The sequence below is a fragment of the Watersipora subatra genome, chromosome 5 (assembly GCF_963576615.1).
Source record: "Watersipora subatra chromosome 5, tzWatSuba1.1, whole genome shotgun sequence".
Taxonomy (NCBI): Eukaryota; Metazoa; Bryozoa; class Gymnolaemata; order Cheilostomatida; family Watersiporidae; genus Watersipora; species Watersipora subatra.
Genome location: NC_088712.1, coordinates 54,604,393 through 54,716,024, shown reverse-complemented (window position 1 = coordinate 54,716,024; position 111,632 = coordinate 54,604,393). Strand labels below are relative to the sequence as shown.

At 35.4% G+C, this 111,632-nt stretch overlaps 2 protein-coding genes and 1 long non-coding RNA gene across 5 annotated transcripts; all 3 read right to left on the bottom strand.

Annotated features, from left to right (window-relative positions):
• Positions 1-2,195: 2,195 nt before the first annotated feature.
• On the bottom strand, positions 2,196-26,796 carry LOC137396217 (lysocardiolipin acyltransferase 1-like). Of its 3 annotated transcripts, XM_068082401.1 has the most exons (7): positions 26,419-26,796; positions 26,024-26,237; positions 25,500-25,612; positions 25,041-25,191; positions 5,141-5,290; positions 3,749-3,891; positions 2,196-2,558 (listed from the first exon to the last, which is right to left on the bottom strand). In XM_068082401.1, the coding sequence occupies exons 1-7, from the start codon at positions 26,587-26,589 to the stop codon at positions 2,529-2,531; spliced, it is 972 nt and encodes a 323-aa protein (XP_067938502.1). In that variant the 5' UTR covers positions 26,590-26,796; the 3' UTR covers positions 2,196-2,528. The 3 variants fall into 3 exon arrangements, with proteins under 3 accessions (XP_067938502.1, XP_067938501.1, XP_067938500.1); XM_068082400.1 differs by lacking the exon at positions 2,196-2,558 and having other exon boundaries at positions 3,226-3,891; XM_068082399.1 differs by lacking the exons at positions 2,196-2,558; positions 3,749-3,891; positions 5,141-5,290 and adding exons at positions 19,193-20,004; positions 21,335-21,484.
• Positions 26,797-30,319: 3,523 nt separating this feature from the next.
• On the bottom strand, positions 30,320-106,878 carry LOC137396214 (disheveled-associated activator of morphogenesis 2-like). Its single transcript, XM_068082395.1, has 25 exons — positions 106,808-106,878; positions 104,429-104,464; positions 99,403-99,483; positions 75,838-75,940; positions 69,114-69,286; positions 65,751-65,902; positions 63,694-63,829; positions 63,111-63,308; positions 62,436-62,546; positions 61,564-61,734; positions 58,508-58,625; positions 58,080-58,209; positions 55,670-55,811; positions 54,960-55,170; positions 53,348-53,517; positions 51,921-52,070; positions 51,508-51,594; positions 51,064-51,224; positions 50,759-50,847; positions 50,074-50,288; positions 49,109-49,170; positions 47,946-48,141; positions 45,891-46,061; positions 42,740-42,872; positions 30,320-31,216 (listed from the first exon to the last, which is right to left on the bottom strand). The coding sequence occupies exons 3-25, from the start codon at positions 99,466-99,468 to the stop codon at positions 31,017-31,019; spliced, it is 3,345 nt and encodes a 1,114-aa protein (XP_067938496.1). The 5' UTR covers positions 99,469-99,483; positions 104,429-104,464; positions 106,808-106,878; the 3' UTR covers positions 30,320-31,016.
• Positions 89,891-91,392, bottom strand: LOC137396220 (uncharacterized). Its single transcript, XR_010978496.1, has 2 exons — positions 91,227-91,392; positions 89,891-90,081 (listed from the first exon to the last, which is right to left on the bottom strand). It is a non-coding gene; the product is annotated as an uncharacterized lncRNA (long non-coding RNA).
• Positions 106,879-111,632: the final 4,754 nt, after the last annotated feature.

Sequence of the window (111,632 nt, the reverse complement as noted above, 5' to 3'; positions counted from 1 at the left end):
GGGCAGCAGCTGGGTTTGTTCCCTCACCAGACGAGCAGCTATAATAAACTAGGACTATAGCAGCATTGAACCACAACGGGATGATAATAAAAGGCTAGCTGCTGTGGGTGTAGATGAGCTATCTTGAAGATCGAGTTTGATGTCTGCTGAGTTTATTGCAAGCAGAGGCTGTGCGTGTTTTTAAGAGAATTGTTGCACAAGCAAGCAAGGCTCTGATCTTGGCTGGACATGTCAGAGTCCAGTGGCAAGGGAACCTCAACGACTAGAGACACGCCCAGTTGTAGAGAGAAATTTGAGGTTAGATGTTATTTCTGTCACCACCAGTTGACTTTTAGTTATTAAACGCTGACCCAGGTCAATCTTTCTAGACCACTTGGCCATGGCTGGTCTCTTTTTACTCGCTCGACTGTCTACTGCAACCACTGAATTCGCTGATATTTGGAGTTGTTTCTGTTTCACTTTATTTCCATAAATAATTACGTTACTCCTTGTCAATCAAAAGAAGAGGTGATATGCATATAGGCATTGTTCCAAAGAAAAGCTGCAGTTACATCTGTGTTGCACTGGGCAGAATGTCAGTCTTAACTATTTCCTGATTTGGTGGTATCTTCCTTCCTGAAGATATAAATTGGGGCTTATCACTGCTTTTCACTGGCCAACTAGTGCAAGCTTTTTTATTACAGACCCATATATGTGAGAACAAACTACATGTACTTACGATATAACCTTAGTAATTACTACCATAAAAGAGTCCCTGCCTAATCACTCACCCAATTTTCACAATTTTATATATACTATCATTGATACATCAATTGCCCCAAAACCAAATCTAACGCATTGCCCCACTCTTGGGTTGGCAGGTCTGCACTCACCTGTGACACATGCCAATATAGGACATCCGATGTGTTTGGTTAATCCAACTAAGAATAACACACTAGACAGAAATCAGGTTCAGAGGGGACATCTAGATGTCACGAACATACAAATGGTGGCGATAACAATACACATGTTACAAAAATTGTGCGGGTTCACATAAATAGTTTTTATGGAAGGATTCGATTAGGAGAGTGAACTGTCCACTTTTTATTTGAAGAACCGACAACGAAACTAATACTATAAAACTGTAAACACTTCCTGAAGTGTGCATAACTTTGAAAATGTACTTTCGAATGGACATAACTACTGCTAAAATTTGTCATATGAATGCGGTTCATTAGGTTAGAGCGATCTCATTTTGATATACGTTGACGATATCACGTGCAAAGTAATATAGGGTGATAAGAAGGCCTCTGGGATCGAAAAGCTAATAATAAGATCGAGGCAAAAGAGTGCAGTAGTCAATGTAGGCGGCTTACTGTAAAGTAAACAGGTAACTCTCTAAGGATATCAGCTGTTTACAAGGGTAACTGATTGATAATTAAGATGGGCAGAGACAGTAAAGGTCGACAGATCAAGGTTCAGAGGTGACAAGATAGCATACAGGGTGTATTAGATAATACCCCTAGATATGGGTACCGGTAGATAAGTGTGAGGTGTTTAAAAATAAACATTTTTCCCAGTTACAAGTCCTACAACCTGCGAATGCAGTTTTTTGAGAACCATTAAGACTGGAGAAGGCAGACTGGAGACATCCACTTGATTAAAACAACCGCTGGTATCACACAAATGTATAATAAACAAGAATTTTCTATTTTCTGATGCGACTGCTGAGGTTCAAACAGAAATGGAAATGCTAAAGTCGCTTTAACTCAACCACCATTTCATCTACTATCTTCTGGCGTTACTTAATACAAAATTTAGAATTTCAACAAATGTCAATTCTTAAATGTTCAGTGCCTTTTAAATAACATTTCATACATCTCGCTCTCTAAATACCTGCAAGTGAAGAGCTCAGCCAGAACATAGTACTATAGACCGGGATCATTGGGATTACATAGATAAACTTCGCTCAATTTGATAGAATTGAACATCTTAGAGAATTTGGCCCAAAAAATTTCAGAATCTCTGGGTTAGATCAGCACAACACATGAGACAATGTGTAGCTTTATTCAAAGAATACTTTGGGCTATATTAATTATCCCTTATTAAAAAACCTTGCTAGAAATTGTTTTACTATGTATATATTATTACTCGGCAAAAATCAAAACTTTTTGCCTTTTAGAGCTGTGACAAGCAACAGGCTTTGATTCTGGAAGGTGCCGGGCTCAATCCTTAATATCATGCAGTGAGATCATCGGCCAACCATCATGAACTCACCATATTATTTGAAACGAAGATAAGGAAGGTCAAAAAACAGGTATGATTGGAAGATTCAATATACGTGTACATTTACTGTACTTGAGAGAACACCATTAGCTATAAAGATCTTGCCCGTGATAAAAAGTACAAGAAAAATTTCTTCTCAATTTTTCTGTCTCAGACTTTTGTCCAGCACTGTAAATTATCTGTCCGGGTGTAGACTGTCGATGCAAGTGCTCCTTTATGCAAAAGTCTATCAATACAGGTATAGCATTCCAATAGGTGAGCATTTATGTCAACAAATCTCCCGACTTCCTCAGCTAAAAGTAAACGAGTACGTATGTTAACTGCGTACCTAAGTATGTTAACAGTTAACACATGTACTTGTGTACATAAGTATGTACACAAGTAGCCTACATGTGTTAACTGTTAACACGACTTCCTGCTGCTAGTAGAAAGAATTAGTACTTTGACGATACAGAACAGACAAGAGAGATTGGAGTCTACTTAGATTGTACTATTGTACATTAGAAGAGGAAGAGATCTCTGTCTGCATATTAACTATAGGTCCTACATCATAATCTATATTGGTAAATTCTAATGTTATTGTCTGTCTGTTTGTCTGTGCAAACACTGCATTTCCATGTTTTGACCGATTTCATCCAAACTTCACACGTAGATGCTCCATGCCTTCTACCAGGTTGATAAAAGCAGTTGGTTTCAAACTCCACCTGGATCCTGAGCACCAGCCTCTGAAACACCCAACTGCGGTGTGTTTCATTGAAAATGAGAGGAATCCGGAACACCTGCTAGTGTTTAATAATAAATGCGGAGAAAAATATAAGAATAAGTATTTTATATTATCCACAAGGAAAGCTAAAATTATACAAATAATTTTAAACTGAAATAATGAATAGGGTCTCAAAACAACAACCTAGAGATTTGCCAAAATTAACTATTTGCAAATGTATTGCACAAATGGAAATCTTCGCCTCGAACCAACCATTTTATCAACATTTCAGTAAGTATTGACTTTAGCAGAAAACTATATCACTGAATTAACAACAATTCTAACCATAACAAGTATTAGCACAGAGCAAAATAAAATAAATATATGGCTTTCAATTTTAGCATAAACTCCATTCTTGAACACGACAGGAATTACATTAATCAACGTATAAAGATATGAAGTACTTTATAACAAACACACATGCGTTCATATTATGTTAAACAAACACAATATCATTGTTCTTTTCTCATGGACAAAGGTATAATGAAATGTCATAGAAATCACAATTTGATGCGCACAGACATCTAAGACGGATGAACAATACCTGGTATAAAGTGGCAATTCTCAAAGTCGAGTTTGAATTTTATCAAAGCCCCCAAATAGGGGGTCGATAGCAGTGAGTCCAATAGCACATGCAATTACATAGCATAGTGTCAGCGAGCTTGTTGCCACAAAATAGATAGATACAAAAAGAAATGAAAACCAATAGATTAAAGACACCATTTGCCAGGCTTTACGAGGCATATCGCACTGAGTGCTCCTCATCCCATTAGACCCTTCATTGAATCTCAAATCCTTCGTGTAGAAATCAGCTAAGCGATGCTCTTTCTCTTTCCAAAGATCTTTACAGAGCTGCTGAAGCTCTGCAATAATAAGCAAGTGAAGAAAACAAAGGCTATGAAAGAAACAGACAGTAAACGCTATTCAAACCGCCATGAATTACTATGCAATACCTGAGCTTTAATATTGATTGCCTGCAAGCTTGTGTAATAGATATCTTGCTACGCTGCCAAAACTGTCGATGTACAAGATGTCTGTTTTGTGTTTTAAAACCATTTGCTTGTTCACATATTTTACAAACTGCAATTTTAATATTCCAATGAGGATCAGTAATCTACCAATTCCAATGAGGATTGATTACCTACCAATTCTAATGAGGATCGATCATCGACTAATTCCAATGAGCATTGATTATCGACCAATTCCAATGAGCATCGATCATCGACCAATTCCAATGAGGATCGATTATCGACCAATTCCAATGAGGATCGATTATCATCCAAATAGGATTGATTATCACCCAATTTCAATGAAGATCGATTATTGTCCAATTGCAACAAGGATCTAACCAAAGTTATTTCGCCAACAGCGCTTTGATAACCATTAGTATCGGAGATAGTTTATTGTTATCGTGCGATTGTATGTTTCCAAACATCTTGATTTAATGAAGATCCATTGCCGTAGAGCCATGTATTCCATGACCTTGATGTTGTTAAACTTCTAATATATAGTCTTTGATAGTAAAATGATATTATCAAATCACTACATTATTTTATGTGTACATTTCAACAAGCTCCTTGCTGTCTGTCTTTTTTATTTCTGCGGTTACAACCTTGTTCGTTACACCTTCAAGTATTACCATGCAGTGTTTCGATATATCAGTAGCAATAATAATAATAATCAAAGATGAGAAAGTTATTTTCTTAAAAAGCTGGAAGCAACAAGAGACATCTGGTAGTAACGAAAGAATACGCCTACAAAACTCGATGTGGAGATAACTCTGGCTAGATACCCATCAGATTATCATAATAAAATTAATAATAATATTTACTGATTAAACCATGCTAGTCATTTACCAATATTACTAACTGATAATATAATATAATAGTATATAGTTATAATATAATAGTATAAAAACCATCTCCAGCGACTTTTTCCCAGATAGCGAGTTCAGTCTCAAATCTTTACCAGCACTCTCCACCGAATACGATTCTGTATTAGCTCTCAGCAAAAGAAGGTAAAGTATGCTGTAATTTCAGCAAAAGAGCATCGGGCAGAGAAGAGCATGAAACTAGTGGCTGATACATCGCAGAACTTGCTGCCTGTACCCACCTTCTCCTCCATCTGGCAGAGAATCTCTGCGGTAGCGTGTTATATGAAAGTGCACCTCTTCCGGAAACTTTCCTTTAAGAATTGCCAACTCATCCTGTGGCACAATTGGCTTGTAGGCCACGGTCACATCATACAAACTGTCAAACGTATCTGTGAAATAAAACAAAGTGTTATCAATAGCAATAACTTTTAAGATAGCAACCATTAATTAAATTACTACTTCTTAAATATTTTTAAAAGTTCTTCAAAATCATATCCACAATATGTATATGTAAATAATAATACATAATTTAAACATATTATAGGCTAGATATTATATACATGTAAATTGTATATAATATATATATAGTTTATATAATATTTATACATTACATACCGGCATGAATATTTTACAAATTGAGAAGTGGAGTATATACATTTAGAGTAACAAGTTTAAAAGAGTAGGCTGCCCTGAGAAGGGCTGAAGAAGGGGAGTGGCGAGAAGTAGACAAAAATGGAGAAGCGGTTGACAAAGCTGTGAAATGAAAAATGAGTTCAGAGGGGAGGATCGTGAGAGAAAGGAAATGACTGAAGGTGGACAGCTGCTTTTGAGGAGGTGATCGACCTACCACCAAGACGGTCACCGAGTGTTGTCTCTGACTTATAGCAAGCATCTTCCTGATTCATCTCACAAACTAAATTTATAACTAATTTTAATAAGATTTGAACATGCCTGTCTGCTTCTTCCACAATATACATTTATATTTGCATTTACACTAGCAGGAAAATTGGCTGCACACTTTCTGGCAGCAGATACAAAGATGACGAAAGTCACGTTTGAGGTTTCCTCGACTGAGAACCATTAGAAGTAGAAGTGAAAATTTAATTTTATTGATGGCTGTAAATCTCTGTGAAATCAGGAAGAACCATAAAAGATGTGAATTCAGACGGGAGTAGAGGAAATGCAATACTGCTGATTGGTCTAGGCTGACTTGAGGAATGGTAATATATAGACTCAAGTGAATGGTTGAAATTACAGTACATCCATTGGACCAAACACTTATAGCATCTCATAAGTTCATAACCCTTGTTAGTCAAGTTTCATAAACCTAGCACGAGTTTAAGCCAGAAGCTCCCAGAGTCGAATCTGGCCAGAGAACTTAATTCTTGACTCAAGTAATTGTCTTGTAGTTATCCTGAAATTAGAGGCACTTTAAATCATAGCTTTGTGAGCCATTTGAGAGAGCCATCAGAGCCATTTGAATTGAAGACTGAAACAAGCTGATAGACATGACAGCTTCTTTAGAGGGTTCCTCACGCCAAAATTTAAGATTTCATCAGAAAGTGTATATATTTTTCTATCATTTAAAATTTTGTTTTAGGTGATCTGATAGCCAGGATGTTTCAAGATTAAAATCAACAAAACATGGTTGCGGTTATAACAATCAAAAAGACTTCCTCAAAAATGACGCCGATAGTCGCACTTCCTGTCACTGTCAGTGACAGGATAGCCTCAAACAAAAACAGCATAAATGGCTCAGCCTGCTGCCTTCTTGTATGGCCTGTGCAGCAAATAACACACCTTCGTATTTGATGCCTCCAGAGATTATGCCACTCAGTACATGTCAGTGATTGGGCTCGCTGTCAGTACAGACGGCAGCAGGGTGGAAAGAGGAGATGAGAGGTTAATCATTCAGGAAGGCCAACCGTTGGCATATTTCGTGTGAGGAATATAAAGATACACTACAAAGGGTTGGCAATGACCTTCATGCACTCTTTGGCTCTCACCCTGAATGCCTAGTAAGAGCCTGCCTTTTTTTATTCTCCTTAATATGGTTTTTATGATTTCGCTTATGGTGGTGTAATTGTGTCTACCTTTTCCTTTGACTATTCCAATCCCTGTGTCATCATGCCTTACCATAACAATACTGTCTATATTACTTTGTTCTGTTAGCAAAGCGCTTATTCCTGGTAGGTGAGGTCATACTGGTCTCATATTGAAGTTGATCATTGCGAGACTAGGGGCCTAAGGCTGCGCTAAACAGATGGTCTCTACCACGCCTAGTTAGTCGTTAGAAATGTGGAAATAGGTATAACAATAAATTATGCAGATTTCACCAAATGTCGATCCAGCAACTCAACAGCTAAATGTTTTGATGGATGGATGGTGGAAGTGCCAATTTTGTTAACTTCGAGCGATGCGCCATCTATTCAAATACGAGTGTTTGCTGTATTTCTTTATGGGCAAAAGCTCAGGTGCAGGCTTGTATCAATGGTTATATAGAGTCATACTGTTTGAGTAGACCTTGGGCTTCAGAGTTATGGCCTAGATATCATATCTTAGAGGATGTAAACACACTGTTGTAATCTGACTCATGCAGTGTCCAGCTAAATGGCTAGTTGGTCGGGTGCCAATTTCACAGCGTTAGCAAATTTTTAGCTAGCCTAGGTTTACTGATATCAGTGATTTTCAATCCGTGAAATGCTTGTGTAAAATCTATTTTGGAGAGAACTAGTTTGGTTTTATCTTCCGCCTCTCATCAGAGACCGTTGACACCAAGTATAGTCGATAGTTTATTTGTATTTCAGCAGGCCGATCAGCTAGACTCTATGCAACTGCATTACATTTGATTTCCTTTGACTCTATGGAAATCCACCTGCAATCGTGTCTTCAAAGGACTAACGAACCTAACATGAGCCTTGTCTGTCAATGTTATTCCCACCTTTATTGCTTTTATTGGGCATAATGGCCCTTAAGCCCAAGTACACATCACAAATGACAAGTTGGTTCTTTTTTAAAGTCATAGCATACACGCTGAAAACTTCTCCTTTTCAATTTCTGCAGCAACTTTTTCTGTTCAATATTAATTTTGAGTCTTAAAACTGGCTAAAAATCGTCTTGTCGTAACTCTCAGCTCTTTAATTCTGTGCTTTAGTTCAACTTTGAAGACATGAGTGTGTCATTTACCAGACTTTTCATCTTATGCACGTCGAACTGCGCTGCTCCTGTGCAGTTTCTAAACCCTATCAGTGCTGTCTTGGTTTCTGAACATTACGGATGAGTCCAAACGGTGTCATACGGTTTCATGGCACAACCACATTTTTTATCAAATGATGTATTCAGCATTGGATGGAAAAGATGCGCCATGTTTCTTCTTTGCCTTCAGTGATTGGTTGGTACAAATACAGCGCTGTTGCTTGGATGCTTGTGCCATCTGCAATCAGTTTATTATTACTTCGTGTACTCATTGCCTGTTTATGTATCATTGTTATTATCCACGAAAAGATGGTTACAGCCTTCTGCCTTATAATTTAACTATAGTTTCTGCATGGGTCGGTATGTTGACTTAATCTGGTTAACCAAACAGGCTAATAACCCAGCTGGTTATTTTCCTGCTGATTCTTCCAGTTCCACCAACCTATGAGTCATAGCGAGCCATTAGTACCAGTGATTCTTTTGAATGGCGTGTTGAGCAAGTGGTTTTTTCACGATCCTAATCATTTCAGAAAGGTTGAGTAACCCTGCTATAAATGCAATAATAGTTCAGAGTTGTCTGTTCCATGTCTAGTTAGAAGTATATACGTATGTCTACAGTTAAACCTTCAGAACCCAAGTTAATTCATTCTGATACTTGCTTCATTTATTAAATTTAAACTGTCATATGATACAGCAACGATTCTCATATTGAAAATTGTTCATTTAGTTCCTTAGAAGAAAACCTTATGACGAATGCTTATTAATTGCTGAAGGTAATAGTTACGCATGAAATTAAATTCATGCTATATACTAGAAATATATGTGTAACAAAACTCAATGAATTAAAGTAATAAGCGATAAAAAATGTGTTCACTGTAAACTTCGCTAAAGTGTATGCTCGGGGATTCGCAGGTTCAGTGATATTAGCGATATCTTAACTAACTTAGTGTAAATGAACCTAGGTAATAGGAACTCGGTTTATAACAATGATATATAACTCTACAAGATAGGCGACGAGCATCATGTGGGAGGGGTTTAATGATCGAGCTCTGTTGGGATGAATCCGAACACCCGAACAAAGAAATATGCTGAATAAAGCCCCTTGTAAATTTACAAATATTATGAACATTAGTGGTTATTTTACTGATCTGTTGGTTTGATTTTGTTGTCAAGTAAATATAGTTGCCCAATATTGTCGCTGTTATGATCAGTCAGTTGCCGTTCACAAGCATTTGTGACATTAATAGTCGCCATTGTGAAATAGCCCAAATTTGGTTTTATATTCAGATTTTGAGTATGCAAACTACACTGCACAGCTTTGCTTGCTGTCCCATCTTATTGGCCAGGTAAAACAATATGACAACGATGAAAGAGTGTCATTTTATATTGGGGATGGGGAAATATTAATAAAAAATTAGAGAAAAAAGGACGTTGTTCGGGTGATTTCGAGTAAATTATATTTAACTTTAAGCATATACTACGACCCCTAATAATTTCAAAATTGATAAAAATAGGTAATTTGAAACGTTTTATTTTCCATGGATAACGCTAAAATTGAAGAGGGAAAGAGAGAATTACGTGTTTGCTGGTTACAGGATTTGTTGTTTTGTACTACTAACCGGAAATAAGTTATCTGCGATCGACGCATATAAGCAATAAAAATCTAGACCTAAAACTTAGCAAGGCAACGCGACCGCCCCGCGAGAACTGTGTTAGCACCAAAACCAGGCCTGTATTCACTGGTTGGAAGTTGGGGCGGCTAATGTTAGGCGACTAGTTATGAACACCTGGGGGTGTTGAGGGGGCGGTGTAAGCCCCCAACAGGTTTTTCTTATGTAGGGCCTCAGCCGGGCCGCTCGTGTGAAGTTGTAAAAAATTTTATCGGAAAGTATCAACATTTTTCTATTTTTTGAGATTTGTTTTGTTTTAGGTGATGGGACTGACGAGACGTTTTTAAATTAAAATAGGCAAAACTTGACCGCAGTTGAAACGCTCAGAAAAAAGACATCTTTTTCCTTTGAGCGTTTTAACAAAGATCAATTTTGCCGATTTTATTTTCAGTTCATACGATGGTTTCCACGCTTTCGGTGGGACATGGCCAAGCGGATGTTTGGTAAAACTTGATATTTTGCAAACCTTTATAAAGGTCGTTAACAAAAATATTTTGCCACTGATGATGATAATAATGACGCCTAAGAACTACTGAAAGTTGATGTTTGTCTCTATGGCTTCGAATAAATTGATATTCTACAGCGATAAAAACCGTCTCCATAGCCATTGGGCAAATAACTTTTTGAATAAATGATGTTGAGATCAAGTTATCTGAAGCAATTTATCATTGCGTGGGAACGGACCAAACAAATCCGTTCGAGTTAACCTTGTGTTTGAGATGAAATGTTGCATTTTATCCGAGGGCGAGTTATCCGAGTTTGACTGTACTTAGCCGCGGAAAGTTCCTAAAAATTTGGGATGGCTCAGCCGGCCAGCCGCCCCAGGGAATACGGGCCTGACCAAAATCCAGGTTAGCACAATCCTAACAGAGCTCAATCATTAAAACCCGCCCATATGATAGCCGTCGTCTATCCTGGAGGTTTATATCATTGGTTTATATGCTGTTTATATCATTGGTTTATATGCTGTTTATATCATTGGTTTATATGCTGTTTATATCATTGGTTTATATTGGTTTAATAATTTAGGCAGTTAGAAAATTGAATGGATTGTTTAGTATTAGATACGTGTAGATATGTATTGTAGATACGTAGATACGTGGAACTTGTAGATACGTGGAACTGTCTTGTATTAATTAGCCTTATTTTCTTGTAGATACGTGGAACTGTGTTGTATAAGCCTTATTTTCTTGTAGATACGTGGAACTGTGTGGCCACAGTCTTTTTCATCGACACCGCCCACAACGTTATAGACTACATCGAGACCATCTATAGAATTCTCCAACCGGGAGGATGCTGGATTAACTTGGGTAATTGTCTTCTCTTTCCTTTTAAACCAAGGGTTGCATCAAACAGAATATCACAGAGATATGACGAATTGTCCTTCGTCATATTTCGTGTTTTTTAGATTTTGATGTGCAAATTTCATGCAGCCTGTTTGATCTCTAGAAATTTTAAATGCTTAAAAAGAAGTTGGTGATGGATAATTTATCGGGCAGTCAGCAGAAACTTCCCAGAAGCATTGAAAATGTTACGTCATTGTGGAAACTGTCTGTTTCAAGTGAATTTAAAACAAAGTGTGTTGCTGAAAACAAAAAGGTTATTTCTTGCTATTGTATAAATATTGTACAATTTCCAAGTAAATACTCTTGCAAACATACCGTGTCGTTGCATCAATTGTTACATTGATGATGAAAACTCATCGTGATGCAACAGATCGTAACCAATTTTAAATATGATTCAGACCAGATGATCTAGCGCGATCCTAGTAACGATTTGCGACAGAGTGTTTCATGAGTTCCAGATCGAACTATTTTGCACGGTTTCAACCTATTATAAGTACCAACTAAACTGTGTTATCCTTGTAACATTAATACTGGTAAGCATTAATGTTATATTAATATTAATAAAAATCATTCAAGAAAAACAATAGAGATGAGAATTTTTTTTAATTTTATGTAAGGTATCTCTGATTAAATATTGAACAGCCAATTTTATTGTTTGTGCATCATCCATATGATGTTAGTAAGGTTTATATTACAGATCAATAGAATTAAATATTTGTTTTAAGTGCCAAGGTATTTGATTCATATCAGCAGATAGCCGAGCCAGTTGAGGCATCGTGACAAAAAAGGAACTATTCTATTTATGTTAAGAATGAGTCTCTCCTGGTGGAGAGTTCCAATTGGCTGTTACGCGGCGTTACAAATATTGTTGAGCGCATGAATAATGGGATCTATTGAAAACGCATACTCATCGTTGTCGTTGCCAAAAATCTTGCGTTTGATGTATGTGAGAAATAGGCAAACATGGCATGGTTATGATCTTCATTCGTCATTGTTAGCCAGCAATCCGGGGTGGACCAGTTTCTGTTTAAAATGTAGCTAGGCAACAACAGGGTGAATGACAGTTTAAGGACATACGCTGTAGGTGATACACCTGTAGGTGAGGTAGTAGCATGTACCCTTTGGTCTGTTGTAGGACCCCTTCTTTGGCACTATTCTGACCAGCCTGATGAGTCCTCTGTGGAACTCACCTATGAAGAAGTAAGAGCGGTGATCACATCCATTGGATTCGAGTTTCTTGTAAGTCTAGAATTGTCTTTTCTTGCAATGAGCGGGGAGACAACTCTTAATAAAGTTGTACGCGTTTCACTACGAACAATTCACATGCACGTATTAGTGAGCGATACGCGTTTGAAATTTACTTGTTGAGCTTGAACACATTTGTTTTCCATTGTGACCAGAAGTTTTCAATCGGAAAATTATTTTCCCCGTGCTGGCAACTTCTCGCTATCACATTGCTTTGAAATGAATGGAATTTCTAACTGTTCTACATTCCTTTCATATGTTTGTGATTCATCACACAGCTCTTGTTTTTCTACAAACAATTTATAAAAGTGATCAGTGCAGAAATCAATTCATGCGTCTAGAATGTGAGAGTAGAGCCCATTGTGGGTGGAAGGATCAGTTTTAGAGAGCTCATAGCCACCTTTGCTATGTTTTTTGTATCAGCTGCGGTGATGCAGTCAGCTGCCGTAAGTGGAGGCTATCCAGAATCAGCAGTACTGTTTTAAAGCTCAGCTCTTACTAGATGTCGTTTATACTTGGTTTAATATTCCTAATGTTGTCATCATCAGGAAGCTATGTTCACATACAAATCGCTAGTTATAGCACTACTAACAGGTTTAGAGCAAACTGTTTTTAAGTCAAAGTCGTCAGCAATAAGTAGTTTTTCATTTCTAGATTTTTTTCTTTTCCACTCAAACTTACATTTACATGCTTAGACACTGGGTATGGTTTTCATGACAGAACAAGCAGGTGCTTTGACAGTATTACCCAATATATTAAGCTAAGCGACTTGCTATGCGTAACGTCTCTACGAATGCTACTTCTTTGTTGATAATATTCTGCGTTATGTTTGCGGGTTCTATTGAGTGTAAATAGAGTATACAATATAAAATATATATAAAAACAGTATAAAAACAATACAAAAATAATACATAAAAAGCTCTTTATATATTGTATACTGAAGTATTTGGAATATTAAAAATTTACTTTCATATAATAAATACAATATAGCTCCAATTACAGAGGTGATTGCCGAACAGCATCAGTTGCATCATGCGTCACGTGTATGTCTATCACATAAATGTTCACATACACATACTGTCAGTATTCAACTCAAACGGCATCTGTTGCGGCTTACATCGGCGGGCAAGTCTATACTCAAGCACTAGTGAAGAAACTCTGACAGGCACTAGTCATTCTTTATGAATTTGAGCCACGTTTATGACATGACTAGAGGTTTTCTTATTGTGAATGTTGCGATTGATGCACGTCGGCTTGTTTTCTTTAGCCATGAAATAGCATCACCTTCCTTACAGTTTTAGTTGAAAAACCTGCTTGTTACGACTGGTTCACACTTGATTGCGGCATGTCGGAGTTGTCCTCTCCGCGATTACTTGTTGACTGTGCATCATAGACCAATGACATCACCAAGGTTGGGAAGATGTGTTGCAGCTGTCAAACTTTCTCAATATGTCGCCCCGCATCCATGACAGTCAAAACAATCTAAAGTTATACATAAACCAAATGCTTGTAAATGACTTCTATATTATTTTTACTATTATGGGTTTAGTAATTGTATTTTATAATTTAAACTTTAGGCCGTATGACGGTGTTATTATCTCAGCCATTATTCGTCGATTATTTGCACAGTAAACCAATGGCATCGTCAAGGCAATGCGGATACTTGAGGAGATTTTGCAGCTGGCAAACATTTTTTAGGCGGATGAGATTATGATAGTTTGAACAGAGGATCACTGATGTGGATTAATGTGGATTAACGCTCACATACTGTGATGTAGTGTGAACCGGCCTTTAACCGAGAGAGTAAAAGTGTTAGCTGCGTTTTTTTTCTTTTACAAGGTTTATGTCATTGAGTGTCGACTCTGTTTTACCATTTTGACTTGGCTGATATTGTTGCCATGCACCATGAGTTAGCTTTGTCTCGCACGCTGCTCTTGCAGGTACCCCCACCCAAGTGTTCGTGTAACAGCAGTCTACCTGGCTAACTACGATGCTGTTTATCACCTGCATTCAACCGACTGCGTTTGCTATTTTCTTTTTTTCTTGTCTTTACCAGGAAATTGTTTATCAAAGATCATTAACAGCTGCTTTTCGGCATAGAAATTGAAAAGGAAATTGTACTTTCCATGAGCAATACGATAGACTCGTTGTTTCAGGTATCTCATATCTCAGGAGATACATTGTCTATGCTACAGCAGTTGTGTATTTGTTACAGTAAAACAAAATTTATGTATTGGATTTATAAATTTCTCTTTTCTAAATCAGGTTCTTTTGCAACGGTTAACAACAGAATTCTGATGTTGAAGCATTTATTGTTGATCTTTTTTGTAGATTATCATTTAGTATGTTTTCTTGTTTACAGAAGGAGTCGCGCTCTCATCCTGCCACATACACTCAGAACCCTGAGTCGATGTTAAAGTACCAGTATGACTGTGTATTCTTTGTTGTTCGAAAACCGTCATAGCAGAATATCTGTAGGTACATAGTAGACCAACCATCTGTAGGTACATGGAATTTTAGGACTAGTGCCAGAAAAAAGAATGTATACAATATTTTTATTCAACATTTTATGCATTGTAAATTTTGCTTTCATATTTTCATATCAATTTCATAACTTTTTCAACTGATAATTTTCATTGATGCTGTCGGAGTTTAAATCAAAATATTGTATCATTCAATATGTTATTGTGACTGAGTAGTATATGAACTATGCTAAATTCATTAGCTACTCTCACTTGCAAGTCTATTTTCATTATAATAAAACAATTTAATTGATTGCTAAATCTCCGACGTAGCCATGGTCCACTATAATAAGAGCATGGTGATTGCAATTAGGAGTTATTCAATCACGCCTGAAATCTGCCACGCACAAACAACCTATTTGGCACTACTGACATGTTTTGTTATTTCCAAAATATCAATTCAGACCTAAATAAAAATGTTTAAACCTTGAAATTTTTTGTAAAAGCAAAAGCGCACTACAGTGAATTAGATCATGACTCAAGTATATTTTATGCTGTATGGCCTTCTGGAAAAAGTTATGCCTTCCCAAGCAGATTCAATAATGACGAGTTCAATCATAAATGCCAAAAACAAGTTTATAACCAATTGAAACATTTTCTCAGCTCATGCCATGGTTCCTTTGCCCATACTCACCAACACACTAATCAGCTATCAGACAAGATGAATTAAGTCTACTCAGCACACAAACTCATGCATTCCCTCTTAACACGTGTCTGCTTTTAGCTTGTGAAAAATGCAAACTTGGATGGTGTTTAACACTCGTACCAGGAGTGGATTATAGAGAACAAAATTGCCATACAGATAATCCATCCAAATATCTTTCTAGTACATTCAGCAACATCATATCATTGAGAATAAAGGAACTCAATTTATTCCTATTTTTATACATCTTTGTATGGTATGTACTAATAAAATATGTATTGTTATTGTTACTATTCCTTGCCATGAGATCGCGTAAAAGATAAAAGGAGAAATTGCTATAATAATAATACACTAACCACGGGATTTCACCAATGTGACAAGACCTAAATTTTTTTGGACAATGAAGTTCCGCACCAACTAAATGTGACCAGCATTCTATCTATGCCTTTATTTATAACTAATGTGTGCTGATATAACTAACTCATATAACTAACTCATATAACTAACTACCGGTAATATAACTAATGAATTGACAATCGCTTTGTAAAACATTGATGAGTCGCAATAACATCGTATTCACTCCCAAAGGGCAGCAGCTGGGTTTGTTCCCTCACCAGACGAGCAGCTGCCATAAACTAGGATTATAGCAGCATTGAACCACAACTGGATGATAATAAAAGGCTAGCTGCTGTGGGTGTAGGTGAGCTATCTTGAAGATCGAGATTGATGTCTGCTGAGTTTACTGCAAGCAGAGTTTGATGTCTGCTGAGTTTACTGCAAGCAGAGGCTGTGTGTGTTTTTAAGAGATCTGTTGCACAAGCAAGGCTCTGTGATTTTGACTGGACATGTCTGAGTCCAGTGACAAGGGAACCTCAACGACTAGAGAGCTGGACATGTCTGAGTCCAGTGACAAGGGAGCCTCAACGACTAGAGAGCTGGACATGTCTGAGTCCAGTGACAAGGGAACCTCAACGACTAGAGACACGCCCAGTTGCGGAGAGCAATTTGAGGTTGGATGTTATTCCTGTCACCATCAGTGGACTTTTAGTTATTAAACGCTGACCCAGGTCAATCTTTCTAGACCACTCGGCCATGGCTGGTCACTTTTTACTCGCTCGACTGTCTGCTGCAACCACTGAACTCGCTGATATTTGGAGTTGTTTCTGTTTCACTTTATTTCCATAAATAATTACGTTACTCCTTGTCAATCGAAACAAGAGGTGATATGCATATAGGCATTGTTCCAAAGAAAAGCTGCAGTTACATCCGTGTTGCACTGGGCAGAATGTCACAGTCTTAGCTATTTGCTGATTTAGTGGTATCTTCCTTCCTGAAGATATAAATTGGGGCTTATCTCCCTGCTTTTCACTGGCCAACTAGTGCAAGCTTTTTTATTACAGACCCATATATGTGAGAACAAACTACATGTACTTACGATATAACCTTAGTAATTACTACCATAAAAGAGTCCCTGCCTAATCACCCACCTGTGACACATGCCAATATAGGACATCTGATGTGTTTTGTTAATCCAAGTGAGAATAACACACTAGACAGAAATCAGGTTCAGAGGGAACACCTAAATGTCACAAACATACGAATAGTGGTGATAACTATAAAAATGTTACGAAAATTGTGCGGATTCGCATAAATAGTGTTTATGGAAGGATTCGACTAGGATAGTAAACTGTCCACTTTTTATTTGAAGAACCGACAACGAAACTAATACGTACTATAAAACTGTAAACACTTCCTGAAGTGTGCATAATTTTGAAAATCTACTTTTAAATGTACATAACTACTGCTAATATTTGTCATATGAATGCGGTTCATTAGGTTAGAGCGATCTCATTTTGATATACGTTGACGATATCACGTGCAAAGTAATAAAGAGTGATAAGAAGGCCTTTGGGATTGAAAAGCTAATAATAAGATCCGAGGCAAAAGAGTGCAGTAGTCGATGTAGGCGGCTTACTGTAAAGTAAACAGGTAACTCACTAAGGATATCAGCTGTTTACAAGTGAAACTGATTGATAATTAAGATGGGCAGAGACAGTAAAGGTCGACAGATCAAGGTTCAGAGGTGACAGGATAGCATACCGGGTGTATTAGATAATAGATAAGTGTGAGATGTTTAAAAATAAACATTTTTCCCAGTTACAAGTCCTACAACCTGTGAATGCAGTTTTTTGAGAACCATTAAGACTGGAGAAGGCAGACTGGAGACATCCACTTGATTAAAACAACCGCTGGTATTACACAAATGTATAATAAACAATAATGTTCTATTTTCTGATGCGACTGCTGAGGTTCAAACAGAAATGGAAATGCTAAAGTCGCTTTAACTCAACCACCAATTCATCTACTATCTTCTGGCGTTACTTAAAACAAAATTCAGAATTTCAACAAATGTCAATTCTTAAATGTTCAGTGCCTCTTAAATAACATTTCATACGTCTTGCTCTCTAAATACCTGCATGTGAAGAGCTCAGCCAGAACATAGTGCTATAGACCGAGATCATTGAGATTACAGAGATAAACTTCGCTCAATTTGATAGAATTGAACATCTTAGAGAATTTGGCCCAAAAAATTTCAGAATCTCTGGGTTAGATCAGCACAACACACGAGACAACGTGTAGCTTTATTCAAAAAATACTTTGGACTATATTAATTATCCCTTATTAAAAAAAACCTTGCTAGAAATTGTTTTACTATGTATATATTATTACTCGATAAAAATCAAAACTTTTTGCCTTTTAGAGCTGTGACAAGCAACACGCTTTGATTTTGTAAAGTGCCCAGCTCAATCCTTAATATCATGCAGTGAGATCATAGGCCAACTATCAAGAACTAACCATATTGTTTGATACGAAGATAAGGAAGGTCAAAAAACAGGTATAGTTGGAAGATTCAATATACGTGTACATTTACTGTACTCGAGAGAACACCATTAGCTATAAAGATCTTGTCAGTGATAAAAAGCACTACAAGAAAAATTTCTTCTCAATTTTTCTGTCTCAGACTTTTGTCCAGCACTGTAAATTATCTGTGTAGGCTGTCAATGCAAGTGCTCCTTTATGCGAAAGTCTATATCAATACAGGTATATTATTTCAATAGGTGAGCATTTATGTCAACAAATCTCCCGACTTACTCAGCTAAAAGTTAACGAGTACGTATGTTAATTGTGTACTTATATTAACAGTTAACACATGTAGGTACTTGTGTACATAAGTATGTACACAAGTACATGTGTTAACTGTTAATACGACTTCCTGCTGCTAGTAGAAGAAAGGACTAGCACTTTGACGATACAGAACAGACAAGAGAGATTGGAGTCAACTTAGATTGTGCTTTTTTACGTTAGAAGAGGAAGAGATCTCTGTCTGATCAACTATAGTTCCTATATCATAATCTATATTGGTAAATTCTACTGTTGTCTGTCTGTTAGTCTGTGCAAACACTGCATTTCCACATTTTGACTGATTCCATCCAAACTTCACACGCAGATGCTCCGTGCTTTCCACCAGGTTAATAAAAGCAGTTGGTTTCAAACTCCACCTGGATCCTGAAAACCAGCCTCTGAAACACCCAACTGCGGTGTGTTTCATTGAAAATGAGAGGAATCCTGAACAACTGCTAGTGTTCAATAATAAATCCGGAGGAAAATATAAGATCATGTATTTTATATTATCCACAAGAAAAGCTAAAATTATACCAATACTTTTAAACTGAAGTAAGGAATAGGGTCTCAAAACAACAACCTAGAGATTTGCCAAAATTAACTATTTGCAAATGTATTGCACAAATGGAAATCTTCGCCTCGAACCAGCCATTTTATCAACATTCCAGTAAGTATTGACTTTAGCAGAAAACTATATCACTGAATTAACAACAATTCTAACCATAACAAGTATTAGCACAGAGCAAAATAAAATAAATATATGGCTTTCAATTTTAGCATAAACTCCATTCTTGAACACGACAGGAATTACATTAATCAATGTATAAAGATATGAAGTACTTTATAACAAACACACATGTGTTCATATTATGTTAAACAAACACAATATCATTGTTCTTTTCTCATGGACAAAGGTATAATGAAATGTCATAGAAATCACAATTTGATGCGCACAGACATCTAAGACGGATGAACGATACCTGATATAAAGTAGCAATTCTCAAAGTCGAGTTTGAATTTTATCAAAGCCCCCAAATAGGGGGTCGATAGCAGTGAGTCCAATAGCACATGCAATTACATAGCATAGTGTCAGCGAGCTTGTTGCCACAAAATAGATAGATGCAAAAAGAAATGAAAACCAATAGATTAAAGACACCATTTGCCAGGCTTTACGAGGCATATCGCACTGAGTGCTCCTCATCCCATTAGACCCTTCATTGAATCTCAAATCCTTCGTGTAGAAATTAGCTAAGCGATGCTCTTTCTCTTTCCAAAGATCTTTACAGAGCTGCTGAAGCTCTGCAATAATAAGCAGGTGAAGAAAACAAAGGCTATGAAAGAAACAGACAGTAAACGCTATTCAAACTGCCATAAATTACTATGCAATACCTGAGCTTTGATATTGATTGCCTGCAAGCTTGTGTAATAGATATCTTGCTACGCTGCCAAAACTGTCGCTGTACAAGATGTCTGTTTTGTGTTTTAAAACCATTTGCTTGTTCACATATTTTACATACTGCAATTTTAATACGAAGTACAATAAGCAATAATAATTCGTGACAGTTCCCAAGTAGCTAATTCTAATGATATTATCGTTCAATTCCAATGAGGATCGATTACCTACCAATTCTAATGAGGATCGATCATCGACCAATTCTAATGAGGATCGATCATCGACCAATTCCAATGAGCATCGATTATCGACCAATTCCAATGAGCATCGATCATCGACCAATTCCAATGAGCATCGATTATTGACCAATTCCAATGAGCATCGATCATCGACCAATTCCAATGAGGATCGATTATCATCCAAATAGGATTGATTATCACCCAATTTCAATGAAGATCGATTATTGTCCAATTGCGACAAGGATCTAACCAAAGTTATTTCGCCAACAACGCATTGATAACCATTAGTATCGGAGATAGTTTATTGTTATCGTTCGATTGTATGTTTCCAAACATCTTGATTTAATGAAGATCCATTGCAGTAGAGCAATGTATTCCATGACCTTGATGTTGTTAAACTTCTAATATATAGTCTTTGATATTAAAATGATATTCTTAAATCACTACATTATTTTATGTGTACATTTCAACAAGCTCCTTGCTGTCTGTCATTTTTATTTCTGCGGTTACAAGCTTGTTCGTTACACCTTCAAGTATTACCATGCAGTGTTTCGATATATCAGTAGCAATAATAATAATAATCAAAGATGAGAAAGTTATTTTCTTAAAAAGCTGGAAGCAACAAGAGACATCTGGTAGTAATGAAAGAATACGCCTACAATACTTGATGTGGAGATAACTCTGGATAGATACTCATACGATTATCATAATAAAATTAATAATAACATTTACTGATTAAACCATGCTAGTCATCTACCAATATTACTAACTGACACTGCAAAAAGTGAGCCTAGTATAAAAACCATCTCCAGCGACTTTTTCCCAGATAGCGAGTTCTATCTCAAATCTTTACCAGCACTCTCCACCGAATACGATTCTGTATTAGCTCTCAGCAAAAGAAGGTAAAATATGCTGTAATTTCAGCAAAAGAGCATCAGGTAGAGAAGAGCATGAAACTAGTGGCTGATACATCGCAGAACTTGCTGCCTGTACCCACCTTCTCCTCCATCTGGCAGAGAATCTCTGCGGTAGCGTGTTATATGAAAGTGCACCTCTTCCGGAAACTTTCCTTTAAGAATTGCCAACTCATCCTGTGGCACAATTGGCTTGTAGGCCACCGTCACATCATACAAACTGTCAAACGTATCTGTGACATAAAACAAAGTGTTATCAATAGCAATAACTTTTAAGATAGCAACCATTAATTAAATTACTACTTCTTAAATATTTTAAAAAGTTTTTCAAAATCATATCCACAATATGTATATGTAATTTATAATACATAACTTAAACATATTATAGGCTATATATTACATATATACATGTAGATTGTATATAATATATATATAGTTTATATAATATTTATACATTACATACAGGTATGAATATTTTACAAATTGAGAAGTGGAGTATATACATTTAGAGTACCAGGTTTAAGAGAGTAGGTTGCCCTGAGAAGGGCTGAGGAAGGGGAGTGGCGCCTGAGAAGGGCTGAAGAAGGGGAGTGGCGAGAAGTAGACAAAAATAGAGAAGCGGTTGAGAGAGCTATGAAATGAAAAATGAGTTTAGCGAGATCGTGAGAAAAAGGAAATTACTGAAGGTGGACAGCTGCTTTTGAGGAGGTGATCGACCTACCACCAAGACGGTCACAGACTGTTGTCTCTGACTTATAGCAAGCATCATCCTGATTCATCTCACAAACTAAATTTATAACTAATTTTAATAAGATTTGAACATGCCTGTCTGCTTCTTCCACAATATGCATTTACATTTGCATTTACACTAGCAGGAAAATTGGCTGCACACTTTCTGGCAGCAGATACAAAGATGACCAAAGTCACGTTTGAGGTTTCCTCGACTGAGAACCATTAGAAGTGAAAATTTAATTGTATTGATGACTGTAAATATCTGTGAAACGAGGAAGAACCACAAAAGATGTGAATACAGACGGGAGTAGAGAAAATGTAACACTGCTGATTGGTCTAGGCCGACTCGAGGAACACTGCTGATTGGTCTAGGCTGACTCAAGGAGCACTGCTGATTGGTCTAGGCTGACTCGAGGAACACTGCTGATTGGTCTAGGCTGACTCGAGGAACACTGCTGATTGGTCTAGGCTGACTCGAGGAACACTGCTGATTGGTCTAGGCTGACTCGAGGAATGGTAATATATAGACTCAAGTGAATGGCCGAAATTACAGCACATCCATTGGACCAAACACTTATAGCATCTCATAAGTTCATAACCCTTGTTAGTCAAGTTTCTTAAACCTAGCACGAGTTTAAGCCAGAAGCTCTCAGAGTCGAATCTGGCCAGAGAACTTAATTCTTGACTCAAGTAATTGTCTTGTAGTTATCCTGAAATTAGAGGCACTTTAAATCATAGCTTTGTGAGCCATTTGAGAGAGCCATCAGAGCCATTTGAATTGAAGACTGAAACAAGCTGATAGACATGACAGCTTCTTTAGAGGGTTCCTCACGCCAAAATTTAAGATTTCATCAGAAAGTGTATATATTTTTCTATCATTTAAAATTTTGTTTTAGGTGATCTGATAGCCAGGATGTTTCAAGATTAAAATCAACAAAACATGGTTGCGGTTATAACAATCAAAAAGACTTCCTCAAAAATGACGCCGATAGTCGCACTTCCTGTTTGTCTCTCTCGCTATGACACCAGCTATTGCATTCTAGTTGTAGTCCTCTTGGTCTCTATTGACATATTTTGTCACAATATAGCTCATAATTGCTGGAATAAAACATCAAATATACCCTCAGATACATTGCTATCGACGTTTCCCACGAATTAAAGATGGGCTGGTTAAAATTTATTCAATAGTTTTCCTCTAAATGCTGAGTAAACATATGAGTACCCTATGCTGTAGATTTATCACTTATAAAGAATATGCATGACTATTGATGTCACTTTTGGGGAAGTCCGAGTTCTTTTGTGTGATGTATACCCAACATACAGGCAATGGCTATGATCAAGTGATGTTATTCTTGCTAGTATTTCCTACACTTTATTTATGTAATTCCTAGATGGGTCTCAAATATAGTTGTTGTTGCTGTAGTAGCCACTATCGTACATGTATGTTAAGTTGTATGTATCATCGATAGTAGCTCATCTTTGATTCAATCACCCATATTCTTGCCTCCCGTCTCCCACCAAAAACAACAGACACACACTATGAACTTAAGAAGAGTTCATAACAAATAAGAGAAAATTACCTTGAATACACAAAAGTTATTGAATATGCTACACCTGATTTTCAACTTCAACCGACTTGTTGGGCTCACACTTGAAATCACCACACAATATGACTGACAATACAGCGGACCACAACTGCTGGTAACTGCTTTACAGAAACAGACTAAACAAGACCAGTGTTTCACTTATTGAGTTACAAATATATAATTACACTGTCAGTAACCTTGAGTTTATTTTAAGAAATACTAACAATAAACCTGTAAGTTTAAGTTGTTTTAGCGGAAACAGGAAACAGTATGACTGTCGGATGTTATAGCTTATAAATGTATAATCATTTAGGTTAATCAGCTTATATAGTCCATACTAATGTACTGTCAACGGATGTAAGTAAACAGGTTCAGCTAGGAAGCACCTAGCTTCTTAGGCACAATAAGTGAAACTCTTTTGCATTATATCACACAAATTTAAATATTTTCGAACTTCACGATTTACTCAATAAGATATAAAATGGAAGATGCCTACAAAATGACACGCAGATCAGAATAGCACACAGGCAGACAAAAATCTACAAATGCGTTAGTCGAAAGAAAGGAGATATGACAAAATTTTTTTTAGACAAAAAGTCATAAAAAACATTTTTATAATCTGATTAAAATTAAATTTAGAGTTGCCCGTGCTTGTCTGTTTTTCACACAATATACATTTGAACAGTTAGTTACTCTACATGCAGTAGTTGCTATAAGAAGTAATAGATGGGGATCAATAAATATGTATGTAAATGTGACTACTAAATATAGTGATAATCAAGGAAAAGAGGTTTTTGGTAATTTACCTTCACGGCTTGGATAAAAATGTAAGTGCAGTAGTACATAGTACAGTGGTGGAGTAAGTGATAATAATATGCATGTAACTTACTCTGACCTACAATAGATCTGATATAGTTTAAACTAACCTTTTATTGAGGTTTTCATTAGTTTTACTTTAATCTTTCATTACTTTTTGTGATTAGTACTCACACAACTGTAGTTTTGAGAAGTTTATAATGTTGTATGTTGAAAAATATTTTGTAGCTTGAAACAAATATATTCCCAAATTTTATGTTGTAAGTCAAGAAAGCAATTTGTTTGACAATTTGTTTCATACATCTAGTGTAGCCAAAAATGGAAGGATTGTTGAAAATATACAAGTATAAGTGAACTTGGAGAAAACAAAATTAAAATTTGAGCAGTAACATGCTTTGCTGACTTTAAGCACTACACTATAGTATGACATATGATAGTAAACAGCAGAGCATGATAGTAGAGCATCTAGCAACACATACTCAAGAAGCATGTTATTGAACAGTTGAAAGCATGGCAAACCATTTCAAAATATTTTACAAAAAGGTTACTCCGAGTAAAAAAAGGTTATTCGTTTTAAATAATTTTTGCAAAATGCAGATGCTTGGCTGGTTTGCCAGGTTTAGTTGAGATAAAATTGTACATAAAAAGCACTCACATTTGAACATTTCGGTGCTCAAGTAAGAGAATCCGTTGACACGGGGGTGTAAAACATGCTCGTACTCCATCAAGTTGTTGGCTTCCGCATACCTCTTACTGCGTTCCATGCCGGTTTCACACTTGTCTATGCCCTCAGGAAAAAATAGCAGCTGCAATATAACACTGACAGTATTAGCTACTACACAGTGAGTGTCTGCAATATAACTGAGCAGATCCCCATATTTAATAAACGAGTCTACATACATGTAAATAAGCTTTGATAATAAAATAGTTTGCCAAATAAATACATCATCATAGCAATATTATTATGTAGAAACTTATAATATACACAAACAGTAGGCATTCTAATATAACACAAAAACCTACAAAATTATAAGTGCGTATAATAAACCAACAATTGTGAAGTAAATTCAAATTTTGGCAGCCTAAATACTTATGACAATTCAAGAAAACTTACGTTGACATTTTGTCCCATCCTCTGGTAATAAGACAGCATCTCTCTAATTGTAATCTTGTCTTTTTCAAAATTTCTTTTCATGAATATGTAGGCAGCCAGTTGTGTTGCCCATCCTAGCAACACATAACCAAGCTCAGCAATAAAAAGTGAGCACTTAGTGGTGGATGATAAATACTTTTGATCACACTTTGCTTCTGATTGTTCAGCTATTCATATTGTTTTTCCTTCATCTTTTTGCTTATATTTCTATTTATTTTCAACACACATTATAAATTTACACATAATAGAATCACTCGTCTCATCTGACAGAAAATTACTGTCAAATAAGTGCATATCAATCATAGCATTATAGCATGCTACCTAAACACTTTTAAATCGATGTTTTCACCGCTAGAGTAGCTAGCATGTAAAACGGTTATATGAGGCATTGTATCTGGTTATTGCAAGCTGTCCCAATATTCTTTGGCCTGTTCCATCTGCATGCTACTTGTTATGTGTCAACTACATATACAGTATTTACTTACCCAAACCTAACAGGTTCTTGAGAGGAAAGTCTTTGAGGCTGATTTTCTGATTTAGAAAGTTTGCGTATGAATAACGATAGAGACAGCACCAAAAAAACATCCAGTCCAATCTAGTCCTATGGTTCATAATGAGTAAGTTACTTCCAAACTTAGATGTTTCAATACGGTCTCCAGTGATAATAACCTTCACTCCATACACAAGCTCCATCAGCGTCTAAACAATTAGTTAAGCACAAAGTGTACTAGTATAATTGATGTAATTGGACACTGCGATAAGACTACTGAAATACAACAAATGCTGATTGATAGTACAGGCACACTTTGAGCAATTAAAATTAAAAGTAGCATTATTGACAACTAAACTGAGATAGACAAACAATGTCTGTTACACTCACCACTACAAATACGAAGTAGAAGGTGGTCACTAAATCGGCGACTTTTCTGAACAAGGGTGCTTTTATAAACATCAAAGGTAAAAGAGGAACCATCATAAAAATAATTCCTAAACATGCCGAAACGATAAGTACAGTCCAATAAAATAGACCTCCAACTACGGTCCGTCTCATGTTAGTCGCAGTTTGTCGTTAGTAACCGCGCAAACCGGTAAACGCATGCAAAGTGATGCTGAGATAGTGACGTTTGGAGGGTAATTAATCTCCGCTATCATAAAAGCAACAAAATAAATAATGCAGTATGTTTGTCATCGCATCGTAATAAGTATGTTTTTAAAACGAGTCAGTTACACCCACAATCAAGTGGCACAATAAAGCGAGTAAATGTAATAGCGGAAGTGGGTTTGGTGATCGATAAAAATATAACCCAGACGAATCACTACATGTAGTCCTTATTCCAATAAATGTTGAGAAGATAAAATAATACCTGATGAGTCAAATTAGCTTCATCTCTAACCAATCGAGTATGCTCAAGCTAAGGCTAGTTTTCAACGATTGTTATTGGTCGATAATTTGGAATGGCGTGCTCTTAATAGCCAATTGACTAACTTTAGCTTACAAAGAACGTGTATTCGTAGTATTCGCGCAACGGCTTGCACGTGAAGACAAATGAAAAGATGCTGCAGCCAGCTATCGTACAGGTGCTTCGTACTGTCAGGGCTTGAAATGATAGATGACCAATAAGTCTAAAGAAGTAATAATTTGTGGGATCACCTAATACCACAACTGCTGCAAAACATTGCAGCAAGCACTGTGATGCATCAATAAGCAGACATGAAATATATGGCAATTGCTATGCTGCTGGAAATATCAAGCATGGGAGTTGTCCAACTATCATAGCTGATGCAATGTGAATATATGGGACATCATTTCGATTGGGAGTTGTCTGACCATTATAATGAAAAGCTTAATGAATGAAAAACAGCATAAAATTGTTACTAAATCACGATTATTATTGATCAACACCACTTAATATGAAAGAGACTAACTAGTTACAACAATTATTAATGGATATTCAGCGAAGCAAACAACTCTACAGAGTATCAGGCAAAAATGGAGGTATATCGCCAATATTACAGGAGCCAGCCACATTAATGACTTGTTGGAGCGAAGAAGCAGCTGGCGTGCACCAGATCAGCAACCAGCCATCAGTGAAAGAATCATTTACAACACTTTATTTAGTATATTTAGTTATAGCTTATAACATCATTATAGTCTAGAAAATGTTGTATTGTAGAGCAGTAGAAAAATATAGCATAATTATTCATTAACTCAGATATTGTATTTTATGAGAAAATATCGACGAAATGGTTGTACAAAGAATGGCATAATATTATAATAGTTTCTCTTGCTTCATATAAATTAGCTAGCTAATAGCGTCTTAGAACGAGGATTACTGTAAAATTAATTTTATAATGCTGCCATTGTTAGTTTTTGAGTTATGGCCAGTTTTGTACAATTTGTTACCGGACTTAGAATATTTTTCACTTCTCATTCGCTTGTCGTCATGGAATCCCAACCACAGTAAGGAATTTTAGCTCACCGCAAGGAATCTGAAATATAAATTAAACAAAAACTTACGCAAAGACCGCAAGTAAAACACAACCAACCAATGACATTCGACAATGGCTCAAGGACAAGTATAAAAGAGGGGCAAAATCAAGGGAAGAGCAGGAGAAGCTGGCAGCGAGCCAGACGGCAAAGGGGAGCCGCAGAGGAGAAGCTGGCAGCGAGCCAGACGATAAAGGGGCGCCGCAAGGAAGAGCCAAGATAGGAGGATTAACATAAGCCCAAGATAGCCAAGGAGCCAGCAGCAACCAGCTCGCCGAGGATAGACTCAACAAACACGATTCACCCAAAAAGAGGTGGCAAGCCAGGAAGCCATAAAGCCCTGAGAGAAGAAAGTTAACTCAGCCGCCCCTGTTTACAGTAAGAGCTACTACTACACGCCTAACAGATACGTACTCGTTTAACCTAGTAAGGCCATAACAAATAGGGCTAAGCATATTGTTATTTTTGCTTGAGCTAGTAAGTCTTGACAGAATAATTGTTATTTTGACCTTTGGAGAAAAATAGAGTTTGCAGACACTTAGAAACAAACCACTGGCATGTTATTGTCAATTATAAGATAGTTACCTGCACAGAGTTGCCTACAATAGATAGTAGGCCTCATAATCTCAATAATACTTGATACTTGGGCTCAGCGATACAGCAACGCCTTACTGTCAAAACAAATTGAAAGGATAACTATAGTAGTGCCCATCTCCATTGATTGAGTTGGTATTTCAATTTTGCTTTATAGCAACGGTCTGATTTTCTGGGGCAGAAGTGCCACTTTGTCTGCGGTCAAAATTTGTCTTGGGAGAAATTGAACTCAAGGTCCAGAGGCTAACCATTACACATAGAACCATAAAACCATAGAACCATTGTAGTATTTCACTCAAAGGAAACTCACAAAAACGATACATTTCATATTATTATTTAAATATCAAATTATTATTATTAGCTTACTTTTTATATTCATTATTATAATAAACTTTAAATAAATACAATAAATTATTAAATTATTACTTAAAATTTCTCCCTTGACAGTACACCTATACGGTTGCTACGAACTTAAATGTTTCAATAGAGTCTCTAGTGACAATAACCTTCACTTCATACACAAGCGCCATCAGCGTCTAAACAAATAGTTGAGCACAAAGTATATATAATACTTTGTGCTTAGCTAATAATATATATATATTAATATATATATTATTAAAAATTAATATATATTATTAAGTTAATATATATTATTAAAAATTAATATATATATTATTAAAAATTAATAGATATATTATTAAAAGTTAATATATATTATTAAAAATTAATATATTTATTATTAAAAATTAATATATATTATTAAAAATTAATATATTATTAAAAATTAATATATATATGTGTATATATTCTAGTGTGATAGATTTTTGTTAGAAGTTGCCTTTTTGGGAGCACTTGCTCCCGGGCTGCCATGAGTAGCGAACTCTGTAGTGGCCGTTAGACTTCCTTTGTTCAGCCACATATTTTTCTGGTGATCACCAACCTTAGATATTTATCGGTGATAAGCACTATGAAGAGGTTTCATGTGCCAGTCAAGTTCCTCATCATCACTGCGAAGCTCCATTGTCAGATCAGCCGATTGAAATTCAGCTAGTAACTGATCTGAGGTAGTCATGGAGGCTTGTTCTTCCTCTTTCACTGTCTGCTGTACACTTGGGAGTCTCCTACCTCTATCTTTCCTATCGAAATACAATCTAGTAGTATCAGATTTTGGGTGGAGTGCTCCATGCATGGTCAGTAGTTTACCAGCTGCTACATCTGTTTCCTGGATTGCTTCTTCAGTCCACTTTATTATGCCTGCTGGGCATCTTATTACTGGCAGCATGTAGGTATTCATTGCCATGTCTTGATTCCTGGCATTGAGTTGGCTTTGTAGGACCTGCCGAACGCGTTTCTTGTATTTGGTAATGGCTTTGTGACATACATGTATATATAACATGACTATATATATCATGACTATATATATATCATGACTATATATATCATGACTATATATATCATGACTATATATATCATCACTATATTATCTTTGTTAGGTTATGTACATAATTTGTGACAAATGACTCAAGAAGCCTAGGCAAGAGCCACTAATAAGAAGTCAAGGCAGCATGGGCTTCTTCCTATTCAAAACGAGCTGTCAATAGAATTACCTGGAATAACACTGGTAGGTTGATGCATATCCTCAGCCAAATCACAAATTTCTGCTGGATTTTCAAAGCATCCATATACCCAAACCGAAATCTAAATCTGATTACATTATATTTTCGCATGAACTTGTTTTATACAATAAACAACAGCTAGTCTGAGCACCAGAACATTAAGCAGTGAAATTTGAAACAATGACAAAAAATAAAAAAGTGCAAGTTAAAAAGGTAAAAAATAGTGAAACCATCTGCAAAAGATCTATAAAAGCTCATGGTAACGGCATTTGATGCTACGCAAGATCGTGCGTACAACAGATATGAATATAGAAACTTATTTACAATAACCGAGTGCTAGATTATGTTATCAAATAAACAGGAATACAAAAATAAGTTACATACACTGGGTTTACGATATGAAAGCGAGGCAAGACCTTTGCTAAACCGATATTAAACAGCACTGGATAAAACTTTACGAAAGCATCTAAGAAACAACCACAAGCCCTAAAATAAAACGGGCTGGCAAGTTCACGCCCCCTATTTTAGTCCAGTTACATGACCGAAGTCTAAGTGTTAGGCATTATAAATCTTCTAGGCCTTAGTTTGAGAATATCGTGTCAATTGAATAAACTCACATAAAGAGAACAACGGTCTACGCAAATACTGACAACAATATAACAGAAAACATGATTAGGTAAGAGAAACAACTCCGACTGCTAATATATAAAGCAGAAAGAGCTGAGAATATCACAAAAAGGATTGAGCAGAGCTGACAGTCCAGAAACGTTTAGAACCGCGCTATGAGCCGTAGGACCCAACTACCGGTTGGGCATATTTTGACCTGTAGCCTGTGGCCTTAGGACTACGATCACTGTTAGTCTTAGACATTGAGTTTGACAGTTCAAGACCCATTCCAAGGTTAGTATCCGTTTTAGCCTGACCACCACGCCTTCGGTCTTTCTTATACAGCCTCTTCATATCGTCTCCATAGACATCACCTGTGGTAAACATTATAGAACCTTAGGTAGCTAAGGGCTCTCAAAGTTACATAAACACAAGGAAAGTGAGGTTGTATAACTGGTGGCTACCGTCTATTGTCTATTATCATACCGGTTTGTATATTTCTTATGATTTTTTAATTGCTGCTTTTTAATTGTCTGCTTCTTTTAATTCTTTTTAATTGCTGCTCCTTTGCTCACACTAAGGTAACATCTCTCTATCACCGTTATTATAAAAATTATCTCTTCAGTGTAGCATTTTTCCCTACGTTTGCTTGCTTCCCTTTGGCCAAAGCTCTAAGTCTCTTGTACAAAGCTAAATACAGCACACTCGCAGAGCTCTATACTTCTCACAGCATTTGAACTACCATTTATCTCGTTCTGCATTCTGAGAGGACTTGCTTTTCTTATAAACACGCGAAAGTCATGACGTATAAAGATTCGTGCAATTTAACTTTAATTGCAAAAACAATCACAGACATCAATACAATGTAATATCCTGAACTGCAAGCTACAAAGCAACTCACAGCTACAAAGCAACTCACAGCTACAAAGCAACTCACAGCTACAAAGCAACTCACAGCTACAACTAGTTTAACCTAGAATAAAGTGCCATCTACTGAACCATGTTATATGCACAACACAAGCTCCAACTTTCCATTGAGATGGTTTGCTCAACATCAGGTTGAAAAATAAAATTGTGTTATTCTTTACTATGCTGTCGTTTTGCACATCCATTGTTTGGAGTAAAACATATCTATGTAAATTTGAACCTGTCAATAAATCATTTTCTGCCATAAATGCTAAAAGTATAAGAAATATTTTGCTTTTTAGACGTTGAGCTGTTACTTTTACTACACAAAAAAACTTCACTCTTATGGGAATTATGTAAAACATGTATGTTATTTGTAATGGCAGTAATAGTTACTGAAGAAACAATGAAATGGCCCCAATAGGATTCACAGACATTCACTCGATACAACAATATAGTATTAAAGCTGTTTCTCATGTTTATGAAAGTAATTACAGCCAAAATTAAGCACTCGTCTAATGAAACATAGATTTACTTTTAATAACTGAACATTAACTTTATAGCAGTGGTTCCTAACCTTGTTGAAGGTACTGAATCTAACAAATGTCATGAGTACACTCATCGATTCTTTTGGTAGATGCTAATGTACATATCATATCAGTAAATGCAATAGCATGTTCTACCTTCACCAAATCCCTCAGAATACCTCATCGAACCCCTAGAGTTCGATTGAACACATGTTAAGAACAACAGATCGAAATAATAGTATAATGTTGAAACTATGCTTGTATTTATAATAGTAATGATAAAAATAAATTGAGAATTTTACGAATTTGAGATGAATTTGAAGTTTAGTTTGACATTTAAATTAAAGTTTTATCTAAAATTTTAATATGAAAACAAATAATTTCTATCTTTAATGACTAGTATGCAATTTATTTCATAGTCCAATTTATTTAAAAATAAAATGGTAAAGACTTTCCCTGCTTTCTAAAACTAGTGCAATTTAGTTCTCGTAAATTATAAGATTAGCCTCTTATATTTACAAGTGACTCTCACAACTACTAATTGCTCTAGGATAAATACATTTACAAGTGACTCTCACAACTACTAATTGCTCTAGAATAAATACGTTTACAAGTGACTCTCACAGCTACTAATTGTTCTAGAATAAATACATTTACAAGTGACTCTCACAGCTACTAATTATTCTAGAATAAATACATTTACAAGTGACTCTCACAGCTACTAATTGTTCTAGAATAAATACATTTACAAGTGACTCTCACAGCTACTAATTGCTCTAGAATAAATACATTTACAAGTGACTCTCACAACTACTAATTGCTCTAGGATAAATATATTTACAAGTGACTGTCACAGCTACTAATTGCTCTAGAATAAATACATTTACAAGTGACTCTCACAGCTACTAATTGCTCTAGAATAAATACATTTACAAGTGACTCTCACAACTACTAATTGCTCTAGGATAAATACATTTACAAGTGACTGTCACAGCTACTAATTGCTCTAGAATAAATACATTTACAAGTGACTCTCACAACTACTAATTGCTCTAGAATAAATACATTTACAAGTGACTCTCACAACTACTAATTGCTCTAGGATAAATACATTTACAAGTGACTCTCACAGCTACTAATTGCTCTAGAATAAATACATTTACAAGTGACTGTCACAGCTACTAATTGCTCTAGAATAAATACATTTACAAGTGACTCTCACAGCTACTAATTGCTCTAGAATAAATACATTTACAAGTGACTCTCACAGCTACTAATTGCTCTAGGATAAATACATTTACAAGTGACTCTCACAACTACTAATTGCTCTAGGATAAATACATTTACAAGTGACTCTCACAACTACTAATTGCTCTAGAATAAATACATTTACAAGTGACTCTCACAACTACTAATTGCTCTAGAATAAATACATTTACAAGTGACTCTCACAACTACTAATTGCTCTAGGATAAATACATTTACAAGTGACTGTCACAGCTACTAATTGCTCTAGAATAAATACATTTACAAGTGACTCTCACAACTACTAATTGCTCTAGGATAAATACATTTACAAGTGACTCTCACAACTACTAATTGCTCTAGAATAAATACATTTACAAGTGACTCTCACAACTACTAATTGCTCTAGGATAAATACATTTACAAGTGACTCTCACAGCTACTAATTGCTCTAGAATAAATACATTTACAAGTGACTGTCACAGCTACTAATTGCTCTAGAATAAATACATTTACAAGTGACTCTCACAGCTACTAATTGCTCTAGAATAAATACATTTACAAGTGACTCTCACAGCTACTAATTGCTCTAGGATAAATACATTTACAAGTGACTCTCACAACTACTAATTGCTCTAGGATAAATACATTTACAAGTGACTCTCACAACTACTAATTGCTCTAGAATAAATACATTTACAAGTGACTCTCACAACTACTAATTGCTCTAGAATAAATACATTTACAAGTGACTCTCACAACTACTAATTGCTCTAGGATAAATACATTTACAAGTGACTGTCACAGCTACTAATTGCTCTAGAATAAATACATTTACAAGTGACTCTCACAACTACTAATTGCTCTAGGATAAATACATTTACAAGTGACTGTCACAGCTACTAATTGCTCTAGAATAAATACATTTACAAGTGACTCTCACAGCTACTAATTGCTCTAGAATAAATACATTTACAAGTGACTCTCACAACTACTAATTGCTCTAGAATAAATACATTTACAAGTGACTCTCACAGCTACTAATTGCTCTAGAATAAATACATTTACAAGTGACTCTCACAGCTACTAATTGCTCTAGAATAAATACATTTACAAGTGACTCTCACAACTACTAATTGCTCTAGAATAAATACATTTACAAGTGACTCTCACAACTACTAATTATTCTAGAATAAATACATTTACAAGTGACTCTCACAGCTACTAATTGCTCTAGAATAAATACATTTACAAGTGACTCTCACAGCTACTAATTGCTCTAGAATAAATACATTTACAAGTGACTCTCACAACTACTAATTGCTCTAGGATAAATACATTTACAAGTGACTGTCACAGCTACTAATTGCTCTAGAATAAATACATTTACAAGTGACTCTCACAACTACTAATTGCTCTAGGATAAATACATTTACAAGTGACTCTCACAACTACTAATTGCTCTAGAATAAATACATTTACAAGTGACTCTCACAACTACTAATTGCTCTAGGATAAATACATTTACAAGTGACTCTCACAGCTACTAATTGCTCTAGAATAAATACATTTACAAGTGACTGTCACAGCTACTAATTGCTCTAGAATAAATACATTTACAAGTGACTCTCACAGCTACTAATTGCTCTAGAATAAATACATTTACAAGTGACTCTCACAGCTACTAATTGCTCTAGGATAAATACATTTACAAGTGACTCTCACAACTACTAATTGCTCTAGGATAAATACATTTACAAGTGACTCTCACAACTACTAATTGCTCTAGAATAAATACATTTACAAGTGACTCTCACAACTACTAATTGCTCTAGAATAAATACATTTACAAGTGACTCTCACAACTACTAATTGCTCTAGGATAAATACATTTACAAGTGACTGTCACAGCTACTAATTGCTCTAGAATAAATACATTTACAAGTGACTCTCACAACTACTAATTGCTCTAGGATAAATACATTTACAAGTGACTGTCACAGCTACTAATTGCTCTAGAATAAATACATTTACAAGTGACTGTCACAGCTACTAATTGCTCTAGAATAAATACATTTACAAGTGACTCTCACAACTACTAATTGCTCTAGGATAAATACATTTACAAGTGACTGTCACAGCTACTAATTGCTCTAGGATAAATACATTTACAAGTGACTCTCACAACTACTAATTGCTCTAGAATAAATACATTTACAAGTGACTCTCACAGCTACTAATTTTTCTAGAATAAATACATTTACAAGTGACTCTCACAACTACTAATTGCTCTAGAATAAATACATTTACAAGTGACTCTCACAACTACTAATTGCTCTAGGATAAATACATTTACAAGTGACTCTCACAACTACTAATTGCTCTAGAATAAATACATTTACAAGTGACTCTCACAACTACTAATTGCTCTAGAATAAATACATTTACAAGTGACTCTCACAACTACTAATTGCTCTAGGATAAATACATTTACAAGTGACTCTCACAGCTACTAATTGCTCTAGGATAAATACATTTACAAGTGACTCTCACAACTACTAATTGCTCTAGGATAAATACATTTACAAGTGACTCTCACAACTACTAATTGCTCTAGAATAAATACATTTACAAGTGACTCTCACAACTACTAATTGCTCTAGAATAAATACATTTACAAGTGACTCTCACAACTACTAATTGCTCTAGAATAAATACATTTACAAGTGACTCTCACAACTACTAATTGCTCTAGGATAAATACATTTACAAGTGACTCTCACAACTACTAATTGCTCTAGAATAAATACATTTACAAGTGACTCTCACAACTACTAATTATTCTAGAATAAATACATTTACAAGTGACTCTCACAACTACTAATTGCTCTAGAATAAATACATTTACAAGTGACTCTCACAACTACTAATTGCTCTAGGATAAATACATTTACAAGTGACTCTCACAACTACTAATTGCTCTAGAATAAATACACTTACAAGTGACTCTCACAGCTACTAATTGCTCTAGGATAAATACATTTACAAGTGACTCTCACAACTACTAATTGCTCTAGAATAAATACATTTACAAGTGACTCTCACAACTACTAATTGCTCTAGAATAAATACATTTACAAGTGACTCTCACAACTACTAATTGCTCTAGGATAAATACATTTACAAGTGACTGTCATAGCTACTAATTGCTCTAGAATAAATACATTTACAAGTGACTCTCACAACTACTAATTGCTCTAGGATAAATACATTTACAAGTGACTGTCACAGCTACTAATTGCTCTAGGATAAATACATTTACAAGTGACTCTCACAACTACTAATTGCTCTAGAATAAATACATTTACAAGTGACTCTCACAGCTACTAATTGTTCTAGAATAAATACATTTACAAGTGACTCTCACAACTACTAATTGCTCTAGAATAAATACATTTACAAGTGACTCTCACAACTACTAATTGCTCTAGGATAAATACATTTACAAGTGACTCTCACAACTACTAATTGCTCTAGAATAAATACATTTACAAGTGACTCTCACAACTACTAATTGCTCTAGAATAAATACATTTACAAGTGACTCTCACAACTACTAATTGCTCTAGGATAAATACATTTACAAGTGACTCTCACAACTACTAATTGCTCTAGAATAAATACATTTACAAGTGACTCTCACAACTACTAATTGCTCTAGGATAAATACATTTACAAGTGACTCTCACAACTACTAATTGCTCTAGAATAAATACATTTACAAGTGACTCTCACAACTACTAATTATTCTAGAATAAATACATTTACAAGTGACTCTCACAACTACTAATTGCTCTAGAATAAATACATTTACAAGTGACTCTCACAACTACTAATTGCTCTAGGATAAATACATTTACAAGTGACTCTCACAACTACTAATTGCTCTAGAATAAATACACTTACAAGTGACTCTCACAGCTACTAATTGCTCTAGGATAAATACATTTACAAGTGACTCTCACAACTACTAATTGCTCTAGAATAAATACATTTACAAGTGACTCTCACAACTACTAATTGCTCTAGAATAAATACATTTACAAGTGACTCTCACAACTACTAATTGCTCTAGGATAAATACATTTACAAGTGACTGTCACAGCTACTAATTGCTCTAGAATAAATACATTTACAAGTGACTCTCACAACTACTAATTGCTCTAGGATAAATACATTTACAAGTGACTGTCACAGCTACTAATTGCTCTAGGATAAATACATTTACAAGTGACTCTCACAACTACTAATTGCTCTAGAATAAATACATTTACAAGTGACTCTCACAGCTACTAATTGTTCTAGAATAAATACATTTACAAGTGACTCTCACAACTACTAATTGCTCTAGAATAAATACATTTACAAGTGACTCTCACAACTACTAATTGCTCTAGGATAAATACATTTACAAGTGACTCTCACAACTACTAATTGCTCTAGAATAAATACATTTACAAGTGACTCTCACAACTACTAATTGCTCTAGAATAAATACATTTACAAGTGACTCTCACAACTACTAATTGCTCTAGGATAAATACATTTACAAGTGACTCTCACAACTACTAATTGCTCTAGAATAAATACATTTACAAGTGACTCTCACAACTACTAATTGCTCTAGGATAAATACATTTACAAGTGACTCTCACAACTACTAATTGCTCTAGAATAAATACATTTACAAGTGACTCTCACAACTACTAATTATTCTAGAATAAATACATTTACAAGTGACTCTCACAACTACTAATTGCTCTAGAATAAATACATTTACAAGTGACTCTCACAACTACTAATTGCTCTAGGATAAATACATTTACAAGTGACTCTCACAACTACTAATTGCTCTAGAATAAATACATTTACAAGTGACTCTCACAACTACTAATTGCTCTAGAATAAATACATTTACAAGTGACTCTCACAACTACTAATTGCTCTAGGATAAATACATTTACAAGTGACTCTCACAACTACTAATTGCTCTAGAATAAATACATTTACAAGTGACTCTCACAGCTACTAATTGTTCTAGAATAAATACATTTACAAGTGACTCTCACAGCTACTAATTGCTCTAGAATAAATACATTTACAAGTGACTCTCACAACTACTAATTGCTCTAGGATAAATAAATTTACAAGTGACTCTCACAGCTACTAATTGCTCTAGGATAAATACATTTACAAGTGACTCTCACAACTACTAATTGCTCTAGAATAAATACATTTACAAGTGACTCTCACAGCTACTAATTGTTCTAGAATAAATACATTTACAAGTGACTCTCACAGCTACTAATTGCTCTAGAATAAATACATTTACAAGTGACTCTCACAACTACTAATTGCTCTAGGATAAATAAATTTACAAGTGACTCTCACAGCTACTAATTGCTCTAGGATAAATACATTTACAAGTGACTCTCACAGCTACTAATTGCTCTAGGATAAATACATTTACAAGTGACTGTCACAGCTACTAATTGCTCTAGAATAAATACATTTACAAGTGACTCTCACAGCTACTAATTGCTCTAGAATAAATACATTTACAAGTGACTCTCACAACTACTAATTGCTCTAGGATAAATAAATTTACAAGTGACTCTCACAGCTACTAATTGCTCTAGGATAAATACATTTACAAGTGACTCTCACAACTACTAATTGCTCTAGGATAAATACATTTACAAGTGACTCTCACAACTACTAATTGCTCTAGAATAAATACATTTACAAGTGACTCTCACAACTACTAATTGCTCTAGAATAAATACATTTACAAGTGACTCTCACAGCTACTAATTGTTCTAGAATAAATACATTTACAAGTGACTCTCACAGCTACTAATTGCTCTAGAATAAATACATTTACAAGTGACTCTCACAACTACTAATTGCTCTAGGATAAATAAATTTACAAGTGACTCTCACAGCTACTAATTGCTCTAGGATAAATACATTTACAAGTGACTCTCACAACTACTAATTGCTCTAGGATAAATACATTTACAAGTGACTCTCACAACTACTAATTGCTCTAGAATAAATACATTTACAAGTGACTCTCACAACTACTAATTGCTCTAGAATAAATACATTTACAAGTGACTCTCACAACTACTAATTGCTCTAGAATAAATACATTTACAAGTGACTCTCACAACTACTAATTGCTCTAGGATAAATACATTTACAAGTGACTCTCACAACTACTAATTGCTCTAGAATAAATACATTTACAAGTGACTCTCACAACTACTAATTGCTCTAGAATAAATACATTTACAAGTGACTCTCACAACTACTAATTGCTCTAGGATAAATACATTTACAAGTGACTGTCACAGCTACTAATTGCTCTAGAATAAATACATTTACAAGTGACTCTCACAACTACTAATTGCTCTAGGATAAATACATTTACAAGTGACTGTCACAGCTACTAATTGCTCTAGGATAAATACATTTACAAGTGACTCTCACAACTACTAATTGCTCTAGAATAAATACATTTACAAGTGACTCTCACAGCTACTAATTGTTCTAGAATAAATACATTTACAAGTGACTCTCACAGCTACTAATTGCTCTAGAATAAATACATTTACAAGTGACTCTCACAACTACTAATTGCTCTAGAATAAATACATTTACAAGTGACTCTCACAGCTACTAATTGTTCTAGAATAAATACATTTACAAGTGACTCTCACAGCTACTAATTGCTCTAGAATAAATACATTTACAAGTGACTCTCACAACTACTAATTGCTCTAGGATAAATAAATTTACAAGTGACTCTCACAGCTACTAATTGCTCTAGGATAAATACATTTACAAGTGACTCTCACAACTACTAATTGCTCTAGGATAAATACATTTACAAGTGACTCTCACAACTACTAATTGCTCTAGAATAAATACATTTACAAGTGACTCTCACAGCTACTAATTGTTCTAGAATAAATACATTTACAAGTGACTCTCACAGCTACTAATTGCTCTAGAATAAATACATTTACAAGTGACTCTCACAACTACTAATTGCTCTAGGATAAATAAATTTACAAGTGACTCTCACAGCTACTAATTGCTCTAGGATAAATACATTTACAAGTGACTCTCACAACTACTAATTGCTCTAGGATAAATACATTTACAAGTGACTCTCACAACTACTAATTGCTCTAGAATAAATACATTTACAAGTGACTCTCACAACTACTAATTGCTCTAGAATAAATACATTTACAAGTGACTCTCACAACTACTAATTGCTCTAGAATAAATACATTTACAAGTGACTCTCACAACTACTAATTGCTCTAGGATAAATACATTTACAAGTGACTCTCACAACTACTAATTGCTCTAGAATAAATACATTTACAAGTGACTCTCACAACTACTAATTGCTCTAGAATAAATACATTTACAAGTGACTCTCACAACTACTAATTGCTCTAGGATAAATACATTTACAAGTGACTCTCACAACTACTAATTGCTCTAGAATAAATACATTTACAAGTGACTCTCACAGCTACTAATTGTTCTAGAATAAATACATTTACAAGTGACTCTCACAGCTACTAATTGCTCTAGAATAAATACATTTACAAGTGACTCTCACAACTACTAATTGCTCTAGGATAAATAAATTTACAAGTGACTCTCACAGCTACTAATTGCTCTAGGATAAATACATTTACAAGTGACTCTCACAACTACTAATTGCTCTAGAATAAATACATTTACAAGTGACTCTCACAGCTACTAATTGTTCTAGAATAAATACATTTACAAGTGACTCTCACAGCTACTAATTGCTCTAGAATAAATACATTTACAAGTGACTCTCACAACTACTAATTGCTCTAGGATAAATAAATTTACAAGTGACTCTCACAGCTACTAATTGCTCTAGGATAAATACATTTACAAGTGACTCTCACAACTACTAATTGCTCTAGGATAAATACATTTACAAGTGACTCTCACAACTACTAATTGCTCTAGAATAAATACATTTACAAGTGACTCTCACAACTACTAATTGCTCTAGAATAAATACATTTACAAGTGACTCTCACAACTACTAATTGCTCTAGAATAAATACATTTACAAGTGACTCTCACAACTACTAATTGCTCTAGGATAAATACATTTACAAGTGACTCTCACAACTACTAATTGCTCTAGAATAAATACATTTACAAGTGACTCTCACAACTACTAATTGCTCTAGAATAAATACATTTACAAGTGACTCTCACAACTACTAATTGCTCTAGGATAAATACATTTACAAGTGACTGTCACAGCTACTAATTGCTCTAGAATAAATACATTTACAAGTGACTCTCACAACTACTAATTGCTCTAGGATAAATACATTTACAAGTGACTGTCACAGCTACTAATTGCTCTAGAATAAATACATTTACAAGTGACTCTCACAACTACTAATTGCTCTAGGATAAATACATTTACAAGTGACTGTCACAGCTACTAATTGCTCTAGAATAAATACATTTACAAGTGACTCTCACAACTACTAATTGCTCTAGGATAAATACATTTACAAGTGACTGTCACAACTACTAATTGCTCTAGAATAAATACGTTTACAAGTGACTCTCACAGCTACTAATTGTTCTAGAATAAATACATTTACAAGTGACTCTCACAGCTACTAATTATTCTAGAATAAATACATTTACAAGTGACTCTCACAGCTACTAATTGTTCTAGAATAAATACATTTACAAGTGACTCTCACAACTACTAATTGCTCTAGAATAAATACATTTACAAGTGACTCTCACAACTACTAATTGCTCTAGAATAAATACATTTACAAGTGACTCTCACAACTACTAATTGCTCTAGGATAAATACTGTTATTTTACAATTATTAACATGTTTTCACCAACTACTTACCGCATTCTAGTCATTTATCAAATACAAGTGTTGAAATTTATAAAGAAGAGCATCTTTTTTTAGTGCAATAGTTTTGTTATAGTATTCAGCAAAAGAATTAAATTTGCTTCCCAGGGTTGCTCTGTATAGAGTGCAGCTTTAAAAATAACGTCCTGTCCCATCTAATATATTATTTCAGAGCAAGGAATTACAATATCACATACCTGTCTTGAGAGCAGAAATGAGGTCATCAAACTCTCCTTTTCCACCGGGTTCCGTGTCCTCATTGGTTCCTGCTTTACTCACGTTCTTGGAGGACTTCCTCTCATTGGCCCGTCGTTCTCTCTCTGCTTTCATCTGCATAGTGCACAGTACATGATATTTCTCTACTCTTCCGTTAACGGAGGAGGAGGAGGTACTGTAGGCAAAACTAACTATATCTGTCACCAAACAGCATTCTGGCAATAATGGAGGTGCTTATATCGTTCATGATTTAACACGCTGCCCAGTTATCTTTAGAGCGCTGTCGATTCTTCTAGTGACAAAGTATTGAAATAAGGTTTTTTGAGGAACAGGGCATGTGTCAAGCATTCGTTTAGTTCTATGGGAATCTATAAATTTGGATTTATCCTCTACATGCTGCTTTTAGCAGCATGTGACCAATTTGGTAATCGCTTCTATAAACACGGAGTTATCAAATACCAGAGTTATTCGTAGTAAGTCAGATAACTAAGTAAAACTAATCACTGTATCAGCCACATAGAGCTAAAGAAACTATGTGACTGACACAGATATTGCAATATCGACAATAAAGGAATGAATTTAATAAGCATTTTAGCATAAACCGATGTGTGCTATAAGGCAAGCACTCAGTTATTGCAGCTAAAAAAACTTAAATGTTTATAAGAATCTCGAGGTCAAGGCTTTTACTGATATAATGCCGCATGTGTGCTTAGCTACTATCAATGGACAGTAACTGACCTGGTTGTCGTTTACCCCATGATGACAAAAACCGCTGAAATGCTCAATAAATTGTGAGAATTATCCTACTGGAATTCGAATGCCTATCATTTACCCCGATTACATATTTCTATGGATAGGAAATATAAAACCACGCATACATGTACTCAGCCAAAAACATGTTTACTTCAATGCTGAAACCTTTCTTTTTAATATAACATTTAACAGATTAAATGAATAATTTATTGATGTGTACTTTTGCTTATTCTGTCAAGACCTACCAAATGGCTCTGTTGTATAATGGACTAGGTAAATGCCCGGCGTTGCCTAGGTAATAAAAGAGTCTTTGCACACAAATTTATTTTTATTTAACATATACAACCTTTACCATTCTAACTTTTAAACTTCAAATCATGAGAAACATGTTTTTGGCAGTTCAAATAAACTGAGAGAAAAGATAAAACAACTCTAAATGTGAAATAATTAGCAGGTAATGTCTATACAGAAAGTCTGTTACAATGAAAGTGCGATGAAAAATTATTTGATACTGATACAGTTAATACAAACTGAGAAAACAAAATAAAAATCGTAAATATGTTGAATTAATAATAACATTGAATACATAGAAGCGTGTGTATAAAAAGGTTACTGTTGCAGCAGAAGCTCGTTGTATTCAAAGTGATACTGGTATCTCTCAACACTAGTACAAACGTATCGCAGTGAAGTGCATGAGGGTACTTTGTCTGACTGAATGTTAAAAGTTTTCAGCTTTTACTGTTTTAGGAATAACCAGAAATTGATGGCGTCATGAAATTTTAAATGACTTATTTCAAATTTACAATTTAAAGTAATTCATTTAAAATTTATAATTGTTAGGCATTATAAATCTTCTAAACTAAGCAATTTGCAATTGCAATTGCAATTTAAAATTGGTAATGGTAATAAAAATACTTTAAAAATTAAAAAAAAAGAAACGCAATAGGTAATATCCCCTAATTAATTAAAAAAAAGCAAGCATATTTAGCGTACGCAATCGCAACAAGGATAGATACCGTAAGAGCTTTGAGAATGGTAAAAGTATTAATAAGAATAAGAACGGCTAGAGGTTACGTGCGCATGTTTGAAGACTTGCGATCTGAATGTTGCAAGTTCAAATCTAGTGCAGAAAGACTCTTTAGTGAATGATTTTAATTGCTATAACTGGACACATGGACAACACAAGACAAACATTGAGATTTATATATACTAGCTGTGCTACCCGGCGTTGGGAGGTAAGTTGAGTAAAGAGGCAATGGCACAACTTACACCGCATTTGGGGTAAGTTGTGCCATTAATAAGGTTTTATAGGAAATAGTATCCTTCGTCACCTTGTAAGTTTTGTTCAAACTGATTGATATATCTTCTTAGGGAACATACTAAACTACATACAGAAAAATATTTGGGTGAAAAGAGCTAAAAGACATTAGTACATACATCAAAAACCGAAAAACGGCACAAATTACCCCGCCTTCCCCTACTTGCTTATTATTTTACATTTAAACCCTTTTATAGTTGTTTTATTTTTTTAAATTTATTTGACCTGCACAAAACATTTTCCTCATGGTATGAAGTTTGAAAGTTACAGTTGTTTGACAAAGTTTGAAAACCTTCACAATTGTTAATATTTTTTCTCTTAATTTATTTTAACTACACAAAACACTACAACAACAACTACACAATCGATGTTGGCACAAATGTAAAAATGAGAAATCGTACTGTCTTTGTCTGACTGAACGGAGAGAGAGAATGTCGAAGCTCTTCCTATAAATGTCCGCGTGAGAAGAATTGGCCTTGACCCCATACATGATAATAGAACCTTACGAAAACAAATTTCTTAACAGGGGCATCGTAACGTGTGGGCACTGTGTTAAAATAATTAGCGTGTGGTTATGGTATATCAAATATGATAACGCCTTAGATCAAAATTTCCTAACCGGGGCTTCTTAAAGTGTGGGCACTGTACTAAAATAATAGCTATAGCTGGACAATCAAGACGACGAACACACGATTACGCATACGACCAAGTTTGAGAAATATATATATATAGATAAATTACCATACAACCAGCCATGCTTATCATAGTATGACTGGCTGTATAATTATTGTATAGTATTGTTCATTTATATGAACCAAGCTCTCAACCGTCATCTATTTCGTTCGTGAGAAGTTTCATAGTTCATAGAAACAACTAAAATTAGAAATCCCAGCATTAATAAAGTGATCAAACTAAATGAGGAAATTTTATGTTAAAACAAGTTTATTGATAAATAAATTTTAGATTTGCCAACTTTGCTTGAGACGCTGGAAGATGCTCTTTTGTAAACAAGCATGAGCGAGTTTAAAGTAGCGAGACTGAAGATGAACGAGAGAGTCTACCTGACTTTCTATTCTCATTCTTTTCAATTCTTCCTCCTTTTTCTTCTGCCTTCTTCTGTTCTGGCCAGCTGACTCATTGAAGCTCTGTAAAAACTGGTCGAAAATGCCAAAGAACTCATCAGGTGTCATCTTTTTCGGGTCCTCTCCAAAGAGTGTTGTGACCTTGGTGTACTACAACAACATTGACACATTACATGCATTCCAAAGCTGACAGCCTGAGAAACCTTTAGTCTTCATGTCCAAACTATGAATTGAGACTCTTCATTAATGCACGTAGATAATACCTTCATATCTAACATGTTCTGCTGGTTATTACATCATCTATACACTCGCCATTTTTCGTAGCTACACAAATACTTTTGCTCTGTTTATGGTCATAAAATCTTTAAAAGATCTTGTCCAAATTACACGCTTGACCTTTTTGTTTTGAACAAGCATCATTATCAGAGGAAAGACAACTACAGTGCACCCTCAAGATACGATTTTAATCCGTTACAGGGTTGGCATCGTTTGATGAGAAATCGTATGGTGGGGTATAAAAACCATAGTAATTATATAATGCAAACATCCCTGGTAAAAATCCTAAAAATTTTATACAAGTATTGTACATATTAAAAATTAGTAACAAAATAGTATGTTAGCCTTAGTAATTATAGTTACCTACAGTAACTTTAGTATATTTAGTGTATTTATTGGTTATGATCTGCATTAAAATGTAACGTTACAATGAGCGGTATGTACCGTTGAGAGTTATCTTCAAAACAGACATACGTATAACATAAAATTTGAATTCTCTTTAAATAAGTTGAGCTTACTAAACACATACTTGAAGATAAGTTTTAGTATGTATTTTCAACTATTTTACTTAATTGCAACTTTTATCACTAAAATTTTATCGCTCATTAGTTTCTGTCTTTGGTTTCAATATAATTTTAGCAGATCTCATTAAAACCTTTTTCAACCTAATTCGGCAAGAAAACCCGAACAGAGCTGTTTTTGAAATGAAGTGAATTTTTGTTCGCAAGTTAATGGGAGTTGTCTGACCGATCATCTTCTGTTTGAAGGGATTGCCACTCCAACTTTGCTCCATGTTTAAGTAGAAAATATTACTGTTTTACACACAAGAAATGCTGAATTGAGAGAAATTGGTCATTGTATCTCTTTCAGGCATTGTGAAAATGTTTTTGGCGAACAAAAATTCGGCAACTTTGTTATTTTGATGTATGTAATAAGCATGCCGACTGCCAAATTTGAACTCGGGCAAGAACTTGGTTGAATTCGTATGGCGAAATAAGATTCGTATAGTGAGGTGAAACAAATCATCATGCTTAACTTCGTAAGGTGAAAAAATCGTATATCGGTGTAATTGTATCCTGAGGGTGCACTGTGCTTACTTTTCCATCCTACCAACATACTTAATATAACCTCACCACTACATTGAACTAATTGCTCAAGTATTTCAGGGTCATATATCAAATCCCTTCTCTAACGTCCAACATGTTGTCACATTTTTTCTCGTCGGTTGAAATTATGTTTTTAATTGAACTTTATGAAAAACATTTATTTTTGGAGATAATATTTGGAGATGCCAAATAAAGTTATATAACAATCCACATAGCTCACCCTTACAATTCATGTAGCACAATTATCGAATACCATAGACAAGAAGTCATGGTATGACTGAGGATTATCGTAGATTGTGACTATGTGAATGTTATTACGATCTTCACAAGCTCATTGCAAACTGAAGCTGATAGTGAGAGCTCTATTGCACTGTAGTTTCATGAACTTGGTTAGGTGTCTCACTGCCTTGACAACAGATGATAGAACCACCAGCTTTTGAGAGCCAAAGTTAAGATATCATGAATATAAAGGATCTGTCTCCAAAATTTCTGTGTCTAAAGACGTAGGCTTCCCCGGTATCCTATTGTCACCAGTGTTTGGCTGCTGTCTTGCCTCACTCCAAGATGAGTTCCACCGACATTAACTAGTCAGCAGGAGATATCAGCAACCGACGTTTGAGGCTGCACGACAGAAACCCCAGCTGCGACTTACCCTTTCCTGCATCTCCTTGAACTTCTCCTCTAGTTCTGAGTACTTGTAGCTGGCTACAGTCACAAAGTCAGACATGACCTGAATAAATCTGTCGTTAGGATCATTTGTTTTGTGGTTCCTTTGATATAATATCTCCTTCTCTATCTCCTTCATCTCCTTGCCAAGCTTTCGTACTTCTGACTCTAGGTCAGGTAGACTGTAAAGGGTAACAGACACAATTAAAAAGACATCAAAAGTTTCTGAGGAGTGTAGAAAAAAAGTTAAGATGCGCTGGGAATAAAATGAATGACGAGCAAAACGAAAGACTTTCCAATATATTGATTGCGTTAGCAGCAGCTTATGTAGAACTTATCTTGTTGGACTTATATCTATTCAGTGGTTTAACCAAAATATTTATTATTTCTGAAGAGTAGCATTCTATTTATAGTTGCTGCCGATATTTGCACCAAAGGAATTACTGTGCAACCTTTCTCAGTATTTTGTGCACTCAAATCCAGCTCATCTAGTAACCACTTTAAAATTTATTCACCTTAGAGACAGCCTGTATTGAACAGCTGTATGTTTAGTAAGAATAATTGTATTCACCTTAGAGACAGCCTGTATTGAACAGCTGTATGTTTAGTAAGAATAATTGTATTCACCTTAGAGACAGCCTGAATTGAACAGCTGTATGTTTAGTAAGAATAATTGTATTCACCTTAGAGACAGCCTGTATTGAACAGCTGTATGTTTAGTAAGAATAATTGTATTCACCTTAGAGACAGCCTGTATTGAACAGCTGTATGTCTAGTAAGAATAATTGTATTCACCTTAGAGACAGCCTGTATTGAACAGCTGTATGTCTAGTAAGAATAATTGTATTCACTTTAGAGACAGCCTGTATTGAACAGCTGTATGTCTAGTAAGAATAATTGTATTTACCTTAGAGACAGCCTGTATTGAACAGCTGTATGTTTAGTAAGAATAATTGTATTTACTTCATTGTAAAAATAAATAACTTCTTAACATGATTTACAGGAAGAACACATAAATTAAGCGTTAGCTCTGAAGTTTAATAACTTGACAAAATGACTCTAGAATACCTTGTAATGACAAGATGGATACTCGAACGTGAAGTAACTGAAAGTACTTTATGATCAGCAACTAACAAGAGACAACCCTACCTGACTTTGGCAGCAGCTCGGACTTGGGCTATCTCCGACTCCAACTTTGCCATCTCTGGGAACTACAATTATTTTATTATACATAGTAGCATGGAAAATATCAGTTATAGAAACACTTGTTGCCAGTGAACAGAGAAGACAACTCTTCATGACACCAGTCAAATGTAAAAGAGACACTTTACCACCAAGGCTCAGGATGATTTATCCTTGTCCATCTCACCGATGTTGACCATGTCTTTATTAAATTTAATATTTAATGTATGTAAATATTCAAGATTTTACCTTAGCAAGATCAACTGCCCGGTAAGCTATGTGCACGTGTAACCACATTTACTAGCAACTATTACCATGTCTAGTAATAATAAAATGCACCATCCACTCGCTCAGTGAGTCATTTAGTGGAACTATGTTTTCGTCTAACTTCCAATTTGAGAAGGTAATGCGTTTTGAGATTAAACTAGCAAATAGTTGTATAATGCAGGATGTAACCAAAAAAGTATGACAACTACTAAATAAATACTGCATAGCATGCTGCAATACTTGTGTGCAGAAACTGCAATAATGCATATACAAAAGATGCATAGCAAACATGCAAAAACGAAAAAGAATAAACAATTTAAGCGAATCGGGTGAGATTTGTTAATCAAAAGTTTTTACAATTGTTCTATGCTCACGAAAGACAGAAATGGCATTTGCAAATGATGCCCAAAAATGCAGCGCAAACTATTCCATTTTAAACATTTTTCACGCTTGAGTCGTTCCTGTTTGTGTTGCTAAGACAGAAATGTGCCAGTAGGATCTCTGGCGTAGAATTCCTTATTTTTTATCACACAGTAACTGAACGTGCGCATAACTCCAAATCCATATTATCTGCACATTCTCACGAATACAAAATCTCACAAACTCGTGTGCACAAACACTTCAGCTACCCTACATATGCTGGCATAGTGTAAAAGAGAAAATACCTGTTTGTCAAAGAGCTGCACAAGATAGTGAAGGAAAGTAACATCCCTGTCTCCAGATGACTTGGTGTCGTGTATCTTATTCAAACTCGAAATCTTAAAACCGAATGCATTGCCTCTATTCCCCTTGTTCATGTAGTTGCCTAATGCGAGGACAATTTCTAAAAGCTTTCGAATTCTTCGAGATGCATACAGCTGTTTGGAAGCTTCTAGAATATCTGAAATATTAAAGGGTTCTAAGATGAGGTTCTGTATTGAGGTGAAACTTTCGATAATGTGTTTGCCAGACGAATCAATAGCGTGTCACAAGTAAAATATATCCCAAACTGAACAATATTCAATTGTGTTATAACACACGAGGATGCCAAGAAATCTGAAAGGCTAAAGTATAGATTTCGCATTGCCTAACCTTATGACGAACATGAGTAACATAGCGGAGAGAAGAAGCCAAGAGTAATATAGAGAAGGTAACATTGCATGTCCTCTTTTATAAATTTTTTTTCAAACAACTCAAGAATACCGGAACCACTTACTAATAAAAAAAGCAGTAGCCAATCAAAAATTGAGTTTCATCACATATCTACCAATAGAAGTCAAACAATTTTGATTATCAATATAATGTTGAGACTCATCCTTATCGACAATCGAGAGGTTGTCCTCACTTACCCATGACCTTGTCCTCACTTACCCATGACCTTGGGCTTGGCTTCCCCAATCCGTTCAGAAAACTTCTTTTTGAAAAAGAGTGCTTTGAGACGTTGCTCATAGTGGGGAACCCTGGGAGTAAAATATTCACTGTTATCCCTTCGCATTAGCTACATCATTATATCATATTAGATATTTTTACTTGCTTGGAAAATGAATGCATTAGGCAATTTAACAAGTAAGCCAATGACAACAAAGTAAATCCATCAACTAAGACGTTTGTTGGCACACTAAAACAAAGGAAAAACTATTTTATTAGAACAGTTGTCCCCTCTTGACATCACTTACTTGCTGATGTCATAGAGGAATCTGTCAGCCCTGGCCATAGAGTCAAGATCATGTTCGTGTTCTGTTAACATCTGAGTCTCTTCTGGTGTCGGGACAAATTTAAGAAGTTGCTCGCACATGTCTTTAGGCAGTTCCTCACTGTGGTCCATTGACATTATAGCCTATACAATACAAGTATGTAGGAAGAGCTCCCTTAGCAAGAGAAAATAACTCTGTCAACAACCCCGTAAGGCAAATAGCTGAGCTACAGCGAACAACCTCATCATGTGTTCCAGTCTTCAAATCTGCTGTCAAATTGTTTGTTCCGACGATATGAATCATTTCCTGTCTTTTGAAACACTCGGGACATTTGAAGTAGCAGCTATCACTGCTGATTGTGTAAGCTAGAATCATAAACTAACAATAAAGTGCCACCAATAAAAATGTTGACACCTTCAAACTTACTTTAACAAGTTCTTCGTTGTTCATTTTAAGTTTGGAGAGCAGAATGGTGCAGTTCTGAGCTCGCCGACCGTCAATAAGAGACAACTCCTACAACCCACCAATTAATTAGTATATGAGATAGAGCAGAAAATGCATGCGCACAGCGGTAACAGGATATCTGACTGTATTTGAGGCCAAGCTCTACAGATAAGGAGTAATTTTTCGTGTAGTATTTGAACATGTTTAACAAAGACTTTTGTGGTACTCGCCAATCGGTGTCTTATCTGAAGGCACGCAAGTAAGATGACTCCTGAAATCAGCAGAATAAAAAGAAAATTAAACAATTTTTAAACAACTTATATCAATGCTTCCTAGACGTGCTAACTATTATTAACTTGACACATTTGACACACTTGTACGCGAATGTAGCTAACCTTGGCTTTTTGTGTAATGTTGCCAACGACAGCAGGTGTTCCCTCTTTAGGTTGGTAGGCTGAAAACATCTGTTCAAACTCTGGCAGGTCCAGCTCCTTGTACATTCTTTCATCATCTAAATTCTCCCATATAGTGGTTGCTGTTTTATCCTAAAAAGCAAAGGGTAGATGACTCCCTTACCAAACTGAATGGTTTGACATGCATGTAACTACATGGAATGTGTTTGCCAGTAATATGGGTCTTCACACAATTCTATCAAGCTACTTCCGCGGGTGAACAGCTTTAACACAATGTGAAGTGCTTTTAGGTAAAGAGATCAAACTTTAAATCTTTTACAGACAAACAGACACACATGACCTCAATAGTGTAAGTGGTTGGTTTAGTGTGCTTTTGGACTTTCTACACACAGGAGTGCACGACTCCCTATGTTCAGGGGCTACACAATTGAGGTTTTCATGAGGCACTTTGATTCCTATTGAGTGTGTGGGAGCAATCCCTTGAATATTGAGGATGACGTCTGCTTAGTTTACTGCAAGCAGAGACTGTGAGTGCTTTTAAGAGCATTGTTGAACAAACAATGGTTCTGTGATCTTGTCTGGACATATCTGAGTCCAGTGGCAAGGAAATTTCGATAACTGGAGACATGCCCAGTTGCAGAGAGAAATTGAAGGTTGGATGTCATTCCTGTCACCACTGGTGACCTTATTGGGAATTGAACTTCAACCTGCTGTTAGCAGGTCAGGCATTCTAGACCATTACTCTTCCAACTGTGTACAGCTCAGTTTTAAGAAATAACGATAATTTGTCCCTTAATAGGGGTACACAAAGTAACACGATAATCAAATCATGTAGGGTCCATTGAGAGTTGATATGCACGTATGTGTAAATAATTTTATAAATATTTCAATGTTTTCGTACAAGAGGTATCCAAGCACTTCACAGCAAACATACATTAAGTATGCTAAGAAGGTTTTATTGGTTTCATTCATAGGTCATCAATAGAATAGTTAGTATGTCAATCACATGTCGATGTAAACTGTGTGAGAAAGATAACTCCAAGTTGGCGGATGCTTGTAGAACTAAATGCATGCTTCCTCTTGCACTCGTTCCATGAAAGACACAAATAATTCTGTGATGTTCTGTCATACGTCCTCCTCTAAGGTACGTGTGAAAAACCCCCTAAAGTTCGCAGGTTAATTCCCGATGGAGAACCAACCCCCTAGAATTTCCCATAGACTTTCAAAGCTATGTTCTTACTAATAGAGGGTTATATCTAAATCTTAGCGTAACAATAGAACCTGAGTAGAGTAACAATACACCCGGAGTACAGTAACAATACACCCTGAGTACAGTAACAATACACCCTGAGTACAGTAGCAATACACCCTGAGTACAGTAACAATACACCCTGACTACAGTAACTCACCGCTGATATTTTGGTCCAATTAAAGGACTTCAGAGCCATGGAAGGTTTCGGAACTTTCTTCTTTTTAGGAGCAGAAGCTGGAGCTGGCATACCTGGAGGTGGAGGTGGGCCGGGCATCCCTGGAGGTGGAGGGGGTGGAGCTAGCCCCGGCGGTGGTGGAGGTGGAGGACCTGCAACAAGCCAAACTATATAAAACTTTTGTTAGTGTTATTGCTAGTGTTATTGCAAGTGTTATTGCAAGTGTTATTGCTAGTGTTATTGCAAGTGTTATTGCTAGTGTTATTGCTAGTGTTATTGCTAGTGTTATTGCTAGTGTTATTGCTAGTGTTATTGCTAGTGTTATTGCTAGTGTTATTGCAAGTGTTATTGCTAGTGTTATTGCTAGTGTTATTGCTAGTGTTATTGCTAGTGTTATTGCTAGTGTTATTGCAAGTGTTATTGCTAGTGTTATTGCTAGTGTTATTGCTAGTGTTATTGCAAGTGTTATTGCTAGTGTTATTGCTAGTGTTATTGCTAGTGTTATTGCAAGTGTTATTGCTAGTGTTATTGCTAGTGTTATTGGTAGTGTTATTGCTAGTGTTATTGCAAGTGTTATTGCTAGTGTTATTGCTAGTGTTATTGCTAGTGTTATTGCAAGTGTTATTGCTAGTGTTATTGCTAGTGTTATTGCTAGTGTTATTGCTAGTGTTATTGCTAGTGTTATTGCAAGTGTTATTGCTAGTGTTATTGCTAGTGTTATTGCTAGTGTTATTGCTAGTGTTATTGCTAGTGTTATTGCTAGTGTTATTGCAAGTGTTATTGCTAGTGTTATTGCTAGTGTTATTGCTAGTGTTATTGCTAGTATTATTGCTAGTGTTATTGCAAGCCCTAAATAAAACTAACAAAAATATCAATAACTTGCGCTTATTATAAGGCCTATAATATGGTAATAACTATAATATAATAATATATTATATTACTATAATATGGTAATAGCTTGTACATGTTATTAATAAGATGAATGAATTAATTAATGATAACAACTTGTACACCTACTTTCTACAAAATAATACTCCAAGACTTCTGATAGTCTGCCCAAAAACCTCCAAAAAGAATCCTTTTGTTGATATGATTGTAAAAAACCAACACAATTAAAATATAACACAAAACTCCCCTAAAGTTGAAATTTTTTAAACGTTTTTCCTTATGTACTATGCAGTAGAAACAAGAACAGCTGTATGTATATACATGTATTTAACAATCATTGCATAGACATGTATTCCTGTTACTTGATTTGCTTGAACAATTCCCTTTGTTTCCTGTCATCATCTAAACAAAAACAGATGAACAGAAATAGATGCTGTCACATTAAAAAAAGTTTTAGCTTAATCTCTGCTGCTAAACATTATTCTGATTTCGAAAAAAGCAATTTTATTATGAAGTTTTATTGGTTGGAATCATGCGACAATCTCAGCAACATAAAAAATTGCTTTCGTTGCTCAAATTGAATTTTTATGCGCTGTAAAAAAAATTAAATAAAAATAACTGGCAAATAAAAACTAAATATTCTCTTGCTGTAAATGTTTGAACACATTCACATACTCAGGCCTACAACAGCCGAGTCCACACATACCTGCTGCCAGTGGAGCAGGAGGAACAGGCATAGAAGTAAAAGCTCCCATCTTGGTGTCATCTGGCAAACTTCCAGATTTGACGAATGTTTGCAAACTCTCTTTCTCCTGCTTTTCCACGAGCAGTTGCGCCTGCAGCTCATTTATCTTTGTCGTCAAGGCAACCACCTCTGCTGTCTGATCTTCCAGTCTTGCTTTCATGTCATTCACAGTCTACAAAATGAAAGTAGGAAGTCTGAACTATTGCCAAACAAAAGCTTATTACTGCAAAACTGCATATAACTAGTGTAACTGTATATGCACCACTTAATAATACGAGTGACTGTTGTACTAGGAAGTACCGATCTAAACTAACACTGTTGAAAGAAATTCGTTCGCTCAGAATGTTGTTCAAAAACTTAATTTATTTTACTAGCTTTTACCCTAAGACGTAAATATATGTTACTTCAGAGTTTTTAATATAATGCAAAACATTTACCTAGATATTAGTATTACAATATATTAACATGCATATTATAATATACCGGTATATTCTTTTCTTTTTGAATAATTTAATAGTTGCCACTTACCAGCACAGCATATTGTAAGAATTTTACGTGCACTTGCATATAGCAACACATCCACCTGTTGCTCCTATAATATTTACCTGCATAATGCAATGTAGTTACCTGCAAATCACAATACAATTACCTGCGCTTCGCAAGACATTTACCTGCATGAGCTCATCTTTCTCCTGAGTTTTGACTTCACATTCTCGCTCTTTTTTTGCCATCTGCCTCATCAGCTCATCATTTTCTTTCTGCGTTTCACGAATCTTCGACTGTGCTGACTTTACCTCATTTTCTTGTGCAAGCCTACATACACCAGTAGATTCGTTTTCAACAGGTTGTCACAAAATTATTCCGAAGTTGTCTGCTCGGTATAAAATAGGAGACAACTTCTCGGAAACAATGTATTCAAAAAACTTCAACATTTGTATGTAATGTATATGAATATCATGAAACTTTTTGATGGTTCCTAAATGGTATAACTTCCAAAAAAAATCAGTTTGAAACAAAATTGTTGCCAATCAAATAATAAACACAAATTTATACCCTAATTATCATTTAAGATGTTTAGGGCCGGAATCAAATGAGCTTAATTTTCATTGTAAAGTATTTTGCAAACAGCCCTCAGGCGCAATTCAAACTAAAATGGCTTTATATAGATTTAAAAAATCTAACAAATTATTTTCCAGAAAGCTTGAGTTGGTAGAGCTTGTGCAAAGCATCATACCAGCCAACATTTTTGTGCCACTCAAGAAAACTTTCATGCTCAAAACAGAGATCAAGCGTTAACGCGCGTGTACATGGGCATACAGAAAACAATCGAAGTAAAAACTTGCTGACATTTGCAAATACAGGCAGCGAACAGTTTCACAAGCAGGAGTGAATATAAAGCCTTGTACCACTACCACTACAACAGTAAGCCTTGGCTTTGTTATTACTGAAGAGTTAAACCCCGCCTCTAAGAGACAAACAGATATACATAGAAGTGTTAGACTAACATGCCAATCATCTCTAATCCAATAAAATAAGAGATCATTGTTTGCTACAGAAGACATCAAGCTTGGGTTAGTAAAAAACTTTGCTCTTCCGACTGTTTGACACCTTTTAAGGAGAACTCATTCTATTGGCTAGTAATACATCTGACATAACTGACTAACAGAACATTCATAGGAGGTGTGACATGGAACTTGTAAGATTTTAAGAAGCAATAACTTATTGACAACTACATTTGAACTTTATTTGAAATTCTCTGGCCTGGCAAATTCAGCAATGATATATTCTAATACTGTTGGCTACACATTCACTGCTGTCTATGCACTTGCTCATAAAAAAGTATTAATCGAAAATTAAAAATGTTGTGATACTTTTATAATTGGATGTAGCTTTCACATATACTGTATTTTGTAATACTCCAGTAACCAATCTTTTTGGCTTTCAAAATATTGTAAACATGACATAATTTGGTTCAGGATCACAGACAGCAGCAAATAGACTTAAATTCCTTAGCGGTGTGTATATGTTACAGACAATTTGTAAAATGCCTGAAAATTTCAGTCAATTTACAAACTGCCTGATTCACTCAGTATTATTAACATTTGCATAATTGTAGATAGCTTTCATATTCTCAATCAAATATTATACACCATATTAACTAAAAAAACATACTTATTAAAAAACTATTTTTGAAAATACTAAATAGTAGCAAGTTCAACATAAGAAATGAAATGGTTTGAAGCAATATGTAAATTGAATGAAAAATTTAATCACTTAACAAATTGACTGATTTTACACATTGATTGTAATATATATAAGCAAACTATGTTGGATAACAAAATTGCCACAATTTTATCAATAGTAGGATTTGTCTTCTCAACTATAATTAGGCTCATCTGAGTTTCAGCTAGCCGATCTTGTAGTCTGTCTACATCTTTACTATAACAAGAGCTGTGTCTGTTCGTCCATCCATCGGAAGTTATGGTTAGAAAAAATATTGCATCATACGGGATTCAAACCCATAGAAATAACTTCCTATGCAAAAGCGTGTTAAAGAATTACTACTTATTTTATGGCCTAAATAAAACTGTCTACTTTGCAACCTTTCATCTACTGCATGGACTCTGCTAATGTCACACCTCCTATAAACTTGAATAATTTTTTGAATAATATAAATTTGGGTCACAAAACATACGACTCTCAAATCACTTTCTCTGAGGCATGAGACAGTCGGAGACGAGCAACATTGACCATAATTTTACCATGATAGGATATTGCATTTAAACTCTTATCAACTACACAGGGCTGAATTTCAGCAGCAGAGTTCGAGATGTTATGAGATATCCTATCATGGTGTTTTGTAAGATAACAAACTATTTAGATAGTGGAGAGAGAGAGAGAACTCTACAACGAAAATAAGAAAAAGACAATAAATACAAGTACAAGGAAATTTGTTATGTCAGATAAATGTTCAACAAATTAAAGAAAACATAGGAGAGCATGAAAAATAAGTTTATTTAACCTAAACTCTATAGCAAATAATAGATGAATGAAATAAATGAGACGCCACAAGATACTCACTGCCTCACTACTTTATTTACATCGATATCTGCAACTTCAGTGTCAGGGTTCGCACCATCCTTCTGCTGCAGGGTAACCTGCTGCACTAGCTTGTCTATGAGTGACCAGCAGTTGGTGCCCTTCGCTTGGTCTGCCAACAAGGGATGACATGTACTCAGCCATACATGATGGCAGAGTAAAACAGTTCTTGTCAAATCTACACCATAATCAAACACTGTGTTGGAACAAGTGCTGTCGATTTTCATCAGAAGGATAAAAAGCCCAAATTCGTGATTAAACAAAAATTACACAATTAAATTATTGATTAAACAAACATTTTTGATTAACAAAAATTAAATAATTTTTTGTTTCACGTTTATTAAAAGGATTAACTAAATCTCATCTACGGGTGAATTATTAACTGACAGTAAAAAATACCAGAGACTCACTTGGCAACATGAGCAGGTGCTTGAGAATGGAGAGCAGGTGGGAGTATGAAGTTGACAGGCAAAGTCTCTTCCGGAGCAATTCAAACATGCTGGTGCCACTCCTTGTGTCAACATGCAGCTGGATAATTGAAGGAATACCAGTATAACTGCAGCACAGTATGGCTGCACCGTAACACGTTTGCGTCATACTGTATGTATAACTTTTCATTGGCATTAGTAAATGATTAGCAAAAAATGACGATTTTTGTTACAAGTTAAAAACAGAAATCAGGAATTATCTAGTAAGTTGAACTAAAGTGCTTTAGAAGTTAGTAATCTAATAGTATTACGGAGGAGTCAAGATAGTGAATTGTGGGTTGTAGCAACAGAAAGTTCATAAAATGGAATATATGACGGTGAATGTAGTAGTATGGTGTTGTCATAGAAGATTATGTTTGTCATATGTGTGGAAAGAAAGATACAAAAATTCTGGGCATATTTTACGCTGTATAGCATCATACCATGATCATATGCAAGATATGGTCGTCTCGCAGTGTAACCTTGCAAATATGACTACATTTTACACACATTGAATTGCAGTATTTCTATATAATATATAACAGTTGTATGTTGGAGAGCACATACCAGTGAGTCTTGTTTAGTTACACAGATCATATTATATTTTTATATAAATATATGGTTTCCATCTAATTTACATCAAATTTTGAGGGAAACCAAATCATCCATCAACAATGTAATTATATTTTCTAGTGAAAACCACGAGCTACGTTATGCAATCAGGTGGAGGAAACAGTTTGGTATATGCTAATAGTTTGATGTTGGGCTGGAAACAGAGGTAATTAATTCTACACCAAAAAAATTCATAATCTACCCGTACAATAATTTATCTAAAGTTTAAAGACAGAAAGCTATACGAGAGAAAGACAACTCCGACCGAGGACAAAGCCAAAGGAAAGAATGTAACAACTAGGGCTAGTTAATCGTCAAGTTTCATAGCATGCTCTGAACAGATGACCTTATTCTCTGGAAGACTCTTCTTTTAAGTGAGTGTAAACAATGAGACCGAGTCACACCAACTAGAACTACCTTACGCCAAGTTACCAGTTAAGTTCTTACGAGTTAAGTTCTTACGAGTTAAGTTCTTACGAGTTAAGTTCTTACGAGTTAAGTTCTTATGAGTTAAGTACTTACAAGTTAAGTACTAGCCAGACTGCAGCCTTAATAAATGTACATACACATAATCAGCTTGTGGTTTACTAACAAATAACATTGTATAGATATAAGTAAGAGTCTGGTGTGAGGAGCAGAGGAATGGTCTTGTACAGTAGTCACTGCTTATGGTGTCTATGGATACAGCGGCCAGCCGGATATAGCGACCATTTCGACCAGTCTCAAGGTGGCCACTATGAGCGGCGACGACTGCATTTAGAAAGTAAACAGAATAGTAGCTTCACTTACTGTATTTGTACAATAGCTGAACCGTGAAGTAGCAATTTAGTTGAATACAAAATATATAGAGATAAATAAAAATGATTCATATCACATTCATCTTTCTAGAGTCTTTAGTTAAGTGATGAACCAGAATATATTCATCATAGAATCCAGATAAAATGTCTCATGGTGATAAGTGTATATACAATTGTATATACAATTGTAAAAATGATTCATATCACATTCATCTTTCTAGAGTCTTTAGTTAAGTGATGAACCAGAATATATTCATCATAGAATCCAGATAAAATGTCTCATGGTGATAAGTGTATATACAATTGTATATACAATTGTATATACACTTATCACCATGAGACATTTTATCTGGATTCTATGATGAATATATTCTGGTTGTATATACAATATATTGTATATACAATTGTATATATAGTTGTATATATAATTGCATATATAATTGCATATATAATTGTATATACAGTTGTATATATAATTGCATATATAATTGTATATACAGTTGTATATATTAGTTGTATTTACAGTGCCTTGAGGAATTATGAGACCACCTCACATTTTAAGAGACATTTGCTGATTGCAATGATTTACTGCCTTAATTTTGCTAGAAACCACCACAAACCATTTACCATTAGATGCAGAATTCTCTAATGATTAATATGGAGTACTTATGAATATGTATATCAGTGTGTTACTGACCAAATTTTTAACAAGCATCACTATTGTGGACTTATCCAGCAATTATGAATGCAAAAGTAATAATAACTGTACAAACATGTGAGAAAATGGGAAAATTTGTTTTGCAGGCCATGACTTTACGGCCTTGAACATCATTCACTATGATTGACGATAACATTATTCGCTTTGGAAAATAATCTTATTGCCAAAGCATAAATTTGGCATTGTATAAAATAAAATGCCAAAGCATTGTATTATTTTATTAAAAAAACACAATATTTGGCAGCCTCAAATTTAATAGCTGGAGTTGGATGAGGTTAGAAGCATTCAGTCTGGTATAGCAACTGATACACATAGAGTAGTGATACAGACTTTCAGAACACCAAATACCTCAATCTTTTACAATTTTCCTGAATCCAACCGGTGCACTATTGCAAGTTAACAGAACAAGAGAATGACTAGGCTAAATGATTTTAAAAAGAGAACATTTTTGGCACCACTCAGCCCGACTTCGCTGCAGCCGAGAGATTCTGTTACAAATTTTAACAAAACTTCATGTTGTTCTGCTACGAGAGAATCATTAATTCAAATTAATTAAATTTAATTAAGCAATTTAAATTAGTTTACTAATTTAAAATTTTTTAGATTTCTTTACAAGAGCTTTTATGCAGTGCGTCGCCTCTTTGAGGCTGGGTGCATAGAAAGAGGAAACGAAAAACTAACATGGTGGAGTGATAAAAATGAATGGTAAAACACCAAGTCGTGACAGTACACTTGTCTGACAAGTTGCTGCAACTGTTGGATTAGTACGTGATAATATTCTTACCACCAACAAAAAAGAGCTATTACTCGCTGGTCAGCTGTATACAATAGAACCATGCATAGATGGCAGACAGAAAGAAGACTTTGCTCACCGTGTCAAACTTTTTTGCAAATTCTTTCTCATCTGCAATTCTGACGAGCTCAAAGTACTCAATGTGTCGATCGAGGGTTGCGTTATCATGTGTTTTTAGCTTCTCTATGACTGGCTGAACTCCCAGCATGAGAAACTCATAGCGAAGGTGCAGCCGAAACTCTAGAAGTTTCTACAATAATCCGGCTAATACATAAGCATTGCATTATATATGTATATTCTTGTAATCGTAACCACATTGAAAAGCAGAAGTACATCAACAACACATGTATAGCAGACAACTACAGTGATGTGATTCACGTGAGAAATACAAATTTATAAGACAACTCATCAGACCAGAATGATGACCATGTTAGTGAAATTTAAGAATCTTAGTCTAAAGCAATATCTAGAGTTACAGGTGCAAAATATGAAAAAGGTACATGATCTTTCTATTCATAAAACAAACAATAGAAATAGCAAGATAAAATCCTCGATTCATAAATACCTGTCGACATTATTATTTTTGTGAATAACATCTTCCCACTAGCTTGACCGATATAATTGAAATTTCTGCAGTCAAGTAAAACCTACACTGGTCTAAAAGTATCATTAGTCTCAAACTGGTGAAAGTCAACTTTCAGGATTCTAAAATTTTATTATGGTTCATAATAAGTATAGAAAATCAGCACAGCTTTTATCACTTCAAAAGTTTGACTATACTTTGAATAGTATGTGCATTCAACATATCTGACGAAACTAAGAGCTTGAGATATTTGAAATTCTCATGACATCTGAAATCTCATTGTGAAATGTCATCAGTATAAGCCAAGCTGCAAATCACAAGTTAAAACAGCAAATACTCTGAAAGTAAAAACCGTTACATTGACATACCTGACCAGATCCATATTTGAGAACAGCATTGATAAATGACATTATTGCTGTTTTCAGGCCAACTTCGTCTCTGTACAGTCCAATGCTCCGGTCAAGGTCGTTTATTAGTGTCTGTCAAACAAGTACAGATATTTACTAATACGTCAAAGACAGACACTATGCGACACTGAGACAGGTGTTTTCTAAATTAGCATTGATCAAGGACCCATAAGTTATCATAAATTCTATTGTGCATTTACCCTTTGTTAGCTAATTATGCATTTACTAAATTGAAATTAATTTAATAGCGGTTTATTAATACTTTTATTATATGAATTATATTTTTATATTAATAAATAATTTTTATACTATACTTTTGGTCAAAAGTTATAAACTAGCACAGCTTATCGGCCTCTGCGGAAGCATCAGGAGTAATAGGATACTTTATGAATAACAGAAATATAGTATTTTATTTCAAGAGGAGATAACTAAATATTTTGCCAGCTTGAAAACAATTATCTGCAATTGTGCAAAGGGCATTGACTACGTTACGCAAATGAATTGCTACGCTTTTATTTACAACATAAAGCCAAACCATACTGCTGTATTATATACCTATATCACCACATAAATTTTAGTTTACAAAAGCAATAACTAAAACAGCTCTAAACAGACAACTGTCACAAGATGCCATACCTGAAAGCGAGCCCTTTCACAAGCATACTTTTGAAAGTGGTACATGGCAGCAAGCACCTTCTTGTGACCGCCAGGAACAAGGCACATGGCACCGAGTATCTCTATAGTTGAGATTTTAGTCTTTATGTTGTCTGAACTCAAACTCTGGGCTATGATATTAATAGCAGATCCATGTGCCAGAACATGAGCCCGCCCTTGCTGTAATACACAAAAGAACCATTAGAGTTCTTTTTAAAACTTGGAGCATCACAAGTAATATGAAGTCCTAAAATAACTTTCGATCAAATCAAATGCAAATTGTACTTGTTTACAGAAAAACAACTTTTTTTGAAGAAAACCAATTGCCTAGTTTTATAGTAAACAAATCTTTTTCCCTAAGCGGTCATAAATTAACAGTGAACAATTAACAGAGAGAACAAAATTAAAAAGTTCATAAGCATGTGGTTTTTCAGTTTGATCTGTTTCCCTTAACATCAAGCTCTAAAAATGAATCCTAGAATACGCAAGCAAGAGAGAGAGAGTGGCTCTCTAGAGATTGTTAACACGATTGTGAAGAGTAATGTTTCAAGAGAACACAACTCACTGTGTTATTCATGAGAGCCTTGAGGCAGCCGAGGATGCTTGTGTGTATACTGCTCTGCGTCGTCTCATAGTCCATCCCTTGTAGGAAGTCAAGTAAACAGTGCAGACCTTCCTTCTCTATGAACCGGGTCACAAAACTACAAACAAAAATTTGATTTTTGATTTATTTTCATCAACAATAGTAATTAAACAAAAGAAAAAGCTGGAAGAGTAATGAAGCCCATAATACGCATTAGCATAGCTAGTCGTGGCGTCGGGCTTGTCGTCATCGCCTAATCAAGATCAATTTTCATGAGTAATTAGGTTTTATTCATTTGTTAAAAAATGTAATTTAAGTTTTTTCTTGAAACTGGCCACCTTTTCTATGTTTTTCATAGTATTAGGAAGTTGGTTCCAAAAAATGGCCTGTTAGTAATCCACCCTGCGATGGCCTGCACAGGAAGAAGATTGTAGGAGATTTAGACAGAAATTTGAGAATCTTAGAAAAGGGAACGAATGGATTTGAAGTTTTAATAGCACCAGCTCTAGTGTGTACAGCCATTCTGTGAGATTGAAGCGAGTGTTAGAAGAGGAACCTAAATCAAGCTCTCCTAAGATTACGCTTTTTTTTATTTATTATCCTTTATTATTAGTTTCAGATACAATCATCCTCAATAATTCGGACTTTAAACAAAATTATAAGAAATCTGAGCTTGCAAGCTTCTTTAACTAATGAGAGCAGACAACTCTCGTTGTTGTTGTGACTTCCCCTGTAGTTGTAATAATGCTTGATATTGTACTAATAATGATGACATAACAAAAGATTCACAACTGCAACGCAGAGAGTTTGGCAAGTGGATTTCTAAAATATCAGCAGATAATGGTTTTCTAACACAGAGGGCAGTGCTGTAATCTAACGTTTGACAGCCAAGATAAGTAAAACATGTCTAGATGACCAGATAGCACATTAGTAACATTACTTCCTGCTGTTTCTCGCAGACACTAATGTTACACGGAGTGCTCAGGAATGTGTCAGTCGAAACATACAAGCAGGTAAATCCAACTTAACCGACATCGAGGTGGCAAAGAGTTATTCAGGCCACAAATGTTTTGCATTCTGGCATTAAATTGTTTTTATTCATCTGAATTACATAGCGCCTCTATTTTCACAAATTGTTACTATGTCTTCTGATCACCATAAAAAATAACAAGTTTTCGGTGATTGTTGTAATAAATTTTGCTATAATTACACACAATAATTATAACAATGAAATTATTGTTATAATTTTGGTAATTACTGTCAAAATTATTTCATCGCTCGAAGAGAGATTTTGTCTCTCCAAGTTAAAATCAATTGTTAATTTCGAGAGACTTCTTATTACGTCTCTCGAAGTTCTGGTGTGCGTAATGATAGTGAGAGAAACAAAGGCTGAAATAATTAAAGCTGTCTTCTCTAGAAATGTTAATAATCAAGAAAGTAAAGACAATATTTTCTATCCCTCGCAGGGCATATCTCTCTTATCCCTCCCAGGGCATATCTCTCTGTAGTTCAATAGCATTTCTATCCCTCCCAGGGCATATCTCTCTGTAGTTCAATAGCATTTCTTTTCAAACATTCTAGTTCCTCATATACTCCACGTAAATGTAGCAAATTATGCATTGAAACCAGCATTAAAATGATCGCGATTTGATTGAAGAAACGAAAAAGCAACCCTCGGATAACGGCGACAAGACAACTGAAATCACAGCTGTGGTAATGGCTCTCTGTCGATAATTGGCAACAAGTTTGTGTGGAAATGACAGATCATAGATTAAAATTTATAAAATGCACAAAAATGAGAAGATTTTGATTTATAAGCGCCTTAGATCTTTGGCAAACGGTCCTTTGTCTGGCATTAACATCGTTAGTACCAGACAAAATAACACATTCCTTTGCAAATCCCATTGGACTTACATATGGACTTTTGCAAAGGAATGTTTCATTTTAGTAAAATTGTTCCTCTTGCTATAAATAGTAAACAGAGCATTTAAATCAAAAAGCTTCAGCACACTAAATTGATAACTTGTATGTTTTCATACCTAATAGGTTGCGTTCGTAGAGCTGTTTTTAAGCTATCTACAATACTTTGTCGTGAATCTGTATCCTCACCATAATGGATGGTGATCACCTCACTCATCCTGTTGATATGATCAATATAATAGTCGGGATAACGAGTCGTGTCACTCTGCTCCTGCAAAAGTACATTTTCCAGATTTTTAAAATTTGTGTTGCTTTCAGGGATTTCAAAAACCTATGTAATTTTGGTTAGTTGATAATAGTACTACTGACAGATCAAGGTCTGCCATAGCCTCAATCTCCATAGTCTCTCATAGCCTGAGATTTAGAGTTGCTAATGCAATGGGAGCTACCAAGTTTGAATCCTTGGACTCGGACAATAACATTTCATCTGTGGTTCACACTTAAGCTGGACAAGAACTTTAACCTCTAACCTACATGTATATCCGCTTTAAAACGAGTGAAATATCAAATATCTAGTGTAAAGTTATCTTTCCTTGCTAATCAAAACGTTCACTAATAAGATAAAACAACTCATATGAAAGCAAGTTAAGCACCAAGTTAAAATCTATTCACCAAACAAAACTGTAAAATAGTTCTTTCAACTGAGGGCAGAAGATAACTGTCTGATGTCTGATATTTTTAATTTTCCAATATATACTGTTTAAAAAAAGTGGTTGATCCTAGAAAGGCATGACAGATCTCTTTGGTAAAAAAAGTAAACAATCTAAGTATTTAGGTCAACAATTAGACAGAGAGTTTCCATAGTAAATGTGTAATGCAAGTTGAATAGTCGAGGTGGATCTAGAACACTCCCAATCCCTAGTACCAAACCTCTAATATTAGGTGTAACGGAAGACAACTCCAGTTCACTTGTAATGAGCTGGCCTTAATTAAAAATGTTGGACAAAGATGCTGTAATTTTAAAAACTGTTATCTTTCCAGACTTTCTGGCTATTTTAATTAATCCACTCAGATGTTGAAATGAAATCAAGCAGAAATCACTCGTTCTATGTTACAGCTGGTTGCTTGCCTAAACAGTGTTTTATCAATATTTGATTGACCTGTAATGAACATTTGGATGCTATTACTAAAAGAATTTTTTCATTTTCACACCTCACTAACTTCATAGACATTTAGCAGGCAAACAAGAGATGGCTCTTCCAATTTCAGTTTTCATGATATCCCCTACTTTTGGCAAACTATCGTGACACCAGCACAATCTGCTAGTATAATAAATGTTTGAATGTTTTGAAGAAACGTGATAGAACGTTTTATGCAAATTACAATATACTTTATGAGGGAGTTGACCTTAGAGTACTAGCAGTTTCAAATGTTGATGTCTATGTAAAACCTACTAAATTACAGTACATAAACTAGATAATCGTTGGTTAGTTGATGTTCAGCCAACAAGTCTTAAGGTGCAAACACACTGAACGACTTTATCGCGTGCATCATGAGAAGTGCGGAGATATCGATGGCGTGTGCCTAAACACACTTGAGCGATTCACCAGCAAGCAGTAACGTGGGCATGATCACAAGCTGCCAATAAAATTGTGTATTATCAGTTTCTTCAGAGTTGTTAATAAATTTAGGTAAGTCAATATGGCTCTTTCTAGACAACGACGTGAACAACTTCTACTTTTGTTATTAGGCCTATCTCACTTTCACGAATTGTACACTACAAGAAGACATAAGAAAAACCAATTCTTGTATTTTTAATAGTATTATTTTACAGTTTTTAAAAATAGTTTACTGCAAAGATTGATTCCCAAATGTTGGTTTACAACTGGGTTTCTTTGTACTTATTGTGTGTTGTGTCGTACAAGACTGGGTGTGCTCTTATTGAATTTGTGAACTATTCAGTGTTCATTTTGATGATGTTTCAATCGTAACAAAATAGCAAAATTTGTTGCACGATGATGAAAACTGATACGAAAAAATTAACAGCCAGAGCATTGCATACTGGGGAAAACCAACCAATCGAAATGCATCTGGCGCGCGATAAAGTTTTGATAGAGAAAGTCTAGCGTTATCGCTCAGTATAAACTTGCTGGACGAGTTCCAGCGCAGATTGGCACCACACGATATCGCGCTACATATCGCCTAGTGTGTTTCCGCCTTTATAGTGAACTAGTAGTAATTGCTATCGAGTATTTAGTGTTTTGGAAATGCCATAAATGATTTACTAATGAGAGTAGATAATTACTCATAACTCATGAGCTGTAATTTTAGATAAACAAACCATGAGCATTTGAACAACCTCCGATTTGAACAACTTCTGATTTGAACAACCTCCGATTTGAATTTCCTAGTTAGCCTTGAAAAATATCGCTTTCTTTTTTACTGCACTTAGAGGACTAACAACGTAGAGGGCTGTCTCTAATATACATATATATATATAACATATATAACATAATATATAATATGTATGTATATATACGAGCATCCTGGCAGTTTAGTTCCCCGTGATAGATTGTTTGATGGGGCGATAAAGCACAGAGAATAAGTAGCAGCACAATTATTCTAAAATACTTGAAGGCAATCGATATTGATTGGTGCAGACGTTAGATTGTTGGTATACCCAGCTGAATGTCACGAGTTGAGTCAAACGCTACCCTTTATCCCAACCTCTGATCTTTGCGACGGACGGATGGGCAGACAGACACCACTAGTATTATAGGAAAGATATATATTTTTTGTTTTATAAACAGAATAGACCTTGCTTTATAGAAAAAATGAAAATACTGATGTGAATTGACATTGAAGTTGTGTGCTCCCCTTAACTTAATGTAAAATTATTGTAATCATGGACCATAAATCAAGTGAAACTGATAAAAAGGATAATAGTTGTCGATACAAACCAACAGTACTACGGTTGCTAAAGTAAAACTAAGAAGTTAAGTCTAATTTTTTGCATTTTTGAAGGGCCAAAGGCTGAGTTTGGGAAGATCTTAGAACAGATCAAGCAATTTTCATGTATTTTGCTGTTCGTCTAACGTAAAATCCCTATAATGGAAACAATCTCGGAATGGATTATTTATGTTGTAGAAGTGTCTACTGTATTTGAATTATGCTATGGTTGGCTATTACTCCACCGATGAGTGCTGTTCGTTTAGATTCTTGGCGAGTTTGAGTTTTTAAAAATTTTATAACCTACACGAAATAATTACATTTTAGTTTTTTAAAAGAAAGGTTTTTCCCTCTAACAAACACCAAGAATCATTGCCAATGTGAACATGCCTTAGGGTTAGTAGTTAGTATTAAATGACAAACAGAAGGTCAAGGCTACCAACTGAAAGAACAAGTTTGTATTCGCACTTGAGCTAAAGTTGATAGTTGAAACGCACAAAAACACATAACCTGCTTGAGATCTGGAAACTTACCCTTCTTTTACTACAGTAGATTTGCCATTTCTTTTCCGGAGAGAGAGAAAACATGGCATCTCTATGTGGCTTGTCAAGATCTAATTCATCGACAAGCTCTGCGAATTTAGTATTCAGCTCCTGCTCAGCCGGCATGGGCAGGTCTGGCTCCAGTTTGCCCACCATCCCGTTACCTGAAGGTAAAATAATGATTACCCAATGCTTGTATATAAGTTTGAACACTTTCAAATCACCAAACAGCTAGCACGTTTAGGAACTCTCAAACCACAATCGAGGATTTTACACTCGTGTTCATGTATTAATACAAAATTCTCATGGTAAGCAACTTATTCAAATAAGGGCCAAATGACAGTCCCTAGAAATGCCTAGGGACTAATATAATGTAACATGTATAACAAAATCGACAATCCGTTCATCGAGAATCCAAGGTAGGGCTGACATTTTACTATTTGATGATAAGGATATCTACTTGTAATTATAAGTCATTAATTGAAAAAGTTTTAACTAGACTAACTCTCTTATTTGAGCTTTGGATACTTTTCAAATAATACTGCTGTCTAAGACTTTGGAAGTCATGTTCACATAATAATGCTGTAGTACGATACTTTTCAAATTGTACTGCTGTCTAGACTTTGGAAGTCGTGTTCACAAATAATGCTGTAGTACGATACTTTTCAAATTATACTGCTGTCTAAGACTTTGGAAGTCATGTTCACATAATAATGCTGTAGTACGATACTTTTCAAATTGTACTGCTGTCTAGACTTTGGAAGTCGTGTTCACAAATAATGCTGTAGTACGATACTTTTCAAATTATACTGCTGTCTAAGACTTTGGAAGTCATGTTCACATAATAATGCTGTAGTACGATACTTTTCAAATTATACTGCTGTCTAAGACTTTGGAAGTCATGTTCACATAATAATGCTGCAGTACGATACTTTTCAAATTATACTGCTGTCTAAGACTTTGGAAGTCATGTTCACATAATAATGCTGTAGTACGATACTTTCCAAATTGTACTACTTTCTACGGAATTGGAAGTTATGTTCACATATGAGAGTTGTAGTAAGATACTGTCTAGATCAGTGGTTCCCATATGGTGGGGAATTTCCCCAAGGGGGAAATTTTCATTTTAAGGGGGGACTTCTGGCCTTTATTTATAATTTTTTTGCTGGTACATTGGATTTGGAGAGCTGTGCATATTAGTTACACGCTTCATATTGTTGTTTGTTGTTAATAAACTAGGTGTTTATTACATTGTGTACTGTCTTTTCATTCATAGTTTTATCATACTTTCTATAGCTTTGGGGATTTTCTATTTCCTTTTCACCAATAAGATGCTGACCAAACCTTTATAAAGATAATTAAACTACTAAATGCTGTGATACTTAATATTTGGTGCTGTGGAATGCAGAAATGACAAAATATGAAGAAGTATGCAGATTGAAAGCAAAACGAAGCCTGATAGAATAGGGGGAATAGAGTTTTCGTAGTCTGGAAGGGGGAACCCATCGAACCGAATTGGGAACCCCTGGTCTAGATGATATTACTGTCTACGGCATCGAAAGTTATGTTCACACACGCAGGCAGCAACAGAGGATTTTTATAAAATTGCAGCTTTGCATTAATATACATTTAATACAAAATTTAAGATAACATTTAAGATTAAAATAAGGTTTCTCATGATTTCTCATAATGCTTCCTCATGACCAAAACTTGCATCATTAGTCATTTCATAGATCGGTAGGCATGAGCCTTCGGTGGTAAAAAAGAGTACTATTATTATCGCTAGTACGCCGGCAATTCGATGCACCGTATGAGATCGTCAGGTGTAATAAATGCCTGCGCAATTATTCTAAAGTGGTGAATTGACAACTGACCAATATTTCCGACATATTGATGTCAGAATATTGGCCTACCAAGCTGAACGTCTCGGGTTCAAATCCCAATCGATGCGATCTTTTTCCAACATTTAGCCATGACTTTGGACAGACGGGCACAGCTCTTATTATAGCAAAGATTATTAGCTAGTATACCCAAAAATCAAACTCAACAGAAATAAAAATAAATAATTTTTTACTTATTTATCTGAGTTACATTAATATTAATACATACAGATGCACTCTTTTACAAATAGTACTTCAGAACAGTTTATACTAACAGACTAATTTCAGTAGACTACGACAGTTTGAAAAACTCAAATGCTTAAATTATTGGTAAACAATTGACTGACATAATAAAACTATTTACAATCTAATTTAAATTAACAAACACAGTGCAACTCGCCCACATATTCATATTGATCCAGTGTTATGGAAAGGTTAATTCAAACCTAACATTCCTATCTGTCTTGCATGACTGGAGCATCACCTACGCCAATATTCACACTGATGGTTACAGTCAGTACTGCATTTCAGTGAAGTCTAGCACGAACCAGGTTTTAGTATGCCAGTTGACATTTCAATCACGGTTTCCATTGTGTTGATTTGGAGTTGTGCACACGTTGAGTTGCCTAGTGATAATGTTTCAACGGACATTTGCATGTTGCGGATTAACGCTGGCACTTTGTTACAAAAGATCATGAATTCTACAGCAGAGTTTATAGCTGTTCACTCCTGTCTCAATTAACAACTTGCTTTGGAAATAGCAACTATTGAAGTGTGGAAATGTTTAAAATGGAATAGCTTTCGCGGCATTTTCTTGCGCGTCATTTACAAGTGTAGTTTCTTTCTTTTGCAAACATAAAACATTTGATAAAAATTTGCGAGTAACGGAACTCCGCAAAACGAATGAGGCAAACCTGAAAATTAACCACGTCTTGGAAACATAGTGAACAGCCTCAGATGTCTATTTGGAACTGAGACACAAATTAGATAGGGTAAAGCGCAGAGCACCAATTAAGCAAGGCTTAACAATTAGAAGGGATCCCATCACTACTAACTACATGGTAGTAGACTCTTCAGTTGATAGTTCAGCCTGATGGTTGATGGGATACAGAAAACCGGATTCATCATGTTTATAGAGTGACTAGTAATAACATAGCCGAATATTTTTGTGGTAAAAAGTCAGCATCGAGGTGAAGTCCAAAGTTCTTTAGTTGATATTATAAGATAAACTGATGTTTATATTTGTGAGCTAAACCTAACCTTTGGGGGCAGAAATAGATGTGAGAAACATGATACAGTATGTCAGAATGCTAGGTTAAAATAGTTAAAGTTCAAACATGGAATGTATGGCATTTTTGCGCTAAAGACTGGTTCACACTATATCGCCATATTTCGGCGTCGATGCCGAAATACTTCGGTGATCGTCGATGATAACCATGTTCACACTATCACAAACACATCCGCGTTTGCATCAAGAAATACTCCGTGACATTTATCTTTTTAAATTTTTGCGAAGAAACCTCTTTGTTTCTACACGCGGGAATAAAAAGCTAGTCCCGCAGCAACTATTATAAACGGATATGAATAAATCACGCTATCCATGACCGCGAATTACCATCGCCAAAATGGTTCACATTTGAAAGGTGGTAGTCGATGCTCGGCGAAGCATTGGGAAAGTTTGACTGCTGCAAACTTTCCCGACGTGTCCGCGATCCTTCATCGATGCCATCAATTCACGGTTCACATAATTGACGATGAACACCGAAAGGGAAACGCTGACAAACGGCGACATAGTGTGAACCGGTTTTTAGCCTGCGTATTTACATAGACTGAGGGTGCTGCGTGTAAACAGACCCTAAATACTCAACAGTCAAACGCTGACTTAGGAATTGTTCGAACATATATATAAAATATATGCATATATAGCATAATCTTAATTAAACTTATAGCACACACAGAAATAAACAAACAGAATCATTTAAAAGTTAGTATGGTAAATATGGTATATGTTGATTAAAAAACTTTCTGTGCAAAAACTTGTTTTATTGCCCGAGCAATGCCCGGCATTCATTAGTACACATATATACACACATATATATATACATATACACAAACATGTAAATATTTACATATAAATTACAGTTGTTTGACTAAAGTATATATGTTATTGAACTGCGGAGCAATTTTATGTGAAATAAAGTGTATTCGTATAGGCCTAAAATACATGCTCTAACATGTGACAGTACGGACAATATGATCAGCATGGATTTCCTTGGTATGTTTAGGTTTGACTAGGGATACAGTATGCTAAAAAGCATGATGTAAGTTACATATTTGGCAGAGATCCAAAAAGGATGATTATCAACGATTCATTCTATTAACTGAGTTGTTAAATGCTCATAGGCAATACGTCACAACCACTGAGCACAGGCCTATCAACTAATCAAGTTGTTAAATGCTCATAGACAGAACAACACAACCACTAAGCACAGGCGTACAATCTATAATGTTTTAGTTAGGTGTTTTAACATTTCATCTCTAATTGAACTCATAAACCATCCCTTTAATTTTTTAATCTTTTCAAACATTTCAAATGCCAAAGGAAGTTGAGCAAAGGTTGGGCATAGAAAAGAATTAGATAACGCATGCGCACTGTAACATAGAGTATACTTGTCTGGGTGGTGAACTGAAGACCTAAACAAGAAATTATACAGTCTCATAGCATGTACCAAAGGGTATGCTATCAATGGATACAAATCGTAGCTGAAATTTCTTCAAGGATACTTTTACAAACAGCACAAATAGTTACTCCATTTGGCAAAGGCATGTAATAGATTTGAATGTTTGTTTAATGAGGTATTCCAAATTACACAAGCTCTCATCTTCCATAGATTGCACACCCAAGTACACTGCCGTTACTGAAAGTATTGGTACATGTTATCGATTGTATTAGGCAGGTTATATGTCACTTATGGTATTGGTACATGTTACAGATGCTATTGGTACATGTTACTGTTGGTATTGGGACATGTTACTTATGGTATGGGTACATGTTACTGTTGGTATTGGTACATGTTACTGGTGGTACTAGCACAGGCTCAGTGTGTCAATGTATGTTCAAAATGATTTTACTCAAACATTTTGAAAAATTGCAAAAACCATAAGCTTGCTATTACAGAAATTATTTCTATGATTAATAAAATAAAAAATGTAATTGGTAACTTCTCCAATCTATCTGGGTATTATTAAAATTGGTCGGTTTGTATAGAGCGATGCTAAGAACACTTCAGTACGAATGATACGACTGCTGAGCCAACACAAGGTCCTTGCCAAGCGAAGCTCATCCACGACACTGACTGGTGCAATCATCCTGAAAGCCGGCCTCCATTCTTACATTATCTATCGACTGCAACTTGTTGAGACAGCTCATCGATGTAAATATCAATGTTGGCTTTTAATAGTTTTGATGCTATTAATAATAACATAATTTAGTATATTTTAAAATTAGGTACTAGCTAATATATAAAAAAAAAATGTTAAGTGCAATACTTCCACGAAGTCTGCAAAACTTGTGCAGATATGCTAATTGGCCTCATTCTCGTAGCCCTAGGGGAGCTAATCTAAGGGATTCAGACACCTAGGAGAGCCATTATGTTTTTCTGATGCAGGTAATCCACGAGTTTGCGTCTTTTGTAAGACAAAAACGGCAAAATCTGGCAAGTTAGTGAGCTTTGTTACTCAAAATATTTTATCAGATGTTTGATGCTAGTGAAATATAAAGATGGTTCGAGTGAATAATGCGAATAAAAATGTCACGCAAGCAATTACATTACATTTTAAACATTCTCCACCTTAGGTCAAGAAAACAATTAAAATTTAGCAATGAAAAATCCGCACGGACCTGGGTTTGATCTCGGGATCTTTAGATCTAGAGGCAGTGAACTTACCCATGAAGCAATGCTGAATACAGCGGATTCATTGGGCATATAGTCATTACATTGGTTAAGATATTCACACTTAAAGCGCTGGGGTTAATAACTAACACTGTTGACCGTTACGTAGAACAATTGTTAAGTTGGCCCAAATTGCACGTATTATTTTAGTCAATATTTTGGTAAAAACCTAGTTTTCCATGTAAGTTACTCATATTCACTAGATAATTATTCTATTACCCTTGCAATGCCGGGCATTAAGCTAGTACATATATATATATATCTATATATATATACAGTATATATATATATATATATATACTAACAATAAGCCTGGCATTGCTCAGGATTGCTTTTATTTTCAACTCAAATTGCTACCCTGTTTTCATGACAACAATCGATGAACGTGTTCATTGAAGGCCATTGTCCAATGCTTGCAAGGTGCATTTTTGAGTTTTTAATCAGATAGATCGTGACACATTTATATGGAAAACGAAGGTCTAAAATCATCATTAGAGCCCGGCACTGCTTGGAGCCGGCCTACTTTTTCACATTAACTAAGCTGCGGGTAACGTGTGGAGCTCTAGAAGTCCGATCTTATAACTCGTCTTTCACATGAGAATTTTTAACGTCACGGAACACCAGTCTTATTATAGTAAAGATTATACTGCAATTCCAGAAGGTGGTTGGATCCATGTAGTTGGTAGGGTGTCGGTATCTTAAGGCGGCTGTAATGAGTTCAAACCCCATACATAGAAATATGTTATGAAGCACTTTAACCACTGCATATATTGTTTATTCAGTGCGACGATATCAAGCAAGATTACAAGACGATTAGAATTTTATAAGTATATAGATATAAAACGATTGCCGATACCCTGATGATTTTGTTTTGCAACCAACCTGAATGTTTTATTGATGGCTGACTATTGACTCCTAGACAGCCGCAGAGTGTGGACATGACTGTCCTCCGAGGCGGCTTGACTCGTCTGCTGTGAACCGAATTCTAAAAAATGACAGGACACGAAAGATGAGCTACAGAACTATGCATGATGGTAGAACATCGCCTGATTGGTCAGCTAAGATGTGTATAAAAACAAATTTTCAATATATGTAGAAGAGCAAGTACAGCGTATTGTGTGATATGACAATGAAGATAGAATAACCACTTTTATTAGTCGAAGCAATTGATAGTACTGTCCTAGTCTAAAATATGATCATTATATCTGTTACAGGTAAAATCTACAGTATACATTTTGATAGTACTGCCCTAGTTACAATTTCACCATGCTATATGATGCAGGTGAAATCTAGAAGAACCTTCTGATAGTAATGTCCTAATGTACATATCTTACCATGCTATCTGATGCCGCGCTGCTGACAGTTTTTGGAAAAACTTGTGCGCCTTTCAAATAGGTCCTCGCAACGCTTTTTACGAAAGATGTCAACGTGCCTCTAACAATGCGCTACCTGATCAGGCAAAGCATTCCTTTCAGTCAATTAAAGGTTTCAAGTAAAACATTCGATTATATGATACTACAAAGAGAAGTGGCAAAAAAGACGAGCCACACTCATCGCAGTTGTGTAAACACTACAGCTTTTGTAACATATCGATTGGTTAGGAGCTGGAGTTGCGCGTGTAGGCGGTGTTAGTTCTTTCAGATCGCTTGCTTGATTAACGATGATAAAGTTGAACTTTAGTAATGATAGCGCTAGTCTAAGATCGTAATTATAACCTGCAGGCCAAGATCAAGTATACCTATCCGATTGCATGATTGTTTGATTCAGTGCAGTTATGCAGCTAGCAGAAAGATTTACAATACAGAGGGTACGTTAGATTAATTATGAAGGAGCAGATGAGCCACTTACAAAGCATTTAGTGGCAGCGGTGGCAGCACAATAGGATCATGCGGGCAAGGTTATTATCTTGGTGCATTAGCCGCTCATTGAGACCAGATCAAAAAGCAGAAAAAACATTGCAGTTGTCAAGTATAAAAAGGCTTTACACAATTAGATCAAGCCAGAGGTAGACTAGAGATCTGTTTGGTTTCATATAAACACTCCGATAGCTAATCATATTTTATTTCCAACTCAGTAGTAGGATTTGATGACTAGTCATAGTTATTCATAATAACGGCAGTCTACTGGACACACACCAATCATCAGTTAAAATGTTTGTTTTCTGGCATTGCTACATCTTGTACTAACTTCCAAACGTGAATCGTTTTTCAGTTACTAATATCATTCTAAGTCATACAATTGCGAAACGATTAAGAATCATGCAAATAATGCGCATACTAACTAAAACACTGTCTTGCATTGTAAAACACCAAACATCAAATGACACAATGAAAGCGTGTAACCTATAGTTATCCAGATTCTTACTTGTCGTTGAAAGTGAATATCCATAATATCCATAATAGCTGTGAAAAAAAAATGATATGACAAGCACTCGCTACTGCTTGTCACTGAGCTACCTACTGTAGCACTTGTCAACCTTTGTCATTGATGTCAACTACCTACTGTCTATTTCTTAGCAAGAAGAATGTCTCTAGTTTTGTTAAGGAATGTTTACTGAGATGGTGGTGTTACCCCACACGAAACATTGAAGCGCTGGGTCCTCAATGTCTATGCTAAACCTTGAATCCTTTCAGACTAAAAACCCCTTACCCGATCTTTGTTAAACAACAGTAATTACATAATTTAAGAACTTGTAAAGCCAGCTTTTAGTTAGCAGACACCAATTACAACTCTAGGGAGACCACTGATCTCACATTCCTTTTACGTAAAGTGCTATGTTTCAAAGACGAAAAAATAATACATTAATTCATCATCAGTCTGCTATTTTTACTAGTTCATCTGAGCGTGACTAAGAACCATAAAGCCATTGTATAACACTTATTCCTTTTTGTACAAACCTGATATGACTCTATTGATTCTCTCGAGGCTTTGCTCCTATTACGATGCACAATGACAAACGATTCGCATACGCTGAATGCAAATGGACTTGTCACTCAGATTGTCAACTGGGGTTATGCATCGATACATTGCTCTCAATACTTGACTGCATACGATGATGATTTTGTATCTAGCTTGTGCAATGTAAAAAATAATTTTCAATAAGCAGATATGGTCAGTTTTACATATCGACCGGACACAGCTGCAACATTATACAATTATATTAAAATCGCTTGTTTTGAACTATTTCATCGAAAAAATTTCTGTCCAAGATCTTTATTTATGAAAGTAGAGCATGCGGTAGCAGATTTTTACTCGATGACTTCCGAGAATATCTAATTTTTATAGATCATTTTTTAACAAAGGAAGAATTTCCTGCTAACACACTACATAAGATGTACACACAGGTTGATTGGTGTAATTCTATAACCACCAGAATAATTGTACATTTACTGCCTTTGATTTGTAGGCGAAAACATCTTAAGTACAAAAATTGAAAAGTTTTACCAAAAAGAACAAAATTAAAGGTCATAAAACCGGTCAGACATAGGTTGTAACCTGTATATGAAAGTGACTGGTAGCTGTTATCCTGATCCACATGTCGGCCTTCAAAATCCTAGATATAACAGGTCTAATGAAAAAACCAACTTTGTTTTATTTTTACATGACGTTTTGTTTTACATGAAGATGATAATTCCTGACTTAGTCTTGCCGATATGGATGTACTGAATATCAACTAATAGCCATGGCTACAGTTAGTATTACATACATCTCTGTATATGCTAACAATATCTCTCACATACACCTATGCTCTTGCTTCTTTCACCTATGCCTTTAGGAAGTATCTTGGGTCATTAGGTCATTACATGTTATAGAAATGCTTGACATGAAGATTGGGTTACAATCCAGTTTGAGAATCCCTTTAGTATCAGGAGGTGATAATCCCTATAGTATCAGGGAGAGCTAACACCTGAGTATTTAAGCTTCCATGTGGGACACAACATGGAAATCTATTCCACTATCTGCTTCACATGGAAAACTCGTTTGATGGAGCAAATATTCTTAAAAGAATACATTGCATTTTGTCAAAAATGTTTTCCAAAACCCTAAACATGAAATGATAAATACTTTAACGTTTAAATAATCACATATAACAAAAACAAATACATTATATAAAACTATGTAAAAAATCTAAAGTTGGGTGTAAATTTGATTTATACATTGAATTATTTTTACCCTTTACTTTTGACTTCTGCAATTTTTTATTATTTTCATTTATAAAACCACAATATTTTATAACTTTCAGAAGGAATATATTGAAAATTAATTCGCATGGTGAGACAACTATTATCTTAAGATTTTATGGCATGTGTCATAGAATTGCCATGTAGAGGTGGTGGTAAGTCAAGTTTTGACTGTATTAGTTTGAAGTTGAATGAACTATTATAGTACAACACAACTTTACGAGCTGTCTGTTCTTTTTCTAGGAATGATTAGAAAGAAAGAGGAAGCAACTCTTGTTTACTTCATAACTGTTCATGGTCTGATTACTAGATTGCTACATAAAGCCTGGTTCCCATATATGCAACAAGCACCGGCGATGGCACCACAGGCTATCAGCGGTGAAATGTGAATCTACGCGCTGAATGTCGCCGGTAGTCCACGCAAGAGTTAAGCGCTGTTCAAATTTCATGAAGCGTCGCAGGAAAAACCTTCCCGAAAAGCACTGTACGATTGAAGGTCAGCATTATCGAAACGGCATGGCGAGCGAACATTTTTCATGCGATTATTAGCAATGCAGCTTTATGTGAACGTAAGCCGCAGAGCCTAGCGTCTTGCTTTGCTGTGTTTTGCTGCGCAAGATTACTGCCGGGGTCTCACAATCAATATGGGAACCGGGCTTAAATACGCTAACAAAGTGTTCACCTTAATGCTATCACTACAGAGAGCACCTGAAGTTGTGAAGTTCAGCTGCAGCCAAGAAGAATAGTAAATACGCAGAGCCAGAAATTTATGGGCTTACTACACTTTGAACTCTTCCCTCAGGCTATTTTACTTGAAAATGTTATAACTGAGGACTATCCAAGGTCATATCGTCATAGTAACAAGTCACTACTTGACAACACACCAAAGTGCTTCATTACCATTTTTCTAACAAATACGCCGACAGAAGACTGCTTCTCCACGGTGATAAAAATACATTGAATACTAAAAAGAGTAAAGACCTCCTGACTTAACATTGCTGAATAACATCACTTCAAATAAAAAAAATTAGTTCGATACAAACGCTAAGACATCAAATCAAAATTGATAAGCAAATCGAAGAAGGCATGGCATCAGCAATGTCTGCCCGCTTTACAATGATGAGTATGAGACAGACAACTCCCTGATGTGAAACAGCTGCCTTGTATAGGTTATAGCCATCTGGCATGACAAATGCAGTCTTGCTGTTATATTACAATGCAAACAATCTACATGACGAACCCAAAAAAATAGTTGATACACAACATGATTTCCCTTACGTTTCTTTTGTTCAAAGTTTTTTGCGAAACTTGGTTTAAGACATTCTACTACTTGTCTAGACAACAATTCCAAAAATAGTTACGGGTGTGTTGTGAACCTTGCGATCACACCAAAACTTTAAAATACACTTTTTTGAGACGTCAGTCTACTGTACAGCTATTAACGTAAAAACTATTATATGATCAGCTGCTCCATTTTCATTAAATTCTTCTAAATACAGTAAGTCAACTACTTACATGTATGACCATGTTTGGTTCCGGTCAGCCAGTCATAAGGCGATTTGGACGTAAGTCGATTCTGTATATTCTGTCGATTCTGATCTAACATGAATGAGTTTAGCTTACTAAACACGTACTTAAAGAAAGTTTTAGTATGTATGTATTTTAGTAAACTTCAAGCTTTAAACTAAGATTTAATCATTTATCTGTTTGCGAATCCGTTTTTACCATAGCGGATAACGTTGAACGCACCATGGCGAGCAACGTAGGCTACATCTCTTAATAATGTATAAAATCAGTACAAAAACCGCCTAACTTTAATTTTGAGAGAAATTATTGTTAATGTGGGTAGAAAAAATTCACCCTTACGAAAAAATAATGAAAAAGCTTAACGAAAATATCGAAGAACAGCTTTTGCTACGCCCCGCACTGAACTGTCTGACCTTTCCACGGATGTGTTCATAAAGTCGGATAAACGTATGTCGCATAAGTTGTAAGCCGACGGCTTACTGTATTACCAAAACAGAGCATATAATAAAACCTATTTTTAGTTGCACTACAAATACAATGTTTTTTTTTTCAACTTTTTGTTATATACATTCATATAGTCACTAAGTTTTCATAGAGCAACACAGTTGTGTCCATGATGGCATCGCAGTGTTCTATGGCGTGTGCCACTATGCAATAGCTGTATAAAAACTTAGTAAAGGTATTGCATCAGTCACAGTAAAAATGTGTATCTTTTCCAAAACTTTCCCATTAAAACAAGACAGACTGAAGGAGAACCTTCTAAAATTGACTATGATATAAATCAAAATATGAAAAAGTTGTTATCGTCTATAGTTCGTAAAATACTCATTTTAAAGAACATGAAACGATAGGATGCATCTTCTTCTATGATGAAAACGAGCAGACAACTTCCACAAGTACAAGCTTTTGCTAAGCGAACGCAACTTCTAAGCATTGACTGTCGATATTCAAACAGAATTAAAAAGAGCAGATACAAGATTTATCATAGTTCTTATGAAATATTTTTATACAAGGTTCATAACCCCTTCTACTCACTTTTCCTGTTGTGATTAACAGCTCTGCATAGCAAAACATGGCTCAAACAGATGCCCAAAACTTTTGCTACAAAGTGCGTTTTGTAGGAAGAACATATGACCGATTCATATCAATTTGTCAATTTGAAAACCTTTACCAATTAAACGTCTCGGGCTATGTTCCTTGACAGAAAATTCTCTCCATGATGAAAAAAGTTTAAACTACTAAAAATAGCCTTTTAAATTAATAAAATTTTATGTTTCTGCAGCTCTGAATCACAGCTGCCCATTATAACCTGTCATAACTCATCCCCTAGGGAATCATTTCTAGTGGGAACTGATGATTAAATTGATTATAATAGCAGAAGAATAAATCAATTACCCATCCTCTTATGTCATGTGTTTGACCTCCACACCTCGAATTCTATTAGTTCAAATGCTGCACATGTTCAAATGTCAATTGGTCATGCTGCGCATTTGAACCCATTCTGTTGGCTATCAAATGCTAATTAACATTTTGTCTACATTACAATTTTTGGGGTTCGCAAATAAATAGCTTTTACTTGTGATACCTAACCCTTTCGCTGCCATAAACTAAATGCGTTTTCTAGGGGCCACTGCCATAGACGAATTTTTGTGACTTTCCCAGCAATTGCACAGTAACCTGTTTTATTATTCGTTGACCAGATAACCCAAGGTCTTTAGGACTTTTATGAAATTGAAAGTGTTGTCCAAAGATTTCTCTAGAAAACTAGCTTAAAATAACAAAGCAATTTTAAACTTTTGTTTGAGAATTTCTAATCTAAAAACGAATATTTTTTGTGTGAGTTCATTAACTGCCCTATGTGAGTCAGAAAACAGGTAATTAATGATGACATTATAGCCTGTTCAGATTTAGATTTTCGTGATTATACAGATAATTAAAGTAGCAGCACTGTCTCCGATAGTGGTGAAAGTGATAGTTTTGTAAGAGTAAAGAACATTGTGGAGGATCGTTTTAGCTTCAGATTGATCATAGCTTCACATAGCTTTATCATCGCACAAAGTATAGATCCATTGAATTTTTGCATAGCAGTGATGGTTAAAATGTTGGCAAAATAAAATATGTAACAAAAATGTTCTAGATAGAGATGGAACTTGAAAAAATGCTGTATACATATCATGAAGCAATATCGGCAATTTTCGGTAAAATGGCTGGTACTAGGCCATAGCCGAATTTGTACATGGTTGGCCGTGAAAGAGCTAATATATCATTGATAAACTATTACAGTACTGTAATGACTAGCGTGACGTAGATTATGGAATCTCAGATATTAATACGGTGAGACGATAGCAAACTTTACTGTAATAAGGGCCGTGTTCGTCCAAAGCCACAGTTATAAATTGAAAAAAAATTGCATTATGCGGTATTCAAACTCCCAACTTTCTTCACGGTAAACTGATACTAAAAACTCTGCCAATTGACTGCCTCCTGAGGGTTCTAGAATAATTGTACATTCGAGTACAATTATTAGTATAGTTAGTATAGTATAGTTACTACACCTGATGATCTCTCACGACACACTAGACTGCCAGGGTATTAGCGCTTACTATAATAAGAGCCGTGACTGTCCGTCTGTTTGAAGCTACGGTTGGAGATGAGGAAAAAGATTGTATCATTCAAGACTTAAACTTGAAATATTCGGCTTAAACCATAACTGCCACAAACAACTTTTATCGTATTTACTAGGTAAATCAGACATGCTGATTCCGATTTTGTAATCAAAATAAAGATTAGGCCACTAACTTTCAGAGTAATAAAGGATTTTTTATAGCGTTTTAATATCGGTCTCGAAAACAACACGATCGGCATAACAAGCTCCGCCCATAAATACTTGACGTAACCTAGCTTTTTAGGAACAGAAGTTACGTAAAGATGTTTAGACCGATTTAGAATAATAGAGATGGGTGTTTTAAAATCTATTAATATCTAAATCCAGCTTTAAAAATAATATCAGTTTTTTCTGAAAGATAGATAAGCTATTCAGCATTGCGTATTTAAAAAGCGCGATAACAACGCTAGCTCGTGATAAAACCGCGCTTTTTGAGCTCATGTTTTCTCGGCGTCCAGCCCATTTAAACGTCAAGTAACAAGCTGCGAGCAATTTTAAATAGTTTATATCCCTTTCATAAAAAACTGAAATTATTTTACAGGCTGGATTTAGACAATAATGGGTTTTAAGACACCCATCTCTATTATTTTAAATCGGACTAAACTTTCCTAACTTCCGTTTCTGAAAAAGCTAGGTTTCGTCACATATTTGTGGGCGGAGCTTGTAATGCCGATTGTGTTGTTTTCGAAACGGATATTGAAACGCTTTAAAAAAGCCTAAATGACTTTGAAGGTTAGTGGACTAATCTTTATTTTGAGTACAAAATCGGAATCAGCGTGTCTGATTTACCTAGTAAATACAATAAAAGTTGTTCGTGACAGTTATGGTTTAACCAACCCGGAACTCTTACATCTTGGCTAATCGCTCACCATGCAGCATATCAGAATAGTTGTGTGCAGCGTTATTCGCCATGCTTTATCGGCACAGTTGACGATCTTTCCCGCACACTAAACTGTCAGGGTACTAGTTAATAGTAGGCTACTAGTAATCTGGACTGGTAGAAAAAAAGATGGGTGCAGCCTCGAAAATGAATTTTGAATTAAGCTGTGGTGAGAAACCTGGATGTTTGGCATGAGGATAGAGGAGAAACACATTGATTTTTGCTTTAAATGTTTTGGTACCTTTTAGGTCTCATCGGTTAGTTCTGCGATCAAAGAGTGCACTCTTCCTGGTTTCAAAAGCCGCCATAAGCAATAAATCTACCATCATGGCTAAAAATTAGAAACTGATCATTGCAAAAAGCCACGATGACTCATAAAACATTCTAAAAATGCCAGCAGCATAATTGCCAGTATGGCCAGTAAACTTTAGTGACTAAAGGATTGAAAAGCCTCATCAATCCATGCAGCCAGAGATTATCCCTTGCATAACATCGATAAACCAAAACATTGTCAGTTTCGTGCCGGTTCAATTTGTTGACTAGGATGAATTTTGAATGACTAATACAGATAAGACAATATGATAAGTGGAATCTTTAATTGATAAGGGGAGACGAATACGTAACCGGCAATACGCCACTTCTAGTACGGGACATGGCCTTTGGACTAGTTAAACGCATGAAAGGATGATCAAGTGAATACCATTATAACACATGACTTCAACAACTGATTTGAATTAATACTAATTACACTATTACACAATAGGAGAATAGAAGTAGGCTTAGAATAATTATAACCATTATATAACGAGCTTTGAAAACAGATATGAGACCCTTATGACAACAACACTACTATTATTTTAGAATGTTTGTAAAAGGTAAAACTTAATATATGGCTTCAGGCAATGCACTGATGGAATGTTACAGTTACAGAGAGTCTCGAAAAGAGAGTCTAAACCACTCAGTTGGCCGATGCTCAGGTGCAACTTACAGATGAAGAGTGCACACACAGCAGCAAACTACAGCCGAGACATGAATTCAGTTTCCCTAGGCGTGAAGGAATACGATTGGGATACTTGCGAGGCGCTCCGACTCCAATCGCATACCCCTCACAAGTTAAGGATTACGATAGTTTTGGTCTTGCTGGGGTTGCGGTAACTGAGTTGACAAGCGCTGGCATGATAATACATCATTAAATGCTGTAGCCCGGAATCTTTGTGAAGAGTTTAATGTTTTTAGGCTACAATAACCGGACACGTGTCTGACAACAAAGGTGTTTGATATATAGTAAAAATGTAATATTGGATTTTTTCATGGGTCATCGAGAGAGTAATTACCATATCAGTCACATGGCACCTAAATAGCATATAGAGAATAACTCCAAGTTTATAGAAACGCGAAAAACTAAGCAAATAGTTATTGCATACCTTATACCACGATAAATATGTTTTTATACTTTGGCACGAATATTTCTCCAGGTATGCAAAAAAGATCTACAAGCATTCCAATGATGTCTATATGACACTCAATGATGTCTATATTGATACTCAATGATGTCTATATTGATACTCAATGATGTCTATATGACACTCAATATGAATATGTAGAAGTGCACTTGACATTAATAGTTAACCTAGACAAGTGAGTACTTTCTAATAGTAGGTTATCTAGACATACAAGTACCTGCAGACATTAACACAAGTGTACAGATACTGGCATATCAAGTCAGTGCTTCATTGCAATACAAACCATGTGAAAATTAATAGCTAGTAGGTGTGTAATTATTTGAAAAGCAGTCACTGGAGTGCAAGGTTTTGTTAGAGTCAAAAGGCCTCAATCTGTGACTACACAGGTTGGTGTTTGGTAGAGATGCTAACAGAGATTCTTTTTCTGGCATCAGCATTAGTGCCAGCATGTTGTTATTGGCTGGATGTTCTACCAATGCATCCTATTGGCTGACTCTGTTATCGTTAAGTGTATTTCTACTGTTTTAAAACTTTATAAAAATGTTGTGCTTACCAATACAGTAGGTGTTTTTGTAATTAAAAATAGGTAAGAGAAACATTAGAACAAGCCTTAAATTCTAGCAATACATTTCCGGTTTTTTTAAAATCTAGGAGTAGGTATATACAAGTATGTAGCAGAGTTACAAAAACATTGATGGGAGTGATCAGCCTGCCCATGCCATGGCACCTCTCGCTGAACTCTATCGAATTGAATAGATCTCGAGCAACAGTGATACAAGTAACATTTTTTGTCAGTCTTCGTACTGATAAACCGTTGAAGTGTTTAACACCGAGTCATTAATAGTGAGGAATCTAGTTGAAAATTAAGTATCCAGCAAGTGATGAGTTGGCCGAAAAGCACCCGTCAAGAAGTTAGTAAAATGTTAGCCATTGTAGAGTATAATTTACTCAAATAATCCTACCAGCGAGTAGTACACAGATGCGAGCTCACATGGTTGGTCAGAACTACCACTAATGTACCTGACTGACACAGTGATGTGATTTGAATGCTTTTTCTCATGAGTTTGGCATGAACACTGATTGGCATTTCCGGCATCCAATCATCATTGAGCCTTACTTCCCTTGCTTATGAATTGTCCCATTAAATTGACAAAAATTCTCAGCAAATTGATATAAATGAAATAATTGCCTAAGAGTTCACGAGTGACACCAATATTTTAAAGGAAGGAGTGATCGTTTGCTATGTTCTTATCAGTACAAAAGATAAAACTTGCAATTACTGTTATGGGTGCGTTGCAGGTGGGCTACAAGTTATTTGTCGATTTTAAGCTACAGCAAACTGCTATGAAGGTTGAAGTACACCGGATGGACAGATGCAAATTTATTAATGATATTGCAAATGTAAACACTGTGACAGATGAAAGTCTAGTGTAAAGGAATTTTAGTATTCAGCTGCGCTTCATGGTTTCAGATGCGGTTTTGTCAGCCTTGGTTTAATAATTGCTATCAATTATTAAACAAATGTCGACAAACGTTTTAAAACATAATTGCGTTTGTTATGAGACAAACACAATTGTTTTAAAATCAATTATAAATTATGACAAAAAAACAAAGTCGATTAGAGATAAACTCCAAGTTACACTAGAATAGTGTAACTTGGAGTTGTCTCCCTTACACTAGAATAGTGTAAGGGAGACAACAAAACTTTTCCATAAAACGAAAATTAAAAAATATATACCTAGCATGTTCCAATTTAGCGTAAGCTATATGAGAAAAATGAGAAAGTAGAAATATCTAGACAAAATAATTTACAAAAAATTCCATCTCCACAGGCCTTGCAGCGTTGTCTCCATAGATATATATACCATAGGTATATATATATCTATGGTTGTCTCCCTCTCTCTCTATGCAAGGTAGTCCCTAGTTTTAACCTCGCAGAGCTTTTCTAATTTTGCCGCCAGTCACACAACCTTTGGATATTGCTCAAAAAAGTGTACCATTCTAAATTTATCTAATCAAGCTATCGAAATGTTCGTTTGCATGTAGCTAGAGATGTTATTTATACCTATGAGATGCGGTAGCTGATTATGATCATAGAGCACATGCCATTGTAGCTGCTTACTCATCAAATAATTGGCTGATGCTATGTTTAGGAGCACCTGTCATACATGACAAACATTTATTTCCCTATGTCAACATACATAAGGCTCAAGGTCCAAGATCATATTGTCTATAGCTACGCTACTAACCAATGATACTTTAATTGTTGCAATCTTATAAACTTTTTAACCACATGCTTAAATAAAACTGTAGAATTATAAAGCCATAAAGGTCTAAGTTTGCAACAACTATGTATGACAAAATATGATGAAAACAAAATACTACTAACCATATGTAGCTGCCTCCCATTACATGGCAGCATAACAATAGGGTACTCATAGTTTTATGAATTCAACAAACTGGTGTCAACATTAGCGCCAACCTTCTCCTATCATCTACTATATATAGAAGATCGCAATACTAACGTAGGTGCTGGTATGTCCTTCACCTCGACATTTGTGATTAATTACCAATAACAATCCTGCTCTTGTGCATAAGTGGGCTGTGCATCTTCACCTGATGCTAGTTAATAAGTGTGATAACTGAATGTGATTCATGAAACTAATAACCATGTTGATAATAAACCAGAGTGAGGCTGGTAAATGGGTCGACAGTTGAGCTGACACGTTCAGCAGGTACTCATCGGCTTCACAACTAATCAAGTGAAAATATCTATGAAAACAAGCTTTATTTACTTGTAATAAGCGTCTGTCCTTGAGTTGATTGACAAAAATCGATGCAATAAAAGATCAACGGAAATATAGCAATAGACCAAAGATAGATAGAAATTAGATCGATTAATCCTGTCAGGAAAATTCTACCCATGAAAAAATGTCGATGTAATCGTGCACGTCAGTAGCCATATGATCTCAAAGTAATAAATATGGCCGACAATTTGTAGACGCACGAGAATGTCATCTGTTGTCCCTACTGACCTTGATACACCATTCGCATGACCTCTACAGTTATTACTTTGATGTTCGTTAATGCACAGAATGAGATGTCATGGACTGGATTAAGAAATTATCAATCTTGTGAAGTGCCATGGCCGACTATCAAATATCTTAGCTTTATATTTTAGCCAAGATCGATATTTTGTAAGGTGAATCCAAATTTTGTCATGAACAGTAAATAAATACTGTCAATTCGAACTTTTAGATTATATGAGGATATTTGCGCATTTCAAACATACAAGACTGTTAAAGGCTGTTTAGACTATGAGTATGATGACTTGAAGCACTTTGGGTGAGCAAAAGGCGTCTTTCAAATGTGGAAAAGACTGTCTAGCATACATAAGACTCTAAAACTACCTACTACAATGAATTGCTAAGAACATAGCATTGACCTGTTGAAGCAGTAAAATCGCTCGATAGAACAGTTTACAACACAAAGAGTAGCGATTGTATTTGACTTCATTTATTATGAAGGTACATAGAGATTGCCTATTTAGGAAAGACACACATGATTTGTTCACTAGAAATTACATAGAGCGGTCACATAAGGTTTTCCAATAACAAATCTTCTATAGAACTTCGAAACACCCGGATAGTTGGTTCAGCAGCATAAAGAGCATCTTCCAAACACCAACTTGAATCACTCAAAATCGCTAGACAGCTCCGAGAATGTTCAACAACAAAGCATGCTTTCTAACTGAGCCAACATTTTCAGAGACACCTGTCTACAACTGCCACACGCCTCATTAGCATCTTTCTCAAATTGCCCAGACAAACCCAACAAGGATTTGGTTTGCTAGTAAGAATAAGCTGCAGCTGCTATACATGTCTAATCCTCATTTGATGAACTCATAAAACAGTCAATAATCATCCTCACTAACTCTTGCAAGCCAGCAACAGCTTGACCCAAATCGAATCACTTGTGAGACCTGACATGTGATAGGCTGCCCGATAGCATCACCCATTTTATCACCATATTTAATGAATAATCCATTGGACCCTAATCACAAGAAGAGCAAACTGCGTGACACATGCCTAACTATCATTGATCAACTTGCGAAAAGTATTGACAAACAATGTTTTGAATAACATGTTAGAGGTCAGCGCTTGGTGAGCTGAGGAAATGCTTAGTAAACAAGGTGCTAGTAAAAGTAGAGGGTACTGTATGAGCAGACTTGAGTTTTTTTATTGTACATCAAGGAGTTAATGGGTAAAAAGTTCAACTCAAGACTTTGATTGCCTTGTCTTTAAACCTCTGCTGGCATGACTTGTAAATCTTTTATGAGATGGCGTAACGTCATGCAGATATAGCCATAGCTAAGAAAATGTGGACCTTCTCCCTCCCTTCCTCCAATTGCTAAACAACAGGTGTAAAATTTCTTTAGACATGATTGTTATCACAAAACCTATACAGTCATTGAAACGGTAAAAAGTTTAACACAGAGCTAGCAGCTAAAACTGGCAGCTACCTAAAATCTGTGAGCAACAATAAGTTATACCAATATGATTTCTACTAAATAATCACGAATCAACTGGAAGAACCATTTGTACACACAATCTGAAGTCATTATTCAGCTGCGCTTCCCACCAGTATATTAAGATAGTATCGCAAAGATGTGCATGGGAATTACCAGCGAACAATGACTGATTAATTATAGGCTGTAACCTGAACCTATGCAGCAAGTAGCTACCCAAGCACTTGACCTAGCCTAAATCCAGTCAATTCTCCTAGAAAATATGGTCTTTACACACCCTCAGTGGCTCACAGGTGCATCGCCACAACTGCATGCGACATCAGCTCATACTCATTTCCATAGATTATGCATGTAAACTCTTTTCAAGGTCAAATTTAGCTGTTCCAAAGGTTCAACTTCTTTACCATTGTATTGCCTTTTGATAATCAAGTGTTTCAAGAAAAACCCAACCAATAAATGTGTAAACATAATCTCACACACCATGAGCAGAAATAGAAAAAGGATAGTGCATTGTTTTCTGTATTAATTTTCATGAACGCAAGAAGAAGCTTGATTTTATTAGATGGTATCACACGATGAGCTTAGAATTTTGCATACTTCTACAAAGCCTATGGTTTTCATACGACATTAGGAGGGGGAGGGCATTAGGAGGGCTTGTGAAATGCTTTCAGTCTAGTTATTTAACAATACGATAACATAAAAAATAAGAGAATTAATATATATAATTTTCTGAATAAGTGAAGTGTTACTTGAACCTGTCTCGATAGTATCACAAAATTTATTTGTTTGTCGACAACAAGCTAGGTACATAACTATGGTCATCGAGTACATTTGTTTGGCTTTCACACAGCTGTGGAATCCGTTAAAACACAGAAACAAACTTAACCAGCAAACTGGAGTTCACTTTTTCCCTACATGTTTTGCAACAAACCAGTTTGAAAAATCTTTTGAAATGACCACGGTATAATATATTTCATAGTAGAAAAAAATCTTAAGCTGCAGCTGTGTGAGTCAGAAGAGGTTTTACCTTTTGCAGAAAAGAGAGAGAGAATGAACACGAGGTCTAAATCCCAGTCAAAGCTCGATGTCCTAAATGATAAACGACGTCGAGAAGAAAACAGCGTTCGTTTGCAAATGGTATATCGATAATCAAAGGTGACCTAGGAGCAAACATTGACAAGCAGTGCAAAGCAGATGGCCACGCATGATCACCTCTGATAATAATAGTTTCCCCTTCAAGAGCTCTAATACTAAATCATTATCAGGGGGCATATTCACGATGCCCACAAGCGCTGATAGCGAACATAAGCTAGGCTTGTAATTACTCGCAAGTGTGGTTCTCAAGATTTCATAGGGTGGTATTCATGACAGCCCTAGCTTATAGCTCTCCTAGCTTGAACTCCTAACATCCTAGCTCATAACACAATTGAACAAAAAGAAATGACAGCGCACACTCAATTGAATATCACTGGTAAAGTGTATTGTATCAGGCAAGTGTCTGTGTGTCCCCAAAGGAATATGGAGAGAGATGATGTAATGAGTGGGCTAAGTTAAAAGTGATCAATATTGTTAGCTTTGTGATGTATCGTATAATTGCTATTTGGCTGTCTACTAACAAGAGACAGTGCATTAAGGAGTGTTTCATTTATATGTTGCTAAATGTTAGAGGAGGGAAAATTGTCTGATAGCAAGATAAAACAATGAGCAAATAGAATCGAGCTGACATATGAGAACATCCGTATCTGATCATAACTTATGTCACCAGACGAAAGAGCTGTGATAGCAATTATCACTCTTTGAGCAAATATCAATTCAAGATCAATGCTTGATCAATAATTACAGCATCCGGTTTCCAAATGCTAAAAAAGTTCCTCACCAGCCTACTGAACTTTCGTTATTAAACTTAACTTAGCTGCCTCTTTAGTAAAAAATGATTGCAATTATATCATGACTAACTGTTCATCGCTAATCACACAACTAGGAGTTGTTTTCTCTTCCACTCTAACCTGCTAAAATTTTTGTCATATGAGATCTGTGAGCTGGCTCATGTAAGAACAATCAACTTATCAAGTCTTCAATAGACTGATTATAAGGCTTGTTTGAACCAGGTTATAAAAATTATTCCATTTCAATTTTTCCAATTCCAATGTTCAGTGAATGGGTCTCAAAGGTTCCCAACGGTAAGAGGTACGACTTCAATCATTTCATATCGAACTACGAACACAGAAGTTTTAAATTACCTTAGAATTTCTGTTCCTTTTGCGTTGAGCCAATTCTAAGATCTGTAGCATTCCCATTGAAAATATACCTAAGCTATAATCGTCAAACAGCCATCAAGTGAGCAATAAAAGAAAGCTTTTAGTTACTCAATCAAATAGTACAGTAATCTCACAACAGTAGCAGGCGCTTATCTTATCCATATTGGCTTGCTAAAGCGTTAAAAAACCTAACAAATTACTTGGATATTGAAGGAAGGCTTTGGTGGCAAACATTGTGGTCATCACAGCTATTTTATGAATCAATAGAAAGTTCCCATGATATGAATCAGTTATAAACCACTTGAAGGTTTAACCATTCTGATTTTTAGATTATGGTGTGCTTGAGTTCCCATGTTTAGTGATTGCATGTGTGGTTGCTTGGCATGGTAAGTATTTACCCAGACATTTCTTAAATAACAGCCATCAAAACAAATCATATCCAGTTTTAATTTTGCTATTTTGTTATACTATGACTAACAAATATTTCAGCTCAGCTTCTCCTGTTCATTAGCAACGAACCGTTGAAAGCCAGTTTTTCTTCAATTTTATTAAATTTCTATGAAGGCCTTCGTTTTTTTTCAATTTCCACATTGGTTAATACAAGTTGTTCCATTACTGGCGCTAAATAATCCATTTCACCTGCCAACATTGGTGCTACCGAAGCATAGGGTGCTTTCGAATTTCATCAAGAGTACGCTTGACAGAATAGAATAAAAAATCTATTGTCGATAAGTACTTGTTTAGTCTTTTATGTATCCATAAACTTGGAGTTATCTCCTACCCGCCGTTTTACTCTATTGACAACGCGTGAATGAATACAATAAAACGGTTTCAGCATACAGTAGTATGCGAAATAGACAAGATCCTTTTGTTATAACATAAAGAAAGAACAAAAACAACTTCAATTCATTACAACCTGAAAAACATTGTGGAACAATTTGAAAATGTAAAAGGTCCTTGATTGTACCTTCGAGGAGAGCTAAAACTTTGTATATTTTAAATAACTTCAAAATTAATTTTAAACCCATCTCTGAATTTTGCCTGTTAATATTTTACAATAAAAGTTCACAGCGAGTAAACAAGTTTTGTTATAAATGATGGCTCAGAACATTACTGACGGTTGTTCGACAATTTTCTTCCTGAGAAAAATTAAAAAATTGAACACAAGTGTATATGATCGACCATGGTATATTATTTAATGACTATGGAGCGTTATTTAGTGACCATGGTGTGTTATTTACATGTGATACTTGATATGTGATATTTCTTGTGATTTCACAAAAAGACCAACTCATTAATTATATGTTAAAGAAATTTGTTTCTTTTAATTTCTTTTAAACTACAATTTTAAGAATGATTATCAGTATATGGCAACTTTTAAATATATTATTTATTATAAAACCAATAATGAAACCAGAAGATAAAAGCTGATAGTAGGAGTAAAGCCATGCACAAGCATAGGATATAAGCCTACATTCACCAAATTATAACATAAATTAAGATCCAATGTGAGTTATCCCCTCTCAATTCGTGAGAAAGCAACTACTAAATTTAAAGAAATTGTATTGAACAAGATCTAAGGAAGCTACAGATTATATGCAGTAATCACAGTAAATACAGCCTGGAACATTATAACTGTGACATTAAACGATTTCACCTTACGCACATCTGTATGAAACGAAGATAATTACACAATCGAAGAGTCAAGAGATGAGTTAGTGGAAGCCAGTAGTTATAGTATACTACTGAATTCTCACCTTTTGTGTGCTATGATACACATAGAAGTTGCATTATACAAATTTCATATTTGATTGGTTCAATTACCAGTGAGAGTTTCCGTCAACAATTCCGAAAAGAATGTTGTTTTTTAATAAGCGGTCAATTTTTTGCAGGCATCTCATCTAGACAGAACTGTGATTACCGCACACTATCATGTGGTTAAGCCCTAATGATTGCAGCAACCAGTAGGGTTCTTACCGATGTGACATATTTCCTGTTCTAAAATAGTAGTCAAAATTAGGTCATCGTTCAAAGTTAATCTTCGAAAGAAGTTATCTATTGTCCTCCATGAAGTCTGCCTAACAAGCTTTAAAAATAGTTTTTAATTAATATTTGTGGATTATTTGAGTGCGGAATTCTATAGTCCAAGACAATATCCTATGTAAATTTACCACAGTGACACTAACTATTCAAAGTGGATGTCTGTGTCCACTTTAATAATATCGAGTTAACTCAAGAATTTATCTTGCTTAGTAAGTCACAAATTACCAAATATATGTTTCTCTGAGTTCATGGGCCATGTTTTTCAATTTCCACATCGGTTAATACAAGTTGTTCCATTTCTGGAGCTAAATAATCCATTTCACCTGCCAACATTGATGCAACCGAAGCATAGGGTGTTTTCGAATTTCATCAAGAGCACGCTTGACAGAATAAAAAAATCTATTGTCGATAAGTACTTATTCAGTGCTTTTATGGATCCATAAACTTAGAGTTATCCTCTAAACGCGATCTACTTAATTGACAACACGTGAATTCATAAAATAAAATGCTTTCAGCATACAGTATTATGCGAAATAAACAAGATCCTTTTGTTAGATAATGAAAATTGACATTTACAACATTGTTACTCATTGTGAATTTAGTCAATAGTCATAAATTATATATTAAATTAATCCTCATTTTGTCCCGATTTCAAATATTTAAACCAAATATCTGTAAAATAATGTCTCTGAATGATTATGTGAGCTAAGTTCTAAACATTTCCTCTTTTAATGGTTGAAGATAATAATCTGTACAGATATGATCACATCACATACACTTTTATTTGCTTATTTCAAGTCATATCCATGTATATAGCTGGTAATAAGCTAATACAAATGTTGTCAATTAGCATAAAAACATTAAACTAGCTATAAAGAACTTGGGTCAAGGCTTTTAATGATGCATCATCATGCATGCGCTTATCCTCTGCCAATAAACCCAACTCGGCTATCGTGCACCCTTGGTAATAACAACAAACGCACAAACTATCGTAATTCTCCGGCTACGCTTCTGTGATGCGGTAATCCGCAAGTTTTCGTTAACTGTAGGATGGAAGTGGCAAAAACTCACAAGTCAAGCGAGTTTTGCTGATCGCAAAGTTTTATCGAATGTTTCATGCACGCGAAAGATGGAAACTGCACTAGCTAATGGTTCATAAAAAATGCAGCGCAAGCTATTCCAGTTTAAGCATTTCTCACACTTGGGTCATTCCTATATTGAATGAGCACTGCTAAATAAGACAGGAGTGCGCTACTATAACCTCTGTCGTAGAATTGCTTTTCTTTCTAACAAAGCATCCGTGTTAATCCGCATACCGCGATTGTACTTTGAAACACCTATCACTAAGTAACTCAACGTGTGCCCAACTCCAAATTTGCATCATTCGCACTTTGGAAGCAAAGTGTGAGTACATGATAGAAATCACCTACCTTAAACATAACACCTGCCATACAAACCTTATACATAATATACATGCCTACCTTATACTACCTCACACCTAGCTTATACATAAGGAACTTGAAAGCACCAAAAAACTTACAGCAAGCGCAAACAAAGTGATACCAATTATTCTGTCTACATGCCAGTGCAGCATTAGATGACAACTCCCTGAAATGGCTTGGTCAACGAAACAAGGCTCAACAATAGATGTCACACATGTGCTTGCATTACCAAAACTTTCATGCCAACTAAGAAAGTGGAGAGCATCAATTTCTTCAAGTATCAATTCAACGTGGCTGGTCGAGGATAAGATTAAACTACTAAGTCTGCAAGATCTAGAATACGTATTTGTCAAACTTATTGTATTGACCTTGATGTCTAGTTCTAGACATCAAGGTCTAGCTCTGCTAAGAGTTCACCTAAAGAGAGCTTTTGTATTCATTGTTCCCGTAAGTGCAAATAGTTAAAGTAGAATGCTTCGGCACTTGCAGGACTTCAAATGCCATGCCATGTTATTAGTTTCTATTGAAAGTACTCAGAAACAAGCCGAGTTTTAGTTTCAATTCGAAGAATAAATGATCTCCTTATTGCAATCTATGATAAATTAAGTTTAGTGTTATCACTATTTGTGAATAAATTTGTGCTAGGCATGGCTTCAAGTAGTAAATCATGTAGGCCCTGAGTCGGTGCAGACACTATTGCAAGGTTTGCTATAAGGTTGTGTGCACATGAAGAATGTCAATCTCAAATTCTTTTGTGGGCATAAAGTTTACAAAGCCTCAAGTGATTTTAGAAAATACAATATATCACAAAATTTACAATTTTGGCAAAAAGATTTTTTAAAAAGTAGCACGTAACTTGTAACACAAAATAATTACATTATATGTGATTATATTTGAAGTTATCTCCTCTTTAAAAAACCAAAAAATATTCTAATTAAAACAATATTTTTAAAGGTTTTTAAAAGACAAGAAGTATTGCAATTCTTCACAACATTAAGTAGATATACTTGCAAACGCAAAGATTTTGGTATCCTATTGTCTATTTATTTCTGGAATTTGAACTTGTGGAACAAATTTTATGAAATCAGTTACAAGTATTCTTACTGGTTCTCAAATATTGACAAGGGACTGTGAAATGTTCATAGTCCCATACAGTCCAGCTTGTCAATGTTATGTAAAGGTATAAACACACTAGGCGATATTTAGAGCGATATCGCGCTGCGTGGCGCTAATCTGCGCTAGAATTCACCCAGCGTGCTCATCCAGAGCGATAACGTTAGACTTTCTCTGCACAACTTTATCGCTAGCGAGATGCATTTCGATTGGTTGGATTTTACCAGAATGCAATTTTATGGCGGGTAATTATTTCTTATCGATGTTCACCAACGTACAGCAGCGACAATTTGCTATTTTGTTAATATTGAAACATCTTCAGAACGAGCACTGAGTTGTTCCTAAATTTAATAATAGCACTCCCAGTCATGTGCATCATAACAAACAAAAATTACAAAAAATCTAAGTTGAAAACCAACATTTGGAGTCAATCGTTGCGTAGGTTGACCATCTTGAGAACGGTAAATATTTAATACATTAGGCCTAAATATAAAAAAACCACTACAAAATAAAATATGTATAAAAATTGTGAAAAACATTACAGTTAAAATGCAATAATCGTTTTTCTTATGTCTCCTTGTAGTGTAGGCAGTGTACAATCCGTGAAAGTGAGATAGGTTTAATAACAAATGCGTAAGTTGTTTACGTTGTCGCCTAGACGGCGCCGTATTGACTGACCTAAATTTATTAACAACTCCGAAGAAACTAATGACACGGAATTTTATTGGCAATTTGTGGGCGTGCCCATTATATCGCTTGCTAGTGAATCGCTCAAGTGTGTTTATGAACACGCTAGCGATATCTCCGCCCTCCTCATGACGCTCGCGATAAAATCGCCTAGTGTGTTTATACCTTTAGTGTTCAGAATGAAACAAGTTGTAATGATCAATATTTTAGCTTAGTTTCAAGTGGTCACTTTGGTATCGCAAAATTTTTTTCTACTTCAAAAATAATCTTATAAGTTTTTCATCACATTGGTAGTTTGCAAAGTGATTGCATCTCATTAAGTATTACTCACATGTAGCTCTAGAACCATTCCAATTTAGTTTCACAATTAATTATATTAATTGTGTAACAATGAATATAATTAATTAGAGAAATATCTACTTAATAGTATTTAATACACATCAGAGTTTACTAATAAAATAAATATATCTAAAACTACAGAGTAAGTTATCATCAAATGTATTATAATTATATGGAAAGAAAAAATGAAAACTGTAGCGTCTATTAAAGTAATGTTTTAAAGTCAAGTGACAAAAAAACATTAAAATGTAAAAAAACACACTGGGTGCTTCCTACAGAATTTGGATGTACAAAGTGTTACTGATATGAGTAAACAGTTACGACCTAATTTCAGGTAACCACATGTGTGTCATGACCTAACTCCAGGTCATGACTCCTAACTCCTGTGTATGGGTGACCCCAAGTAATGTATATCACCTAAAATAGCAAAATGAGAATATTTTTAAAGAAAATTTCAAAAGTTAACTTATATGTTATTTCTTAGAAGCCTACAGAAGATTTATGCATAAGCCATGATTTGATAAACATCCTCTTATGGTTTTGTGACTCAGCTTCGTTCACCTTCGCTTAGCACTGTCCATGAGAAAAGTCACAATCGAATATCTAATGGTAGTAAAAGCTACAACTTTAGGTCAATAACATGCAATAAAACACTAAAAGCTGGTTCACATAATATACGTATGTCAACTTAAATCCCACAATACATCTGTGATCGTGTGATAACATTGTTTAAACCCATCTGTGTTTGCATCAGCGAAATGTCTGCAGCAGATCTCGTTATACAATATGGTTGCTGAAGTGATGAAATACTAGCCTGGCAGCAAATATCATGAAATAAAATATAAATGAAGCAATCCTCGATAGCCAATCACTATTGTCGAAGTGGTGCACATTGCACAGGCTGTCATGGAATAGTTGTGAACTATTGAGAAAGTCTGACAGCTGCAAACTTTCACGCAGAGTCCCTATTCAATAGGGACTCTGCGTAAAAATTTGCAGCTGTCAAACTTAAACTGTGCGCCTTAAACCAATGGCATCATTGATGCAATAAGGCCTATTGCCTCAATGATGCCATTGGTTTAAGGCGTACAATGTCAACAAATAATCGCCGAGAGGACAACTCATGTACACGACGAAATAGTGTGAACCATCCTTTACAAAACTCATACAAACTTCAACCTTCCTACCAACAAGTTCTTTAAAGTTGTTATAATTATTTGTATTTACTATTTATTCATTATTACAGATTAATTATGATAGATTGAGGGCAAGAAAAACCATAAGAAAATATTCAATCTAATTGGTATCGGTGTAGACTTACTGCGTCATCATCTACGAGGTTGACCTGTGAGGAGAGGTTTTGGAATGACGTAGTCACCAATGACATGGCCACTCTCTCTTTCTACAAAAATAAATTCTAAACTAAACAACGAGAAAGAACTTTGTTTTAAGCGCATCAAGACAATATCGTACAATATGTAAACAAAACAAGAATATATTCGCTATTTTTGGAATGCATAGTGACAAAGTCACATATCTAAAACCAAAGCTAAAATGTATCAAAAAACATCACAGTTGCATGATAGTTCTATCATAAAACAGCAATAATAACTAGCTCAATTCGATAGAAAAGTCATGAAAATTGTCAAATTAATTTTATTATAATCGAGCAAAACTGTAGTTGAAGCAAAATCTTGTCCTTAAGAGTTATTAAGAGGTTTAAAATATTGAATATTTAATAACAGTTTGCTATGGAATACAAGCATCGAGTACGTAACAGCGCGCAATAAATATATGAATGTCTTTGGAGTTATCTTCTTTTCAAGAACTAGCATAAAAGGTTCTTGTCCCCAAATCTTTTCCCTAATCAAAATTTGATGTCTACAGAAGCACTTTGGCAAATTTATAGTAAAAGCGATCAATAAAAATTAGCAAAGATCGAGTCTTGCTTATAGTATGCCACTTCGTTCAAAATGTTCATGACTTAACAGAGATGTACATTGCAGAACTGAAAACAAACAAATATAAGTGTATGACACAAACAGTTATGCATCCCATGCCAGGAAAGCTTCCCATAAACTGAATGTAAGTTCTCATTCATCACACGTGTGGAGCCCGTTTTATTGTAAGAAAATAAAAACATGATTTAATGGTTTTTGCAAATGAAAAGCTAAAAAAAACCATTACTTGTTCATCGGAATCCATAAAAAAATTTTTGTCCAGTGAAGTATTCAGACAACAATGTCGAGTGAAAAACTTCAGACAACAAAAGGAAGTTTGTTTTGATACCTACTTTTTTCAATGACTCAATGAACATCCATTTAGACCCATTAAAAAAAATTTGAATTAGCTGATGTATTTAGCAATTTAATGAATCTTCAAGCAGCTTATGGGAAAACTCCCTTGAATATTTCAGTGGGAAACTTCTTAACTTTGTTGCTTAAAACCTAAAAATGTTATCTTTGCAAACATAATAAATCCTTCTACGCACTCATCCTAATGTCTTGAGACTAAAACAGTATATAATTTAGAAGCATGTAAGCAATTTGTGTCAAGGATAAACGTCAAAAAGCACTATACTTATGTTTAGACATGCCGCCATATTTCATTACAGCATGAGAATGTTAGACATCACAGGAGCATTGTTAGTACACCGACTTAGCTCTGGAGTCACAACCTACGAGTTATTCACTGAAGTGGTGCCTGGGTGCAACTGTCTTCATCTTTCAGAAAACACCCTTCAATTTAGTGCTAGGCGTGTTACCTTTTGATGTTGCCTTGATTAATTATATCATTAAACCTCTTTGGTCTAACATATCCCCACCGGCTTACATTTAGTATACGATCAGCTAAGGTAAACTACAACCTTCTGATAGCGGAAAACTGTTTTGCTGTTGCTCAATTCACATTAATATAATTATTGCAAATCATTTGTATCTCATGTTACAATTCATCATAATTTTATTCGTCTAGTATCTTTGCTTTTAGCGACAAGGAACACATATCTGTATACTGTAGTACCTACTAAATTCGCACAATTATATCACAATTAATAATTTTTTTGCAGAACTTCAGTTGACTAAGGAAACTGCAGAAAATTCTTTGTTCTCGTATACGTCAAAAGTGCAGCACTAACTTTCAAGTGAGCAACGCCCTTGAGCGGTGCCATGCAAGCCCCTTTCTTGTTTACCTGAACAAGGACAGGTGCCCTTCACAGTTGTAAAATATTGGTATCTCCCAAGAAACACTAAATCTCTTCAATCTCTTCCTCTAATAATCCTTTTTGGTTGGCAAATTTACTTTTTGGATATTGCCAGCCTAACTTCTTTCCTTCATCTTTCATACCAGTTTCCCCTCCAGTCTACAACCCCTTCACCCCTGTTCACACCTGTTCTCTTTCACCCCTTCACACTACACCTCTTCTCCTTCACCTCTCCTAACTACACCTCTTCTCCTTCACCCCTCCTAACTACACCTCTTCTCTTTCATTCCTCCTAACTACACCTCTTTTCTTTCACCCCCCTTAACTACACCTCTTCTCCTTCAACCCTCATTACACCTCTTCTCTTTCACCCCTCACTACACCTCTTCTCATGAAAATGTTAACTACTCTATATTATAGCAATAATAACTTCATTATGATTGAATCTGTCATGAGCAACTTTCGATTTGTCCCCTCTCTCCTCTACTGAAATGTTGAGAACTGCCTATTTCATTCGCTGAGTACACAAGACTTCATATAGTGAATGCAGTGAACAGTTGGGTTGTTTTCATAATTTTAGTGCAGCATTAAACGAAAGATTTTATATCTAGACAAGTCTTATAAAAACAATACTATATTAAACTTCACTAACTTTTGAATTAATGCAATAGTGATATAATTTTGTTCGTTTGTTAGACAGCAGCACACAATATACTTGAATGACAACATCCTCGTGTTCTTGCGACTGATATTAGACTATTTGACACAAAATTCTTTAAAAGCTCTGAAAATAAAATGGCGTAATGATAATGCATTTCTCTGTTTCAAATTTTTCAAGTAATCGCTCAACTACATCTATAATGACAAGACTTCTCGCTTGTCATTAACTGGCATCTCAGAAACATTTAGGCCAAATGATAGTAGATCGTTTTATGAGGAAATTACAGAAACTATTCTTGTTTATCAAATTAAAGCTGTCTCCTGTTATGATTTTCGTGAAATGGATAGACTCAAAAGCTGTCATGCCTCCTTTAAGGGCCCTCCACTGTCAAGTAGTTGATGCTAAGGTTGATCTCATTGATAGACTATTCAATCGCACAGTAATAAGATAGAGCATCATAGGAGTAGTAATATGCTGATCAGATATGGCAAAAGTTTATAAGTATAGGAGCTTTGAAAGAAACCTTTAACTCGGCTTTGAAGTTTTAAAGTTCATAAGCACCATTAACATTAATATAACATCAGATATACTGTGTACCATTAGTCATTTTATATGAAAATCCAGGTTACTTGAACTACGACCCTTCATGATGATTTTACTAGTCTGAATGAAACAAGAATGCTCGAATTTTTTAGCGGGACACTTTACTCTACAGCAGGGGTTCCCAACCAGAGAGGAATTTCCTCCTAGGGCAGAATTTTGAATATACAAGGGGGAACAGAGAGGTGTCTGATTTGGTAAATTTTTAAATTATGTCCTGCAGTGCCGTGTGAGTTTGGGTTTCACCATTTAACATTTTGGTTTTATCTATAACACTAGTTGCTAATAATGAGCTACTAGTCAGAACCAAGATATATGTGAACACAACCATCCAGATTTTGATTGGATAGTAAGTTAACCTAGTCATAAACCAAATCACCGCCATGCCAAAGGTTATGCATTGTTGTGTGTTGTATGCATGCTGTATAAAAATTAATAATATGTTATGTTTAGATATGTACAATAAAATGGGATTCTAATTTGCCTCGATTGTTTTTAGTCATGTCAGTTAAAAGTGCGTGGGGAATCAAATTTGTGAAAAGGCATAAGAGGGAACTCCAAATTGGGAACCCCTGCTGTACATCTATTATTATTTAGCATGGAATAGTAATACTAACTTTTGTACTAACCTCACAATGCCACATTCTCTACTCTCACACGGATTAAAGAATAGACAACCGACCCGAATACTTATAATAGGGCCTATGCTTATTATAGAACTTTGCCATTCGTTGACCAAACAATTGACTAACCATTTTTTACGTAATTACTTCTAGCTATGAGGCACTAAATGGTGTTCTTTTTCATTCATGCCAACATTATAAAAAGTACAAACTTTTGTCATAATTTTAATGTTTGTTTAAATCAATATTCTAAAAATAAACAGCTTGGTTTGAGGTCATAGGTCAGAGATTAATTTACTACCTCCAACTTAATCCTTAATACCCATGAGAGTAGAGAGTTTGTCATACGACTGCATTTTCAGAACAATTTAAGTTTCTGATCCAACCAAATTGACAAAGCATCCAAGTTGAATAGCTAGTACTAACTAAATACAAGAATGAATCTTACTGGCGAATGATCTGTTGAACTACCACCTCTGTTTTAATGTAGCGAATGAACTTTTTGAAAACATTATCAATCTAATTTTACTTTGCTTTTCTCAAATTCTATTTCCCCATTAACTCCTGCGATTCACTCTACAGAAGTTCCTAGTTACTGACCTGGTAAAGAAAATGGTGAATAGGTCACTCCATCATGTTTTAGCAAAAAAGGCGAGACTTCAAATGTTAATTGCTCAACAAAGCATCAAAGTGGAATAGCTATTACAACCAAGCGAACTCACTACAATCCCTACTTTTTGCAACAACAAATATACCTGCAAGCAGTTATAATTTCCTTGTTTATAGGTTGCCTATTTTGTCTATTTAGCAACACCTTCCATTTTTAACAACTAACCGGGTGTCAAAGCGCGAATCAAAGGAAAGGAAGTCTTGCTCCGCAACATATACTTATACAAGGAGATGTATATCAGTACTTTGTATATAGTAAATCACTTTGCCTGCGGCAGAGTAAAACACTTTCACATTCTCAGTGCAGCAGCGCACAGTTACAGGTGGGAATGGCTACCACCCCCTAACATACACATCCTTAACCTTCAGAGCTAACTAACCTAGCAATGACAACTAAACTTCAACACCAAGTAACATGCGGTTATATCTTAGCATGATTTATGTGTCTTAGTAGAGCCATTTTCTACTGTTATGGCTCACATGAAGTACATTAATAATATGTTTATACTAACTGCACATCTGCTAGATATGGCACATACAACTAGCTAGACCCACCTTGTGGTAGTAATGCTCATGTTATAAATAAACTTACTTGACTGCAGCGTCTTCTCCTCACTCGAAAGTTGGCCTGAAAAGATAATAACTTGTATAAGAATAAAAGCAAACATGTACAATCTGGAAAGATATTCCTACTAACAATTATATAAGGTGTATATATTAATAAAATGGCTGACCTTCTCATGATTACTAAGAAAAGAAATTAGCAGAAGAAAGGCTGTCTAGTTAGCGGCGTTGGATAGCTACAATAATACGCAAAGCATTCTCCCATAATTTCAATGTCCGTTATTTACTACCTCTCTTTTAATGGATTCGACGGAGCATGCAATGATTGGTGTGTCAGCTATTGACGCGAGAATGCCTATTGTCATGCGTGCGTTTATGAAATATAAGCACAAAAACGGCTCATGTTGCCCAAGTGCTTGTAAATATTACAGAAGCTATTCCAACGCTATGCAGAGAATGTAAAGTTTTTATAAATAATCTCGGAGCGTTCAAGTTCTCAGCGCATCTCTCAGGTATCCGAGAGGATGTCCGCTCTATGGAATTGCAGAATTGCTATTATAACAGTGAATGGAATGTTACTTTATTGTGTTAATCAGAGTCTACAATAAAATGTGTTTTACTTGCCAATAATAATCAACCAACGATAATCATGCATCATTACTCATTAGTAATAGTAATCAACTAGTAATTATTGATACATTATATTAATTACTAAAATACGTGATAAACACCGCTATATTTAGTAGTTGGGAATTGTCTGTCTTGGTGTAGTAACATCCTGACTACGTATTCTAAACCATCGCACGCAAATAACTTCCCTGTAAACAATGATGTCCCTTTGAACCCAATAATACCATCAGCCTTTTTAGCTAATAACTGCTTACTACAACAAAATTAAAATAATGAAATTTTTCTTTAACGCAACGCAAATCTAAGGGAATGGAAAAAGGTTATTGTACAAAAAAATAGAGGGAAAATAATCACATGAAGTGAAAATAATCATATAAAATGAAACTAACAACATAAAGTGAAACTAACCACATCAGGTGAGAACAAGCATTTCTATTGTTGATTTGCACAGAATCCTTAGAACGGCATCCGAAACTTTTCATGGTTAACATCGTGTGAAACCTAACCTCGTAAAACTTTTTTGGTTGACATCGCGTGAAACCCAACCACGTAAAACCTTTCTTGGTTGACATCATGTGAAACCCAACCACGTAAACTTTTCACACATTGCTGAGTGTGGTACTTGTCAATGTCAAACATTGCAGATGTTTGCACAATAGAACTAGCATAAGTAGAGACAATCGTGGCAGGTGCTAGCGAGTGGTTCATAAAGCAATCCTGATTGATGGGCTTACCAATTAGCAACAGAAAACAATGCTAGAGGCTCATGAATGAGTCACAAAAACCTGCCAAACCACCTTAAAAAGTTTATGACTCATTCAGGCTACTACCAGATTCCCTAAGCGTAGAGGGTACCCATAGGGGTAGGCTATTATTTTTCAATCGGGTACTCTTCACAATTTTAGGAGAAAAACTGTAGTTTTTGTCTTGATTGGGTCACACAATGGTACACAATAACCAGGTTGAAATAGGGTTGATTGACAGAAAAAAACGTATGGATGCATTATTAAAAGCCCTGACCTGAGATCTCGATAGGCATTTAAACTCTTTTTAGGCTAAAATAAACGATGCAAACAAATAAATTTGATGAAATGTTTTATTGGATTTATTCGGTGGTCTTCGGTAGAATAATTGTCATGTCAGTCGCGCGTCTGGAAGCAGCACAAAGAAGATAACTCCGAGTTGATGAGTATGCGTAAGACTAAACGAATGCTTATTGCATGATTCTATTATAAACGCCAGTACCATGGCAGTCCGGTGCTCCATGAGAGTTGAAAGTCACAAATACAAGTTCCGTTAAAAGGAAATGTTTTTCCTAATAGTCGCTTAGGACAGACGGATGGACATAGCTCCTATTACAAGAAATATTTTCCCGACATTTTGCAACGCCTTCCAGTTTAGGTTACGCTTCGGAAAACTGAAAGTCCTCTAGGACATGTTTAAAAATGTTCATATGTAGAACTAATGGAGAAACGGATGGCAAATTACCATTGATAAATCTCACATGATAACAGTTATCTTATGCGAACAATACACTCTAAAAAGCGTTATCTGTCAACAACACTTGTGATTTTAAAATGAGCATGCAGTCAATTCATATCAGGATACAAATGCACGAGGATTTAAGATAACCTGATAACATAGTTAAATAATTATACTTGAGTGTTTTAACTGAGTACCTCAGTGTTAGTTGATAACTAACAACTTGTTAAAAGATACGGTAAGAGACTGCACCTATCTGTTTACAATATGGTATACACAGAAATAGCCAACTCACAAATAAAGGCACGCAAAAAACGCGTTAGCAACTGTCGACATTTTCGTCATGAGTATCAGATTTAGTTGAATGAGTTACGACTTTGCCTGATGGTGTAGAAATCTGATATGATTGGATAACAATACTGATATACAACTGTTGTAATACACTAACGCCAAATTGCGTTCAAATATAGCATCAACAATAGATGGAGTGTAATTAGGCTGCGTTGTATATACAGACTACGAAGGGAGTGTATGCACAATTAAGTTCTAGTTTGCATACGTGCATCCGGTTTATCTGGTGCAGTATCTGAACTACCACATTTAGGAGTATCACTTCTTTAAACTCCGTTTTCAACAGTTTCCAGCAAAAAAGTCTGACATTAGGCCAGCGCTTTCTTGTTCGTTTTCATGGCTAAAACCCCAACGACTGACGAATGCAATCTTGCACCCCCTTGTTTTTAATGAAATAAATGAGGCTCAAAACAACGAAAAACAAACAGTCATTCCAAATAGATAAAACTATTCTAAGAAGAGTCTAGTGTTTTCACACACCAGCAATACGTAAAAAAACAACTCACTCTATGATCTTTGACTTTTTTACTGTATCTTCTCTGCTTTTATCTGATTGAAACGCGGTTCCTTGTGGGTAAGTGAAATGCCGCAGATCATTTTCAGGATTTATGGCGTTATGGTATTTATTTTTGATATATTGGATATATGAAAATCTGGATTCACATAGGCAAGTTGTTGCATTGACAAATACCCTTTCTTTGTTTTAAAGATTGATTTCTGAATGGTTCACGATTCAAAAGCAGCTGGCACCCCTTTGGGGCGAGAGCACACCCAATGGGAATTTACCCATGGGATTATTCCCAATTTACTTAAGAATAATCCCAAGTAAATTGATGAACCATCTCGTAATAGCTTAGATTCAATTTAAAACACAGCTTTAGGTGTTACATTGTAGGCATGATGGAAAGTTAACTTACAAATATGATTTACGTTATGTCAAATGTCTATCTAAGAGCACAGATTTCCTGAGCGCTTTTATATTACATTCCCTGTTCATAGAATCGCATGTGTAAAAAGTAAATAGGGAGTCACACATACAGTACTTGCGGTAAGCCTTGTTAAGACGAAGCAGTCCATTTTGGTCACTTAACTAATAGTGTATTAAAACTGTTTTTGCAATTAGACTATATTCCTTTGAGACTATTTTGATTTGTTAATAAATAACTCTTAAAATGAAAAAGGTGATATGATTGGCTAGTTCAAATGAATGTGGTAGCTCAGAATCAAATGTAAACAAATTGTTCATGTGATAACAAAGATCGCCTACCAACTTTGACTACAAAACCTATACCTGCGAAAGACTTTGAGTACGCTATAGATACAACAAACAACCTTGTCTATAAGAACTTATTGGGCTTTGACATTGATTTGGTTTTGTTGAAAAAATTGACTTCCAGCAGTTTTTTTACTACAAAAGCTCACTGAAGAGGCTGAAGAAGTACTCTGATTTCTTACTTCTGCATCCTTCAAGAGTGAGAGAGAAGACAACAATGAACCGTAAAGAACCGCGTAAAATAATGATCAATAGTTATAGTCTTTATTATAATAGAAGCCAGGTCCATCCGTCGGAAGCCACGGTGAGATGTCAGGAGAAACTAATGTCTCAAGTGGGAATCGGACTAAGATATTCGACTTAACAGCCAGACACTATCTGTGCCCACTTGACCACCTTGTTGCGAGTCAGAATAATGGTGCATATAGCTGTCCCACACGACGAGCTCTCACTGCGTACCGGACTACACGGGTACTAGTGAGTATAAAAACTGGTTTCTTCTGTCGAATTTTTTAACAAGATCACTCGAGCTGCTCAGTTAACCTGTTGTATGCACCGAACTACTTTATAACAAGAAAGTTGAAGGTATTGTCTGTTCAATTGTTCTGGTAGATTGTCACTCTTTATGAAACAGATCAAAGAGCAAAAAGCTTTTCAGTCTATTGGCAAAGGAGAAGCAAATGACGAGATGAAAGGTAAGGAAACTGGATCAGTATAATCCAGTTACCAAGGTAAAATATTCACCTAAGGAAACTATTAAAAGAAGAACAATCGATTCAAACTGCATCTATAACACGTGAACGGAATTAAAAACTTCAAAATCCGACAAACGCCCTAACGTTTTATCAAAAACACACAACTCTTAAACCAGCTTATTCAACATAAAAACTCAACAGTATATTTGACAATCGCCATAGCTTTGACACAAAAAGACATCTTGAATCTTTCTTTGACAAGACTACCTCATAAAGAGTTTCTATAATTAACCATACATGAAGAACTTAGAGCTACAATGCGAATTCGCTTAAAATGTCATATACTTTGTTATTCCACAATGCTTTCACACAACTTCTGTACACTGGTAGTTGATTAGATAAGAAAATACTATAGTTACAAAGCTATGAAGGAAAGAGGAATCACGGCTGACTCAGACTGAGATACAAAGATGTAGCTAAGTTTGACATGAAGTTGAGAGAACTAAACACAAACTGGTGGCAAGAGAAGATGGGAAACAGAGCTGCACGGAAGTCAGTGATGAAGCCTAAACCATAAGAGTCTTTGTAGAAATAACCGACTGGGAGAGTTGGTTAGTCAATGATATCTTGACACAATGCAATGATACACATGCTTCATGAACATCCAATATTTGATACCGGTGTTTTTCTGCTATAAGCATTCAACCATGCAAGGTTTCTAGCCAAGACTTGTACATGACTAGCAAAACGTGTGGGTCTCTAAAAATTATCTAACAAATTCAAGATGTGCCAGTGTTGCCTTTCTGTTACCTTAAACATTCAAAAGTAATTTTACGAAAAACAGGTGATCAGCAAAATAGAACTTGACAAGTTAGTAACTTCCTCTGTATTCAGTACGATAAATCAAAATTTAGCATATTTTGGCCATCTATCCATCATAACTAGAAATACCTGTCTGCGCTGAAATGAGCGAAACTGATGGAAAGATTTACAAGCATACAGCAACAATAGGCCTACATATATCATTCCTGTGACAGGCACATGCCTTGACAGGAGCCAATAGAAAATTCATGCTTACCAAATCAGAGCGCCGGCGAACATGAATGAGATAAAATTATGGAAGATTCAACAGCCTTTGATAGTGATAGGTATAATAGTTTGCCTGAGTGTGATGAGATAAAGGCCTATCTGCAGGCAATGAACTGCGTCTGACTGAGTACAGCAGGTTGAACTTGCTTGTAAAGAATAGGTAGAGCGAAGCAGTAAACATATTGCGAGTTACTTGACACAAGGTTTCATGATATGGTATCCATTTCATGTAGTGTAAGTTACTAGGGCAGTCGAGTGACAGCCTTTTGCACAAGCATAAAAGCATAATGTATCAATCAAAAAGATATACCAATGACTTGATTTCAACACTGAAGAGTTGTATAGTTGACTCTATTTATTGTCAGTCGTGTTCACTTGACAAGTTTCATTCATGGTTGTTATGTTGCATCAAGTCAATGAACATCCTAATGCCTCAAAGGAATTTATCTATAAGAATTCATTTGGCTTTAACGTTAATTTGGTTTCATTGTAGAAAGTGCATTCCAGCTGTTCTACTACTATAAAAACTAGACTCTGATTTCCTGCTTCTGCTGACCTCCTTTAAGGTTGACTTGCAACAAAATTCACATTACAGTTATTTGGTATCAAAAGATTCACCATGTCTTACTCTGTTGTGTTGTAGGTGCAAAATATGTGGAAATGTGATTACAAGCTCTTAAAAACTCAAAAACAAAAAGCTGCCGTAGATTGGAATCAGTTTAATTTTCTGACGTTGTCATTACATTTGGTTGTTGTTTTGTCACGTGATGTTCTCACATGACCAATAAAAAGCTCAATATAAAACTTCTCGTAACACTAGTTTATGACAAACACTTCGGGTTTTACCGAAGACCCCGGTATCAAATATAGATGCTCACTACTTTACAGTTTTGTTTCGACTTGGTCTAATTGTCTAGTCGTAATCTGATCATGTGGCCCAATACTTTGCAAATAATTTCTGTAACCCTTTCTGATTATCACAGGTGACCAACAGGCTCGTCCTTATTATCAGACGATATGTACTCTTTCGAGCTAAGGTTAAAAAATTAAACGAGTTTTTACTGTATGTTATAAGATATCAGTACTAAAAGTGACAGCATTACAATGACGATAAAATAGACATAGTTTTATTGAATGCGTGAAGTATACTTGTGAGAATATTTCGACGAATGAGATTGCGTGAAAGTGTAAACAAAAGCCATCTTGTACAACTACGTCCAATTTTAGCCGTTTTAGAGAGGGATTCCAAACTATGGCGTTTTTGTAATGGCTGCGATTAACTGTTTGTTTTTGAGTTTTTAAAAGCTTGTAATCAAATTTCCACATATTTTGAACCTACAACACAGCAGAGTAAGACATGATGAACCTTTTGATACCAAATAACTGTAATGTGAATTTTGTTGCAAGTCAACCTTCAAGAGTAGTGAAAGAGAAGACAATAATGAGCTCGTGACAATCATTGAAATAATAGCAGCATGCAAAACCTCCCAACAATAGCACCATATACTATACAGAAGCAAGAATAAGAGCTGCAGTTTACACTTGATACATAAATAAGCAAAACTCAAATAAAAAAACTATTTCACAAACGATGAAATATTTCGTAGTAAGATGCTAGTTAAAGCAGTAGCCAGCACGAAGTTGATGCTATGAGATTGAGGACTCCTAAAACACCCAATTCTGCCAGGTGACTATTGCCAAGGGCTAGAGCA

What these genes read in the sequence shown, in the direction of transcription:
- LOC137396217 (XM_068082400.1), bottom strand. Translation starts at nt 26,589, where the DNA reads ATGAGACGGACCGTAGTTGGAGGTCTATTTTATTGGACTGTACTTATC. An exon ending in CAAGAACCTGTTAGGTTTGG is followed by an intron (nt 25,613 to 26,023) that starts GTAAGTAAATAC and finishes ATGTGTTGCTAG; the next exon opens with GATGGGCAACACAACTGGCT. An exon ending in TCTGCCAGATGGAGGAGAAG is followed by an intron (nt 3,892 to 5,140) that starts GTGGGTACAGGC and finishes TTATTATTGCAG; the next exon opens with AGCTTCAGCAGCTCTGTAAA.
- LOC137396214 (XM_068082395.1), bottom strand. Translation starts at nt 99,468, where the DNA reads ATGTCATTGGTGACTACGTCATTCCAAAACCTCTCCTCACAGGTCAAC. An exon ending in GTGAAAGGGCTCGCTTTCAG is followed by an intron (nt 62,547 to 63,110) that starts GTATGGCATCTT and finishes CTTGTTTGACAG; the next exon opens with ACACTAATAAACGACCTTGA. An exon ending in ATTGGACCAAAATATCAGCG is followed by an intron (nt 52,071 to 53,347) that starts GTGAGTTACTGT and finishes TTTGCTTTTTAG; the next exon opens with GATAAAACAGCAACCACTAT.